At 34.5% G+C, this 144,179-nt stretch overlaps 8 protein-coding genes and 2 pseudogenes across 8 annotated transcripts; 8 read left to right on the top strand and 2 right to left on the bottom strand.

Annotated features, from left to right (window-relative positions):
* Positions 1-28,959: 28,959 nt before the first annotated feature.
* Positions 28,960-33,589, bottom strand: LOC129904034 (agamous-like MADS-box protein AGL104). The gene is made up of 10 exons (XM_055979563.1): positions 33,405-33,589; positions 32,624-32,677; positions 32,418-32,433; positions 32,269-32,330; positions 32,066-32,155; positions 31,836-31,935; positions 31,473-31,529; positions 31,187-31,344; positions 29,391-29,584; positions 28,960-29,240 (listed from the first exon to the last, which is right to left on the bottom strand). The coding sequence occupies exons 1-10, from the start codon at positions 33,587-33,589 to the stop codon at positions 29,146-29,148; spliced, it is 1,011 nt and encodes a 336-aa protein (XP_055835538.1). The 3' UTR covers positions 28,960-29,145.
* A 9,680-nt stretch (positions 33,590-43,269) lies between these two features.
* Positions 43,270-46,493, top strand: LOC129903186 (cytochrome P450 81Q32-like). Its single transcript, XM_055978689.1, has 3 exons — positions 43,270-43,970; positions 44,368-44,710; positions 45,741-46,493. Exons 1-3 carry the CDS (start codon positions 43,399-43,401, stop codon positions 46,359-46,361), a joined length of 1,536 nt encoding a protein of 511 aa, XP_055834664.1. The 5' UTR covers positions 43,270-43,398; the 3' UTR covers positions 46,362-46,493.
* Positions 46,494-57,262: 10,769 nt separating this feature from the next.
* Positions 57,263-59,605, top strand: LOC129903097 (cytochrome P450 81Q32-like). The gene is made up of 2 exons (XM_055978586.1): positions 57,263-58,281; positions 58,914-59,605. Exons 1-2 carry the CDS (start codon positions 57,364-57,366, stop codon positions 59,535-59,537), a joined length of 1,542 nt encoding a protein of 513 aa, XP_055834561.1. The 5' UTR covers positions 57,263-57,363; the 3' UTR covers positions 59,538-59,605.
* A 2,207-nt stretch (positions 59,606-61,812) lies between these two features.
* On the top strand, positions 61,813-63,401 carry LOC129904173 (cytochrome P450 81Q32-like; annotated as a pseudogene).
* Positions 63,402-67,279: 3,878 nt separating this feature from the next.
* On the top strand, positions 67,280-71,327 carry LOC129902463 (secreted RxLR effector protein 161-like). The gene is made up of 3 exons (XM_055977704.1): positions 67,280-67,666; positions 71,128-71,183; positions 71,258-71,327. The coding sequence occupies exons 1-3, from the start codon at positions 67,280-67,282 to the stop codon at positions 71,325-71,327; spliced, it is 513 nt and encodes a 170-aa protein (XP_055833679.1).
* A 14,130-nt stretch (positions 71,328-85,457) lies between these two features.
* Positions 85,458-90,033, top strand: LOC129904216 (metal transporter Nramp2-like). The gene is made up of 4 exons (XM_055979758.1): positions 85,458-86,317; positions 87,212-87,348; positions 87,451-88,103; positions 89,354-90,033. Exons 1-4 carry the CDS (start codon positions 85,710-85,712, stop codon positions 89,576-89,578), a joined length of 1,623 nt encoding a protein of 540 aa, XP_055835733.1. The 5' UTR covers positions 85,458-85,709; the 3' UTR covers positions 89,579-90,033.
* A 424-nt stretch (positions 90,034-90,457) lies between these two features.
* LOC129904218 (metal transporter Nramp2-like) lies at positions 90,458-94,017 on the top strand (annotated as a pseudogene).
* A 6,392-nt stretch (positions 94,018-100,409) lies between these two features.
* LOC129903833 (pumilio homolog 15-like) lies at positions 100,410-107,295 on the top strand. The gene is given in 6 exon segments (XM_055979347.1): positions 100,410-101,512; positions 101,615-101,777; positions 105,414-105,577; positions 105,673-105,931; positions 106,874-107,001; positions 107,003-107,295. Coding segments are annotated over 6 exon segments (1,734 nt in total). The 5' UTR covers positions 100,410-100,649; the 3' UTR covers positions 107,160-107,295.
* A 2,813-nt stretch (positions 107,296-110,108) lies between these two features.
* LOC129903024 (snakin-1) lies at positions 110,109-110,976 on the bottom strand. The gene is made up of 2 exons (XM_055978497.1): positions 110,840-110,976; positions 110,109-110,531 (listed from the first exon to the last, which is right to left on the bottom strand). Exons 1-2 carry the CDS (start codon positions 110,964-110,966, stop codon positions 110,347-110,349), a joined length of 312 nt encoding a protein of 103 aa, XP_055834472.1. The 5' UTR covers positions 110,967-110,976; the 3' UTR covers positions 110,109-110,346.
* A 28,990-nt stretch (positions 110,977-139,966) lies between these two features.
* Positions 139,967-142,785, top strand: LOC129903171 (uncharacterized). Its single transcript, XM_055978673.1, has 3 exons — positions 139,967-140,656; positions 141,483-141,830; positions 141,913-142,785. Exons 1-3 carry the CDS (start codon positions 140,228-140,230, stop codon positions 142,546-142,548), a joined length of 1,413 nt encoding a protein of 470 aa, XP_055834648.1. The 5' UTR covers positions 139,967-140,227; the 3' UTR covers positions 142,549-142,785.
* The last annotated feature ends 1,394 nt before the right edge of the window (positions 142,786-144,179 follow it).

Here is a 144,179-nt window from a genome sequence, read left to right on the forward strand (position 1 = left end):
CGTGTCGAATTTTCTTGGATTCTTCCATAGTAGCGTCCGTAACGACTTGGGAAAGACTTCACTAGCCCCGGTAGCACTATAGAGGGGTTTAAGAGCATTTTATTGGCGACACATTAGGAATTAGGCGATTTTGCCAGTTTTTTCGTGTGTGTTAACCCACGGATTTTTTAGGTGCCGGGGATTTGGGTCAAATTTTCTTGGATTATTCCATAGTAGCGTCCGTAATGACCTGGTGAATGTCTCTAGTAGCCCCGGCGGTGCTATAGAGGGGTTTAGGAGCATTTTATTGGCGACGCAATAGGAATTAGGCAATTTTGCCAGTTTTTCGTGTGTGTTAACCTACGGAATTTTTAGGTGCCGGGGGTTCGGGTCAAATTTTCTTGGATTCTTCCATAGTTGCATACGTAACAACCTGAGGAACGACTCCAGTAGCCTGTCAGCTCTTTAGAGGAGTTTAGGAGCATTTTATTGGCGACGGAATAGGAATTCGGCAATTTTGCCAATTTTTCGTGTGTGTTAGTCCATGGATTTTTTCGGTGTTGGGGGTGTGGGTCGAATTTTCCTTGATTCTTCCATAGTAGCGTCCGTAACGACCTGGGGAACGACTACAGTAGCCCTGGCGGCTCTTTAGAGGGATTCTGGAGAATTTTATTGGCGACGCAATAGAAATTAGGAGATTTTGCCAGTTTTTCGTGTGTGTTAACGCCCACGGATTTTTTAGGTGTCGGGGGTCCGGGTCAAATTTTCTTGGATTCTTCTATTGTAGCGTCCGTAACGACCTGGGGAACGACTCCAGTAGCCCCGGCGGCGCTATAGAGGGGTTTAGGAGCATTTTATTTGCAACGTAATAGGAATTAGGCGATTTTGCCAGTTTTTCATGTGTGTTAACCCACGAATTTTTTAGGTGCCGGGGGTTCGTGTCAAATTTTTTGGATTCTTCATCGTAGTGTCCGTAATGACCTGGGGAAAAACTCCAGTAGCCTCGGCGGCGCTTTAGAGGGGTATAGGAGCATTTTATTGGAGACGCAATAGGAATTAGGCGATTTTGCCAGTTTTTCGTGTGTATTAGCCCACGGATTTTTTAGGTGCTGGAGGTGTGGGTTGAATTTTCTTGATTTCTTCCAAAGTAGCGTTTGTGACGACCTGGGGAACGACTCCAGTAGCCCCGGCGGTGCTATAGAGGGATTTAGGAGCATTCTATTGGCGACGCAATAGGAATTAGGTGATTTTGCCAGTTTTTCGTGTGTGTTAACCCACGGAATTTTTAGGTGCCGGGGGTTCGGGTCAAATTTTCTTTGATCCTTCCATAGTAGAGTCCGTAACGACCTATGGAATGACTCCAGTAGATCCGGCGGCGCTATAGAGGGGTTTAGGAGTATTATATTGGCGACGCAATAGGAATTAGGCAATTTTGCCACTTTTTCGTGTGTGTTAGCCCACGGATATTTTAGGTGCCGGGGGTCTGGGTCGAATTTTCTTGGATTCTTTCATAGTAGCGTCTGTAACGACCTGGGGAACGACTCTAGTAGGCCTAGCGGCTCTTTAAAGGGGTTCAGGAGCATTTTATTGGTGACGCGATAGGAATTAGGCGATTTTGCCACTTTTTCATGTGTGTTAGTCCACGGATTTTTTTAGGTGTTGGGGTGCGGGTCAAATTATCTTGGATTCTTCTATAGTAGCGTCCGTAATGACCTGGGGAACGACTCCAGCATCCTCGGCGGCACTTTAGAGGAGTTTAGGAGCATTTTATTGGAGACGCAATAGGAATTAGGCAATTTTGCCAGTTTTTCGTGTGTATTAGCCAACGGATTTTTTAGGTGCCGGGGTCCGGGTCAAATTTTTTTGGATTCTTCCATAGTAATGTCCGTAACGAACTGGGGAACGACTCCATTAGCCCCGACGGCGCTTTAGAGGGGTTTATCAGCATTTTATTGGCGACGCAATAGAAATTAGGCGATTTTGCCTATTTTTCGTGTGTGTTAGCCCACGGATTTTTTTGGTGGCGGGGGTCCGGGTCAAAATTTCTTGGATTCTTCCATTGTAGCATCCGTAACAACCTACAGAACGACTACAGTAGCCCCGGTTGCGCTTTAGAGGGGTTTAGAAGAATTTTATTAGCGACGCAATAGGAATTAGGCGATTTTGTCAGTTTTTCATGTGTGTTAGCCCACATATTTTTTAGGTGCCGAGGGTCTGGGTCGAATTTTTTTTGATTCTTCCATAGTAGCTTCCGTAACGACCTGGGAACGACTCCACTCGCCCCGGCGGCGCTATAGAGGGGTCATAGGAATATTTTATTTGCGATGCAGTAGAAATTAGGCGATTTTACCAGTTTTTTTATGTGTGTGTTAACCCACAGATTTTTTAGGTGCCGGGGGTTTGGGTCAAAATTTCTTGGATTGTTACATAGTAGCGTCCATAACGACCTAGGGAACGACTCCAGTAGCCCCGACGGCGCTTTAGAGGGGTTATGAAGCATTTTATTTGCGACGCAATAGGAATTAGGCGATTTTGCAAGTTTTTCGTGTGAGTTAGCCCACGGATATTTTAGGTGCCAGGGGTGCGGGTCGAATTTTCTTGATTTCTTCCATAGAAGCGTCCATAACGACCTGGGGAACGACTCCAGTAACCCTGGCAGTGCTATAGAGGAATTTAGGAGCATTTTATTGGCGACGCAATAGGAATTAGGCGATTTTGTCAGTTTTTCGTGTGTGTTAACCCACGAATTTTTTAGGTGCCGGGGGTTTGGGTCAAATTTTCTTGGATTCTTCCGTAGTAACATTCGTAACGACCCGGGGAACGACTCCAGTAGCCCCGGCGGCACTTTAGAGTGGTTCAAGAGCATTTTATTGGCGACGCAATAGGAATTAGGCAATTTTGCCAGTTTTTCGTGTGTATAAGCGTAAGGATTTTTTAGGTGCCGGGGGTTCAGGTCAAATTTTCTTGGATTCTTCCATAGTAGAGTCCGTAACGACCTAGGGAATGACTCCAATAGCCCCGACGATGCTATAGAGGGGTTTAAGAGCATTTTATTGGCGACACAATAGGAATTAGGAGATTTTGCCAGTTTTTGGTGTGTGTTAGCCCACGGATATTTTAGGTGCCGGGGGGCCGGCTAAAATGTTCTTGGATTCTTCAATAGTAGCATCCGTAACGACCTAGAGAATGACTCCAGTAGCCCCAGAGGTGCTTTAGAGGGGTGTAGGAGCATTTTATTGGCGACGCAATAGGAATTGGGCGATTTTGCCATTTTTTCGTGTGTGTTAGCCCACAGAATTTTTAGGTGCCGGGGTCCGGGTCAAATTTTCTTGGATTCTTCTATAGTAGCGACCGTAACGACCTATGAACGACTCCAGTAGCCCCGACGATGCTATAGAGGGGTTTAAGATCATTTTATTGGCGACGCAATAGAAAATAGGCGATTTTGCCAATTTTTCATGTGTGTTAACCTACGAATTTTTTAGGTGCCGGGGGTTCGGGTCAAATTTTCTAGGATTCTTCCATAGTATCATTCGTAACGACCTGGAATTTTGCAAGTTTTTCGTGTGTGTTAGCCCACAGATATTTTAGGTGTTGGGGTTTCGGGTCGAATTTTCATGGATTCATCCATAGTAGCATACGTAACGACCTAGGGAACGACTCCAGTAGCCCCGACAGTGCTTTAGAGGGGTTTAGGAGCATTTTATTACTGACGGAATAGGAATTAGGGGATTTTGCCAGTTTTTCGTGCGTGTTAACCCACGAATTTTTTAGGTGCCGGGGGTTCGGGTCAAATTTTCTTAGATTCTTCTATAGTAGCATCAGTAACGACCTGGGGAACGAGTCCAGTAGCCCCGACGGCGCTTTAGAGTAGTTCAGGAACATTTTATCGGCGATGCAATAGGAATTAGGCGATTTTGCAAATTTTTCGTGTGTGTTAGTCCACGGATTTCTTAGGTGCCGGGGGTCCGGGTCAAATTTTCTTGGATTCTTCCATAGTAGAGTCCGTAACGACCTGGGGAACGACTCCAATAGCCCCGACGATGCTATAGAGGGGTTTAGGAGCATTTTATTGGCGACGCAATAGAAATTAGGAGATTTTGCCAGTTTTTCGTGTGTGTTAGCCCACGGATTTTTTAGGTGCCGGGGGTTTGGGTCAAATTTTCTTGGATTCTTCCACTGTAGCATCCGTAACGACCTAGGGAACGACTCCAGTAGCCCCGGCGGCTCTTTAGAGGGGTTTAAGAGTATTTTATTGGCGGCGCAATAGAAATTAAGTAATTTTTCCATTTTTTTGTGTGTGTTAGCCCACGGATATTTTAGGTGCCGGGGGTCCGGGTCAAATTTTCTTGGATTCTTTCATAGTAGCGTCTGTAACGACCTGGGGAATGACTCCTGTAGCCCCGGAGGTGCTATAGAGGGGTTTAGGAGCATTTTATTGGTGACGCAGTTGGAATTAGGGGATTTTGCCAGTTTTTCATGTGTGTTAGCCCACAGATTTTTTATGTGCCGGGGGTCCGGGTCAAATGTTCTTGGATTTTTCAATAGTATCATCCGTAACGACCTGGGGAACGACTCCAGTAGCCCCCGCGGCGCTTTAGAGGGGTTTAGGAGCATTTTATTGGCGGCGCAATAGGAATTAAGCAATTTTGGCACTTTTTCGTGTGTGTTAGCCCACGGATATTTTAGGTACCGGGGGTCCGGGTCAAATTTTCTTGGATTCTTCCATAGTAGCGTCCGTAACGAGCTGGGGAATGACTCCAGTTGCCCCGAAGGTGCTAAAGAGGGGTTTCGGAGCATTTTATTAGCGACGCAATAGAATTAGGGGATTTTGCCAGTTTTTCGTGTGTGTTAGCCCACAGATTTTTTAGGTGCCGGGGGTCTGGGTCAAATTTTCTTGGATTTATTTATAGTAGCGTCCGTAACGACCTGGGGAATGACTACAGTAGCCCCGGCGGCGCTTTAGAGGGGCTTAGGAGCATTTTATTGGCGACGCAATAGGAATTATGCGATTTTGCCAGTTTTTCGTGTGTGTTAGCCCACAGATTTTTTAGGTGCCGGGGGTCCGGGTCTAATTTTGTTGGATTATTCAATAGTAGCGTCCGTAAAGACCTTGGGAATGACTCTAGTAACCTCGACGATGCTATAGAGGGTTTAAGAGCATTTTATTAGCGATGAAATAGAAATTAGGCGATTTTGCCAGTTTTTCGTGTGTGTTAACCCACGAATTTTTTAGGTGTCGGGGGTTTGGGTCAAATTTTCTTGGATTCTTCAATAGTAGAGTTCGTAACAACCTGGGGAACGACTCCAGTAGCCCCAGCGGCGCTTTAGAGAGGTTTAGGAGCATTTTATTAGCGACGCAATAGGAATTAGGCAATTTTGCCAGATTTTTGTGTGTGTTATCCCACAGATATTTTAGGTGTCGGGGTTCCGGGTCGAATTTTCATGGATTCTTACATAATAGCGTACGTAACGACCTAGGGAACGACTCCAGTAGCCTCGGCGGTGCTTTAGAGGGGTTTAGGGGCATTTTATTAGTGATGCAATAGGAATTAGGGAATTTTGCCAGTTTTTCATGTGTAACACCTACGAATTTTTTAGGTGCCGGGGGTTCGAGTCAAATTTTCTTGGATTCTTCCATAGTTGTGTCCATAACTATTTGGAGAATGACTCTAGTAGCCCCGGCGGCGCTTTAGAGTGGTTCAAGAGCATTTTATCGGCGACGCAATAGGAATTAGGCAATTTTACAAGTTTTTTGTGTGTGTTAGCCTACGGATTTTTTAGGTGCCGAGGTTCCGGGTCAAATTTTCTTGGAATCTTCCATAGTAGATTCCGTAACGACCTGGGGAACGACTCCAATAGCCCCAGCGATGCTATAGAGGGGTTTAGAAGCATTTTATTGGCGATGCAATAGGAATTAGGCAATTTTACCAGTTTTTCGTGTGTGTTAGCCCACGGATTTTTTAGGTGTCGGGGGTCCGGGTCAAAATTTCTTGGATTCTTCCACAGTAGCATCCGTAACAACCTGTGGAATGACTCCAGTAGCTCTGGCGGCGCTTTAGAGGGGTTTAGGAGCATTTTATTTGAGACGCAATAAGAATTATGCAATTTTGCCAATTTTTCGTGTGTGTTAGCACACAGATTTTTTACGTGCCTGGGGGCCGGGTAAAATTTTCTTGGATTCTTCCACAGTAGCATCCGTAACGACCTGGGGAATGATTCCAGTAGCCCCGGCTGCGCTTTAGAGGGGTTTAGGAGCATTTTATTGGACACGCAATACAAATTAGGCGATTTTGCCCGTATTTCTTATGTGTTATCGCACAGATTTTTTAGGTGAAGGAGGTCCGGGTCAAATTTTCTTGAATTCTTCCATAGTAGCATCCGTAACGACCTAGGGAACGACTCTAGTAGCCCCGGCGGTGCTTTAGAGGGGTTTAGGAGCATTTTATTGGCGGCGCAATAGAAATTAAGCAATTTTTCCACTTTTTCGTGTGTGTTAGCCCACGGATATTTTAGGTGCCGGGGTCCGATTCAAATTTTCTTACATTCTTCCATAGTAGCGTCCGTAACGACCTGGGGAATGACTTCAGTAGCTCCGGAGGTGCTATAGAGAGGTTTAGGAGCATTTTATTGGTGATGCAATAGGAATTAGGGGATTTTGCCAGTTTTTCGTGTGTGTTAGCCAACAGATTTTTTAGGTGCCGGGGTTACGGGTCAAATTTTCTTGGAGTTTTCAATAGTAGCGTCCGTAACGATCTGGGGAACGAGTACAGTAGCCCAGTGGCACTTTAGAGGGTTTAGGAGCATTTTATTGGCGGCGCAATATGAATTAAGCAATTTTGCCACTTTTTCGTGTGTGTTAACCCACGAATTTTTTAGGTGCCGGGGGTTCGGGTCAAATTTTCTGGATTCTTCCATAGTAGCATCCGTAAAGACTTGGGGAACGACTCCAATAGCCTCGGCGGCGCTTTAGAGGGGTATAGGAGCATTTTATTGGAGACGCAATAGAAATTAGGCGATTTTGCCAGTTTTTTGTGTGTGTTAGCCCACGGATTTTTTAGGTGCTGGGGGTCCGGGTTAAATTTTCTTGGATTCTTCCATAGTAGCATCCGTAACGACCTGGGGAATGACTCCAGTAGCTCCTGCGGCGCTTTAGAGGGGTTTAGGAACATTTTTTTTGAGACGCAATAGAATTTAGGTGATTTTGCTAGTTTTTCGTGTGTTTTAGCACACGGATTTTTTACGTGCCGGGGGGATGGGTCAAATTTTCTTGGATTCTGCCACAGTAGCATCCGTAAAGACCTGGGGAATGATTCCAGTAGCCCAGGCTGTGCTTTAGAGGGGTTTAGGAGCATTTCATTGGAGACGCAATATGAATTAGGCGATTTTGCCAGTATTTCTTGTGTGTTAACCCACAGATTTTTTAGGTGAAGGGGGTCCGGATCAAAATTTCTCTAATTCTTCTATGGTAGCATCCATAATGACCTGGGGAATAACTCCAGTAGCCCCGGCGGCGCTTTAGAGGGGTTTAGGAGCATTTTATTGGTGGCGCAATAGAAATTAAGCAATTTTGCCACTTTTTCGTGTGTGTTAGCCCACGGATATTTTAGGTGCCGGGGGTCCGGGTCAAATTTTCTTGGAATCTTCCATAGTAGCATCCGTAAAGACCTGGGAATGACTCCAGTAGCCCCGGAGGTGCTATAGAGGGGTTTAGGAGCATTTTATTGGTGACGCAATAAGAATTAGGGGATTTTGTCAATATTTCGTGTGTGTTAGCCAACAGATTTTTTAGGTGCCGGAGGTCCGGGTCAAATTTTCTTGGATTTTTCAATAGTAGCGTCCGTAACGACCTGGTGAACGACTACAGTAGCCCCAATGGCGCTTTAGAGGGGTTTAGAAGCATTTTATTGGTGGCGCAATAGGAATTAAGCAATTTTGCCACTTTTTCGTGTGTGTTAGCCCACGGATATTTTAGGTGCCGAGGGTCTGAGTCAAATTTTCTTAGATTTTTCCATAGTAGCGTCCGTAACGACCTGGTAAATAACTCCAGTAGCCCCGGAGGTGTTATAGAGGGGTTTATGAGCATTTTATTGGCGACGCAATAGGAATTAGGGGATTTTGCCTGTTTTTCGTGTGTGTTAGCTCACAGATTTTTTAGGTGCCGGGGGTTCGGGTAAATTTTCTTGGATTTTTCCATAGTAGCGTCCGTAACGACCTGGGGAACGACTACAGTAGCCCCGGCGGCGCTTTAGAGGGGCTTAGGAGTAATTTATTGGCGACGAAGTAATAATTAGGCGATTTTGCCAGTTTTTCGTATGTGTTAGCCCATGGATTTTTTAGGTCGGGGGTCCGGGTCAAATTTTGTTGAATTCTTCCATAGTAGCGTCCGTAACGACCTGGGGAACGCCTACAGTAACCCCGGCGGCGCTATAGAGGGATTTAGGAGCATTTTATTGGCGATGCAAAAAGAATTAGGCGATTTTGCCAGTTTTGCGTGTGTGCTAACCCACGGATTTTTTAGGTGCTGGGGGTTCGGGTCAAATTTTCTTGGATTCTTCAATAGAAGCATCCGTAACGACCTAGGGAATGACTCCAGTAGCCCCGGTGGCGCTTTAGAGGGGTTCAGGAGCATTTTATTGGCTACGCAATAGGAATTAGGCGATTTTGCAAGTTTTTCGTGTGTGTTAGCCTACGGATTTTTTACTTCTCGGGGGGACGTGTCTAAATTTCTTAGATTCTTCCATTGTAGCATACGTAACGACCTGGGTAACGACTCCAGTAGCCCCGACGGCTCTATAGAGGGGTTTAGAAGCATTTTATTGGTGGCGCAATAGAAATTAGGCTATTTTGCCACTTTTTCGTGTGTGTTAGCCCACAGATATTTTAGGTACCGGGGGTGCGAGTCAAATTTTATTGATTTCTTCCATAGTAGCGTCTGTAACGACCTTTAGAACGACTCCAGTAGCCCTGACGGTGCTATAGAGGGGTTTAGGAGCATTTTATTGGCGACGCAATAGGAATTAGCAGATTTTGCCAGTTTTTCGTGTGTGTTAGCCCACGGATTTTTTAGGTGCCGGGGGTTCAGGTCAAATTTTCTTGGATTCTTTGATAGTAGCGTCCGTAACGACTTGGAGTACGACTCTAGTAGCCCCAGCGGCGCTTTAGAGGGGTATAGGAGCATGTTATTGGAGACGCAATAGAAATTAGGCGATTTTGCCAGTTTTTCGTATGTGTTATCCCACAGATTTTTTAGGTGCCGGGAGTCTGGGTCGAATTTTCTTGGATTCTTCAATAGTAGCATCCGTAACGACTTGGGGAACGACTCCAGTAACCCCGGCAGCGCTATAGAGAAATTTAAAAACATTTTATTGGCGACGTAATAGGAATTAGGCGATTTTGCCAATTTTTCGTGTGTGTTAGCCCACGGATTTTTTTGGTGCCGGGGGTCCGGGTCAAATTTTCTTGGATTCTTCCATTGTAGCATCCGTAACAACCTGGAGAACGACTACAGTAGCCCCGGTGGCGCTTTATCGGGGTTTAGGAGAATATTATTAGCGACGCAATAGGAATTATGCGATTTTGCCAGTTTTTCATGTGTATTAGCCCACGGATTTTTTAGGTGCCGAGGGTCCGGGTCGAATTTTCATGGATTCTTCAATAGTTGCTTCCGTAACGACCTGGGGAACGACTCTTGTAGCCCCACCGACGCTATTGAGGGGTTTAGGAGCATTTTATTGGCGACGTAATAGGAATTAGGCAATTTTGCCAGTTTTTCGTGTGTATTAACCCACGGATTTTTTAGGTACCAGGGGTACAGGTCAAATTTTCTTGGATATTTCAATAGTAGCGTCCGTAACGACCTGGGGAAAGACTACAGTAGCCCCGGCGGCGCTTTAGAGGGGCTTAGGAGCATTTTATTGGCGACGTAGTAGGAATTAGGTGATTTTGCTAGTTTTTTGGTGTGTGTTAGCCCACGGATTTTTTAGATGCCGGGGGTGCGGGTCGAATTTTCTTGATTTCTTCCATAGTAGCGTCCGTAATGACCTGGGGAACGACTGCAGTAACCCCGGTGGCGCTTTAGAGGGTTTAGGAACATTTTAGTTGAGACGCAATAGGAATTAGGTGATTTTGCCAGTTTTTCGTGTGTGTTAGCACCCGGATTTTTTACGTGTCGCGGGGCCGGGTTAAATTTTCTTGGATTCTGCCATAGTAGCATACGTAACGACCTAAGGAATGACTCCAGTAGCCCCGGCGGCGCTTTAGAGGGGTTTAGGAGCATTTTATTGGAGACGCAATACGAATTAGGCGATTTTGCTAGTATTTCTTGTGTGTTAGCCACAGATTTTTTAGGTGAAGGGGGTTCGGGGTCAAATTTTCTTGAATTCTTCCATAGTAGCATCCGTAACGACCTAGAGAACGACTCCAGTAGCCTTGGCAGCGCTTTAGAGGGGTTTAGGAGCATTTTATTGGCGGCGCATTAGGAATTAAGCAATTTTGCCTCTTTTTCGTGTGTGTTAGCCCACGGATATTTTTGGTCTGGGGGATCTGGGTCAAATTTTCTTGGATTCTTCCATAGAAGCGTCCGTAACGACCTGGGAATGACTCCAGTAGCCCCGGAGGTGCTATAGAGGGGTTTAGGAACATTTTATTAGGCGATTTTGCCAGTTTTTCGTTTATGTTAACCCATGGAGTTTTTAGGTGCCGGGGGTTCGGGTCAAATTTTCTTGGATACATCCATAGTAGCATCCGTAACGACCTAGGGAATGACTCCAGTAGCCCCAGTGGCATTTTAGAGGGGTTCAGGAGCATTTTATTGGCGACGCAATAGGAATTAGGCAATTTTGCAAGTTTTTCGTGTGTGTTAGCCCACGGATTTTTCACTTTCCGAGGGGCCGTGTCTAAATTTCTTGGATTCTTCATTGTAGCAGCCGTAACGACCTGGGGAACAACTCCAGTAGCCTCGACGGCTCTATAGAGGTGTTCAGGAGCATTTTCTTGGTGGTGCAATAGGAATTAGGCAATTTTGCCACTTTTTCGTGTGTTAGCCCACAAATATTTTAGGTACCGGGGGTCCGTGTCGAATTTTCTTGGATTCTTCTATAGTAGCGTCTGTAACGACCTGGGGAACGACTCCAGTAGGCTCGGCAGCGTTTTAGAGGGGTTTAAGAGCATTTTATTGGCGATGCAATAGGAATTATGCGATTTTGCCACTTTTTCGTGTGTGTTAGCCCACGGATTTTTTAACTGCCGGGGGTCCAGGTCACATTTTGTTGGATTCTTCCATAGTAGCACCTGTAACGACCTGGGGAACGACTCCAGTAGCCCCGACGATGCTTTAGAGGGGTATAGGAGCATTTTATTGGAGACACAATAGGAATTAGGCGATTTTGCCAGTTTTTTGTGTGTGTTAGCCCACGGATTTCTTAGATGCCGGGGGTTCGAATCGAATTTTCTTGGATTCTTCCATACTAGCATTCGTAATGACCTGGATAAAGACTCCAGTAGCTCCAGCAGTGCTATAGAGGGGTTTAGGAGCATTTTATTGGCGACACAATGGGAATTAGGCGATTTTGCCAGTTTTTCGTGTGTGTTAGCCCACGGACTTTTTTGGGTGTCGGGAGTTCGGGTCAAATTTTCTTGGATTCTTCCATAGTAGCATCCGTAACGACCTGGGGAACGACTCCAGTAGCCCCGGCTATGCTTTAGAGGGGTTTAAGATCATTTTATTTGCGACATAATAGGAATGAGGCGATTTTGCCAGTTTTCCGTGTGTGTTAGCCCACAGATTTTTTAGGTGCCGGAGGTCCGGATCGAAGTGCCTTGGATTGTTCAATAGTAGCATCCGTAACGACCTGGGGAACGACTCTAGTAGCCCCGGCGGTGCTAAAGAGGGGTTTAGGAGCATTTTATTGGCGACGCAATAGGAATTAGCAGATTTTGCCAGTTTTTCATTGTGTTAGCCCATGAATTTTTTAGGTGCCGGGGGTCCAGGTCACATTTTGTTGGATTCTTCCATAGTAGCTCCCGTAACAACCTGGGGAACGACTCCAGTAGCCCAGGCGATGCTTTAGAGGGGTATAAGAGCATTTTATTAGAGACGCAATAGGAATTAGGCGATTTTGCCAGTTTTTCGTGTGTGTTAGCCCACGGATTTTTTAGATGTCGGGGTTCGAATCGAATTTTCTTAGATTCTTCCATACTAGCGTTCGTAACGACTTGGATAAAGACTCCAGTAGCCCCGGCGGTGCTATAGAGGGATTTAGGAGCATTTTATTGGCGACGCAATGGGAATTAGGCGATTTTGCCAGTTTTTCGTCTGTGTTAGCCCTCTAGATTTTTAGATGCTGGGGGTCTGGGTCGAATTTTCTTGATTTCTTTCAGAGTAGCGTCCGTATTGACCTGGGGAATGACTCCAATAGCCTCGGTGGCGCTTTAGAGGGGTTTAGGATCATTTTATTTGCGACACAATAGGAATGAGGCAATTTTGCCAGTTTTTCGTGTGTGTTAGCCCAGAGATTTTTTAGGTGCCGGAGGTCCGGATCGAAGTTTCTTGGATTCTTCAATAGTAGCATCCGTAACGACCTGAGGAACGACTCTAGTAGCCCCGGCGGCGCTAAAGAGGGGTTTAGGAGTATTTTATTGGCGGCGCAATGGAAATTAGGCAATTTTGCCCCTTTTTCGTGTGTGTTAGCCCAGGGATATTTTACGTGCCGGGGTGCCGTGTCTAAATTTCTTGGATTCTTCCATTTGTAGCGTCCGTAACGACCTGGGGAACTACTCCAATGGCCTTGGCGGCTCTTTAGAGGGGTTTAAGAGCATTTTATTGGCGACGCAATAGGATTTAGGCAATTTTCCAGTTTTTCGTGTGTGTTAGTCCACGAATTTTTTAGGTGTTGGGGGTGCGGGTCGAATTTTCTTGGATTCTTCCATAGTAGCGTCCGTAACGACCTGGGGAACGACTCCAGTAGCCTTGGCGGCTCTTTAGAGGGTTTCGGGAGTATTTTATTGGCGACGCAATAGGAATTAGGCGATTTTGCCAGTTTTTTGTGTGTGTTAGCCCACGAATATTTTAGGTGTCCGGGTCCTGGTCGAATTTTCTTAGATTCTTCCATAGTAGCATCCGTGACGACCTGGGGAACGACTCTAGCAGCCCCGGCGGCATTTTAGACGGGTTTAAGAGCATTTTATTAGAGACGCAATAGGAATTAGGCGATTTTGCCTGTTTTTCGTGTGTGTTTCCCCACGGATATTTTAGGTGCTGGGGGTCCGTGTCGAATTTTTCTTGGATTCTTCCATAGTAGCGTTTGTAACGACTTGGGGAACGACTCCAGTTACCCCAGCGGTGCTTTAGAGGTGTTTAGGAGCATTTTATTAGAGACGCAATAGGAATTAGGCAATTTTACCTGTTTTTCGTGTGTCTTAGCCCATGGATTTTTTACAGTGCCGGGGGTCCGTGTTTAAATTTCTTAGATTCTTCCATTTTAGCATGCGTAACGACCTGGGGAACGACTCTAGTTGCCCCGGTGGCGCTTTAGAGGGGTTTAGGAGCATTTTATTGGCGACGCAATAGGAATTAGGCAATTTTGCCACTTTTTCGTGTGTGTTAGCCTACGGATATTATAGGTGCCGTAGGTCTGGGTCAAATTTTTCTTGGATTCTTCCATAGTAGCATCCGTAACGACCTAGGAAACAACTCCAGTAACCCCGACGGCGCTATAGAGGGGTTTACGAGCATTTTATTTGAGACACAATAGTAATTAGGCAATTTTGCCAGTTTTTTGTATGTGTTAGCCCACGGATATTTTAAGTTCCGGGGGTCCGGGTCAAAGTTTCTTGGATTCTTCCATAATAGCGTCCGTAAAGACCTGGGGAACGACTACAGTAGCCTTGGCGGCGCTATAGAGGGGTTTAAGAGCATTTTATTTGATACGCAATAGTAATTAGGCAATTTTGCCAGTTTTTCGTGTGTGTTAGCCCACAGATTTTTTAGATGCCGGGGTCCGGGTAAACTTTTCTTGGATTCTTCCATAATAGCGTTCGTAACGACCTGGGGAATGACTTAAGTAGCTTCGGCGGCGCTATAAAGGGGTTTAGGAGCATTTTATTTGCAACGCAATAGGAGTTTGGCGATTTTGCCAGTTTTTCGTGTGTGTTGGCCCACGGATTTTTTAGGTGCAGGGGGTATGGGTCAAATTTTCTTGGATTCTTCAATAGTAGCGTCCGTAACGACCTGGGGAATGACTCCAGTAGCCCCGGCTGCGCTTTAGAGGGGTTTAGGATCATTTTATTTGCGACGCAATAGGAATTAGGCAATTTTCCAGTTTTTCGTGTGTGTTAGTCCACGGATTTTTTAGGTGCCAGGGGTGCGGGTCGAATTTTCTTAGATTCTTCCATAATAGCGTCCATAACGACCTGGGGAACGACTCCAGTAGCCCCGGCGGCGCTATAGAGGGGTTTAGGAGCATTTTATTAGCGGCGCAATAGGAATTAGGCAATTTTGCCACTTGTTTCATGTGTGTTAGCCCACGGATATTTTAGGTGCCGGGGTTCCGGGTCAAAGTTTCTTGGATTCTTCCATAGTAGTGTCCGTAACGATCTGGGGAACAACTCCAGTAGCCCCGGCGGCACTTTAGAGGGGTTTTGGAGCATTTTATTGGCGACACAATAGGAATTAGGCGATTTTACAAGTTTTTTGTGTGTGTTAGCCAAAGGATTTTTTAAGTACCAGGGGTGCAGGTTGAATTTTCTTGATTTCATCCATAGTAGCATCCGTAATGACCTAGGGAATGACTCCAGTAGCCCCGGCAGTTCTTTAGAGGGGTTTAGGAGCATTTTATTTGAGACGCAATAGGAATTAGGCGATTTTGCAAGTTTTTCGTGTTTGTTAGCCCAGGGATTTTTTACGTGCCGGAGGTTTGGGTCAAATTTTCTTGGATTCTTTCATAGTAGCATCCATAACGATCAGAAGAACGAATCTAGTAGCTCCGGAGGCGCTTCAGAGGGTTTAGGAGCATTTTATTGGCAATAAAATAGGAATTAGGCGATTTTGCTAGTTTTTCGTGTGTGTTAGCCCACAGATTATTTAGGTGACGGGGGTTCGGGTCGAATTTTCTTGGATTCTTCCATAGTAGCGTCCGTAACGAACTTGGAAACGACTCCAGTATCCCCAGCGGAAATTTAGAAGGGTTTAGGAGCATTTTATTGGCGATGCAATAGGAATTACGCAATTTTGCCAGTTTTTCATGTGTGTTAGCCCACAGATATTTTAGGTGCCGGGGGTCTAGATAGAATTTTCTTGTATTCTTCCATACTAGCATCTGTAACGACCTGGGAAACGACTCCAGTAGACCCGGCGGCGCTTTAGAGGGGTTTAGGAGCATTTTATTGGAGGCGCAATAGGAATTAGGCGATTTTGCCAGTTTTTCATGTGTGTTAGCCCACGGATATTTTAGGTGCCGGGGGTCTGGGTCAAAATTTTTTGGATTATTCTATAGTAGCGTCCGTAATGAACTGGGAAACGACTCCAGTAGCCCCGGAGGTGCTATAGTGGGGTTTATTTCTTTCATAATAGCATCCGCAAGGATCTGGAGAACGACTCCAGTAGCCTCAGAGGTGCTGTAGAGGGGTTTAGGAACATTTTATTGGCGATGCAATAGGAATTAGGCGATTTTGCTAGTTTTTCATGTATGTTAGCCCACAGATTTTTTAGGTGTTGGGGGTCCGTGTTGAATTTTCTTGGATTCTTCTATAGTAGCATCCGTAACGACCTGGGGAACGACTCCAGTAGCCCCGGCGATGCTTTAGAGGGGTTCTGGAGCATATTATTGGCGACGCTATAGGAATTAGGCGATTTTGCCACTTTTTCGTGTGTGTTAGCCCACGGATATTTTAGGTGCCGGGGGTCCGGGTCGAATTTTCTTGGATTCTTCCATAGTAGCGTCCGTAACGACCTGGGGAACGACTCTAGTATCCCCAGCTGCGCTTTAGAGGGGTTTAGGAGCATTTTATTGGCGACGCAATAGGAAATAGGCAATTTTGCCAGTTTTTCATGTGTGTTAGCCCATGGATTTTTTTGGGTGCCGGGGTTCGGGTTAAATTTTCTTGGATTCTTCCATAGTAACATACGTAACGACCTAGGGAATGACTCTAGTAGCCCCAACGGTGCTTTAGAAGGGTTTAGGAGCATTTTATTTGCGACGCAATAAAAATTAGGCGATTTTGCCAGTTTTTCGTTTCTGTTAGCCCACAGATTTTTTAGGTGCCGGAGGTCCGGGTTGAATTTTCTTGGCTTCTTCCATAGTAGCATTTGTAACGACCTAGAGAACGACTCTAGTAGCCCCTGCGATGCTTTAAAGGGCTTTAGGAGCATTTTAATTGCGACGTAATAGAAATTAGGCGATTTTGCCAGTTTTTCATGTGTGTTAACCCACGAATTTTTTAGGTGCCGAGGCTCCGGATCGAATTTTCTTGGATTCTTCCATAGTAGCGTCGTAACGACCTGGGAAACAATTCTAGTAGCCCCGGAGTCGCTTTAGAGGGGTCTAGGGGCATTTTATTGGCAATGAAATATGAATTAGGCCATTTTACTAGTTTTTCGTATGTGTTAGCCCACGGATTTTTTGGATGCCGGGGGGCGGGTCGAATTTTCTTGGCGGCTTTCGTAGTAGCATCCGTAACAACCTAGGGAACGACTCTAGTAGCTCCGGGGGCGCTTTATAGGGGTTTAGAAGCATTTTATTAGCGACGCAATAGGAATTAGGCGATTTTACCAGTTTTTCGTGTATGTTAACCCATTGATTTTTTAGGTGCCGGGGGTCCGATTCGAATTTTTTTGGAATTTTCCATAGTAGCATCCGTAACGACCTAGAGATTGACTTTAGTAGCACCGACGGCGCTTTAGAGGTGTTTAGGAGCATTTTATTGGCGACACAATAGGAATTAAGAAATTTTGCCTATTTTTGTGTGTGTTAGCCCAATGATTTTTTAGGTGCCGGGGGTCCAGGCCGAAATTTCTTGGATTCTTCTATAGTAGCATCCATAACGACCTGAAGAACGAATCTAGTAGCTCCGGAGGCGCTTTAGAGGGTTTAGGAGCATTTTATTGACAATAAAATAGGAATTAGGCGATTTTGCTAGTTTTTCGTGTGTGTTAACCCACAGATTATTTAGGTGACGGGGTCCGGGTCGAATTTTCTTGGATTCTTCCATAGTAGCGTCCGTAACAAACTAGGAAACGACTCCAGTATCCCCAGCGGCACTTTAGAAGGATTTAGGAGCATTTTATTGGCGATTCAATAGGAACTAGGCAATTTTTCCACATTTTCATGTGTGTTAGCCCACAGATATTTTAGGTGCCGGGGGTATAGATTGAATTTTCTTAAATTCTTCCATAGTAGAATCTGTAACAATCTAGGGAACGACTCCAGTAGCTCCAGCGGCTCTTTAGAGGGGTTTAAGAGCATTTTATTAGCGACGCAATAGGAATTAGGCGATTTTGCCAATTTTCGTGTGTGTTAGCCCACGGATTTTTTAGGTGCCGGGGGTTCGGGTCGAATGTTCTTGGATTCTTCCATAGTAGCGTCCGTAACGACTTGGGAAATGACTCCAGTAGCTCCGACGGCGCTTTAGAGGGGTATAGGAGCATTTTATTTGAGACACAATAGGAATTAGGCAATTTTGCCACTTTTTCGTGTGTGTTAGACAACGGATATTTTAGTTGCCGGGGGTCTGGGTCGAATTTTCTTGGATTCTTCCATAGTAGCGTCCGTAACGACCTGGAGAACGATTCCAGTAGCCCCGGCGGTGCTGTAGAGGGGTTAAAGTGCATTTTATTGGCGGCGCAATAGAAATTAAGCTATTTTGCCACTTTTTCGTGTGTTTTAGCCCACGAATATTTTAGGTGTCGGGGTTCGGGCAGCGCTTTAGAGGGGTTTAAGAGCATTTTATTAGCGACGCAATAGGCATTAGACAATTTTGCCAGTTTTTCGTGTGTGTTAGCACACGGATTTTTTAGGTGCCGAGGGTCCGGGTTGAATTTTCATTGATTCTTCCGTAGTAGCATCCGTAACGACCTAGGGAACGACTCCAGTAGCTCCGGCGGTGCTTTAGATTGGTTTAGGAGTATTTTATTGGTAATGCAATAGAAATTAGGAGATTTTGCCTGTTTTTTGTGTGTCTTAACCCACAGATTTTTTAAGTGCCGGGGTCCGGTTCGAATTTTCTGGAATTCTTCCATAGTAGCATCCGTAACGACCTAGGGAACGACTTCAGTCACCCTGGCGGCGCTTTAGAGGTGTTTAGGAGAATTTTAATGGCGATGAAATAGGAATTAGGCAATTTTGCCAGTTTTTCCTGTGTGTTGGCCCACGGATTTTTTAGGTGCTGGGGGTCTGGGTCAAATTTTCTTGGATTCTCCAATAGTAGCATCCGTAATGACCTGGGGAACGAATCCAGTAGCCCCGGCGGCGATTTAGAGGGGTTTAGGATCATTTTATTGGCGACGCAATAGGAATTAGGCGATTTTTCCAATTTTTCGTGTGTGTTAGCCCACGAATATTTTAGGTGCCGGGGTCCGGGTCGAATTTTCTTGGATTCTTCCATAGTAGCATCCGTGACGACCTGGGGAACGACTCCAGCAGCCTCGGAGGCACTTTAGAGGGGTTTAGGAACATTTTATTGGAGACGCAATAGGAATTAGGCAATTTTGCCAGTTTTTCGTGTGTATTAGCCCACGGACTTTTTTGGTTGCCGGGGGTTCGAGTCAAAATTTCTTGGATTCTTCCATAGTAGCATCCGTAACGACCTGGGGAACGACTCCAGTAGCCCCGGTTGTGCTTTAGAGGGGTTTAAGATCATTTTATTTGCGACACAATAGGAATGAAGCGATTTTGCCTATTTTTTCGTGTGTGTTAGCCCCGGGAATTTTTAGGTGCTGGGGGTCAGGGTCAAATTTTCTAAGATTCTTCCATAGTAGCATCCGTAACGTCCTAGAGAACGACTCCAGTAGCCCCGTCGATGCTATAGAGGAGTTTAAGAGCATTTTATTGGCAACGCAATTGGAATTAGGCGATTTTGCCAGTTTTTCGTGTCTGTTAGCCCACGGATGTTTTAGGTGCCGGGGGTTCGGGTCAAATTTTCTTGGATTCTTCCATAGTAGCATCCGTAATGACCTGGGAAACGACTCCAGTAGCCCCGGCGGCGCTTTAGAGGGGTATAGGAGCATTTTATTTGAGACACAATAGGAATTAGGCAATTTTGCCACTTTTTCGTGTGTGTTAGCCCACGGATATTTTAGGTGCCGGGGGTCTGGGTCGAATTTTCTTGGATTCTTCAATAGTAGCATCCGTAACGACCTGGGGAACGACTCCAATAGCCCCGGCGGTGCTGTAGAGGGGTTTAGGATCATTTTATTAGAGACGCAATAGGAATTAGATAATTTCTCCAGTTTTTCGTATGAGTTAGCCCATAGATTTTTTACGTGCCAGGGGTCCGTGTCGAATTTTCTTGGATTCTTCCATAGTAGCGTCCGTAACGACCTGGAGAACGACTCTAGTAGCCCCGACGACGCTTTAGAGGGGTTAAAGTGCATTTTATTGGCGGCGCAATAGGAATTAAGCAATTTTGCCACTTTTTTGTGTGTGTTAGCCCACGGATATTTTAGGTGCCGGGGTCCGGGAGCGCTTTAGAGGGCTTTAAGAGCATTTTATTAGCGACGCAATAGGCATTAGGCAATTTTGCCAGTTTTTCGTGTGTGTTAGCCCACAGATTTTTTAGGTGCCGAGGGTCTGGGTCGAATTTTCATTGATTCTTCCATAGTAGCATCCGTAACGACCTAGGGAACGACTCCAGTAGCTCCGGCGGTGCTTTAGAATGGTTTAGGAGCATTTTATTGGTAACGCAATAGGAATTAGGAGATTTTGCCTGTTTTTTGTGTGTATTAACCCACGGATTTTTTAGGTGCCGGGGTCCGGTTTGAATTTTCTGGAATTCTTCCATAGTAGCATCCCTAACGACCTAGGGAACGAATTCAGTCGCCCCGACGGCGCTTTAGAGGTGTTTAGGAGCATTTTATTGGCGATGAAATAGGAATTAGGCAATTTTGCCAATTTTTCCTGTATGTTGGCCCACGGATTGTTTAGGTGCCGGGGTCCGGGGGCGCTTTAGAGGGCTTTAAGAGCATTTTATTAGCGACGCAATAGGCATTAGGCAATTTTGCCAGTTTTTCGTGTGTGTTAGCCCACAGATTTTTTAGGTGTCGAGGGTCTGGGTCGAATTTTCATTGATTCTTCCATAGTAGCATCCGTAACGACCTAGGGAACGACTCCAGTAGCTCCGGCGGTGCTTTAGAATGGTTTAGGAGCATTTTATTGGTAACGCAATAGGAATTAGGAGATTTTGCCTGTTTTTTGTGTGTCTTAACCCACAGATTTTTTAGGTGCCGGGGTCCGGTTTGAATTTTCTGGAATTCTTCCATAGTAGCATCCCTAACGACCTAGGGAACGAATTCAGTCGCCCCGGCGGCGCTTTAGAGGTGTTTAGGAGCATTTTATTGGCGATGAAATAGGAATTAGGCAATTTTGCCAATTTTTCCTGTGTGTTGGCCCACGGATTTTTTAGGTGCTGGGGGTCTGGGTCAAATTTTCTTGGATTCTCCAATAGTAGCATCCGTAATGACCTGGGAAACGAATCCAGTAGCCCCGGCGGCGATTTAGAGGGGTTTAGGATCATTTTATTGGCGACGCAATAGGAATTAGGCGATTTTTCCAATTTTTCGTGTGTGTTAGCCCACGAATATTTTAGGTGCCGGGGTCCGAGTCGAATTTTCTTGGATTCTTCCATAGTAGCATTCGTGACGACCTGGGGAATGACTCCAGCTGCCTCAGAGGCACTTTAGAGGGGTTTAGGAACATTTTATTGGAGACGCAATAGGAATTAGGCAATTTTGCCAGTTTTTCGTGTGTATTAGCCCACGGACTTTTTTGGTTGCCGGGGGTTCGAGTCAAAATTTCTTGGATTCTTCCATAGTAGCATCCGTAACGACCTGGGGAACGACTCCAGTATCCCCGGTTGTGCTTTAGAGGGGTTTAAGATTATTTTATTTGCGACACAATAGGAATGAAGCGATTTTGCCTATTTGTTCGTGTGTGTTAGCCCCGGAATTTTTTAGGTGCTGGGGGTCAGGGTCAAATTTTCTAAGATTCTTCCATAGTAGCATCCGTAACGTCCTGGAGAACGACTCCAGTAGCCCCGTCGATGCTATAGAGGAGTTTAAGAGCATTTTATTGGCAACGCAATTGGAATTAGGCGATTTTGCCAGTTTTTCGTGTCTATTAGCCCACGGATTTTTTAGGTGCCGGGGGTTCGGGTCAAATTTTCTTGGATTCTTCCATTGTAGCATCCGTAACGACCTGGGAAACGACTCCAGTAGCCCCGGCGGCGCTTTAGAGGGGTATAGGAGCATTTTATTTGAGACACAATAGGAATTAGGCAATTTTGCCACTTTTTCGTGTGTGTTAGCCCACGGATATTTTAGGTGCCGGGGGTCTGGGTCGAATTTTCTTGGATTCTTCAATAGTAGCATCCGTAACGACCTGGGGAACGACTCCAATAGCCCCGGCGGTGCTGTAGAGGGGTTTAGGATCATTTTATTAGAGACGCAATAGGAATTAGGTAATTTTTCCAGTTTTTCGTATGAGTTAGCCCATAGATTTTTTACGTGCCAGGGGTCCGTGTCGAATTTTCTTGGATTCTTCCATAGTAGAGTCCGTAACGACCTGGAGAACGACTCTAGTAGCCCCGGCGACGCTTTAGAGGGGTTAAAGTGCATTTTATTGGCGGCGCAATAGGAATTAAGCAATTTTGCCACTTTTTTGTGTGTGTTAGCCCACGGATATTTTAGGTGCCGGGGTCCGGGGGCGCTTTAGAGGGCTTTAAGAGCATTTTATTAGCGACGCAATAGGCATTAGGCAATTTTGCCAGTTTTTCGTGTGTGTTAGCCCACAGATTTTTTAGGTGCCGAGGGTCTGGGTCGAATTTTCATTGATTCTTTCATAGTAGCATCCGTGACGACCTGGGGAACGACTCCAGCAGCCTCGGCGATACTTTAGAGGGATTTAGGAACATTTTATTGGAGACGCAATAGGAATTAGGTAATTTTGCCAGTTTTTCGTGTGTCTTAGCCCACAGACTTTTTTGGGTGTCGGGGGTTCAGGTCAAATTTTCTGGAATTCTTCCATAGTAGCATCCCTAACGACCTAGGGAACGAATTCAGTCGCCCCGGCGGCGCTTTAGAGGTGTTTAGGAGCATTTTATTGGCGATGAAATAGGAATTAGGCAATTTTGCCAATTTTTCCTGTGTGTTGGCCCACGGATTTTTTAGGTGCTGGGGGTCTGGGTCAAATTTTCTTGGATTCTTCAATAGTAGCATCCGTAATGACCTGGGGAACGAATCCAGTAGCCCCGGCGGCGATCTAGAGGGGTTTAGGATCATTTTATTGGCGACGCAATAGGAATTAGGCGATTTTGCCAATTTTTTGTGTGTGTTAGCCCATGAATATTTTAGGTGTCGGGGTCTGGGTCGAATTTTCTTGGATTCTTCTATAGTAGCATCTGTGACGACCTAGAGAACGACTCCAGCAGCCTCGGCGGCACTTTAGAGGGGTTTAGGAACATTTTATTGGAGATGCAATAGGAATTAGGCAATTTTGCCAGTTTTTCGTGTGTGTTAGCCCACGGACTTTTTTGGGTGTCGGGGGTTCAGATCAAATTTTCTTGGATTCTTCCATAGTAGCATCCATAACGACCTGGAGAACGACTCCAGTAGCCCCGGCTGTGCTTTAGAGGGGTTTAATAGCATTTTATTAACGACGCAATAGGAATTAGGCAATTTTGCCAGTTTTTCGTGTGTGTTAGCCCACAGATTTTTTAGGTGCCGAGGGTCTGGGTCGAATTTTCATTGATTCTTTCATAGTAGCATCCGTGACGACCTGGGGACGACTCCAGCAGCCTCGGCGGTACTTTAGAGGGGTTTAGGAACATTTTATTGGAGACGCAATAGGAATTAGGTAATTTTGCCAGTTTTTCGTGTGTGTTAGCCCACAGACTTTTTTGGGTGTCGGGGGTTCAGGTCAAATTTTCTTGGATTCTTCCATAGTAGCATCCGTAACGACCTGGGGAACGACTCCAGTAGCCCCGGCTGTGCTTTAGAGGGGTTTAAGAGCATTTTATTAACAAACGCAATAGGAATTAGGCGATTTTGCCTATTTTTTCGTGTGTGTTAGCCCACAAATATTTTAGGTGCAGGGGTCCGGGTCGAATTTTCTTGGATTCTTCCATAGTAACATCCGTGACGACCTGGGGAACGACTCCAGCAGCCTCGGCGGCACTTTAGAGGGGTTTAGGAACATTTTATTGGAGACGCAATAGGAATTAGGCAATTTTGCCAGTTTTACGTGTGTATTAGCCCACAGACTTTTTTGGTTGCCGGGGGTTCGAGTCAAAATTTCTTGGATTCTTTCATAGTAGCGTCTGTAACGACCTGGGGAACGACTCCAGTAGCCCCGGCGGTGCTTTAGAGGGGTTTAGGATCATTTTATTAGAGACGCAATAGGAATTAGATAATTTTTCCAGTTTTTCGTGTGTGTTAGCCCATAGATTTTTTACGTGCCAAGGGTCCGTGTCGAATTTTCTTGGATTCTTCCATAGTAGCATCCGTAACGACCTGGGGGAAGACTCCATTAGCCCCGGCGGTGCTATAGAAGGGTTTAGAAGCATTTTATTGGCGACGCAATGGGAATTAGGCGATTTTGCTAGTTTTTCGTGTGTGTTAGCCCACTGAATTTTTAGGTGCCAAGGGTCTGGTCGAATTTTCTTGATTTCTTCCATAGTAGCGTCCGTAACGACCTGGGGAACGACTCCAGTAGCCCCGGCGGTGCAATAGAGAGGTTTAGGAGCATTTTATTGGCGACGCAATAGGAATTAGGCAATTTTGCCTGTTTTTCGTGTGTGTTAGCCCACGGATTTTTTAGGTGCCGGGGGTTCGAATCAAATTTTCTTGGATTCTTCCATAGTAGCATCCGTAAGGACCTGGGGAACGACTCCAGTAGCTCCGACGGCGCTATAGAGAGGTTTAGGAGCATTTTATTAGCGACGCAATAGGAATTAGGCAATTTTGCCAGTTTTTCGTGTGTGTTAGCCCACAGATTTTTTAGGTGCCGAGGGTCCGAGTCGAATTTTCTTGTATTCTTCCATAGTAACGTCTGTAATGTCTGTAACGACCTGGGGAACGACTTCAGTAGCCTCGGCGGTGCTATAGAGGGGTTTAGGAGCATTTTATTGGCGACGCAATAGGAATTATGCGATTTTGCCAGTATTTCTTGTGTATTAGCCCACAGATTTTTTAGGTGAAGGGGGTCCGGGTCAAATTTTTTATGACACTGCTTTATGTCATATCAAAGAACTCAAGTTTTATTTTGGTATTACGACAATTATTCTGATCAATAATATGTTTTTGCATGAAATAATTCTACAGAACATTTGAATTCGCCTGTAATATCAATCATAACCACCTCTGAATATCAGTTCAAACAAAATAAAATGCTCAATCCACAAAATCAAAAAAAAAAAAGTAAATTGATTAACTGTGCAACAAATTTAAGTAATAATTTTAAAAGTTGAACAATTAAATTAAATTTTAAAAATTGAACCCATCTAATTTAAATTATAGATCCACATCTATTCGTAACTTTTATTTATATTGACAAACATTTTTTCAATTTATAAAAATAATAGCCATTTGTTTTAATACACTACTTTGGTTCTTGTAGTCAAAAAGTTTATTGACAAAATATGAAGATTATAGTGGTTTAATTTAAAATTATAAATTATTAGACAAAGTTATATTATTGAAAAATAAAATAAAAAACTTTAAAAGTTGAAAGGGAAATGTTGTGCCTCATTTTACTTTTTTTGCAAAAGAGGAATTCAACATGTGACTTTTTTAAAAATAAAAAAGAGAAATGTCGTCACTATATTTGACAGGAGAAAAATTAGAGGATTCTGCGCGGAAGGGTTGAACTATTACTTGTTATTATCATTATCGGCGGATATAAGATTTCTATAACATGATGCACCACTAAAAATGCAGAAAATAAGAAATATCAAGTGGGAATCGATATCTACTCCTTTAAGTAAATCACATAGCATTTAACAAAGTGCACCACTTAATTAGCTTTTTTCATGGAAGTATGTGTGTCAACAACTAATATTAGATCAATTTTATAAAATATGCACATAAAAAATCTAATTTAGCGGAGATATCATGAATTCACGGATAATATAAACTGCCCAATAAATCTGTTCCTAATTATCATTAATTATAGTTTGTTTTGCAGTCAACTAATATAGATAGGGGTTTATCTGTGTAGTTGGAAGGGGTGCCACGCCTCCCGTGATCTCGGTTGAAAAGCTCAAAATTATCATTAGCAAATTTATTGTAAAAAGAATTGTGAATAAGTAGATTAGAACACTAGATCTCTTGTAAGTAAAATTTTGATTGAACCAACAGAACAAGTCTAAATTTTGTATGCAATTTTGCTTATGAATCTTAAGTATTATCTTACTCTACGCTAGAGATTTTATCATAGGTTACTATTCAAAGAAGCGTGACACCCAGAGAATCAAAATCCTGAATTCGCCTATGAATATAGATGGGTAGAGGAGGCTGGCCTGGGGCAATGTCCAAGTCTCTTCTTATATGTTGTTTTTCTGTTTTGGAAAGCTCATTCGGTAGCCAATGTTTTTTAAGAAAAACTTTTTTTTTTTGGCAACCATGTAAATATTACCATTACGAGAACAAAAACATACACCTAAAGAGCCCTTGAGTACATCGATGCATCTCGAGTCTCCAACAAAATACAAACTAGTTACACTTTTAGCCTTTGCAAAAAGGCACTACATCTACAAGCTTTTCTTGATGAACTAAGTATGTCTATTCTATCTAAAATCTCCCTCTTGATTTTTGTGTGTATCTCATCTGTCTTTACATGTACCCTTTTGAAAAAATTTCAGTTCCGAGCTCTCCATGTATAGTAGATCATTGCTCCCCAAGTCACAGCTACCACTTGTTTCGGAAACTGCATCCATTTCTTCCGTTTGATTTTCAGCATGATGTCTTTCACCTCCCCTAGCTATAAAGGCAAGCATGTCCACTATTCAACACCCCTCTTAACCTCAATGAACCATGAGCATTCACTGAACATATGTTTGGAAGTCTCTAGCTTCTGTGCATAACTCAAACAACAATTAACTTCCTCCACCGAGATGTTCATCTTCACCATTATTTCCTTAGTTAGCAATTTGTCTTGGACAACTAGCCATAGGATAACTCTATGTTTAGGTTGAGTCACTGTACTCCAAATACATTCAGCAATGAATGATCTACTGTGGTACCCTTTGAGATCTATATAGCTTCTGGTAATTGAGTATTCACCTCTTCTAGTCAGTTTGTATCTGTCTTGCACATACCAGTGTTGCATCTTTGCTTTCACGGAATAGATCTTTCTCCAGTACCAACCACTATCTACAGGGGCCTTATGGGTCCAGCTATCCTGTCCTCCTTTCATATACACACCATGCACCCACTTGACCCATAGTGAATCCTTATTAACAATTAATTGCCAAAGCAACTTACCAACAGATGCAAGATTCCATAAGCTGCATTCCTTGATATTCAGCCCTCCAAATTTCTTAGGTAGACATATTGTACTCCATGATACTAATGACACTTTCTTCTTAACCTCAGACCCACTCCATAAGTACTCTCTACATTTTTTATCTACCATTTTTGCTATACATTGTGGGAGAAAAAATACTGATCCCCAAAAGCTGTGAATTGAGAAGAATACCGAGTTTATGACTTGAATCTTCCCAGCATAGGATAGTTTTTTGGTATACGTCAATCTGATTTTATCTATGATTTTGTCCACTAGCTCTTGGCACTCTAACTGAATCCATCTTTTTGATGATAATGGCAGTCCTAGATATCTGATAGGGAATTTTCCAAGTGTGAACCCAGTTTTTAACAGTAATTGGTTTCTCACCTTATCTGTCACTCCGGCTGCAAAAATGCTCGATTTCTCCATGTTGATAACTAATCCAGATACATTACTAAAGTGTGAAAGAGCCTCCATTACTCTATTCACAACCTCACCATTTGCTTTACAAAATATCATCAAGTCATCTGCAAATGTTAAGTGTGTGAGTTTTAGTCCCTTACACATAGGATAAAATCGAAAATCAGGCAACATGCTCATAGTCCTCAATGTTATGGACAAATATTCCATCACAAGTACAAACATAAGTGGTGATGCAGGATCGCCCTGTCTTAAGCCTCTTTTTCCTTCAAAAAAAATCAGAACTTTGTCCATTAACTTTCACTGAGAACTTGGGAGTTGCAACACATGTGAGATCTGTTGGACAAACTGAGCTGGAAAGCCATACCCCTCCATTATTTCCTGCAGAAACTTCCAGTTCACCATATCATATGCCTTTTTCAAGTCTATTTTCATCAAACACCTGGGAGATGCTGATTTTCTGTTATAGTGCCTTAACAGGTCATGACAAATCAACACATTATACACCATAGATCGCCCTTGTACAAACGCTGCTTAGTTCTCAGCCACCAGATGTGCCACTGTTACCTACAATCTAGTGCATAATAATTTCGAAATACATTTGTAAATTACGTTGCAACATGAAATGAGTCTATATTGACTGGTAAATTCCGAATTGGCCACTTAAGGTATAAGTGCAATGATAGTGGTATTCAGTTGCTTCAATAACCTCCCATTCTGAAAAAATTCCAATATAGCTTTTGTGATATCTTCCCCAATTGGCCAAGCTGCTTTAAAGAAACCACTACCAAACCCATCAGGCCCAGGACTTTTGTTGCTATCTATTTTGAACATTGCTTCTTTTACCTCCTTCTCAGAGAAGGGTCTCAATAACTCCAACTTGTGTTCTGTAGTCAAGCAAGAACCATTTTGAATAACCCTTATTGAAGCTCTGCTCCTACTATCGGTGCTAGTGCCCAAAAGCTTAGTGTAGTACTTAACAATTATGTTAGCTATACTTGTAGGGTCAGTTTGCCATTTACCTTGATCATCCTTTAGTTGAGTGGTGGCCTGCTGTAGTTTCCTATGCTTAATGACTGAATGGAAATACTTTGTGTTGTCATCTGTGGCCTTACTTTTCTGTTGCAAGTACATCTCAGCTATATAAGATGATCTCCTATACTTTTGGTATACTGTATTTTCTTCCATTTGGATTTGCACATTTGAAGGGTCAGCTTGTAGTCTCCCCTGTACTTCTTTTAATGCTATTCTATCCTCACTTGCTTCTAAGTTAATATTCCTGAAATGTTGAGAGTTAAAGTTCTTAAGTTAATACTTCATTAGTTTCAGCTTCTTTACTATTTTGAACATCTTGCACCCTTCTATATACTCTCTCCACACTTCCTTAACCACTCTAGTAAAATTTGGATGTTGAGCCCACACATTGCACTAATGAAACTGCTTCTTCTCCCTTGTTCCCTCTGCCACCCATGTTATTTTAGCTGGACAATGATCACTGATACCTTCAGGTAGGAAAATGGCTCTGCAAGAAGGCATACTATCCAGCCACCTATTGTTTATGCTACCTAATTTATTGAGCCCCATTTTAGCTAGAAAACAGTTTCTCTATCCTTGAAATCCTGCCAATATTTTACTCTCTCAGATCTCGCTTGTGAAATTATTACACTAGATATGTTATTATTACCAGATCTCGCTTGTGAAATTATTACACTAGATATGTTATTATTACCGTAGAATCCCAACGACATCTTAAGCAAGCTTCACAGAACTGTTCGAAACCAGCTCTGGGATATTACAACAGAACTAGCTTGTTCAAAGTAATTCATTATTGGGGAGTTGGGGCAACAAGCTGAGCACTATATTTATTGACGAGTTTAACTTAATTGCGATTTTTGGAACAAATTACCGTAACATATGCTAGTAATAAACTTTCTAATCTAGTATGTTGAAATATTAGCGATATCAAAACGGAACAGAGAGAGCAAAATGAAAAAAAAGACCAAATTCTAAGTATAACAAAACAATAATATGATCCTCATATGTGATCTTGGTTCACAGGAGTGAGTTGAGACAAGAAGAGTTCAAGAAGTGCTCGTTCTCTGGGTTGTGACACTGGAAATGGATCGTCCCCTGTCATAATTGAAACGATATCATATTTCTAACACTACTAAAAAAAAAAAAGAATTAGCGATGGATAAATTATGTAGCTAATAGAAAAATCCGTGGCCAATCCTATTTAGCAACGGATTATCAAGAATGTAGACAGTAAAAGATATTGACCTGTTGGATATAACGGTGGCCATGGTGCATTATTGACATCAATTATGCCATTGAACGATGTTGGACGCGGCGGATCATTTTGATCAAATCGATTATTTGGACTGAGATGATCTGTTACTGCAGGGATATTGACAGTGTGAAGTTGATTTAAAGATGGTGGTAACATGTTGTCCATGCGTTGATCAGCTTCATCTCTGCACATAACCAAATCCTTAATCATTATTATTTAAAAAAAAGAAAAAAAAAGGAATTTGCAACTCACTGAGGACTAATTGAGATTTATGACTTCCTACGTTTCTCCATTCTCACTTCCTCAGAGCTCGCACCAACAACTTTGATTAAAGATATATGAAATGATTGATCCTATCCATCCACCACACCCTTTTGGTGGTAAAAAAAAAAAGACAGTCCGGTGCACTAAAACTTTCGCTATGCGCAGGGTTCGGAGAAAGGCCCGACCACAAGGATCTATTGTACACAGTCTTACCTTGCATTTCTGCCAGAGGTTGTTTCCAAGGCTTAAACCCGTGACCTCCTGGTCACATGGTAGTAACTTTACTCGTTATTTATTTTGCTTCTTTAAAGGCAAATGATGTTTTTATTATTCTTTTTACGTATAAGATATATAGTAAAACCTCTATAAATGCATATTTTTGGAACCGGAAAAAAATATTAATTTATCGAGATTATTAATTTAATAAATTAAATCCAGGAAACAAAAGAGTGTTGTTTTTGCATATTTATTATTTAAATCTAGGATTGCTAAACGAATTTAGTAAAATTTAATGTTTCTAATTGTATTCATGTATATAGAATATGAAGAGATTTTATGTTAACTATAAAAAGAAAAAGTTAGATGTTTAAAAATCATAATTCAAGTATATATAATGTCTTCTCATCATTTGAAAGGCCTACAAAAACCATCTTTAACCAATAAAATAAGAAAAACAATGTGTGAGCATAAGAAAGAGAATCCAACTATTAGCCAAAAAGATTTGCAAGCATGGGTGAAACAAAAGTTTGATTTGACTATTAGCCAAGTGCATTGTCCAAGATGTATCGTCAAAGGAGGCATTTCAAGCAATGACTACATTGTCAAACTATTTGGTACAACACGAACAAAATATTCCGAAAATTGTGTTCGATCTTCAAAAAGTTAAGGATGAGATTAATTTTGATTTTGATGGGAAGAAAAAACAATCAACTATAGAATCATATTTTAAAAAGAAATAGTTAATGGTCTAGTATTATTGAGTGATTAAATATATATAAATTCTTGATGTATTCTAGTAATTATTATTTTATATTTTTCTGGGCTTTTAATACTTTATTTTAAATTATTATCTAATGCATTTAGCGAAAATATTACTTTAATATAACTAGCCCAAGTCGGGACGGGAGAAAAATATTCATTTAGCGATATTATTACTTTATCGAGATTTTACCGTAAATAAGAGGTACCTGAGAAAGATGAGTACTATGATTGTTTTAAAACATTTTTTAAGGACAAATTTAAGAGAATTAAGAAATGAATTTTCTTTAAAGTTTTTGTTGATTACAATAGCCTTAGAGTAACGGAAAAATTGTCTCCGTGTGACTTATAGATAAAGTCATAGAAGCAACCACTAATACTTGCATTTCGTTAAATTGTCTACGTCTCGCCTCTTGAGGCGCGGCCCTTCTCCGGACCCGCATGAACTCGGATTTGAGTACATACTTTATAAGTTGTTGTGGAACAAAATAGTGCAGTAACATTTACCTCGAGATAGAAAGAAGAATCACTTAGAGAAAAGTACCTGAAGGGAAGAAGGCCATTGGAATCAAGAAAATTGAGAATTTGGACATGAGGATCTCTCTGTGAGTGTGGAACCCAATCCATGAATGTACTATTTGCAATTGAATCACTTGTTCCCACATTATTCACCATGTTCACATTCTGTCCTGCAAAATCCATCTAAAATTTACCCCCCACCCCCACAAGAAAAAAAAAACACATATATAAGTTATCGCTTTGGTCCCAAACGTGTCAAAAATTATTTGTAATTGAACCAAGATCAAAAAGTGTCAATGAATTTAACTAACCTGTGGCTGTGTAGTGGTTTGCGCTTGGGGAGAGTTATAATTTTCTTCCAATACTTGCTGTGTCGGTCCATCCAAATTAGAAGTGAGTTCAAATTAAATAGCTTATAATAATCAATCAAATTAATTTGTGTGGCTGACTAGATATGATTATTTTTTTAAAAAAAAAAAGACTCGTGTAACTTGTAGTATAAAACAAGTGTCAGATATTTGTGTGGTTGTATGTTATCCATTAAGGATAAAATGAGAGTTATGAAATTAAATTAATTTTCAATATAAAAAATAATTTTTATTGTCGAGATATACTAAAAAGGCAAGTGTTTCACGTAAATAGAAAGAGCGGGAGTAATTAACTTGATAACTTACTTTGCGAGCTTGGACTTGTTTTAGTGTCTCTTGGAGTATTTCTTCCTTATATTGTGCCTCACATACTGTGGTGATTTCACAAAAATCGCCTTCATACATTCTGTAGAATGACACAAATTAACAATACATTAGTTTACCATTGCAATTAATTTCTTTTACACATTGCTCAAAATTTTTTGCACTGTCAGTATATATAACTTAATTCGAAAATTTTATGATAAGTTATTTACCTTAGTCGCCTTTCCATGTCTTCTAGTTGAGTCTTGTATCGAATAATTTCTTGTTGAAATTCCTCAATGTGGGAATCAACACTCGCTGGGCTACTTCATATATAATTAAAGGAGGAAAATTATCATTTTAAAATTAGAAGCTAAAATTGCTTTAGTTTCATATTATACAAGTTAGAGATGTATATGTTGAAGGTCAATAAAACCTTGGTGGTTGATAAGTTCGATCTGCTTCACATTTTAGCTTGGCAATAGCCCTTTGGAGATGCTGCAAAATTCATCCAAAAAGAAAGATTTAATTAATTCATTTAAAGGAAAAAAGGAAACAAACAAAGCTAAAGCCAACAATTTGTACCTCTTGGTTGTGTAGCCTTTACAACAGAAAGCACGTACAAACAAGGATCAAAACAAACAAAGATAAAAAAGCAAAACACATCAATATCATGAACTCAAGAAAATAAAATAACACAAAATAATAGTCTATGTAAGCAACTAGTATATATAGAGAGAGAGACTTGAGAATCGAATCAGTGATTTTGAATACAATATTGGTAATATTACCGTCCTCGATCATGCTCCGGAAGGTTCACATAACGTGCCATAATATCTTCAATGCTGTTACAAAAAAATCAAAACCCCAATTATAGAAACAAATAATTTGATCAAATGGAGAAATTGATCCTTCTTCTTTTTAAAAAAAAAATTACATCAGGATTTGGGGGAAGGTCCTTTTTCTTCATATTTTCGTTGTTTGCAATAAATTTTAAATAAATAAAAAACAATTAACTATAAATAAAATCTGAAGAAACAAAAATATTATAGATAAAATAATGTGGTATGATTTTGTTCATCCCTTGATTTTTTTCTTTGAATTTTCTCCTTGATTCGAGATCTGGTTAGTGGTGTATTTCTCGAAGTCAAATGACTTTGGATTTGATCTTCATCGTGATCGAAGGCCGTTAGTGGCATAGTTCTCGAACTAACTAGGATGATTTGAGTTTGATTTCCACGAAAAAAATTGTGGATCTTCTTGAAGTATTTGATTATCAACAAGAATTTGATATATTTTGATATCTTTATAAATATTTCATGAATTTATGAAATTCTCGAGATAAATTTGGAAAAGGTGAAAGGTGAAGGTGAAATGGAGAAGGAAAGAAACGCTCGAGTAATCAATTAACTGGCTACTAAATTGATCCTTTTCTATTTTTAAATTAGAAAAATAAAGGAGGGAATTACGGACGGAAAATTCAAATAAACAATAAATTGAGCTATTAAAATTTTTGAGAAATTAATTCATAAGAATTAAGTAGAAGGAAATAATTTTAAAAAAAATAAGCACCTTTTATTTCCGGAGAAAGTACTAACTCGACCAGAAGGAGAGAACATGATGAGTGCAACATCAACATCACAAAGTACAGAAAGTTCATAAGCTTTCTTGATAAGACCATTCCTTCTTTTGGAGAAAGTGACTTGTCTATTTGTTGTATTCTCTATTTTCTTGATTTGAAGCTTTACTCTCCCCATCACCTTGAATTATTCTTTTTGGTTATAAGGATGCTAAATATAGAATAATTTGTAGTCCTATGAATTGACAAGTATCTCATATAATCACTTATTTTATGGAGAAATAACTAACTACTAGTCTAATAAATAGAAAAATGGAAGAGAGATGGTGGGGGTTGGGAAAATTAAAGTAAAGAGAGGAGATAAAAGAGAAAGGTACAGAGTAAGGAAAATGAACAACTGGATTTGGAGTCATTAGGCCATATGACGCCATAAAACTTTGGCCGCAGAAAAATATAAGAGATGGATGGCGGTCTACTTTATTCTCCATCGGTGCCTGCTATAACAAAGAGATTCACCTATTTAGTCTTCAAATTTTACTTGGACTTTAGACAGATTTTGTATTTGAACGATGAAGAATAATTAATCTAGTGGAGAGCTGAAAAAAAAAATAGTAGTTGCACCTTCAAGTTATAAACTAGCCCCTTGGAATAATTCAGCAGCAGTTAGAGTCTGATACTGCTTTTGTGTATAGATTACCGAGGAACTTGGTCGTACATTTGGTCGCAGCTCAAGTACTTTAGTGGTCTAAAGCCAAAATAAATTGAAGATTTAAAATTTTTTAAATAATAATTAATAATATTCTTCTTCTTGTGTGATTTTTAAGACACAAAATTGATAATATATTTCTTGAAAATATATTTTGAGGTTCAATGTTGTATTTTTGATTTTATATGTGACAAAAATTACTTTTTTTTTTTTATAAATAGTTGCATTTCAATTTATTTATATGATTTTAACTAGATAGAGAATTTAGAACGAAGAAGATAAATAAAACTTAGCAATTTGGCATCTGTAAAAGAGGAATAACACATCTTTAATCAGTAAGTCAAAATATATTTTTGAATAATAATTTTGTTTCATGTCTATTGCACTGAAGGGATATTTGACAGTAGGTAGATACACGAACAGCTAAATAATAATCCCAATAGCTTAGTGGAACATGTGGGTTTATTATTTTTGTTTGTAGTTTTAAATTAGAGATGTGTGCAACACAAAAAAATTATATAAAGTTTGGTGCCATGAATATCAAATAGTCGATGGATGGTAGTATATAATTCTCCGATTAATCTTATAGATAGGACATATGGGGCTTAGTTGCCAGAGGAGATTGTTGAATGTGAAAACTAATAAAGTTTTAAATAAGGTCGATAGAAAATAAGGTGTAATAATATTGTTATATGATGAAATTTATTGATAAACGTATTAATTCAAAATGAATTTGTCACACGATATTAAAAATCGACTTGAGCCAACATTTTCCCACCAACCACCTCCTTCCTGTTGGGGTTCTTGGTGTAATTTTCCACATCAATACAAAGTGTTCTCCACAAGTCCGACTAAAACGATATATTGAAGTCGTAATTATTAGTAAAAGATTATATTTACCAAATTAAACAAAAGTCAAGTCCTTAAACCCTATAAGTCAACCTTAGTATTTACAATTAAGTTAACTTTTTTGAGTCATAAGCAGATTGAAAATTTAAAATTCAGAAGTTTTTATAAATTTCATTTTTTTAATTAATTATATGTATCCATATTTAGGAGGGGGTAATTAAGAGTGTTTACTGGAACTCACTCGATTAGAAATTACACTATATACATAAGATATATTTAGTTTTTATTTTTAGTGTATATATAGAGATTTTGAATCCCCTCATGAACACAAAATTAAAAAATAACTTAGTAATTTAGAGAATTTAAAATTCACCTTGAAGTTTCAAATTTAAAATTCAAGCACTATATATATCCAATGAAAATCAAACCCTCATCCAAGATGCAATAAAAAAAACTTTAATAGTTTCCATTTTCTCCACTAGATCAAGAGATCTATTTTGTTAGGGAAATTCTAATAAATATAATAAATTTTTCAATATACATAACAAAAAGTAAAAATTATTGAATTTCCTAAAATCCACAACTAATTACCTAGAGCCGCCCCTGCCTCGAGTCAATATATATACATATGTTACTAGTTGTAGTAGTAATTTCCAAGATTGGGTAGGATGACATAAGTTGTGCATGTGATAGCAAAGGAAAATTACAAAAGAAAAAGAGATCACGTAGAGGAAAATTAAGGTCACTATGACGGAAGAAAGAAATGCATTATTTTGTTAGTAAATACTCATTTTTTTAATTGTCAAATTTTAACTTGATATATTTATTAAAAAATAATAATAATTAATATAATAAATTTATTATTTTATTTTTATTTATCAAAATTGAGAATTAAAAAAAATAAATAGTATATTTGTTGGTGGTTAAAAATGAAGTATATATTTGGATCTAAATTCCCTGATTCTGTTGAGGGGAGAGGGAAGGGGGTGATAACACCGAGGTAGATACCCCTTAAATGTTAGGCAAGACGTGTCCTATGTTTCCTTCATTCCTCGACACCCATAAAACTTGCCTTCCCCACACTTGCCCTGCACCTGTGTTTTTCTCCTTATTTTCTGTTTTTCTTACTCCCTCAGTTTTTTTAATTGTCAAATTTTCATGTGGCACATCTATTAAGAAAATATTTTTTTTATTTCATATTAAGTGAACTTTTTAGAAATTTTTTATTATTTAAAATAATTAAATTGTTTAAGTTTAAAATAGATATTTAAAACTTTTTTTATATTTGTCTTTTTATTTATTGAAGTTTTATATTTTTTAGGAAATAAATCACACTTACTTGCAAAGTTATATTTATGATTTTATAAAGGACAATAGTGGAAAGTATGATTCAGATTATGTCCTTGAATATTTTTCTTAATATATGTACATTACCTCACAAATTCACTTAATATAAAATGAAGGGAGTAATGATTAGTATAATGAGTTTACCATTTTAATCTTATTAATTGATAGAGCTTTAAACATATTTTCCTATATTTTTAAAGACATAAACTTAATGTTAATAATTGAGGATATAATGGAAAGAAAAAAAATATCATTTCTTGATTTGTCAAAAAGAAAAATCAAATTAGAAAATATTTGATAAATAAATAAAAATGGAGGGAGTATTTCTTAAAACAACGTAAAAATGAGTAATTTATAAAAATATCATTAATTTATGAGTTAATTATTTTGATTCACGCTAGTTTATAATATTACAAATCTTATTAGATTTTAGATTTTGGATACATATATGATCTGCCATATCTAGATATGTTCAGATACATTGTATTTGGAATTCATAGGGTCAAAATTAGATGTATTTTGTTCTACATACAATATATCTAAGTGGATTCTCATGTATGTGGCTCTCTCGCTCATCTCTCTCCTATCTTGCTTGTCACTCTCCCTATATCGATCTAGTATCCCGGATATATGTATCTAGTGTGGTTCGTATATATCTGAGGATCTCGCTCACCTCTCTCCTTATTTAATTGTATCTGGTAGGAAAAAAAAACATGTCTATAGGTGTATCCAACTTAAGTCCGATATAAAATTATTAATTAGTGAGACAATATGTTATTATTTCAAATTATAAAAAAAATTAGTAAATATGATAACAATATTTATCTAATTAGATAGTTTTTCTTAAAAATATGAATATTAAATTCGATCGACTATTTGTGTAAAAATCCTAATTCAAGTGTTTGGTCTTTTGTTCTGCTTTGGTGAGAATAGGTGGGCTTCTCCTTTACTATTGGGCTTCCACCCATGCAATAGCCCAAAAACATAAGCATGCCTTAGGAAACTTTTCATTTTGTGACAAGATCTCTGCTGCACCATAGATAACCAACCCATATTAGTATTACAAAAAAAATAAAAATTTATTAGCTTTTGGATTGTAATTCTTAAAAAAACTTTGTATACTTTTAATGAAAAGCTTAAATCGTTCACTTGGAAAAGAGAAGTGGTAAAACTATTTTGTAACAAAAAATTACTATTTGATTAAGTATTATAGTACGCTGTACCAAAGAAGTTACTATTTAACTTTGCCTAATGAATAGTATCATCATATAGAATGTCTCTTTTGTTTGACTTCAAGTGATACTCAGAAAAAGTTTAGCAATTTTTTGGTTACAAAGGTTGATTTAATGGACTTTCATGATATTTAAGTTAACTAATTTCTTATAAAAATAATTTAATGATTTAGTGGACTTTTGTGATTTTTAAAAACTCTACTTGTAAGATAAAGGTAAATTTTGCATATATGTCATTTGCGTTAGACCCTACTTATGAAATCAAACTAGATATGTTGTTATTTTTAGATAAAATGAAAGTTGCATGATTATATTCCGTTTATTTTTATTTGTTTGTCTGATTTTGACTTGATACGAATGTTTAAGAATGTACAAAAGTTTTTCGAATCTTGTGGTCTTAAATTATAGATATGTTGAATGTATCAAAATATCTTTTAAGTTTATGATCTTAAACATGTTACCTGGTATGTTGAAATTAAAGACTTTATATATATTTAAAAAAAATTAACTAAAAAGAAATGTTAGAGAAATAAATTGAAACCGAGAAAGTATACTTGGAAACAAGCCGTTCACCATTCTTTGCCCACTTTAGTATCACTAGACTAGACACCAGAGGACACTTCCAAGATTTTTGACCTTGACTTTAGATTTTGTTTACCAAAAAAATATTTTAAAAAAAGACTTAGATTTGGTGAAATAGTGACGAGTCCTTTCATTTTTTTTCCTCATCCCTAATTCATCTTAAAGAAAAGTATAAAGAATTAAAGATCATGCACATCAGTACATCTTTGAAATTGTTGATCAAACCTTGGAACCTAATAATAATAATAACAACATATTCAGTATAAAATTTAAAATTAAATGACAAGTTTTATTTGTTTTTTTTTTTAAATTTAAGCAAATCTAGAATTTAAAGTTTATGGTGAGTAGGGATGGAGCCAGCTTATGGTCAAGGAGTTCATACGAATCCTTTTTGGTGAAAAATTATATTTTCTCCGTTCCATTTTATATGATGTAGTTTGACTTGACGCGAATTTTTTTTAAAAAAAGAAAGACTTTTGAAACATGTGGTCTAAAATAAGTGATAGATGTTTGTGTAACGTTATATCATTTCATTAAGGATAAAATTGTCATTTTAAAGTTAAATTATTATTAAATATAAAAATGTATTATTATTTTTGGGACTGATTAAAATAAAAAGTGAGTTATATAAATTGTGACAGAAAGAATACTATTTATACATAGTTGATTTTTATTTTTTTAATATATAATTGATGTCAAACTTTTTTCGGTTAGTACAAAATTTTAAATTTCTTTATGAAAATTTTGGCTCCGCCTAGATGGTCTTAGGGGATTTGAACAATTGTCAAGGAAGGCACAACAATGCTTAATAGGATTCCACCTTTACCATTAAACCAATAACCCATTTTATACTAAGTTCCCACCTAGAAACTCATTATATGTGTAAGATTCTCAATATAAATACAATACTCAAGTTCACTTGAAAAATAAGTTAGAGTTAAAAAATTTCGTGAGGAAGGTTCATAGAACATGATAGACCCACCTTTTCATAAGTTCATTTGATAAGGTATTGCTTTTCAACAATTCATCCTTCTAGAAAAGAAGTGATAGAAGCAAAAGAAAAAGGCAAGTGTGGAAGGAATTTTTGGGTCACTTTAACGCATTGAGAAAATAAAATAAAGCGTAGTGATTAATCTATTGACTTTGAAATTGATCAATCTACTGTTTTTGGCTCATTTCTGATGTTAATTTCCATGTTTTTACACACAAAAAATGGTGGGTTCCTACCTAGGATTGGACCCTTAAGTTTGGGATGACCGCTGTATTAGAGTAGTTCAAATTTTAAATTTACTGAATTCAATTTTTGAAAGCTGAATAGGTTTCAATACATATATTCGTACTCCGCATTAAAAATATTGAGTTCAGCTGATCCGACTAATCGTACTTTATATCCGTTACTACCTAGAGTTTAATTCTTTTCGTCGCAGACTTATTTGACGTTAGCGTGCAAACATATATATTGCGGCCTTATTTATTTATATTTTTTCTGGACAGCAAACAATTTTTAAAGTAAAATAGAAATCCCTCGTTTCTGATTTTTATCATCTATTTTAATATAATACTCCTCAATTTATTTGATTCACATCTTTAACAACTGTTACTTCCTTTTCAGATTTAATTATACCAGTTCAATTCTAGAATGTTTAATTAAATTAATTATTATTATGTGTGAGAAAATCCAGTCAAATCGTAGAGGACTATGCGCAATACAATTTTTCCAAAAAGAATAGGATGACAATGGGAAGGTGCGGTTGTGAGGTGGCGAGGGTTATAATATTTGCGTGGCAGTGCGGATTAGAACTTTTACGGAGTGGGACGGGTAGAGATTTATTTTTGGAAAAAATATGTGGAGCAGGGCCGAAAGACTGCGTCCAAAGTTATTGTCACGAAAGAAGGTAATTTTTTTAAAAATTTTTCTTAAGCATTTTAACACTTACAATTTTTGAATTTAATTTCCCACATGATGACTTTCTTTAATTTCTACATTTGGTATGGATAAAAGAAAAGGCAGAAATGGAGAAAGAAGATAAAAAATAAAAAATAAAACTGGGAAATAAGTAGAGCTGTTAAAATAGGCTGATTCTAAAGAGCTAGCGAGTTAAATCAATTAGGATAGGTTGACTTTTTTAATTAAACGGCCTATAAAATAGCAGTCCAATCCAGCCCTAATCGGGCTACGAATTGAGACGGGTTGACTTTTCAATCAAAAGATGAACAATATTGGCTTTCCAGAAATAATATTGAACATTGATGAATACAAAACTAATACGTCAAAAATTCGCATGTCGGTGATTTGCACATACTTTAGTGGATCATACTTACAAAACAATATAATAGGCAAGATCCAACAATCAACATTCATAGAATTCATCAGAACAACATACATTACATGATCATTTTTTTTATAAACTAGACAAGAAAGGAGAAATGAAAAATTAGGTATAAACACAAAAGTAAAGAGGTCGAAGATTCATAGTTATAATAACTTCAATTGCTTAGTTGTTGAAAATTTAGTAAAACAAACGCTACTTAAAATATATATAATAAATATTTTAAAAATTAATGACTCACGCGCTGGCCTGAGGCTCGCGAATTGAGCCTATGAGGCTGGCGGGTCAAATGAAGCTGGACTAAAAAATTTCATTCCTAAATGGATTAAATTTTTTTAGCCCAATCCCATTTAATTTTAGGGTTAGATTAAATCGGCCTCACGGGTGAAAACCCATTTTGACACCTCTAGCAATAAGCAATCTTTTGATTCTCTCGTGCTGGAACGATTCCATTTTGTTCACTCATCTCTGCGCATGTATTTGTTTGCAGCAAAAGAATGTTGAAGCTCTTCGGAGCGGGTATATGCAGGTCGGGTTAATGCGGGGTGGAGCACAACGGAGAAAAAATAAAGAGTTATGCTAATGCTATGCTATGCGAGGCGGGGAAGGGCAAAATCTATGTGGATTTATGCAGGTTTAACCCCCCCCCCCCCCCCCACAGCTCCATTGCCATCTCTAAAAAAAATGGAAACTTCCATTATTCAAGGGCAGCGACTGTGACGGTTTGCTCGTTCAAATGGTCAGGTTGAGTTAAATTTAGATAAATTAAAATAGATTGAGTTAATAAATAATTTGTTTAAAAGTTATTTCAGTTGAATTAAATTGAATTAAAATTAATGGTCTAAAGAGCGAATCATAATTTAACCCATTTAATTTTTACTAACTTTTTAAAATTTTTGTTTGTTTGATCTTTTTATAATGTTTTAGTACTTTATAAAATTATTATTTTTCTTTATTATGACTATATATAACATGTAAAAAAAAATTGCTAAGATTTTTTATGAGACATTTAATTTTTAATTGTCTAAAATAAATAAATTGAACTTATAAATGAGTGGATTAGTACTAGCGAGACATGCAATCCATGTTATGTCTAAAATTTCCTGAGAGCACAATCCATGTTATGTCTAAAATTTCTTGATTCTCTCACTTTTTTGTGATTCGAATCCACAATCTTAAAATCAAAGATAAAAGAATGAACACCACCACCTACCTGTCTAATAAAAAAATAAAGACCACAACATTTAATGCAATAATAATTATAAAAATTATTTTACAATAAAGAAGGACCACCAAAATATCTCATCAACGTAAGGACGATTAGCTGACAACTTTTATTGCATACTAAAGTTTTCTTTGGGTCGTCTATATAGAAGTCGGAAATTAAAGAGCCTAAAAATAGATGTGGTGGCTAGTAATCATAAAAATTGATAATCGTCTAACGTTCGTGATTTAAGGACACACAAATTATAACGATCAGATGATAAATCTTAGAAAATGTGTTTGTGGGAATTTCACTTTTCACGATGATATATATTTACATGTTGTATTGTTAAATACTTGATTATGTGACTATTGAAGAGGATCACAAATTCTTCGGGAACAATTGCAGTTTCTACTTATTTTGATCAGCCACGGGTGTGTTCCCGATCTTGCAACTCCAAGACCAGGCGAGTCAACCTCATGGGTCCGGATGAGCTCATGTGTTGGGACCGGTGTCATCATTGTTGTGTCATATCTAATATGTCTTCAATCTCCACGTGTCGATTGTCCATTGATTCATCTCGCTGTCAAATCCGAGTTTTAACCCATACAATCGTCGGGTGCTTATATTTATTACAGTTAAGTGATATAATAAGATGTGAATGCATAGTAATTAACTATAGATAAATAATATAAATCTACGTTCAAACACATGTCAAACATTTATTGGCTTAATGTAAATACCGAGCGTAAGAAATTTTTTACCCCCATTTAATGATTTAAAATATGGTGGATAATATGCCTGATATTTTTCCATATGCTAATATGCAAAAGCTACGTAATGAGTATGTTTTTTCCCGCAGTTTTCGCATCTAGAAAAATATACAAATATGACAGATTGCAAGAGTAAAGAAATGATGAAGATCTAAGGACTAGATGAATATGTCTGATATGTTTACTTAAAAATCAGGACAATTACTTGGCATCCCTACTTTAATGGATAGAGATTCATTGGAATTGGTTTTGTGCTATAAAGTCTATATATTTTATTGCTATTGCCTGTTATTTTGATAAAATATTGCTAAGAATTTGTAATATTTTCTTCAACCTTGTATAGTATACTCTATTCGTAATTGACATCATTTTACTTGACACGATATTTAGAACAAAAAAAACTTTTAAAACTTGTGATATGAAGCCATCCTTAGATATTTATGTGATTATAAATTATTTCATAAAAGACAAAAAAGATTTTAAATTTAAATTATTTTTAATTATATTAAGATCACATTCTTTTATAAACAAACTAAAAGATGTTTGAATTGACTTTTTAAAAGTGGTTTATGAGTTAAAAGCTATAAGCCAGGAACCCCAACTTTAGCTTTCTGTTTTTTCTTTACCTTTTCAGCTTTAAAAAAGTGGTTAAAATTAATTTTTGTGTTGTCAAAACTAAAAAAATAATTAAAAATTAAAAACCAATAAAAATAAGTTAATCCAAGAAAGGGCATCAAGCTGACAAATAATAAATAGTTATTTCTCTTTTAAGATGTTAGGCAATGCGAATTCAAATGTTTAAAATTGAAAGAAAAGTCAAGGACATTGGTAAAAAATAACTGACCCCATAATCCATGCTCACAAGCCTTCCATTTAAACCCCAAGAAACAATATAAATTCAAATCAACAATATGCTCCCAATTGCCAACCACACAAATAAAGCAAATTCACTTTCCCATTCACAATGAATCACACGTTTACTCCATTTTTATATGCTCCTCTGCTATTAGCTCTCTACATTATCACCAAGCATTTCTTACGCAAATTGCGAAATCATCCACCAGCTCCCTTTCTAACTTTCCCAATTATTGGCCATCTTTATCTCTTCAAAAAACCACTTCAACGTTCCTTGGCCAAAATCTCCGATCGACATGGTCCTGTTCTTCTCCTCCAATTCGGTTCTCGAAAAGTCCTTTTGGTTTCATCGCCGGCGGCAGCTGAAGAGTGTTTAACGAAGAACGATATTGTTTTCGCGAATCGCCCTCATTTAATGGCCGGGAAACATCTGGGTTATAATTTTACTTCGTTGGCTTGGAGTTCTTATGGAGATCATTGGAGAAATCTGCGGAGGATTACTTCGGTTGAGATGTTTTCCACTCATCGTCTTCAAATGCTTCACGGAATTCGCGTGGATGAAGTGAAATCTATGGTTAGGAGGATTAATTCCTCCACTATGGCTGAGAAATCTGTGGATATGAAGTCTATGTTTTTTGAGCTGATGTTGAATGTCATGATGAGGACAATTGCCGGAAAAAGGTAGATGAATCAAAATTTGATTTAAGGTGGAAGTTCAATTTTTTTTTTCACTCCATCACTAGTAACGAGTGATGATGAGACTCTAAAGATAGACCGTAACCCACTCTAACACCTCTTTCATGTTTAGATCTGATTAAAACATGGATCGGAAGTTCAAATAGGATGGCCCTGGCTATTATATCATGTAAATATATGGTATCTGATCTAACTCAATTCTAAAAATTATTTCAAGAGAGAAAATTGCTCAAGTCGATATAAATAAACCATCCATCCATGGGATTGTAACCCACATATTTGTATATTTTGATGTCATATTAAATTGTGTGACTATTTTTTCTTAGTTTGAATTTTGAACTGTAAGAGAAAATATATTTTTACTTAATTATATTTTCGACAGATATTATGGAGAAAATGTGGAGGACATCGAAGAAGCTACTAGATTCAGAGAAATGGTGCAGGAGACTTTCAGGATCGGCGGCGCGACGAATGTAGGGGACTTTCTGCCGGCGTTGAAGCTGTTGGTGAGGAAATTGGAGAAAAGCTTAGTTATGTTGCAACAGAATAGAGACGAGTTTATGCAGGAACTGATCAAAGATTGCAGAAAGAGAATGGAGAAGGAAGGAACTGTTACTGATTCAGAGATTCAAGGGAAGAAGAAATCATTGATTGAAGTATTGTTAACACTGCAAGAAAAGGAACCGGAATATTACAAAGATGAAATCATCAGAAGCCTTATGCTTGTAAGTTACTTCAATTCTGCATTAATCCTTAATTTTGCATTAACCCGGAATAAACCCGCAAGCTCGTCCTACTGGACTCACCTAATACGGTTAAGAATAACAACTGCGGATTTTCTTGGAGTGTTCCAAAAGAAAATAAATTGATTAATATGCTATAATTCATGGTTTGATCAATAAGTTAGTACAAAGTTGAATGCCAATTTGGAGACTCCCATGGATGAAGACCTACCACTGGTCAAACTATATGCGTTTAAAAAAGGAAAAGAAAAATAGATAGATAGAGAAAGAGTAATGTTCATAATAAGTAAAATTAGTTACCTAAAAAAATATAAGATAAAAGAACTTTCTACAATAGGTTAAATACTTTAATAGTACGAAGTACAAAATTCTTTATTCGAGTGCCTATAACTCAATAAGTAAAATCCAATTAAAAATGGAAAGTAAATCATTGTATTAAAAGTACTGTGGCGAAAATACTGTAATTTCAATTTGGAAAGATAGGATTTGGTGTACCAAATGTAACGTATTTTCAATTTGATTTGTAGCCTATTAGATGAGTATTAGTCAAATATTCCCTTAAAAGATAATAGATTAAGCGCAAATGACGCCACTAATATATGGTCCTTGTTTATATTACTCACATATATCGCCACGTTACTATAAGGTAGTCCTTGAGCTAGTGTACAGTATTACTGCTCAGTGCTCACCACTCAAAATATTTGAACTTTACTTTTTTGACTTAGAAATAAACATGGATTGGCTGTATTTGGTTGTTGCATCAATTTGAATTAAATACTTTTAGGGTCCAAAACAATTGTGTCCCATTTATTGTATGAAAATATCTCATCAAAATTCCTATGATTTTTCTCATTTAAAATTTGAAGTATGTTCATCTAGATCTAAAATATAATTAAATACTTAAAAAATAAGCTCAATAAACTCCAAACTCTCTTAGTGAAAAATATTTATCTTTCATGTTGTTACTTTATACTGGCGGTGCATAAAACTTAAAATCTTTTGATATTTGTAGGTACTATTATCAGCAGGGACTGATACTTCAGTTGGGACAATGGAATGGGCTTTATCTCTGATGTTAAACCATCCTGAAACACTGAAGAAGGCACAAGCTGAAATCGACGAACGTATAGGACATGAACGTCTAATCGACGAGTCAGACATAAACAACCTACCTTACCTACGTTGCATTATAAACGAGACGTTCAGAATGTACCCTGCAGGACCTCTGTTAGTCCCCCACGAGTCGTCTGAGGAGACCACCGTGGGAGGCTACCGTGTACCTGGAGGTACAATGTTGATTGTGAATTTATGGGCTATACACAATGATCCTAAGCTTTGGGATGAACCAAAAAAGTTTAAACCAGAAAGATTTGAAGGACTAGAAGGTGTAAGAGATGGGTACAAAATGATGCCTTTTGGTTCTGGAAGAAGGAGTTGTCCTGGAGAAGGATTGGCTGTTAAAATGGTTGCATTGTCATTGGGATGTATTATTCAGTGCTTCGATTGGCGACGGATTGGCGATGAATTGGTTGATATGACTGAAGGAACTGGACTCACCTTGCCTAAAGCTCAACCTTTGGTGGCTAAGTGTAGCCCACGACCCATAATGGCTAATCTTCTTTCTCAGATTTGAACACAATTCGTCTCGAATGACATGACCAAACTAGGATATTATTCATATTGGTCATCTATGTCAATGTATCAATTTTGAATCATTTTATATCTCAATGTACTCCTTGGCCCTTGCTTCTTAGTAAATTAAAATTGGCACTTCAAAAAAAGAAAAAGAAAAAGGAAAAGTATCTCTTGGTCTCTTTCAATTTAAATGATTTGACTAGGAGGGGAAGTTTGATTCTTAAAACAAAGGTGGAGAGTATAACTTATTTTCACTCATTCCTGCAGTAATGACCCTTCTCTTGCCTCTCTTTGTTTAGCTTCAACAACCTTATCAATCTGACAAGGAAAAAAAAAAAGCCGGGGAAAACACTTTTTAATAAATAATTATCGATTTTAGCGATAATTTTTATTTATTACCATCTATAGCAATACATAATAATATTATGAGATATCTGTCATATATTACCTCAATCTATTACCAAATTCTCAATTATACACTTATACTTTAAGAGAGTCCTCCTATTAACCCCCTGATTTTTTTAAAAACAGAATATATACCACTCTAAAACCGACAACCATATTCTCAACATGTAGTGATGTACACTCGCTGCCAGCTGTCATTTTAAATTATTTTTTATATTTATTTTTCTCTCTGTATCCAATTTTTCATTAATTACAAAGAGATCTTTATTCTTACTTTATTTCTTTTTTTTTTCTCTTTTGTTTTTCATTCCATTCTTCATTTTTATTTTTTCATCACTTTATACCATTCTTCAAGCACTTTAACGAGCTTAATTACCCGTCTCTTTTCCTCTTATTTTTTTTTGTGTTCCTTCTTTGTCTTCATCACACTAAATTTGCAATACTTTATTTACGAGTTGCCGATGGTTAAATTCTTGGGTCTTCACCAAACAATAATACAAATTGAAGATAAGATCTGAAGGTTGATGAATGTTACTGATCCAAAATTTATATAGAATAACTAAAAGAAAAGAGAAAAAAAAATTCATTGAAATTTCTTTTCCAGCGAGGAGGTAGATTAATGGTATTGATTTTGATCTAATATGAGATTGATAAAATAAAAAAAAATGGATGAAGATCCATATCATATACCCATAACTCATTTTTAGCTTACTTTATGAAATTCTTGATCAAAAAAATTGTTTTACAGTCATGATGGTTTTAATTAACTGAATTTCTTTGATAATTTTTTTAAAAAGACTTTAGTAATTAAATGAATTTTATGATGGAAGGTGTCCAATAAATTTATTTTTTAAAATTTATTTTCCATTCTTTCTTCTTCTGTTTTTTTTGTCTTTTTTTTGTGCAATTTTTTTTGAAGCAGTGAAACTAATGACAATTTGATTTTTTCGATAACATGAGTAATTATTTTAATAATTATTTGATGATTTTAATAGTGATTTGTAGTATTAGTGGTGGATAATGGTAAGGCAAATCAAGAAGAAATTATTATAAGATGATGAGTTGATGAGGTTGTTGTGGTGGTTCAAGGTGGAGGAGATGGTAGTGGGTGAGTGTTGAGTTGAGGAGAAAGAGAGGACAAAAAGAAAAAAGAAAAAAAACGTAAGGAGAAGAAAATAAAAGAGAAAAGTAAAAAAAATTATGTTTAACAAAAAGTCAAATGTATTTTAAAAATATTTTATAAAAAATTAAAAGTAAGATGAAAAATAAGGACAAAAGGGAAAAATAAAGTTTTAAGATTTGTTTTTGGTCTTCATTCTCTTAAAGAGAGTAAATACACTCACCTTGCCACATAAATATTTAGGGAGGTGATAATTTCAATAAGATGAAGTTTGAGTGTGTAGTTGGAAATCCGATTATAGCTTGGGGGGCTTTTGGCTATTTTCTCAAAGTGTGATAAATATATTATCCATGAATAAAACTAGTATTATATGAGTTTTTTATAAATTATTTTCGTTAATATGTATTAAAATTGTATTAAAACTGTATTATAAATGTATTATAAGTGTCTAGTGAAAAAATTATTATTATTAAATGACAAATATTTTAGTATATTTATGTATTCAATAGAAGGGCTAACTTTAGACGTTTTGGGCTAAATTCCCTCCTCCCTGTAGCTTTTGAAGAAAATTTTAGAAGTTTATTTTTTCAATTTTCCATATTGACAACGAAACCTGATCTTGTTTGGATTGAGGCATAATTGTATTCTTCTGCCTAGTATTCAGACTGAGTCCAAGATGACTGGTCGGAATGATCTTTTGTGTTTCTCATAGAATGCTTTACTAAAAATGATTTATCATTTTTGCCAATTGCCCTGATTTTCTCAGTTGTAGCCAGGGAAGAACAAAACTGTCATGGAAATCTTGCTAGATTTACAGAAAACAGACCCCGAATTCTATGCAGATGAAACTATTTGAAACCTAATGTTGTCAAGAAAATATCAGACACATCCACATAATTTCTAGACTGTTTTGGACTGTTTTTCCTTTAAGCCTAGGGTTATCGGAAACAACCTCTATATCTCCGAGGTAGGGTAAGGTCTGCGTACACCCTATTCTTACTAGACTCCATTTTGTGGGACTACACTGGATATGTTGTTGTATATGAAGATCCCCTGAGATTATTCTCGACAACTTTACATGCTTTTGCTTGCATGTGAAAAGATCTTTTTATAACCATTGTTAAAGAACATTCATTTTCTTTGCTGGTACTATGAGTAAGATTTTTGATAGAACGACATGTTTAGAGGAACTCTAGTTACTTACTGAGATTGCTACATAGTATAGGCAGTCTATTAATTCTACTTATGCTTTCCCCTGGATATAGATCTTGAAATGAATTTATTTTGGATCTTTCAAGCTCATTGACTCTTTAGAGTGCCTTTGCTTCTGTTGATATCTAGTGTTCCTTTGGTTGTGACAAGTCTATATGCAGGCATGTCATACTCTAAGCTGGATCAGACACTTCGTCTGTAACACTAAAATAGTCTTTTTCACACCTGCTTAACAATCCAGAAATTTTAAACAAGACACAGGCTGAAATTGATAAACATGTTGGACAGGACCACCTAACTAATGAATCCGGTTTGGCTCAACTTCCTTACAACGGATGCATCATCAATGAGACATTGTGGATGCATCCAGCAGCCCCTTTACTTGCACCTCACTTTTCATCAGAAGAGTGTGAGGTTGCAGTGGGAAAATCCCGACCACGGGATCATTAATATGTGCAAAGGAACTGCATTCACAATTTCACAAAAGGTTTAGCCTCTATTGGCAAAATGTTCTCCACGATCAAATATGATCAAACTTCTTTCTGAACTATGATTCTGGCCATAATTGTACCCCATTATTTCCAAACCAAAAAGCATTTTCAAATTCCGACTTCTTTATTCTTTCGTTCAAGTGAGTTTGGTGAGGAAATATAATGACAAGTACGAGAAACAGTGGCAGATAGTGGCAAAATTTATGTGCACAAATAATTTATACCTGCAAAATATGTACCCGCACAAAGCAGAGATAACAAAGAAATGTACCTTCCATTGCCTTGTCATGTGGGGACATGAACTCATAACAAAGAAACGTAGGTTCAGTTCCTAGATCACCAACTATAGCCTCCGCTCTGTTCTGTGTAAAGTATTGTACACCAAGGACAACACAAAAAAAGAAACGAAAATGAACTCCTAATAATTAAGCATGAAAATAGTAGCTTATGGAACTCCATACAACAGAATGACATGAAAGTAACCATAATACTGCAAGTGTCCGTATGTTGACAAGATGCATGATCAAACTTTACCTAGTCTTAAAACTTGTATACAAGAGGTATGCATGCATATACTCAAAAGACTCGTCTGCTAGTATCAAATTATGGATAATAAAGCATCTTTAACAGAGAGCCCGTTATCAGAAGAGAATCCGTGAATTTAAAAATTTGAATCGCTGATTAGTTCAGGAGGAGCATAGGCAATGTTGACCAAACGACCACAGCAATTTATAATGCATCTTGGAAGGCAAATACCAGAACTGTTTCACAAAATAATAGAAGAACAGGGTAGTCCAAGTGTATAAAGTGACCAAGAAGACATTTAGATCCAAACTCTCGACTTCACAGTTTGAATTGTAACTTCTTGACCACAAAGTTGTGTGCTTAGAGATGAATATAAGATAATCATATGTTTAATTTTCATCCTCGAATAACTATTGTGCCTCTTCTTTCTCAAATTTGATTTGCATTCATCTGCCTAGTACTCAAGACTGGTCAGGCAAAAGTAAAACCAAAAAAGAGTTGAAGAAGATTAGTCACGGTAATCTTTCATGTGAAAATTCAAGGTGTTCCTTCCTAATTCTCATCCCTTTAAATTAATAGAGAGTAACATGTTACTTGTACATTTGTTTATAATCACCGGTTGTACTCGGAGCTAGCATGTTTCCACTGACAAAGTATAAATGAAATGACTCTTTGGACTTTGCTTCACAGCAGGATTTGCATATCTGGTTAGACATATCTCTCCTGTTAAACTTCTTCTAAAGCGAATAAGAGTTAAGTAATTAGCAGAAAGTCCTTAATGTAATGGCCCCTTCCATGTTATCTCACGCTAAGCTTATTTAGAATGTTTCTATAAGTAAAAATACTTTCCTTTATATGAATTTGGTCAAGAAAAAAGGGAGAAATAAGATAAACAATACTACCATAAAAGCCAGCAGACCCTGAATTCGGCTGTCTCATATTGAATGGATTACGTTCCTATCAGCCAGTGACAATACACAAACAAACAATAAAGGTTTAAAGAGAGAAACTATAAGATGTATCATATCATATACCATATATATAAAACGTCTAAATCAAAATGTAAAAGCAAGAAAATGCCATTGCTCCCGGAAGATCCAAATGGCCTTGCGTCTTTCCCTGCGTCAACAACTAATCAATGACACAATCAATTCAAAGGCGGCCGTATTTTGGGGAGGTTCAATTTGTTAGCATTTAATTTAATTCCTTCTTGTTAAGTTCAGTAAGGACAGCTTATAAAAAGTTTAAGTTTGAAAACTAACAAAAATGATCATGTATTAAACAAATACCTGGCCTAAAAAAGACTTGTTGCTAAATTTAGCTAATCAAAGTTAGATGTTTTAAAAGATTTTAGTCTAAGCTGCAAGGATCTTAAATCAAGCTAGCATAGTTAAATCTTGATAAATTATCAGACATAATACTGATCATCTTTATCCTTTCTGAATGGAGAGTCTTTATATCTACTTCCTAGTCCTGTTCTTTGTTCTTTATATCATCAATCACCAATTTTATTCACAAGCTATAAAACCTTCCCTCAACCTGTTGGGTAAATCTTTCCACAAGGACTTTTGATGTTTGTGTGGTGCCCAGACCAGCTTGCGTGCTTTCCACATAGCCTTATTCAAAACTTCAAATCATTATGGACGAGTTATCTTTCTACATTATGGCTCTAGGTCTTTCTTCCTTGTTTCATCACCTTGAGCAGCATAATACTCCCTCAAATTCAATTTAGCCGTCTTAGTTTGACTGGACACATAGTTTAAAGAATAACTTTTGAATCTTGTAGGCTTTAACAACAACATACTCAATGTAATCCCACAAAATATGGTTTAGGGATACATAAGAGTCTGTGGACTTAAACTAAAGATATGTTTAATGTACCAATACGACCTTTAATCTTGTGGAAGGTTGGAACTAAAGAGTTGCAAAATTTGGAAAGAGACAATCTTTTATTAAACAGACCAAAAGGAAAGTAAGACAAACTAATTGAAGCTGAGGGAGTAATACTTATGTAAAGAATGATATCATCTTTGCCAATATTTATTATTGGGTCATATCTTACATAATCAACAACTTTGTCAACAAGAAAACAGAGAAAGAATCATGATAGTGATTTTTAATAAAGCTACGAGAAACAAATCCTGAGTAATTACACAGATAATTTCATGACAAGTATTATTATGATGCTAAGAATTAAAGCAATTCATAATAAATAAGCAATTTTACCAATTTGATATGTTATTTGGCAGACGCCTTTGAAGTAACACCTCAGGCGGAGTGGACAATGCCTCATTTGCTAAACAATTCTGGAATTACATCACTTTCATTTCGTCAAATTAATAAGGGCATTGCAGTAAGCTCCCTTCATGCGCGGGATTTAAAAAAGGGCCGGATATAATGATGGGTTTGATTTGAATCGATTTATTGGTCAAACTTAAAATCTAATCAATTGAATCGATTTTTAAATTATAAAATTAAATCAAATATAATATATCTTCATCAGTTTCTATTTGATTCGATTCAATTATTTGGTTAAAAATCATACACAAAAATGGAAAAAATGATTCTTCAAAAAAAGGAATAATTAGAACGGCTGGCATTACTGAATTTACTATTAAGAAAACTTCAAAATTCACCACTTTAGCCTAGACAAAAAAGAGATAGTGACATTTCTAGTCCCACCAAAAACTGTCATAAATACTCATATACATGAAACCAATAAGATAAATGCTCTCGTCTCAGGTGTTTTTTTTCATTCATAAATAAATTATAACTAATTTTTTTATGAAAAAATATATAAGGTATTTAAAATTGTTCATAAAAATAATATATTATGTATGTATAATTATAAAATATATGTATATAATTTTATCGGTTCGATTTGGTTATTTCTTTGATTTTTTTGAATAAAATCAAATCAAATATTATCGATTTTTAAAATGTAAAACCAAATTAAACCAAACCCAAATAAAATCTATTTAGTTATCGATTTGGTTTTATTTTTTGGTTTGACCAGGTTTTATTCAACGGAGAAGGGCATAAAATGCCCCTTAACTATTTGAATTGGTACAAAACTACCATCCGTCCACCTTTCGACTCCTTAATACACATGGCGTCAATCTTTTGACTAAAAAATACCCTTATTTCTAACGGTCCACATTCATTAGGTGGATGAGAGGGCAATATTCTACCAAATCCCATTGTTTAAGGGTATTTTAGGCCCTAATCCGTTAAAATAATTTGCAATTACTTAATATATGAGCTCTACTAAGATTGACCTGATTTTGAATTTCATGGTAAAATCACCTTTCCCTCTTCTTCATTTCCTCTCTCTTAAACTTCTTCTTAGATCTTTCCATCATTTTAAATTTTAATTTTTTTAAACTTATGGCAAAATAAGGGAGAAAAAAAAAGAGGAAAAATAATGAGGACATTCATATAGAAATAATTAGTTCAATAAAAGATAATTTAATAGCATCTTTTCTTTTGTGTGTACCCAAAATTCAAAATAAACGAATAAAAAACAATAATTTTTCCTATCCCCACCCCTACCCTACCATGATAATAATATAAATTAAAAGAATATAAACATATAGGTTCATTTCAAGTTTGAGACTCTCAATCCTAATTAAGAATAGAGATTTTTTTTTTTTAAAAAAATGGAATGGACAAGACAATTGGATAATTAATAGAAAATTATATGTTAATAAAAAATAATAATCTTTTTTAATTAGATGGACATTTAGATGCGAATATTAGATGGATCCCAGTTATGAGTTGGGTTATAATAAATTGGGTATTAATTTAATAGGCCAATAGAAAAATATCATGAAATTAATAATTTTTTTAAATATTATTTTCAAGCGTATCAAGTCAAAATATGAATTATATGTGATTTGTGTTATTTATTTGAGAAGGATTTAAATTTGGACTAATCAGATTAGACAACATAGTAAATAAATATTTAATAATTTACTTTAGGAAAACTATTACACTGAGAGCAAATATGAGCCAAAGGGTTAACATCAAGGGTATTTTTGACCCAAAAGGGTGACATCAAGGGTATTTGTGAGCAGAAAGATAGATGGATGGTAGTTTTGTACCAATTCTAATAATTAAAAAAATAGAGGAGGGCTTGAACGTGGAGCGTGGGGTGGGGTGAGGGTGGGAGGTGAAGAAGAAGAAAGAAAGAAAATTAGGGGAGGGGCTAGAAAGTGGGGTGGGTAGGGTGGAAAAAAGTCAAAAAGTAAGAGAGAGAAAAAAGAATAAAGAAAAAATTAAAATTTTAAAAAATATTTTAATTTAAATTAACACATTTCAAGTAATAATTGGTGCGTGACATTACTTCTTTTTTCAAAAAAATGGGGCTTATCAAAAAATGAGGCAATAATATTATTTTAAAATTATTTAGGGGGGGCATAAGACGCTCGCAAAATTAAGATGTCTTTTTGTAAAAACGAAATAACTTCAATAATGGCTTTATGTCTTTTCTCTAAATAATACTTGCACTCCATGCTAGCAAGTTAGTAATCATCAACTATCCACAAAAGGAGTCTTTTCTATAGTTGGAGAGGTTGTTGAATTAATTAAACATAAGAGATATAAACTTAAAGAGTAACATATGAAGTACAACAACAACAATCTAATGGAATCTCATAAGTGGGGTCTGGGAAAGGTAGGATGTACGCAGACCTTATCACTATTTCATGGAGATAGAAAGGTTATTTCCGAAAGACCCTCGACTCGAAAGTCACAGTTCTAAGAACGAGTGAAAAAAATAATATATATAGCATAAATAAAAAAAATGAATAAAAATAAAAATAAATAAATAAAAAGTAAAAATAAAAATAAAAATAAAATAAGATGCAATGCAAAATTTACAAGACAAGAACAATAACTATAGCAAAGTACTGCAATAATCAAAGGCAATAGCAACACAACTATAAAGGCAAGCCTAGACCTACGACCACCCTAAACCGACACACGTTAAGACACCATTTTATCCCTACTAGCCTTCTATCCTAATCTGTTCCTTATGCTCTCCTATTAATTTAATTTAGTAGACTTTTTTGCCTTCCTTTTATTTGACATGATCACATGATCGACATATAATTTGAGAATTATTATAACCTTAGTCCTTGATTCGCAGGAGGATTTATTCAATCACATAGTTTGGACTCCTAGATTATGGCGCCGTTGGGACTTTCTATTTGATTGTATCGAAAGGCCGAATGAATTGAAATTTCCCTATTGGTCTAGGTTATTTCGGGGCTCTAATTGAGGCCTAAGGTAAAGCAGTAACTTTATTAAACATACTAACAATGACTTTTGAGGAATTATTGATTCAAAACTCTTAACCAATGTATCGCTCGGCCAACTAACTTATCAATATGATCAAAACATATCATATGTATACACTATACAGATATGTATATTATATATATACTAATGTATATTTGGTATAAATCATACAATATATATATATATATATATTTTTTTTTTTTTTTTTTTTTTACATATTTTATAAATCAAATGATCGAATAGTTTGAGATCCATAATTATCTCATTAGCCAAAAAGGGCAGATGTGGGTGGGTGGGGAAAAGAAAAGAAAAAGAAGTTGACTTTCTGTTTAATTGCTATGCATGCGTATTAACAAATTTGACATTTATTACTAGTGACTAGAGATGTTAGGGGTCCCCACCATGTTATCTCAAGCTAAAATCTATTTAGGACTTTTTTTTCCCAATCACGTAAGGTGCATGCTTCCTTCAAATAAATTAAGTAGAAAACAAATGGAAGAAAAGAGAAATAAAATAATAAATACAGGAAAAGGACAAGTGAGTTTGTTTTTCAACTATACTAGATTTCTGCAGTACCATATTAAATACATTAGGTTCCTATATATCAACCAGTAACAATACACAAACAAACAATCAACCTTGAAATAAAATAATAAATACAGGAAAAGAAGAAAACGTAAGCTGTAGCATATATATGCCATTACAACGTTGAAATCAAGATGCATATGCAAGTGGACTGCCATCACCTAACTGTCAATGAAGCCGATGAAAACTATGAAAAATCGAGATGTAAATTACAATTGGAAAAAAAATTAGGTGATTTTTTCCCTTTTGGAAATCAATAATTTCATTACGAATGTTTCCATTATCGTTCAATCGACCACCCTTCACGGCTCTAGGTACATGATTTAGGTGAGCTTCAGAAGAAGAAAAAAAAATTCCTATGCTTATTCTTCTACTTCCCGCTTCATGGCTTATTATGTTGTAAATTGCCGAAAAATTCTATTTGTTTTTTGGTTGATTTCAAACTAAAAAATGAATAAAAAGGTATCATCAGTAAAACTTCAAGCCAAATCCCATATTGGGACTGTCAAGATAAAAATGTCTGAAATTTGGGACTGATAGACTAAACATCAGACAAAAATGTATGTAGTTTGGGACCGTTAAGCCAAACATCAGAACAAAATTGCAATATCGTTTTTAAACAATCTTTAAACATGGACAATGCCAACTAAATAATTGTCTGAAGTGTTTTAAGATTTTTAGGCCAAACATCATATGTTATATGTGGCTGAAATGCATGCAAATATACCACAATATTTCGGGCATATGTGGCTGAAGTTCAGTTATTCCAACAAACATTCAACTTCAATTGTATATATCTAAAATTGTTCTCAAAATGGATAAACTTGCAAAAAAAATAAAATAAATTAAACTTTGCCTACAACTTAAATGATGATCCCAAAATCGGATATTTGTACAGTTCAGCACACAAGCTGTACATAGTGTAAACTAATCTTAAGAAAGAAAATATTAGATGCAAGTAGAGGCCATTGCTCCAACAAAATCCTATGTTGTCTAGCCTTGACAAATGAACCTAAATTAGAGTACATCCAGAAAAAGTGCGTCTTGCATTCGTCATCAATCATTCATTGCCTAAATAAATTCAAAAGTCCTCTTTATTGAATGTTTACTTTGCTAGTATTTAATTCCTCCTCCTTTGTTTACAAGGATAACTTTTCTATAAAAAATAAATTTCTACAACTAACCTACATTATTAGGGATTAAACAAATACCTATAGCCTGCAAGATACTTCTTGTTCAATTTAGACTACAAAACCAAGATTTAATAATACTTATTTATTCTGGTCTAAGCTGTATAGATCATAATACAAGCTAATAAATCTAGATAATTATCAGACATAATACTACAATTCTGATCATCCATGGACAGTCTTTATTTGTATTTCCCAGTTGTGTTCTTTGTTCTTTATATCATCAGTCATCATTTTCTTCACAAGCTACAAAATCTTCCCCCTAGCCCATTTCCAGCACTCCCTTTCATTGGCCATCTCTACTTATTGGGTAAACCTTTCCATAGAGCTTTATTCAAAGTCTCGAATCGTTATGGTTCAGTAGTGTTTCTTCAATTTGGCTCTCGTCCTGTCCTCCTTGTTTCATCACCTTCAGCAGCGGAAGAATGCTTTACTAAAAATGACATCATCTTTGCCAATCGTCCTGATTTTCTCAGTGGGAAGTATTTCGGGTATAATTTTACTAGCCTTGCCTGGTCCCCTTATGGAGAGCACTGGAGAAATCTTCGAAGAATTTCCTCTCTTGAAGTTTTATCTTCCTATAGAATTCAGACACTATCAAGCATCCGTTCTGATGAAATAAACTACCTGATTCGTAGACTCTTTCGAGTCTCCATAGAGAGTTCGGAAAAAATTGTGGAGATGAAATCATCTCTTTTTAACTTCACGTTCAATGTGATATCAAGAATGATTGCAGGGAAAAGATACTATGGAGAGAAAGTAGAGAACTCGAAAGAAGCTAAGCTATTCCAGGATATATCAAAGGATACAATAACTACAATCCCAAAGGCTAATATTTTGGATTTCTTGCCATTTATGAGATGGTTTGGTTTGCATAGTGTTGAGGAGAAGATGATGGAACTACAGAAGAAGAGAGATAACTTTATGCAGAAGGAAATAGACGAGCATCGTAGATTAAAGACCAATGGTTCTTTTTCTTCAACAGAGGTTGTGGCAGGGAAGAAGAAAACAATCATGGAAGTCTTGATAGATTTACAGAAAACAGACCCCAAATACTACACAGATGAAACAATTAGAAACCTAATGTTGGTAAGACTATCAGACATGATCTATATGTTTTTGTTTTTATTTTTGTACATGAAGATCCACTCAGAAGATTATTTTCATTGTTTTCTTTGCTTGCGTTATCTTGAGTTAATACTGCGTTAAGATTCAAATGGAACTTAACACAAATTCGTATACTGCTGGTGTTTCTTAATAAAAAGACATGCTTAGATGAATCTAAATGCTTTTTTACCAAGATTGATATTTACTCTGTTTCAATTTGTTTGTATCACTTTTCTTTTTAGTTTGTTTCAAAAAAAATGTCTTTTTCCTAATATGACAATTCTTTAGTTTCAACTTACTACATGACATATTTAAGACCACAAGTCCACAACATTCAAAAGTTTTTTTTACTTTCTTCAACTCTACGTCAAGTCAAACTAAGACAAACAAATTAAAATGGAGAGAGTACATAGTATAGGCAGGTGATATTGACTATTTTAATTCTACTTATATGTGCCTTACCCTACCTTGGATATAGATCTTGAAATGAAAGCTAATTTAGTACTTTCGAAATCATTGACCGGGACCCTGTTGAGTGTCTTTGTTTATGTCTATATCTACTGTTCCTTTAAATGTTGTTAACTAGTTTATACACTGTTTTCTTATGCATGCAGGTCCTACTCCAAGCTGGATCAGATACTTCATCTGTAACACTAGAATGGGCATTTTCACACTTGCTTGACAATCCAGAAATTTTAAAGACGGCACAGACTGAAATTGACAATCAGGTTGGACAAGACCGCCTAATTGATGAATCCGATTTGTCTCAACTTCCTTACATTCGATGCATCATCAATGAGACATTGCGGATGCATCCAGCAGCCCCTTTACTTGTGCCTCACTTTTCATCAGAAGAGTGCAAGGTTGCAGGCTATCGAGTTCCACGTGGAACAGTTCTATTAGTGAATGCCTGGGGAATACATCATGACCCTAAGGTATGGGAGGAGCCAGAAAAATTCAACCCTGATAGATTTATAGGCTTTGAAGGTGTCAAAGAGGGCTGCAAGTTTATCCCGTTTGGATCAGGAAGGAGGGGTTGCCCTGGTGAGAACCTAGCAATTCATGTCATTGGATTGGCACTAGGCTCACTTCTTCAATGCTTTGAGTGGGATAAACCCAATAGGGAGATCATTGATATGAGCGAAGGGACTGGATTCACACTTTCACCAAAGGTTCAGCCGCTACTGGCAAAATGTTCTCCACGACCACACATGGTTAAACTTCTTTCTGAAATCTGATCCTAACCAAGATTCTAATAATGTACGCCATTATACTTCCACATGAATAACTAAGCATTTTTCAGATCCAATTTTCTTATTCTATTATTTAGCGATGAAACCTTATAATAACAAGTACGAAAAACAAAGAGGAATCGTTCAGGGAAGAAGAAGAAATCATTTTTTGAAGTAAGAATATAGCAAAGCACAAGGAACATCATATAGCATAAGTTCTATAATGCTAACTATAGTACTGCAGAGGATTCAGCTGTTAACAGAGCATATTGATTCTTAGAGCTTGCATTATCACCCAAACTTTCATCAAACAGATAGTATGCATGTACAACACTAACAACTAGTATCAGATTATCAAAAATAGCAAGCGTCTCCAATATCAAAGGCCCATTATCAGACGGCAATCCATGACTGAAACTTTGAATAGTAGATTTTAGTTTAGAGAGTTCGATATCTCGTATTGTCACTCAACTAAGAGTTATTATCTCATAAAGTTATTTGTTTATTGAAAAACATTGGAAGTGTGACTTAATGAATTTCAAGTAAAATTCATTAAATTTCATCAATATAACTCATAAGACTCCACTTAGTGGGATTTCACTGGGTATGTTGTTGTTTGTTGTTGTTGAACATAACTCATTGTTAGTAAACTGTATTGAAAATATTAAAACAGTAACAACAACTAAAAGTAATAAAACACAGAATCTGGAAAATTAATACAAGAACAAAATCGAGCCCACTGACTGCACAGTGTGTCCTTAAGAAAATTATTCCCCTCAAAGTACCCGAGGTTTTGGAATCTTTCCTCCCAGGATAGAACGATTTACTCACCAAAGTAGAGGTACTGCAATTTTTTGGTGTCTGCGAACCACTTGAAGGCTGTATATCACACGAATTTAGGAAGTGCAGAAAGAAGAAGAAGAAGATGTTGTTTCAGAATTTTCGTATCGAACATTCTGAGGATTAAGAGACATATATAGACTGTTTGCACCTTTTAAGAAAAGGCACCTGTTGGGAAAAGATTTGTCTGTTGAAAAAAGTTTTGCAACTTTTCGGACAAGGTTGCAACCTTTCAAAAATCTGTTGGAAAAACGGAGGGAAATAATTTTGAATTAATCCGGGAAAGAAACGGGTCGCGGGTCGCGATTATCAATCATATCAATTGACCGAATCCGTAGCCGTAGCCGAAGCCGAAGCCGAGCGACGACGATGACGGCGCGAGGGGAGACCCTCTTCTTGACCCTTTAGCAACATGAAGGAGTCCTTCTACTTTTAAGTAGGAGACTTTTCATTTCCATCGCCTATGTGGTACCAAAGCTTATTTAATAAAACAAGAGAGAACATATCATTTTCCTCTCCACTTCTTTTTCCATCAATTTCCCATTCAAACTATCAATTAAACCCAACACTCATAAGACACACAAATTCATTGAGGTCAAGAAGGTATAATCACTTGAACACACTCATATATGGACAAAATCTGAAAATGAAAATGTGTAATGCAAGTGAAATTGAACTTACTTTGATCAGAAAGTGAAGGCCTTGTTCAAATTACTATTGTTGATTTGGCGATTGAGCAAAACGAGGAGATATTCTATGCTGACGGCAGTTTTGTGCTCTGAGTTTGCAACATTTTGGATCTATTGTTTATCGGTTACAAGAATTGACTCGTTTTAGTCAAAATTTGGGCATTTACAAGAAATGCTTGCGAATAGACCTGAATACTTCGGTCATATGTGGCTGAAGTTCAGTCATACCAACAGACATTCAACTTCAATTGTGTATATCTAAAATTGTTCTCAAAATGGATAAACTTGCAAAAAAGAAATTGAACATCACCTATGACTTAAATAGTGGTCCCAAAATTGGGTATTTAAACACTACAGCACAAGCTGTGTAAACTAACCTTGAGAAAGAACATATTAGATGCAAGTAGAGGCCATTGCTCCAAAAAATTCCTATGTTGTCAAGACTGGACCATATGAACCTAAATTAGAGTACATCCAGAAATATTGCGTTTTGCCATTCGTCATCAATCATTCATTGCATAAATAAATTCAAAGGTTCTCTTTAGTGGATGTTTACTTTGTTAGTATTTAATTCCTTCATGTTTGTTTACAAGGATAACTTTTCTATAAACAATAAATTTCTACAACTAACCTACATTATTAGGGATTAAACAAATACCAAGCCTGCAGAGATTTCTTGTTGATCAATTTAGACTGCAAAACCAAGATTTGATAATAAGACTTATTTATTCTTGTCTAAGTTGCAAAGTTCTTAATACAAGCTAATAAAACTAGATAATTATCGGACATAATACTGTAATTCTGATCATCCATGGAAAGTCTTTATTTGTATTTCCCATTTCTGTTCTTTGTTCTTAATATCATGAGCCATCATTTTCTTCACAAGCTACAAAATCTTCCCCCTAGCCCATTTCCAGTACTCCCTTTCATTGGCCATCTCTACTTATTGGGAAAACCTTTACATAGAGCTTTATTCAAAGTCTCGAATCGTTATGGTTCAGTAGTGTTTCTTCAATTTGGCTCACGTCCTGTCCTCCTTGTTTCATCACCTTCAGCAGCGGAAGAATGCTTTACTAAAAATGACATCATATTTGCCAATCGTCCTGATTTTCTCAGTGGTAAGTATTTCGGGTACAATTTCACTAGCCTCGCTTGGTCTTCTTATGGAGAGCACTGGAGAAATCTTCGAAGAATTTCCACTCTTGAAGTTTTATCTTCCTATAGAATTCAGACACTATCAAGCATCCGTTCTGATGAAATAAACTACCTGATTCGTAGACTTTTTAGAGTCTCCATAGAGAGTTCGGAAAAAATTGTGGAGATGAAATCATCTCTTTTTAACTTCACATTCAACGTGATATCAAGAAAGATTGCAGGAAAAAGATACTATGGAGAGAACTCGAAAGAAGCTATGCTATTCTAGGACATATCAAGGGATACAATAAACACTATTCCAAAGGCTAATATTTTGGATTTCTTGCCATTTATGAGGTGGTTTGGATTGCATAGTGTTGAGGAAAAGATGATGGAACTACAGAAGAAGAGAGATAACTTTATGCGAAAGGAAATAGATGAGCATCGTCGATTAAAGACCAGTGGTTTTTTACATTCAGCAGTGGTTGTTGCAGGGAAGAAGAAAACTATCATGGAAGTCTTGTTAGATTTACAAAAAACAGACCCCAAATACTACACAGATGAAACAATTAGAAACCTAATGTTGGTAAGACCATCAGACATCTATAGTTTTATTTTTTATTCTTGTACATGAAGATTATTTTCATTGTTTTCTTTGCTGGTGTTATCTTGAGTTAATACTATGTTAAGCTTCAGGGAGCTCGACACAAATTGGCACACTGCTGGTGTTTCTTGATAAATAGATATGCCTAGATGAATATAAATGCTTCTCAACCAATCTTGGCCCCTTTAGGCTTTACTTGTGCCTCACGTTTCATCAGAAGAGTGCAAGGTTGCAGGCTATCGAGTTCCGCATGGAAAAGTTCTGATAATAAATGTATGGGGGATACATCATGACCCTAAGGTATGGGAGGAGCCAGAAAAGTTCAATCCTGATAGATTTATCAGCTTTGAAGGTGTCAAAGAAGGCTGCAAGTTTATTCCGTTTGGATCAGGAAGGAGGGGTTGCCCTGGTGAGAACCTAGCAATTCATGTCATTGGATTGGCACTAGGCTCACTTCTTCAATGCTTTGAATGGGATAAGCCCAACAGGGAGATCATCGATATGAGTGAAGGCATTGGATTCCCAATTTCACCAAAGGTTCAGCCGCTATTGCCAAAATGTTCTCTGCGACCACACATGGTTAAACTTCTTTCTGAAATCTGAGATTCTATTAAAGTACGCCATTATAATTCCACATGAATAAATAAGTATTTTTAAGATCCAATTTTCTTATTCTATCATTTAGCGACGAAACCTTAGTATCACAATTACGTAATCGGGGGGGGGGGGGGAGAGCAAATCATTTTTTGAAGCAAGAATATAGCAAAGCATAAGGAACATGTTGTGATATGAAGATGTTATTAAGAGTTAGTTAGAGTGTGAGGGTAGCATGGTCAGTTGTGGTGGCTAGTTATAACAACTTGGAACAACCTTCAGTTAGTTAGTTAGAAAGAATTAGTTAATAACTAAGAAGGAAGAGCTATATATACAACATATCTTCTCTTGTACAAGTTAACTCATTCAATCAATGAAGGATGAAGAATAGTTTTCTCTTCTTCTTCATTTTACTGTTTCTGTTTTCTGCATTTACTTTCATGGTATCAGAGCTATCACAGTGATTACTGTGAAAAGCAATTTGATTAAAGATTCATCGATTCAGTTATACTCCAAAAAAAAATTGATTAGCAGATCAAAGAGGTTGAATCTGCCTTCAACAACAGAGAAGTTGCTTCTGCGATTGATCTGTGAAGATCCAACAATGGCAATTGAAGATGTAGCAGGGGAGATGCCTAACAATGGACAAGTTACTGGTTCGTCATCTCTAAATTGCAATTCTATATCGGGCCAAGGTATCGACTATAATCACCATCTTTTTCTTAGTCCTACTGATGTAAGTGGAGTTAGTCTTATCTCTTTTCAATTGCTTGGAATTGAGAACTGTACCTTGTGGAATCTATCGATTAAACTAACCTTATTAGGAAGAAATAAGTTTGGATTAGTTGATGGTTCATGCAGGAAAGAGTTGTATGGTGAAGAACTATGAGGACAATAGGAAAGAGTGAATGCAATTATTCTAACTTCGTTGATGAATTAAGTTTCTAAGAGTTTATTGAGTGGTATTGCATTTGCATCTAGTGCACTAGATGTTTGGAATGACTTGAAAGAGAGATTTGATAAGATATATGGATCTCGAACCTATAGTCTACACAAAGATATTGCATATCTGCAGCAGGGTACAACTTCAGTTTCTGCTTATTACACCAGGCTCAAAACCTTGTGGGATAAGTTTAAAGTTTTGGTTTCATCTCCTTGTTGTAACTGTGAAAATTCCAAAAACTTTGTAGCTCAATAAACAGAAGATCTATCAGTTCTTAATGGGCTTAAATGAGTCATATAAACAACCTAGGAGTTAAATTCTAATGATTGATCATTTGCCAACTATCAATCATGCATATGCCTTGATAGTAGGAGATGAAAGTCAGAGGGCTATTGTCACTAGCTCTAACAGTCTAGGAATGACTATTGTGAGTAATAGTATTAGGTTGAACTCAGGAAGTATGGATCCTCTTGCTATGTACTCAAAGATTGGTAGCAGTTCAGGAGTATCTTAAAGGTTCAAAAGGAACTCTATATTGGTGTGTGACTTTTGTAAATGCAAAGGACATAGTAAGAAATTCTGTTAGAAGATAGTAGGATATCCTCCAGATTTTAAATCTAAAAAGAAAATTTCTAATGGAAACTCAACCTACAATGCAAATGACACCAGCTATCATAGTCCAACTCAGTCTGGGCAAGCTAACTTTTCTTATGGCATGAACACTAATGTTCCTGTACCTGAAGGTAAAGGTAAACATGCTCATCATACTTATAGTGCTGGGAATGCAGTTGAGATAGCTGAGGTATTCAGAAACAAGCAGGTGAGTCAAGCTGAAAGGGAAGTGAAACAACTACTTCAGGGATGTACATTCTCAAAGGAGCAATATGATCATATTCTTAAGATGCTTAATCAAAAGATAGAATCCTCTGCAAATATAGAAGGTAAAGCTTTATTTGTATCTGAAAACAGTGAGGTTTGGATTATAGATACTGGAGCAACAAATCATATGGTATCTACACTGGATATGTTGGCCAAAAATTCTGTAACAAAACCTGACATTCCCAAAGATGTATTCTTACCAAATGGTGGTACTACTCAAGTCATTCATATTGATTCTTGTAACTTGTCAGCTGGAAGTGTCATTACAAATATATTTCATTCACATATTTCAAGTATAACTTGATGTCTCTAAGCAAGATCACAAAGGAACTAGGATGCTTAGTTTCCTTCTTCCTTGATTTTTATATTTTCCAGGAGCTTTACAGTGGAAAGGTGAAGGAAGTTGATAAAGAAGAAGGTGGCCTATATCTGCTATTGAAAATGTTGATTTACAAGGCTGATTGTGATGAAGAGAAGTCTGCAGTAGCTGTTAATCAAGTACAGTCAGTTAAAGAACAAGATATGAAATTGTGGCATCAAAGATTAGGCCATGTGTCTTCTATAATACTCACTAGGATATTTTCTATGAACAAACAAAGCATGTGTAAGGTTTCTCAGTGCTTAGTCTGTCCTTATACTAAACAGACAAGACTTGTATTTCCTTCTAGTAGTATCAAAAGTTGTGAATGCTTTGATTTGATACATGTTAATTTGTGGGGTCCTTATAATACTCCTACTTTTGATGGCAACAAATACTTCCTTATAGTTGTAGATGATTTTTCAAGAATGACTTGGTTGTTTTGCTGAAAAATAAGTCTGATGTGTGTGTCTCTCTTAAAGTATATCTTTAATATGTCAAAACTCAATTTGAAAGGTCTATTAAGGTAATTAGGTCTGATAATGGTACATAATTTGCCAATTCAGTGTGTGACACTATGTTCAATGAGTTGGGAATCATTCATCAAAGAACTTGTCCATACACTCCATAGTAGAATGAAGTGGCAGAGAGAAAACATAGACATTTGCTTGAGGTGACAAGAGCACTAAGATTTCAGGCTAAAATTCCTTTGAAGTTTTGGGGTCATTATGTACTTGCAGCAGCCTACCTCATTAATAGGTTACCTAGTAGTGTACTTCATTATCAAACTCATTATGAAAGACTTTATGGTTCCAAGCCTGTTCTGGCTTACTTAAGAACCATTGGATGTTTTTGCTTTGCCACAAATCTTACTGAGCATAATAAAATGATGCCCAAATCCACATCAACAGTCCATATGGGCTACTCAGAGGTGCAGAAGGGTTATGTTTTGTTTGATTTATCTACTAGATAATTTTTTATAAGTAGAGATGTTATATTCAAAGAGAACATGTTCCCTTTCTCTTAGTTCCACAATTCTAAGCCACAACCAGTGTTTACAGACACAGTGCCAGGCTCAGAGGTACTATTTTCAGAATTTACTTAATCAGTTTCTGAGTCTAGCATTCCTGCTCAAGTACCAACTGTATCACTGGATCCTACATTAGTTGAACCTACAGGTATTGAACTGGAGCATAACTGGATTGAAGATGATTATGAGCCTACTCCTTCAGTTGTTGAAGCATTAGTTCCCACTACTCAAGAAAGGTCAAGTCCACCTCCTATCATGAGGTCTAGCAGGACAAATCATACTCCTACTTGGTTGAAAGACTTTGTGTCTCTTAACATTAATAAGGAAGTTCAATATCCAATGGAAAATACATGAGCTATGCACACTTATCTTCTGCTTATCAGTGTTATATTGCAGCAACTTCCATCATAAAGAACCTACCACCTATGCAAAGGCTATGAAGGACAAAAGATGGGTAGATGCTATGCAAGCTGAAATTCAAGCCCTTGAAAACAACAAGACATGGGAGGTTACTGAGCTGCCATAAGGTAAGAAACCTATTGGTTGTAGATGGATCTATAAGGTTTAAGTATAAGTCAACAGGAGAAATAGAGAGATTCAAGACCAGGTTGGTTGCTAAAGGCTATAGTCAACAAGAAGGCATAGATTATAAGGAAACATTTTCCCCTGTGGTTAAGATGGTTACGGTGAGATCTATAGTGGCACTTGCAGCATCTAGGAAATGGCATATTCATCAGATGGATGTGTTTAAGAAATATGACGAGCAAATAAACAGAACCAAAAAAGTCTCAGATGATCCTTTGGTAGATCAAACAATGTATCAAAGGTTGATAGGAAAGCTATTATATCTACAAATAACAAGACCTGATATAGCCTTTAGTACTCAAACATTGATTCAGTTCTTACAGCAGCCTAAGAAGTCTCATATGGATGCTGCATTAAGAATAGTCAGATACCTAAAAAGACAACCTGGACAAGGGTTGTTACTATCAAGTGGTGTAGATAATTTGCTGACTGTATTTTGTGATGTCGACTGGGCTTCATGTCCACTTACCAAAAGATCTGTAACAGGTTACATGATAAATCTTGGTAATTCCATGATGTCTTGGAAAGCAAAAAAATAGACCACTGTGTCAAGGAGTTCAGCAGAGGTTGAATATAGAAGTGTTGCCTCGACTGTATCTGAATTAGTATGGCTTCTAGGGATGTTAAAATAAGTTGATGGTGAAATACAAGTGCCAGTTCAAGTGTATTGTGATAGCAAGGCTGCTAACCAGATTGCAGCAAATCTAGTGTTCCATGAGAGGACCAAACACATAGAAATAGATTGTCATTTTATAAGAGAAAGAAGACAACAAGAGCTAATCAAAGTGAACTATCTTTCTACTATAGAACAACCGATTGACATACTAACAAAAGGGTTGTCTAGACCACAACATGAACATCTTTTATCCAAGCTAGGAGTTTTAAACATTTTTGCACTTCCTAGCTTGAAGGGGAGTGTTGTGATATGATAATGTTATTAAGAGTTAGTTAGAGTGTGAGGGTAGAATGGTCAGTTATGGAAGTTAGTTATAACAACTTGTAACAATCTTTAGTTAATTAGTTAGAAAGAATTAGTTACTAACTAAGAAGGAAGAGTTATATATACAACATATCTTCCCTTGTACAAGTTAACTCATTCAATCAATGAAGGATGAAAGTTTTCTAAGAATAGTTTTTCTCTTCTTCTTCATTTTACTGTTTCTGTTTTCTGCATTTACCTTCAGAACACCATATAGCATAAGTTCCATGATGGTTACTATAGTACTGCAAAGGATTCAGTTGTCAACAGAGCATATTGATTCTTAGAACTCGTATTATCACCTGAACTTTCATCAAACAGATAATATGCATTTATAACATTTCTTAACATCCAATTTTGACCATCCACAATGCAAAGTAGCTATCGAGTTTCTTTAAATTTTGAACATTTTGAAAATAATTGACTTTTATAAAAAACAAAAATATTTTCATGTTATTCTTAACTATTTTTATCTTTTTATAAATTTTATTATAATATACATATTTCTATATAACTATATCTTTGATTACTATTTATGTGGTTATTCAAAAATTATCTCAAAACATTTTATTTTTTACTAAATACAATGTTAGTTAGGTTAGTTTAATTATAATTTGTATTTTTAAAATTTTTAGTTTTTTTTAAAAAAAACATTCTCCCACATCTAAAATTGATGAAGAATTTGAGATTTTTGGAGCTTATATAAAGGCTCATATTCTTATTAACAAGAGGGAAGAAGTGAGAGGTTTTTAGCCACTCCAAAGTTAGAAATTTTCTTAACTTGGCTAGGATTTTGGACTCTTGTCCCCAGCCTAAAAGTTGTGAAAATTTATAGCTTTCAATCTATATTTTTCTTCAAGGAAAATAGGAGATTGAAATCAAAATTTAGGCTAAGAATAATGTTCTTATAACAGCGAACCCACGAAGGTTCGAGTCTAAATTTTTAATTTTTCTTTTAGTGGATTGGAGTTCCATCAAGCTCTTAGGTGGTGGTGAAGTTATCTTCCACTTGTCATCTTCCGTCTCGCTGCCCGAGAAGAGATAAAAAAATAAGTTTTATTTTATTTAATTATTTCATGTTTTATATTTAGTTGATTCGTAGTCTTTTTTTTAGTTAGCATGTATTAAGAATAATGAGATTAATGATAGAAATTTCTTATATTTAGCATATGTTAGGATTAATTAGCTATCATGTGTTAGGATTATTTCATGAAAGCTCTTAGTTTTATTCATTATTTTTTCAAGTAGTTTTCTTTGACAATATAGATTTTCATGTTTTCAATTTCTTCTTTTATTATGATTTAGATAACAAAAATATACTTTAAGTTGTTATTTAATTAAAACTTTCATGGCCTAATTGATTTAATTCTTTCTTTAAAATTTGAGCTAGAATAACATATATATTAAATCCGTGTTCTTTAATTACTTGAATATATTTTTTCTTTCCTTTCCTTTGTCTACATATATGCATGTTGTTGGTCACTTTTAGGATGTCCATCAATTTAATAACTTAAAATATCATGATATATTCCTTGATTTAGCTTAAAATGAGTAAATGCTTATGTAATTTTATTTTGGTTAATGTGATATCAATTCGAGTCTATCTTTGGACTCTATCCTTGCATATCATTGAGTTTTGAGTCTCTCATTATCTTGCTCGAATTGCTGAAAAGTTGATACATAAAAGGAAGCTAATATACATGATTTGAATATTGATATTCGGTTGTATACATGGAATAAAGGTGGAAAACAGTGTCGTATACACTGATATATAGTATCTATACAGTCTGATATGCAAGAAAATAATATTTTATACACTGATATACAGTGTATATACAATATGATATACAGTAATATATAGCAAATACAGAAAACAAACGGGTGGTATACAGTGTGTATATAGTTCGATATACAGAAATAATAATGCACTGTATATACAGTCCGATATATAGTGTATATACAGCCGTGATATATAGTGGAATTGTGCTTAATGTCCAAAACGCAGATGACCCAACAGCTTAGTCCAGGAGTACAGAAACTAAGTGTCGAGCCATATTTTCATGTGTTATTTATTGTTTATTTATATTGATTCGGGTTGTAATAATTTTTTACTTATGTTATTTATGTTTGCTTAGATATTAATTTTAATTTGTTTTAACTTAATTAGATTCCCCCAAAGATAAACCAATTCATGTTAATTTACTTTTTAAATAATTTTCTACCTTTACTTAGTCATTTGATAAACTTTTACTTTTTTTTATATACAAGTATATTATTTTCAATGTTTAAGTTTGATCATTTTTTTTCTAAAAAATAATTCTAAAGTCTTCGTTTCCTTTTAAATTAATATTTTTAAAAGTTAGTCAAATAATTTTTCAAATCGTCGGATAACCTCGCATTAGCGGCTACTTTGAATGCTTACCACCTTCTCAAAGTGGAAATAAGAACCTCGTACTTTTTTCTCTGAATTTTTAAGACTTAAATCTGTTAGGGTCTTTTAAATTAAGTTTTCTTAATTTCTTTAAAAAATTAAGTGGCGACTCTTCTTTTTCTAAACTTGATTTTTTCTCTATAAAATTAATTTTAAACCGTCTTTTTCCGACATAACAACATTAACAACTAGTATCAGATTACCAATAAATAGCAAAGGCCCATTATCATACGGCAATCCATGACTGAAACGTTGAACAGTCTTATTTTAGTTGAGAATTTGGTTTCTCATAGGGTCACTCCACAAATAATTATTATTATGTGACAAAGTTAAATTTATATTTTGAAAAACATTGGAAATGTGACTTTTTGAATTTCAATTAAAATTCATTAAATTTCATCAACATAACTCATAAGACTCACAAATTCATTGAGGTCAAGAAGGTGTAAACACTCGAACACACACATATATGGACAGAATCCGAAAATGGAGATGTAAAATGCAAGTGAAATTGAACTTACTTTGATCAGAAAGTGAAGGCCTTCATATTCCTGTTGTTGGATATGGTGATTGAGCAAAACGGCAGGTTTGTGCTTCTGAGTTTGCAAGATTTTGGATCTATTACCACTGATGTGAATGGCTCTGCTCCTTGAACCGCAGGAAGCAGAGGTTTGGTTCGAGTTGGGTACAGAGAGCGTTTTCGAATGGACTTACGCGAATTCGGATATAGTCAAATTTCAATGCTGTGGAAACAAAAACATTTTGGATCTATTGTTTATGGGTTGCAAGAATTGACTCATTTTAGTAAAAAATTTTGAGCATTTGCATAAATTAGTCTCATTAGGCTTTTCATTCAAGCCATTCAATTTTCCATATTCTCTATTACTTTCCCATTGTTATGGAATTGTGATTTATTAAGATCAAGTTTTGGATTATTTTTTTTGCGTGTTATCATATTTTGGATTTTTTTCGCGGGTTAAATAATTAACTCGTTTATTCTAAATCAATATGATTTTGTAAGATTTAATTTCATTCAACTAATAGAATTTAGTCAACTAAAATTATCTTTTAATCAAATCAAAGATCATCTGGATAAGTGTTCTTGGAACAGTCAGTCTAGTCATGAAACCTACGCATATGATTTTGTTTCTCAACAAAAAATCTTGAATTTAAGATTTAAGTCAAAACTATTCTCTTAAACGAAAATAAATTTGCACAAATTACCTTTTTTAATGCCACACTTTAACTAAGCGAAAGACAAAATTTAAAATGTTGCCTAACAAAACGTAATTTCATAAAAGATCAGATTGGACAGGATCAAAAATTCATGATGGACAAGGAGAATAACAAAGCCGGGCCGGCCATATTATAACAAGCGGTGTAAAAAACTTTGAATGATCTAATGGTGCTGCGTTAAGATGCCACCATTTCATTTTGATGGTTAAAATAGAACCATCTGCTCATCAATCTTGGATAAATATGTGTATGTGGGGACAAAAGAGTGTTCCCCTTGCTAAAAATGGTATGACCAAGTTAGACAAATGGCACCAACGACACCATTTTATTTCTCAGTCTGAGCAAGGTTGCAATGGTCTTATTACCTGACACCAATCAACCTCGAGTTTAACCTCAAATTTCAGACACGTGGCAATACTTAAATAATATCCTCAGCTTTTTACCCTACCCTTGCATGGAAGGGAAAATGAGATATCATGTTCTCTTGTAAACATGACATCATTCTCGAGCTATGATAATACCAATAATTCATAATCTTTTTATTTATTATAATATATTTAGCGAATGTCTCTTTTGTAAGTGGGGCCCACTTAAAGTGGATAGCTTGCCCACTTGTTTTTTTTCTCTCATGGTTGGCTATAAAATGTCATGCTTTGGAATTGAAAATATACACACAGATACATACGTTTCTCTCATCTTCTTTTCCTCTTTCTTTCTCTTATTTTCTTCTTTTAAAATTGCTAAGTTAGTTTATTTTATAATACGTTATCAGCACAAGCCTCCATCGCTTTGAACTATATTTTTAAGAAGGCAACAAAAGGGGTAAGAATTTTATTTTCTTAAAATGTCTTATATTTCTAAACTTGAATTTTTTGCTCTTGACATATCTGGAAAAGGCTACTCATCATGGCACTAGATGCCGAAATACATCTACAATCGATGGGTCTGGCAGACACCATCAAAGATGACAATTCGACATCTAGTCAAGACCGTGCCAAAGTCATGATATTTCTCTATCACCATCTTGACAAGAGATTAAAATTACAGTACCTTACATTAAATGATCCTCTTAAAGTGTCAAAATGACACAGCGGGACCCTACATAAGGTGTCTAAAGTGAACATCGTCCAGTTAAAATGTTTAAGTGAAATTTGATGCCAACTTTAAGGGGCTATCGATGGATTTGGCCAAATAGCTATGTTCTATGTCCTTTTGCGTGGCACTAATGTATTGTTGGAAAAAAGAACTAATCAAAATTTAGAAGGAGTGCAATCATTCTAAATGAGAAAATGATCTTAAGGTTTATTGGTTGATTTAATTTGTTAATTCCTAATTAACCTAACACATAATTAGCAACAATATATGTTAGAACTTGATTTGATTGAAGATAACTTTCTTATAAAAAAATCAATGATAATAACTAACAAATGGTGTGGTGACAACTTAATACATTAATTAATATAAAGCTTAATTAAGATAAAGTATGCATTACCTTATAGATGTCCTTATCCTTCTTTCCTTTTCCTATTACTATCATACTTTTCCCTTAGAGCGAAATACACATCTACCCCTAAGGAATGTGGATAGACATATATGTTCTATTCATCTTTAATTAGATATTTAGAGTTTGCATTTTGGAAACAATTTTTTTTGATAGAATGTATTTTTTTTTATCGAGTCTTACATGATGTAAATCTGAACCGATTAGAAGAGATAAAAAATCAAAAGAAAAGATGTACGTATACTTTGGTTGCTGTCATGACATGATGGGTCTGTTTGAACAATTTATTCGAAAAGCCTTTGGAGAATTTCTTTTAGGAAGCATTTTGAAAAAAATATTTTTTACAAAGATAAGACTGGTTCCTAATTGATATTGTTTTAAACTTACTGTGAATATTCTAAACGAGTTCTATTAAAAGGTGCCTCAAAATAACATTCCTCTTTAGATAGAACGAAAGAATCCGAACCTCTTCTTTTATTTTTGTTTTTGTTTTTTTCGTGAAAAAGCACAAAACAAACTTCGCCACTATTAAAATATTGGTACTTCACGATTATATTTTCTTTTTTACTAGTGATTAATTTGATATATTTCACTTGAATTGATGACCTATCAAAGATAATTTCTTTAGCAAAGTAAAAATATGGCTGCACAAAGACGACTTATAATTTGAAGGCAATGAGCACCACTAAAGATATATGTACGTCAGTCGAAGCAATGTGACGTGCCTCGTCTGAAAACTTTATTAAATACTCAAAACTAATGAGTAATGCTAAATGGCCCAAAAAATTTGGCCAAGAAGATAGAAAGACAAATACTAACCTTTTGCCTCCAAAATAAAGTTACTATTTTCAAAATTCTAAAAGTAAGTGCAATGAAAAAATTTATGCTAAATGAGTCAACTATCATTAGTTGTATGAGGGGATTATTTCACTTCATCTTCTTCTTCTCTTTTTTTTTTACGAAACTTTGAAATTAATTTTATTATATATAAATCATATTTCTTTAAGATATTTTTGGATATTGTTGTCATATAATTTTGAATTTATCACATAATTTATTTTATTATTATTCTATAAAAGTCATCTAACTCTAAAAATTATCATGTAATTTGATTTATTTATTTTAAATCAAAAAGTCATTCAATTTTAAAATATATCACACGAAAGTCTTTTTTAAAAAAAATTATCACTTGAAAGTCTTTCAATTTTGACCAATTTAACTAGAAAGTAAATTTCACTTGAATTTTAATATTTTGTATTAAAAAATATGACATGACACTAAAAAATATGCTAATTACATTCAGGATGATTTTAGAAATATCTCTCATTAAAAAAAGGCTCACATGTACCTCTACAATTACATAATAGTTCAAATATAGATCTTTTGACTAACGAATGTGAAAAAAATAATTTTTAATTTATTTATTTTAATTTTTTATTAAATAAAATTCATGCATGGATATATTTGATCCTTTCGCAAATTTCAAGGGTATATTTGATACTTCTCACATGTAATTTTTTTTTACTTTTTAAATTTAAGTAACACTTAATTTGGGTCTTAAATATCTCTCTTATGTATCTATTTGTTTATCATTATTTGAGTTTGTTGTTCTTATTTCATTTATTGCTTTCATTATTTAGTGTGAAAATATGAGAAATAAAAAAAATTAATGAAATATTATTATTATCATCATCATCATCAGCATCATCATCATCATCATCATCATCATCATCATCGTTGTTGTTATTATTATTATCATCATCATCCTGCATCTCATGAGTGTGTGGTGTGTAGAGGTTGTGTGTGTATATTAAATGTAAACGTATATTGTTAATCAAAAAATGGGAATATTATTTATATAATAGTATTAGGGTGGTGTGTCTCAATGGAAATTGCTTACATAATTAATAATTGTTACATATTTGTGGTATAGTTTGTCGATTAGGGGGGAAGAAAAGAATGATATTGATAAGATATTTTTCTTATACAAAAATAGATATTGAGAAAATACTTAATTTTGATTTATTATATTATGAGCTTTGACTCGTTGAGAAGTTAACGACATATAATTTATATTACTTTATAATATAGGTGTGAATGTTGAGGAATTTAGGGTCCGCCGATAAGTTGATTGGTTTGTCTTTCTCCTTCAACTTCCTTTATTATTTTATCCATATTATTTTTTATTTTTTATATATATGTTATGTATTTATAAAAATAGTACTAAAAATCAATTTAAAATATTAAATATGGTGACCTGTTTGCCTCCTTCAACTTCCTCTATTATTTTATCCATATTAATTTATTTGTTTATATATATATATATGTTATGTATTTATAAAAATAGTTCTAAAAATCAACTTAAAATATTAAAAATATGGTAATCTGTTTGCTCTTCTTCTTCAACTTCCTCTATTATTTTATCTATTTTAATTTATTTATCTTATTTTTCCTTTTATATGATATGTATTTATAAAAAAAAGTATTAAAATGTCCAAAAGAAAACCAGTTTATACTGTGAATAACCATTTGGGCCATTTTGGCCAAATTCTTTTGTTCTAAAGGATTTTTCCAAAACTAATACCCCGAGGGTCGTTTGATGTGATGGATAAAAGAGGTTAATTTCAGAATAATTTTTAAGTGTCTTTTAATTCCTCGTTTGGTTGCAAATGATGAATAATTTATTTCAGGATTAATAATTAGTATTGGGATAAGTTATCCGTTCCTGGGGATGGAATAGTAATCTCACAATAACTTATCTTGAGATAAGGTATATTAAATAACTAAAAATTAAATAACTAAAATATCCTCTTAAATTCTCTTTTATATACCACTTTTTACATTAATGTATATTAACATAATTTTTAACAATATTTATAATAACATTCACAAACTTAATTAATCATTGTTTTTATGATAATATATTTTTTTATTAAAAAAATTATATTTTATAAATAAAATTTCTATTTATGAATATATTATAAGTTGAATTTATTTGTCTAACTCTCTTCTATATACCACTTTTTACATTAATGTATATTAACATATTTTTTAACAACATTTACAATAACATTCACAAACTTAATTAATCGTTGTTTTATGATAATATATTTTTCTATTAAAAATTATATTTTATAAATAAAATTTCCATTTATGAATATATTATAAGTTGAATTTATTTGTCTAATTCTTATATTTATTTATATTTTAATTTCTCCTAAAATATTCAGTTCACTACTAAATTACATATTTTAATTAAATAGTTTATTACTCACTTTAAAATTATATTTTATATATCAATTAAAATATAAATAACTTTAAAATGTAGATAATTTTAATAATAAAATTTATTTTACTTTAATAAACTTAAAATGAAAGTTTTATTTTAAAACTAAATTAGATGAAAATTTTATTTTTAAGCTAAATACGATGAAAGCTTTATTTTTAAGTAAAATAACATGCAAATTTTATTTAAAGTTAAATAAGATGGAAGTTTTATTTTTAAGCTAAATAAGATGGAAGTTTTATTTTTAAGCCAAATAAGATGAAAGTTTAATTTTAAAAACACACGGCACAATCATGAAAATGTATACACAAAAATATTTTAGTTAAATAAGATGAAAATTTTATTTTTAAGAATGAATAATTAAAAGCTTGCTAAGTAAATGAAAAAAATTAAATAAGGTGGATGATATTTTTATAAACGAACAACTTATTCTTAGATTTATGCAATGAGAATAATTTTGAATATGACAAACCAAACAAGCAATAAAAACTATCCTCAACACAACTAATTTCATCATAACTAATTTCATCATAACTTGTAAACGATCCCTAAATCCTAACATATAAAAATGAATTAAATGGCACAATTGAATGAAGCGCGCTCTTTAATATCAATGATTTGGGCACTGTTTTGCATGTTGCCCGTTCGAAACCTGCCACATATATATATTTTGCATTTTGTTTTTTGAAATTATCATCTAAAAACGAAAATGACACGTAACAGCTAGCCAAGACTCACACTTGGGTCGCACGCTGAAGAGCCTAAGGGGCAGGCTGACCACATGAATCAAACAAATATGGTTATTTTTTTAAAAAGTTAACGCCCCTAATCAACCACGTGGATTTGTTTTTGAGATTGAGTTTCACAGACGAATTTAGAATTTTTTTAAACATAAATGCACTATTTAAAAAAAGAAAAAAAATGTATTTAATAAAAATTAATCCCTAGTTCTTTAGATAATACTTTACTAATTTTAGAAAAAAATATATTAAATATCTATGAAAAGACCACTAATTTATGTGCGAAATTTTACCTATAAATTTGTTTTTGTGCGTTCATATCATCTTATCAAGATTTCTCTTATAAAAGTACATTAAATATATTATAGTTATTATTGTTGTTTTGATACTTCTTCAGAAAGTGAGATGACTAGTTAGTTTATGCTCTAGAAAACAAAAACAGGAATATTTGAACAGAATAAGTATAATGCCTTCTTGCTTTTTTATAGAAAAAAAAATACTTTAGAAAACTAACGAACGACATTTTGATAAGATTAACGATAAAATATAAAATTCTGTTATGATATGTCCCTCATACTTTTGGTGCATTCATGCGTTTCCTCCTTTTCCCTAAACAACACATCTCTTTGCCTAAAGAATTACGTAACTCGACTGTCTCCATCTTATATTTTCATATATTATATTCGTTTTTATAAATATAATAAAAACACGATATTTATATTAAATTATTCACACACAATATTTATATCAAATTATTAAAAAATTAACACATCTTTTACAAATTCACGTATATTTTTCCTTTTAAACAATTATTAATAATTTCTTTATGAGCTAACTTCGTAGAAAGGACTGTTCTTCTAAATTAATAATTGTTCTTTTATTATTTATTTCTACAAAGTTATTAGTAGAAAATAAATAATGTGTCTATTCTTTGTACTAAAGATGAAAGGTGCAATAAATTTTCAGTACGTATTTTTTTTTCTCCAACTTTCAGTGCGTATTATTAAAGTGCTGGTTTTGTATAGTAAAATCCACTTTGAAAAAAAGGATTTCAAGAAATTAATGATTGCGTTCAAGATACTTCTAATGCTTTAATAAAGAAAATTTGTAATTAATGTGTATTGTGATGGTGGATGAATGAGATTCCTTCGTTCTTAATTAGAATTCTCGACTTTATGTTTTTGAGAATGAAAAATCCTATTAGAGGCATGGCGATTTTCATAAATAAATCTTGTAATGTATAATTTTAAATTTAATCAAACTCTAATATGAATATTGTTAAAAATAATAATTATAACCACAATTCCTTTGCTCCACGCATCTAACCACAATCCCTTTATCGAGTAATGATATGACACAGCTTATTGAATTATTTCTCAAAAAGATTACTTTTGGGAAAGAAAAATAAAAGCGACAAATTTCTTTATCTTTTTTATCTTTTGTCCCCCCCCCCCCCCCCCCTTTTACCTAATTATGCACTAATTGCTTATCAAGTACCTATCAAATAAGAGTAGCGTATTATAAGAAAATTATAAATTAAAAAAAAAAGAACTATGAGTACTTACTACTTTTGGTGTTTCATTTCGTGTGGCACACTTTTGGACAAAGTCACGTAAAGAAATCAAATCCCTCATCCTTTAATTGATGTGAGAGACTCAAATACTTTTATAACGATCATTGATTTTTTAATATAAGAATGATTGAATTTATATATAAAAATTTATTAGATTTCTCAATATATATCTACGTAATTTGAACAAAAACTATTAAATTTAGTTATATTCACAATCTTCTAGATCCATCCTATTACAACATCTCACTCCCAAATTAGTTGAGCTTGATTGCATGAATCTTAATTACCTATTAATTTTAAGATATAATGAATAATAAAAGTTATGGTATATCATGTTTGGAAAGCAAGAAATTGAAAGCAATTCAAGGGTGTATATATACTACATACAGACACAATGAGAAACATTACACGAGAAATTATAGAAATGTATAAGAGTATGTTAAGATAGTTAAGGAGTAGGTAGTTAGAGATAGGGACAATTTAGTCATTTACAGTGATCTAGTTAGAACTAACTAACTGAATTAGTTAGTTAGTTACTACTTAGTTAGCTATGTATATATATAGCCAATAATATCTTGTAACTGGATTTAGGGCATTTCAGCCCCAAAATGAAAAGGCCACTCTGAGCTCTCTTCTTCTCTCTTCTTCTCATCTTCTCCTCTTCTTCTTCATCCTCATTCTTCACTGTGTATGTGTATCTGTGCACTTATTCTCAGAATAGTTCATGGTATCAGAGCGTTGGAACACTGTGAAAAGTGTTCTTAGCTGAATCATAGACTCTAGACAAGAGTCAAAGATTTGTCCGATCAAAAACTCTATTTTGTGGATCTAAGTTCCAGTGAAGCTGAAGTCTGCAAACAACAAGTGTTTTTTTCGCAATAAAACTCAAAAGGAAAAGTTGGAGAAACAATGCCTGTTGAAGCCACAATTCCAGATCTAGGTCAAAATCTCAATCAAAATCAGTTCGATATGCAGAGAGTTGGTGTACCTGTGTCTACAAGCTCTACAAACAACATTGGGCAAGGTATTGACTACAATCACCCTCTATTCCTTAGCCCTACGGATGCGAGTGGAATTAGTCTCGTTTCATTTCAGCTGCAAGGTGTGGAAAACTACACCTTGTGGAATAGATCGATTAAACTTGCCTTGTTAGGGAGAAATAAGCTAGGATTAGTGGATGGAACATGCAGAAAAGAGATGTATGTTGAAGAACTGTGGGGACAGTGGGAACGGGTGAATGCTATTGTGTTGTCGTGGTTGATGAACTCAGTGTCAAAGAGTTTGCTTAGTGGAATTGCGTTTGCCTCAAGTGCCTCAAGTGTATGGACTGATCTGCAAGAGAGATTTGATAGGGTTGATGGATCAAGAACTTACAGCCTACACAAAGAAATTACCTCATTACAGCAAGGTACTTCCTCTGTATCAGTGTATTATATAAAGTTGAAAGCATTGTGGGATGAGTTCGAAGTATTAGTGCCCTTACCTTGCTGCAACTGTGAGAAGTCCAAAGGATTTGTAGCTCACATGAATAGACAAAAACTATATCAATTCCTCATGGGATTGAATGACACATATCATCAGGCTAGGAGTCAGATACTCATGATAGATCCTCTGCCAACTATAAATCAAGCATATGCTATGATAGTAGGAGATGAGAGCCAAAAATCTGTTGTTACAGGCATCAATAACTTGGGACTACATTCTTCCATCATAGACTCAGCTGCAATGTATTCCAGAGGTGGCAGTAGCTCAGGTGTCAGTAACAGGTTCAAGAAGAATACACTGCTAATATGTGATTTTTGCAAGTGTAGAGGTCATACTAAAGAATCATGCTACAAGGTGGTTGGATATCCTCTAGACTTTAAGTCCAAGAGGAAGATCCAAAGTGCAAACATTGCTTATGCAGATACCAGTGACTTGGCCAGTCAAACACATCAATCAGCTTCAGCTAAGGCTAATTTCTCATATGGCTTGAATACAAATATAATCGATAACTCAGTGTGGGACAGGAATATCACAACTCAGCATCTTACAGATAGAGGGTCAGTTGAATCTTCTAACTCCAATGTAAAAATAACTCAAGCTGAGAAGGATGTCAAACAATTACTTCAAGGCTGCACATTCACAAAAGATCAATATGAACACATTCTCAAGATGATGAGTCAACAATCAGGATCAAGAACTAACACTTCTGACTATAATAAGGCAAACACTGCAGGTACAACCCTATTTGTTACTGAAAACAGTGATGTGTGGATTATAGATACAGGTGCAACAAACCATATGGTTTCTAAACTTGATATGCTGCAAAAGGAGTCTGTGCTAAAGCTTGACAGTCCTAAGGATGTATACTTGCCAGATGGGGGTAGCACACAAGTAACTCATATTGGTTCCTGTAGTTTGTCAGCTAGAAGTGTAATCACTAATGTATTCCATATACCAGAGTTCAAGTACAACTTGATGTCTGTCAGCAAAATAACAAAGGAAATAGGCTGCTCAGTCTCTTTCTTTCCTGATTTTTGTGTTTTCCAGGAACTTTACACTGGAAAGGTGAAGGAAGTTGGTAGAGAATAAAGAGGCCTGTATCTCCTGTGGAGACAACTCAACCAATGTCACTCAACTAATAATAGAGACTCTGCTCATGCTGTTGACACTACTCACTCACCTAGAAAGAAGTCAGACATGGAACTATGGCATCAAAGACTAGGACATGTGTCCTCATCTGTTCTTACTAAGATGTTCAATGTGAATAAAGAAAGTATGTGTAAGGTGATCAAATGTTTAGTCTGTCCTTTTGCAAAACAAACCAGACCTGGTTTTCCTTCCAGTACTATCAAAAGCAGTAGTTGTTTTGAATTGATACATGCTGATATTTGGGGACCCTATAATACACCTATATTTGATGGTGGGGCTCATGACTATATGCAGCAACCTGAATATGAGGATGTGCCACAAGCTGAACCTGATGGCACTTGCTCTGAAAGACCTGAAGCTGCTGTGTCTAGAAGATCTATAAGAGCTAAACAACCTCCTATATGGCTGAAGGATTTTGTTTCCTTAACTGCACAGCAGAATGTTCAATATCCCCTATCCAACTGTGTGAGTTATTCTCATCTCTCACCCTCTTATCAGTGTTTTATTACTGCTACTTCCACTGTGAGAGAACCCACAAGCTATGCAGAAGCAATCAAGGACCCAAGGTGGGTTGAAGCTATGCAGGCAGAGATCCAGGCTTTAGAAAGTAATCATACCTGGGAGATTCAATCTTTACCTGCAGGGAAGAAGCCCATTAGCTGCAGATGGATCTTTAAAGTTAAATACAAATCAACTGGTGAAGTAGAAAGGTTCAAAGCAAGACTAGTTGCTAAGGGCTATAGTCAACAAGAAGGCATAGATTACAAAGAAACATTTTCTCCAGTGGTCAAAATGGTGACTGTCAGAACTGTGCTATCCATTGCAGCTTCCAGGAATTGGCACATTCATCAAATGGATGTCTTCAATGCCTTCCTACATGGGGACCTGGAGGATGAAATCTATATGCAACTCCCTCAGGGATTTGTCAGTCAAGGGGAGAAAGTATGCAGACTAACAAAGTCCCTCTATGGCCTCAAACAAGCTCCAAGGCAGTGGAACCACAAACTCACTGAAGCTCTCATTTCTCTCAAGTTCAAACAAAGTCAATATGATTACTCCCTATTCATCAACAAATCAGCAAAAGGTATTGTGGTTATACTTGTATATGTAGATGATATGTTGATAACTGGCAGCAACTTAAAACTGATAGAGGAAACAAAGAATGCACTACAAAAGGCCTTCAAGATGAAAGACCTAGGGGAACTCAGATACTTTTTGGGAATTGAGTTCACCAGATCAACAGAAGGAGTACTCATGCACCAGAAGAAGTATACTCTTGAGCTTATAGCAGAGGTGGGAATGACAGCAGCCAAGCCAGCAGGAACACCCATAGATGTCAATCTCAAACTAACATCAAAGCAGTATGATGACCATGTGAACAAAAGGCAAAAAGATGACCCTCTAGTAGATCAAGCAGCATATCAAAAGCTTATAGGTAAGCTGTTATATCTTAATATGACCAGGCTAGACATATCCTTCAGTACTCAGACACTTAGCCAATTCCTAAATCAGCTAAAGAAGTCTCACATGGAAGCTGCACTAAGAGTAGTCAGATATTTAAAAAGGCAACCTGGACAAGGTATACTACTATCCAGTCACTCAGATAATCAAATCACTGCCTTTTGTGATGCAGACTGGGCAGCTTGTCCACTCACCAGGAAATCAGTCACAGGCTACTTAATCAAGATGGGAAAGTCATTGATTTCATGGAAAGCCAAGAAACAGACCACAGTTTCAAGGAGCTCAGCCGAAGCTGAATATAGAAGCATGGCTTCAACTGTTTCAGAAATTGTTTGGCTGTTAGGAATGCTGAAGGAGGTGGAAGCTGAAGTTGAGACACCAGTGCAGATGTACAGTGATAGCAAGGCAGCAATTCAAATTGCTGCAAATCCAGTGTATCACGAAAGAACAAAACATATAGAAATTGATTGCCACTTCATTAGAGAAAAGTTGCAATAAGGCATGATTAAAGTCGACTACCTACCAACTCAAGAACAACCTGCTGATATATTGACAAAAGGGTTGTCCAGAGCTCAACATGAGCATCTAATGTCCAAGCTAGGAGTTTTGAACATATTTGCACCTCCTAGCTTGAAGGGGAGTGTTAAGATAGTTAAGGAGTAGGTAGTTAGAGATAGGGATAGTTTAGTCATTTACAGTGATCTAGTTAGAACTAACTAACTGAATTAGTTAGTTAGTTACTACTTAGTTAGCTATGTATATATATAGCCAATAATATCTTGTAACTGGATTTAGGGCATTTCAGCCCCAAAATGAAAAGGCCACTCTGAGCTCTCTTCTTCTCTCTTCTTCTCATCTTCTTCTCTTCTTCTTCATCCTCATTCTTCACTATGTATGTGTATCTGTGCACTTATTCTCAGAATAGTTCAGAGTACAAAAAGAACAACTAGATGTAGGAGTTTTTGGGAAAATTTATGTAGTTGATGATTTTCTGAGATCTTCCTCATTGCATCCTTTTGCAAGGGCAATGGTAAGTAGCTGTTAATATTATTCACATTGGTTGCCAAAAAAATAAAAGTTCAATCTCAGACTCCCTTTACATTTTCTACAAGTGTTAGAAACAAAATTTCAATCGGATTGGATGAAATTTTTCCTTTTGGCTAAGGAATTGGAGAAGAATGAAACAATCATGAATCACCCTTCATGGGGGCAAAAAATAAATCAACGAGCTTGGTCAACATACAATTTCATCGTCTTAATTTTTTTTTAAATGTAAATTTTGACCCATTAATTTGTGTTTTTGTAAAAAAGAAAAATCAAATATTTTAAATTTTGATGAAAAATATTATTGCTCAATTTAAAAAGATTGGACGTACCATTTGAAATGATTATATTAAAGAATAACTATTTATTATTATTATTGACAAGTAGATCTTTATAACACTACATATATTTTAAAATTTATAATCGCAAACACTTATTTATAAAATGAATATGACAACGTGTGATTTATGAGTACCGCTATGTATGATATTCAAATATCTTATTTATGGATTATGATTTGCTTATTTGGTAAGATTATATCAAAATTGAGGAAATTTTGATGGTTCTCACGACTTAGAGTTCTTATAATTATAAAAAAATATATGAAAAATTTTAAATTTGTATATGCAAATAAAACAATTTTTTTTAATTACATGTGCAAACAAAAATTCATGTGAACTTAGTATCATATGCCCTAACAACTTGTTTGGATGGTGATTTTCCATGGTATGATAGGATATGGTTAGAAAGAGAATCACATTTGTTTTTATTGTTACTTTAATTACATGGTATGTTATGGTTTGATTTCATGGTTTTGTAACCATGAAAATTCTCACTTTTGAAAACCACTAATTTGGTGGTATCCCATTGTTTACTTATTTCTTTTTCAATTATACTCGTATTTAATTTTAAATAATTCTAATTAATTTACCCTTTATTCTTTTTTAAACGTTACCCTAATATATCTGTTGTTTTCACCATCGCATTACTCATATTACTCATTCTCCTCCACAACAATTTTTGAAGCTTCTAGGAATTTCAAATTAAAATTCTCGTTTCAATTGTGCTCGTTATCTCTCCAATTGAAGCTTCTAGAGATTTCAAATTGAAATCCTCTCTTCAATTATTAATATTTATAATAATTAAGGATATTTTCATAAATTTATCAGTTACAATACAATATCATACTATCAAACCAAATAATAAAATTATCATTAAATAATAACAAACTATAAAATATATTTAAACATAATATTATATTATACAATATAATATCATATCATAATAAACAATATCGTACATTATGAATTAATGAAAAATCACCATCGAAACAAAAGTGTAAATGTCATTGGATAATACAGTAGCACACGAAACATCCGAAAAGAAGCTGATACAAACAAATTCCACAATATATATATATATAACGACCTTTGCCATCAAGCGCCACGAGCCCGGCACAATACCTTAAATCTTTCTCTATCGGGCTTCCTTCTGATTAATCCATCGCCGACAACCACCACCAGCGCCACCACAACCGCCGCCGTCACCTTTTCACTAGCATACGCCTCCTTTTATAACAATTAACGAACAAAGGATTACCCGAAGTGAGGAATTCCGGTGACTGTTACAATGAGACAATGAGCTCCCCTCCACAGCAAGAAAATACCTCCCCGGATTCCAAAGAAGAAGAATCGTTCCACCTCCTTACCGCCCCGCTGCCACAGTCAACGTCGCCGTTAATTAACGGCGATGGTGATGACAGCGAAGAAGAATTTGCGTACGGATCTGGGGAGAAGATCCACGTCGTTGATTTCGATTCAGTACCGATCGACGGTGTTGATTATAGCACGGTGCCTCCATTCTCGTGGAAGAAGCTATGGCAGTTCACGGGTCCTGGATTCTTAATGAGCATAGCTTTTTTGGATCCGGGGAATTTGGAGGGGGATCTGCAAGCTGGGGCAATTGCGGGTTACTCGCTTCTATGGCTGTTGTTATGGGCCACTGTTATGGGGTTGATGATTCAGCTATTGTCGGCGAGAATTGGCGTTGCAACTGGCCGGCACTTGGCGGAGCTTTGCCGGGAGGAGTATCCTAGATGGGCTGGGCTTCTACTGTGGTTCATGGCTGAGCTGGCTCTGATTGGAGCTGATATTCAGGAGGTGATAGGGAGTGCCATTGCAATTAAGATACTCAGTCGTGGGGTTTTACCACTTTGGGCTGGTGTCCTTATTACTGCTTCTGATTGGTAAATTTTCATCTACTTGGAGTTGTTTAGCTCAAAAGATCACTACTTTAGTTGAAATCAACCTTTATTCAGTAGCAGTTTTATTTTGTTTGCCAATTGGATTCGAAAAGTACAGTCTATTCAATGCTCATGAACTGGGATCATTGTTTGTCTTTGCATGTAGTATGTTTCTTCTTCATGCATGTGTGTGTGTAATGGTATTGGAATGAAATGGACCTGAATAGAGGGAATGGAATATGGATACAAAGGATTCATGTAGCCAACCCCATCTTTTCGGGATTGAGGTGTAGCTGATTGGTTGATGTTGTACTTTTTAATGAGATTAATCTGCTTTGGTGCTCTGGTTTGTCAATTGGATGCAAAAAGTACAGTCTGGTCAATGCTCATGAACTGGGATCTGTGTTGCGTGTACTCTTCACTTTCGATGTTACACCCGTGTCGGATTCTCTAAAAGTAATCCACATGCTCCCGTTGATATTTTTGAAGAGTCCGGGCAACATAGACCGGGATCATAATTTGCTTTTGCATGTAGTATGTTTCTTCTTCATGCAGGGGTTTGTTAAGTGTCTTTCTGTTCTATTTAGAGACTTATGTAATGCAGGGGCAAGTACAGGATTTAAAGAACCCTTAGTTTTCCATAATAGTATTGGAATGAAATGGACTTGAATAGAGGGAATGAATTATGGATACAAAGGATTCATGTAGCGAACCCCATCTTTTCAGGATCGAGGTGTAGTTGATTGGTTGATATTGTACCTTTTAATGGAATTAATCTTCTTTGGTGTTCTTGTTTGCATAACATACCATCATAAGCCTGAACTTACGTTTGCATACTCCCCGTGTTAATTGATCAATCTGTTGACTAGTTTATCTATTGTTCTATTTTGTAAACAGCTTTCTTCTTTTGGTTCTTGAGAACTATGGGATAAGAAAGTTGGAAGCTGTGTTTGCTGTTCTTATTTCGACTATGGCACTGTCCTTTGCTTGGATGTTTGGAGATGCCAAACCAAATGGGAAGGAGCTTCTAGCAGGTGCATTTCTTATTCTAGCAATTGTTTAGTTTAATTACATGGTATCATATTGTGTAGGTGCTGATATGTTTTCTTTTCAAATGCATTTCATTATCTTCACAGGTCTCTTGATTCCAAAACTTAGTTCAAGGACAGTTCGGCAAGCTGTTGGAGTTGTTGGTTGTGTAATAATGCCTCACAATGTGTTCTTGCATTCAGCTTTGGTGCAATCCAGAGAGATCGATTTGAAGAAAAAAGGGCAGGTTCAGGAGGCACTGAATTACTACTCAATAGAATCCTCCTTTGCCCTTCTTATCTCCTTTATGATCAATTTGTTTGTTACAACTGTCTTTGCCAAGGGATTTTATGGCAGTGAGCAGGCTGGTAGTTTAGGCCTTGTAAATGCAGGGCAGTTTCTTCAGGACAAGTATGGTGGGGGACTATTCCCAATTCTTTATATTTGGGGCATTGGGTTACTGGCAGCTGGGCAGAGTAGTACGATAACTGGTACTTATGCTGGACAGTTTATCATGGGAGGTTTTCTAGATCTACGTTTGAAGAAATGGCTTAGGGCGCTGATTACTCGAAGTTGTGCCATTTTGCCAACAATCGTTGTCGCTCTGATTTTTAATAGATCTGAATCATCACTCGACGTTTTGAATGAGTGGCTTAATGTGCTTCAGTCTATACAGATCCCTTTTGCGCTTATTCCCCTTCTAACATTGGTGTCCAAGGAGGAGCTAATGGGTACTTTCAAAATTGGGCCTACTCTCGAGGTAAGTTGCCTTTCCCCATTGTCTTTTGTTTTGAGTTTCATGTATATTTACTTTCTAATGATTAGATATGAAACTGTCTCAAGCATGGTCAATTCATTTATTTGTTTTTCTTTTTTTTCCAGATCAGCTATGATTTTAAACTTCAAATCATCTTAGTTATTTTGGTGGCTAGCAATTTTGTGTGAGTTTGATGTCAGAAAGTGCAGAATTTTTAAAATATTGACGGAGAATGGAAAAAAACAAAACTATAAAGTTAGAAAACCAACCTAGTTTCGGATTAATACCATGAATGTCTCATTTAGATATGTGTAAGCTGATTGTTTGGTCCATAAGAGCATAAATAGTTACACAATCAAGTCACTTTCTTGTGTTTCAGTATAGGTATGTTTCTAGGAATTTGAATCGTCTTACTTCTTTTGAGCTAGTAATCTTTTGCTGTGATACATGGATCCTTCAATTATTTTGATGTACCCTGTTTTGAAGGGGTGTGACGCGGTATGAGTATTTCCTTGCAAATTTTTCTGAATAATAAAAAAACTAGCAATACCTGCATCACTGCCTGTACCCTTTTAACCAGATTTCGGATATGCATCCACATCCTAGTCCATATATCACAGGTCCTATGCGTGTTTGATGTCTAAATGCAAAACTTTGAAGTTAACGATATATATATTTTATACTAGTTCAATTTATTTCGATAATGGTGGTATCAGAATCAGAGTCACCTCGACTAATCTAATGAGCACCTGCTGCCTCCCACCCGCACAATACCAGTTAACTTTGTACACCATAGCTTAGGCAGATGCAAATAAATAACTAGCTTCGCAAATAAATAATTAGCTTCTTTGTCTCTACTGGAAATTGAATGTTATTCTTCATGGTCCATTCCATCTTCATTGACCACCTACACCTTTCGATGCTTAATGATATATATCTAAATGAAATTGATAATGGAGGATCTTAGTAAAAATTTACAACGCACTCCATTTCATAAAGAACCTTTTTTTAAAACTTGTTTTGTCGTCATACCCAGCTTGGCACGTTTATGACTAAGACAAACTACATAAAATGTACAGTCCTTTCAGAGTAATCTGGTTCATTTGTTAAAATTATCGTGGACTAAGTTAACCTTATTGCTTGTGTGAAGCCGTCATAAATTAGTTAGCTTTTCAGCTTTTGTATCCTAAATTTTGAACTGTCTTGTGTTGGGTGAATTTTTTTATGTGAATCCTATTTTGAACTTCCCGTAGAGAGTTGCATGGACTGTTGCTGTACTTGTGATGGTGATAAACGGCTATCTTTTGCTGGACTTCTTTGTCTCTGAAGTCAACGGGCTGCTGTTTGCTTTTCTGGTCTGTGCTGGGACTGCAGGTTATATTGCCTTCATTTTATACCTTATTTCACATGGGGGTGGCAATGTTGCCAATTGGTTCAACCTACTCCGCACAAAAGGATATAGCTATGCTGGTCAATGAGACATCTAAGAGAATACATTCCATCAAATCCAAACATCGTAAATAGTAAATCACTACATTGCAGAGAGGCCATGATTGGGAAGTTTGATTACGGAAGCATTCTTTCATCTGAAGAGATTCCAATTTCATTGTGTCCTAACTGTCATAATAGATGTCCAGAAATTGTCCGCATTTGCTTTTAGCTATAGGTTCCCCAAAAGAAATAATGGAGCAAACTATCCAGGATATTGACATCAGTTATATATAGAGGATGAGGAAAGTATATAGTCCGCCGGATAAAAGATACTTGTTCATTGCAGGCGTATACGATCCACAATGTTGTATTTATCAAATAGATGCAGAAGAACTTCAAAGCCATTAAATTTTTGCAAGAGAATTTTCTATTGTGCAGTAATCTAATTTTTGGTTCAGCTGATTAGATGTGACTTACATTAATACAAGTGTAAGTGTTTGAATCTTTTCTTGTGATAGACTTTTGATGTTTTACTCAATTCATAGCTTCTCTCTTTTAAGCTGGGCTTCTTGTTAATGGGAGGGAAATATGTGGTCTCACACACAACTATATACATAAAATAAAGTTTTTCGAATCGGTATTGCTAATGAAGCATTTTGTGCTGTATTTTGATGATCTCAAGCCCTGATCATAGCATGGAAGGCATCTTTGTCTAAACAATGTTGAGTATTATAACACAATATTGTACACAATAAATAAAGAAATAATGATTTCTTAATATTTGAAAATAGTTTGAATGTATGTGGTTGAAATTTGATAAGCGTAATTCTCTTTATCGACAGATCAAATTATTCCTCTGGCTTTATTACGTTGAAGGAAAGAAAAAGCAAATTTGAAAAGAATAAATGCATATGATGGTCCCCCAACCTTAATCACCGACGCTGATATTGGATCCTGTCAATGTGAACATTTTTAATTTATTTGACAAGATCTAAGGTCTCTTGGTCATATTAGAGCAAAAATAAAAATAAAAAATTGAGAAAATACACATAGAACTATGGTGAATTCTCCATCATCGGACCATAATGGCGTCGTTGTAATCAACAAACATGTACCCGAAGATCGAGAATCGAATCGTCTATTATGTGACGATGATGGTGATGCTGATGATGATAAGGTTAAAAATAAAATATTGGCCATTGAAATAGACAGAGCTGAGGCCTTTGATGTGGTCCCACATTTTTCATGGAGGAAACTATGGGAGTTTACAGGGCCAGGATTTTTAATGAGTGTTGCATTTCTCGATCCAGGGAATTTGGAAGGAGATTTGCAGGCTGGAGCTATCGCGGGCTACTCGTTGCTATGGTTGCTTATGTGGTCTACTTTTATGGGTTTGCTCATTCAGCTCTTGTCTCTGAGATTGGGTGTTGCTTACGGGACGGCACTTGGCTGAGATCTGCCGGGTGGAGTATCCAAATTGGGCCAGGATTTTGCTTTGGTTAATGGCGGAGGTGGCCTTGATTGGAGCTGATATTCAGGAAGTTATTGGAAGTGCTATTGCTATTAAGATACTTAGTCGAGGGGTTATTCCTCTTTGGGGTGGTGTCCTCATTACTGCTTCTGATTGGTAAGCTTTCCTTCTACTTTGGTTTCCGTGCCACTTTGCCAGTACCGTGACACATGTTGTCCGATACCCTGCTACTGATGATTGTTTCTTGTACTTCCACTATAGTATTTTTATTGTTGAAGTGCAGTTCTGTTGCTATCGGTTGTTTTTTACTTTCTTGTACTTCCGTTACCTCTTTTCTAGATTGCTTTCGAGGGATAAGGTTTGCATACACTCTATCCTTCTCAGACCCAACTTTGTGGGACTACACTTGGTATGTTGTTGTTGTACCCTGCTACCGATAATTCTATCCACCGAGGCTTTGACAGAATAGAAGAAAACATCTAATGTTTTTTTTGTTTGTGCTAGGACTTAGCCCCTGCTCTCACATAGTTTTCACCCATATTATTGATCGATAGACCACAACCTTGAATGTTGTTTTCCCCTTTAGTCGTTGTTATTCAATCCTTTGAAATTGAAAATATGTTAGTTTTTGATGTCTTGCCTTGCAAAATATGAACAGGACTCTATACTAAAATGTTCTTGGAGCCTATGGGTTTGTTGCTCTGCTGACAATCAGGGCGGAGCCAAAGGGGGTTCAATTGAACCTTCGTTGTTGAAACATTACATTATGTAGATAGGAAAACTGATTTTTTTGTTTATATATAAGTTGTTGAATCTCCTTGACATTGGTACTACTTTTTTATGGAATCCCCTTACTTGAATTCCTGGCTCTGCCACTGCTGACAATGATTGTTTTGTTTGAATAACAGCTTCATCTTTTTATTTCTGGAAAATTATGGAGTTAGGAAACTAGAAGCGTTTTTCGCTGTTCTAATTTCGACTATGGCATTATCATTTGCCTGGATGTTTGCTGAAACTAGGCCTAGTAGCAAAGAACTCATAATAGGTCAGAATCAGGCTTTCACATGTAAATGTCTTTATTTATGTAGTCTATATCAATTCTGTGCCTACATTAAATTCTTTAGCTTGAACATTTATCAGGTCTTTTGCTACCTAGACTCAGCTCAAAGACAATTCAGAAGGCTGTTGGAGTTGTTGGTTGTGTCATAACTCCTCACAACGTATTTCTATACTCCGCTTTGGTGCAGTCGAGAAAAATTGATCCCAAAAAGAAAGAGAAAGTGCAAGAGGCACTGAACTACTACTCAATCGAGTCTTACATTGCTGTTTTTGTTTCATTCTCTATCAATTTGATGGTAACAGCTGTGTTCGCTAAGGGTTTTTATGGAACTTCGCGAGCTGATAGTATAGGCCTAGTAAATGCAGGGCAATATCTTCAAGAGAGGTATGGTGGAGGGTTTTTCCCAATTCTCTACATATGGGGCATTGGCCTTTTGGCAGCTGGTCAAAGTAGCACCATGACAGGTACTTATGCTGGACAGTTTATAATGGGAGGCTTTTTGAATCTAAAAATGAAGAAATGGATAAGGTCAGTGATTACAAGAAGTTGTGCCATTGTGCCAACCATAATCGTGGCCATCTATTTCAACAGATCAGAAGATTCACTCGATGTTCTGAATGAATGGCTAAATGTGCTTCAAGGCATGCAGATCCCATTTGCTATCATTCCTCTTCTAACATTAGTATCAAATGAGAAGATCATGGGAGTCTTCAAGATTGGGAAGCTCATGGAGGTTAGGCATCAGAAGCTCTACCATACTGATTTTTGATAATAGCGATTGCCTTTGCAACGCCCTTTTAGCACGATGATAATCCTTTCTAGACACTAAATCGTAATACTTTTGTCTTGAATATAATTAATTGGCATAGTTAATAGTTGCTTATTAGGCAATGACTAAAACAAGTTTCACAACCTTTTGCACATTTCCTATACATCTGTAAAAATAAGAAATCCCTGACCTATCTTCTTTGCTGATTTCGCTGTTCTGTAGCTGTCTTTATCCTAACCTTAACGAACAAACCAGATAACGAGAAGAATCGTTATCTCTTCAATGTCTTGGGGGAAGAATGTTATGCTTTTCTGCTTATGCTTCCTCCATTACAATTTCCTCCCAGCTCCCATTTTGGCTGTTTTGCATGATTAAAGTGCCACAATGTCTGTACTCCCCTTAAATAGATGAAGTTGACACACAAATTAGAAAAATGGAGTACAATCTCAGTTCTTGTTTCCTTCACTGAATTGGGACATCTACAATCTGATCAAACTACGATATAGGAAATTAAAGATTAGCCATGATAGCTAGAGAACTTTTGCTCAAAGTTTAGCTTCTTTAGTCCACTTGTTTTTCTTTGCGAGCTCTCTTTCATATAGCCTATAGCCTAGAATCTGCTTGCAGATATTGAATTTAAGACAGGCATTTTTGACCGTTTTCCGTTGAATTTAAGACAGAGGACTTTATGCTCAGTATCTCACACTCCAATTTTTGATTGCAGAGAACTGTGTGGACAGTAGCTGCCCTGGTAATAATGATCAATGGATATGTCATGTTGAGCTTCTTCCTTTCTGAAGTTAATGGCTTGCTGTTTGGTTTAGTGGCTTGCCTGGTAGCTTCTGCATATGTGGCTTTTCTTGTTTATCTCATTTCCCAGCGTCATAACCAAGCAGAGTTGAATGGTTTCATTCACCTTACAAATTGAGTTAACAACTTGAACACATGACCTCCTGGCTATATGGCCCTTGTGGTCCTTCCCTTCAGCGGACCCCATGCATAGAGGGAACTTTTGCGCAGGAGAATACATTTGTAAAGGAAGAGTTCTTGATTGTGATAACAGCACTAAAGAGCTATGACAAAAGCTGAGGCATTGATCAAGTCCTTATATATAAAAATGATTTGAAGTCTCATTATTACAATATCAAGATACCAAAGAATCAGGCATGATGATTTATGGTGTTTAGACCTTCCAAATATTTTGCCGCATTCATATTGGATTCTCCAAAAATGCATATCTTTTGGAGAATCTGACACACAACCGATAGTATTTTTAAAGAGTCTTAGCAGCATAAATAGAGATGGATAATGTATCACAGGCAGATAATCTCTCCCACGTTGCCTTTAGCACTAACCAGATTGATTAGGAATGGATTCTTTTCCTCTTTTATTCTTGTGTATACAACGAAGGGTTTATAAACTTGGAAGTATTCTTGCTAGGTTTTTTTAGTTTAGGATTTTAGGTCAGACAGAGGTTCTAGAAAAAAGGCGGCTTATCATGTTTTCGATAAATGATTATATAGTAAACAAATTTCTTAATACAAATATAGAATTTTGATCAAAACTATTGAGTTCTGTTAAAATTGTTACTAGAGCTCTAGCTCCACCCTTGCCTGTAAAACCAAAACTATATCTTGGTTCCTCTCTCGATGTAAATAGGTTAATTCCATTTGACTTATATTTGATATTTGAATATATGTGTATCAATATCACCTCTGTTCCAAAAGACTTGTCATGTTTCGCTTTTAGTGAGTTAATTTAGCTAATTTTTTAAAACTAAATCAAATTAAATTAAAAAATACATCTTAACACCTTGGTCAAAGTAAATGTAGTTTGATTGTCAAAAAATAGTGACAAGTAATTTGGTCAAAATTCATATAGTTTGACTGTCAAAAAAAAAAGAAGTGATAAGTAATTTGAGACGAGGGAGTAATGAATATGTATTATCAACATTTGCAGCAGCCGATGTTTCTATAAGGAAAAATATTCTGTTTACTATTCCATCTCCATCAAAATTCGTCATTAATTGGACTTCGTTTGGAAAATTATAGTAAATTTTGACCAGAAAAATCCTAAGTTAGGAAATATTCTAAATGAAACCTTATGGTGAAATTTCAAAACATTTTCGCGATCCAAATTTGGCAAAAAAAAAGTTGTTTTTTAGAAGCTAAAAAGAGTACTAGTAGTTTTTTTCTAAATTTTTTTTTGAGAAAAACACACTTAGAAAGTATTTTTAAAAAGTTTAGCCAAGTACTAATTGTTGTTAAAAGTATTTTTAAATATATTGGTCAAACATGAAATGTTACTTACCAAAAGTACTTTTTTTAAGGAAAAAAACTCAAATATGTCATCGAACTTTGAGAAAAAATTTATTTATGCTATCCGTTAAAAATTTGGTTCATTTATGTCATTTTCATTTGAGAAAAGGTTCATCCATGCCGTTGTTTGTATACGTGGTCAATAATGATTCGGCCATGTCATTAATTAAATTATTTTTTAAAATGAAAAAGGTTCAAATATGTCATCGAACTTTGAGAAAATGCTCATTTATGCTATTCGTTAAAAGTTTGGTTCATCTATGTCATTTCAGTTAACAAGTAATGACATGGATGGACCTTTTTTCAAATGAAAATGACATAAATGAGCCAAACTTTTAATGAATGGCATAGATGAGACTTTTCTCAAAGTTCGAAAAAAAAAACAATAATGTAAAAAAAACTTTTCAAAATAAACTAAATTTGACCAAACCTGTTTGGCCAAGGTTTAGGAAGTTAAAAGTATTTTTTTTCTCTCTAAAAAGTGCTTATTTTAGAGAGTTGAGATTTTTGATCAAGTTTTCGGAAAAAAAGATATTTTTTAATATTAATAAAAACTATTTTTCAGAAATTGAAAAAAAAAATGAAGAAAAAAACACAAATTGGAGCTTTAACATAAGCAAAACATTGATACTCTCCAAAAGTAAATTTTTGAAAAATAATTCGCATAAAAAAACACATATCAAAAGAATGAAAATTTAATCAAAAAGACTATAAACAACCTAACATTTGATTATTCAATTCAACAACTTCATAAAGTCACATCTACCAAATTGTAGCCATATATAAAATAACATATATATAAGATATCTAAAAAAAACATATAAGTGATCTAAAAAATAATTTTCTTTCATTTCAAATTTGTAAGTTGCCCATAAAAAACTATTTCATAGAAATTATGTGTATTGCTATAAAAGATGAGAAACGTATTAATTATTCAATGTAAAAATTAGAGTGAAATATTATTAATAGTGGTATAAGGAAATTATTCATTTGAGTCAAACTAATTCACTATCATCCTTTAATTCTCTTGTTCACATGTGAATTATAATGGAATTGATAATTCTAGTATATTATTTACCCCTTCTTGGAAGCTTAACACTTTCCATATATACGAGTTTCAATTGTTCAAATAAAATTAGCAGAATACCAAAAAATCAGTTTAAATCTGAGAGTCAACTTTATTTTACCTTCTTAAGTCTTAATATTTAAGGAGGTAACAGAAGCCCGCTTTGAAATTGATACATTTTTATTTGATTTCCTTAAATTATTAGTAATTTTTATTAAAGCTGTTTAAAATCGAACCATAATGAATAAGCCAGAAATTGATTTATTGACTTATTGGTATTGGATTATCGGATTAATAGTTGGTGAAGGATTAAAATTTTTTAGTTAATGATTTATTGGTACCGGGACGAATTACTCAATTTTCTTAAAACCGTTAGCCCGTTAAGAGATCATAGTTACATTCTTACCGTAAGTATATTTGTTAAATAAATACTTATGTGTATGCACCCCTCAAAATTTAGACTTATATATATTTTTCATTATGATATACAATTACAGAATTACTAGCTTAAGTAGAGCTAACAAAATTATTTTGTTTGATTGGAGATCAATATATTGGTGAGTGAAAATGGGAAGAAGGGAGCATGAAGTGATTTGTCAATATACCGTTCAATAACCGTCAATTAGTTACTCATCTTATACCCAACCAACCGATAGCTTATTGATTGGCTAGCAGATTAGTATATTTAAAAGAAGATATCCGATAAGTCAAACCGTTATGTGTAATTATCCATCCGATCCGTCCAATAAGCAGTTCTAGTTTTTACTCTCTTCATTTCTTTTTAGTTGTCATGTTGCGCTTTTCGAAAGTCAATTTAATTCGACTCGACTCTTTTTCCTGTCCCCGACTTCTCACTTTATTTCGTTCTTCTTATGTACCGTTGCTTGAATGCGACTGCCAGCACTGACTCAGAACACACGTGGGCGGTCGAGTAATGGGTTGATTTGATCAGAAATGTGTTATATATCAAAGTCAAAGTGAGTTTTAATTTTCAAAGCTAAATTAGATTTATTTAATTTAATATTTTAAAATAAAAATTTAGATATTAAAAAAAATATATTGGAGGCAGAGGAGAGGGGGCGGTGTGTGTGTGTGGGGGGGGGGTCCCTCTCGGATATTCTATTCTAATAACAATTCATAAGAATCTATTGGTATTAATATTAACCATGGTAAATAAATGAGTTTAACTTTTGTATAACTTTTTTACACCATAAGATAACATTAACTAGTTATAAAAGGTAACCAACTTTTTTATAATTTTTTTTTTCTAAAATTAAAACACTCAATTCTTTTTATTCTCTCCCCTAGTTTCTCTCCTTTGAAATCTTCCGTATTCATAACTCCTCAAATATGATAATCCATTTTCTCTCCATGACTTTTCCAAACCCATGTGTGGCACATTCCCTTCTCTATCTATAAATTGTTCATTACATATATATTTATCAGAAACTTCTTTTGAAAGAATAATTTATATTTAAATTTTTTCGGTTATTGAAAGTAATGTTTATCGATACAAGAATTTCCTCATAAAAATTTTCGAAAGAGAGTGTTGATTGGTAATATTATTGCTGTAAACAATTCAATTCATATGGAATTACAACAATTCATAATGAAAATCAATATTATTTTTTTCCAAAAGTTGAATATTTGAGACAATAAAGAATTATTTTTTAAAAAATTTATAATGTTTGAGGTTGAAGAATTACCTTTGTAGTCAATTTACCGTGATGTTGGGAGAAAATAATAAAAATGCTTTAGAATTCAATTGTGAAAAAATTGGTATTGAAAAATTACTCTACTAAGATGAAATTATGAAAAAACTTTTTTAAAAAATATATTAAAACTGTGAAAAACGTAGACAGCATCGGAAAAGGAAAAAAAATTGTTACTTAAAAGTAGGATTAAATTTTTCTTTAATATATTTTGGTCATAATTTATAATTACATGAAAAATCAAATTAACCTTTGAAAGTTCATGATGGTGTAAGAAGTCTAGTATACTGACAGTGCACATAATTTAAATTCAATAAATATTAATCCCAAATCACTAATTAGTAATTACTCGCAGAAACAATCTAAAAGTGGGATTAGATGAAATCGGTTTTGTATTCTATTTGAATGTTAATTCAAACGCAGTTGAGTTGTGTTAAAACTCTCTTCTTTCACTTTAATTTGTTTACTATTTCAGAAATAAAATTTCAATTTTAATAATAAAAATAATACTATTTTTTATATTTTACCCTTAATATTTATAGTGAACCGAGAAAATACTAATGCTATTATAGAATATCTAACTAGTTGATACGTTCTTTAAACTCTATCAAATGATAAATAAGAAAATATTTTTTTTAAAAAATAACTTAAACATTATAAAAATAATTCAAAATTTAGTTATACCACTTCAAACCAAGTTCTTATTAAGTTACTATATTAGGTCGTGTGAATTGTGAAAACTTTAGGTGCGTTTGATATTAGGACGTGTAATTAGATAATAGTTAAATGACACACTTAAAATTTTAAAAAATTTAATTAAAGATAATAAGTTGTTGCATCATGCATGCTTGGAAAAAAATAGAAGTACTATCAAGAATATAATTTCACTTGCTTGGCGTCCACATAATTTGCACACAATTACGAGTATAATTGCAAATGAATTGATACATAAAAATTCTCATATCTAACAAATTAAACTTTTAAGTGAAACGTCATATAACATAATATAAATAAACAATTCCAATTAACTTATGCAACACAAGGTCCATAATTTAGTTATCTAAAATTGCAATTTTGTGTAATATTGAGATAAAAGTAATTTGTATCTGGGCAAAACTACATATGACGATTGAACAAATACAAATAGTAATAACTTGTCAAAGTACAAAAGTAAAAATTTAAAATTAGTGATGGACAAAATTTTGTTATTAAACAACAAAAAAATGAGTGATGGATAAAATCCCATAATCAATAGCAAAAATTTTATACTAATTTCATTTAGTAATAAATTATTAAAAAAATAATTAATTGAAAATTATTTAACGACTAATTAACTTAAAATTATCAACAAATTCGTAGCTAATTCCTAAAAAAGTTCACAAATAGCCAAGTGCTCAAAGATATTTTCGTCATTCTATATGAGATTTTTGGTCTTTCGCATAAAACGAAAATATAGTTGGAAAAGGGGACCCACAAGAATTTTTCTGCTGCTGACTATAACATGTTTTTTTTTCTCTAAATAATTAAATAATTTAAGCATTTGTATTGTATTTATAAAATTTTAAATTTTTGAAATTTCTATTTTTTTTCTCCATAACCTCTTTCGATTATTAAAATCTCGTTTTCCTTCATGAAATATTTGTTTTGCTACACTTCAAATTCATCTTGATCCATTTTATTACTTGTATTAAAATTTTATTTCAATTAATCAATTTTTTAATAACACGTTTATTATATTTTTCATGTTAATTTTTTATATTCAACGGTATAATTATTTTTATGTCAGTTTTATAAATAGTGATGACTGAACACCTTTATATTATATTGTGATATAAATTAAATACAATTCATAAGTGGGACCAGATAAATTACTCACAAAAACTATCTAAACATGGAACCCGATAAAATTATTTTGTATTCCAATTGAATGTTAATTCAAACATGGTTGAGTTGCATTAAAACTCTTATTTTCGTCATTTACATTTACTTGCCTACTACAGATTTTAGAAATAAATTTTCATTTTTAACGTATAAAATTAATTTAAGCTATATTGCATTGTATAAAATTTTATTTTTTTTCTCTATAAGCTCTTCTTTTGATTTTCAAAATCTCATTTTACTTCATGAAATGTTTTTTTTTGCTACACTTCAAATTTATATCTAATCTCCGTATATATCTTATTCGTTGTTTGTTATATCTTCGCTCTATATATATCTTGTTCGTTATATTTTTGCTTCATATATATCTTGTTCGTTATATTTTCGCTCCATATATATCATGTTCGTTATACTTTCGATTCAAATATATTCGTTAGTAAATTTTGAATAAAACTCCTGATTCACTACTAATCTCCATGTTTCATTAATAAATATAATCACTTTTATTTTAACAAAAATAATCTAAAATCAAAATAAAATAAAAAAGGTTTAGACGCGGCGTGTGTTTAAACCAAAGGTAGAATCCAAAATTTCCAAATATTGCATGAGATTCTTGATACAGTGTTTCTCTTCTTCTCTAACTCTTCATTCTCTTCCCATATTTATCTCTTATTTAACCATATTTAAACACTGATTAAATGGTCCTTAATTTTTCTATATTACCCAAAATTCCCCTCTTTCATTATCATTATTATGTTTAAAAACTCTATTTATAGAACCCCAAGAAATAGGGTAAACTAAAACCCCTTTTTCTTCTAACAAACAAATCTCTGTAACGCCGATCATGGAGGAACAATGGGAGACACCGGAAAATAACTCCGGCCACCAAATTCGCCGGAATGGCTTTACAGAATTTCATCCTCGTAACACCACAAACAGCCAGGTTCCTCTTGAATCGTTGTTTGGTGGTTTAAGGCTAGATGATCGGCTTCCTATGCCGTCGTTTGGTGTTCCTCCGGCGGCTAACCTTTTGGACGATGAATTTTTAATGGGGTTTAGAGCTCAAGAAAGGCTCAACAATGCTGCTGAGTTGCAGGGTTTAATCCGGGCCCAGAATGGAATCGATGGGTCCCACCAGAATCTGAATGTGGGCCCGACCCTTCTGAATCTACCTGTTGCTAGACTTGGAGCACAGCCATGGTGCTATCCAGAACCACCATCATATAGTGAAGATGACTACTACTGGAGACTTAAGTATGAAGTGGCTGACTACAATGGTTACCCTGTTGGTAGTCCTTTCTTGCCGAACACGGCACCATTGATGCATAGGGAACCCATTGACCAGTTTCCGCTTCTGTCTTATAGTTATACAAACAATTATATGCCAAGAAATTTTGACTTTGGGTTACCCAACTCGAAGTATAACCAATCTGCTAATGAATTGAGAGGAAAAATGGTTGGTTTGGCTAAAGATCAACAAGGAAGCAAATTGCTCCAAGCTAAGCTTGAGAAAGGGAATAACCAAGAAATTGCAAGTATTCTTAGCGAATTGATCGATTCTGTTTGTGATCTGATGAAGAGTCAGGCCGGGAGTTATGTTATTCAAAAGCTTTTTGGTGTATGTAACGAGGAGCAGAGGACTACTATTATTCAAGCAATAACAAGAAGTACCCATCAGTTTATTGGTATCTGTTTCAGCCAACATGGGTATGTGTGATTAAATTAATTTTCTTTTTCTTTAAATTAAAAATAGTACGATCTATCGAAAATAACCTTCCTTCCTTTCTTTCTTTCTTTCTGTGCTACCAGGGCTCGAGCAATGCAGAAATTGTTGGACATCGTTAGTACTCCACAGCAAAGATCCTTGATTTTATCTGCTATAACCCCTGTTGCTGTTGCATTGGCTAATGATCAAAGTGGTCAGCACGTGATACAATATTGTGTGAAAACATTCTCTATTGAGTATACCAGGGTAAACAATTTATAAGCCTTTTGAATATGTGATTTGGAATTGTTTTTTTTCTTTTTGTGTGCCCCACCTTTTATTAAATTATTAGTAGTATTGAAATTGAGGCTTTATTCTATGTTGTTGTCAATAAAAAAAAGTTTGGTCTTTTGTTCTCATCTCTTGGTACACAAGAGAATGTACAATAACTTCTTATGTCATGTACAGTATGGTGTAGTGTAAAGCAACTGATTGTTTTAACTAGTTGTATGCAGAGGCAGGGTAGAACCAAGTGGTTCATCTGAACCCCCTTGGCGCGAAAAATTAAACGGTTTATATATGTTATATTCTTTTTTATGTTTATACCTAAGTTGTGCACTTTCGATGCCGCACGTGTGTCGGATTCTCCAAAAATACACTAGATTTGGAGAATCCGACACACACCTGCGGACACTTTTGGATAGTCCGAGCAACATAGGTTTATTCTATATATAATAGATGTTGAAACTCTTTTGACTGCGTGTGTTTACTTCTAGCCGCCTTCGTGAAAATACTGCCTCTGCCATTGGTTTCTGCACTAACTTTAGTACTTCTTCATGTTAAAATCCTAAAGTACATTGGTCTTTCTATCATGTTTATGTGTAAATGGATAAAGATGAAGGTTATAGTTATGTGCTTAGAAGTAGCTATTGCAACCATAAGAACTTGTATTCTGAGTTTGGATATTTTTCAATCAATATTTTAGTTCCTTCTCTTATTGATATCACATAGAAGAGGGTTTCAATATCGATATACGGGTCATTCATTTTACATAATTGGAAATTTAGCCTGTGTACATGGCGGCAGATTAAGATTTTGAAGTCAGTGGGTTGTTTTCTTTGATATATGTACCTATTTTAACCTTTTTAATGTATATATGTGTGCAATATTAAGTTCGAGCACTCAGCGAGTTTTGCTGAGCCTGCTGGTATGTTTTGGACAACTGCTGTTTGTATATAATGTCAATGACTAAATGAAGAATTTCCTTGAACTAATAGGTTGAGAGTTGCAAAGATTTAGTGCCATTAGCTTTAGTTGTAGAAGACACTTATGCTGTTCTGACTCTCCAAAAATGCCTTCACAGCCATGTCAGGTCCTCCAAAAATGCAACCACACTCACGGTTGATCCTCCGAAAATTCACTATCGTTGGAGGATCTAAACATTTTTGAAGAGTCCGAAGTACATAGGAAGACACAACTAGTTTCATTGCTCAAAAATAATGAAAGCTCTTTAATGCAATGTGATGAATGGTTTTGATATTTGTTCTTGATTACCTCTCCTGGTACGCTTGCCTAGAACCTTTCAGGAAGACATTTCTCTAAGGTAACCCTAGAGGATGATGACATGCATATGCTTATAGAACTTTTTTATATTTCACATTATTCTTTCTTATAGAAACATGGGATGCAGAGCCCTTAATCCTTGTTGTTTGAAATTTATTTACTTGATCTAAGAATAGAGACTTTTAAGGGTGGGTAAAACTGAATTATTAAGGAGGTTCCGAATTTGATCTAAGTTGGAGGATAACATAAGAGTATGTACGTAAGAGCCGTCACAAGTGGTGCAAGTAGTGTAGGATAACATAAGAGTTGCTCATAAATGTGAATTCACAAGGTGGGTTTGCCTTGAATGGCGATTTGCTTACCTTTATGGATGAATTAACCATTAGAATACAAGATAATTGATGAAACTGTAGGAGTTGATCAAAATTAAGAGTATGAACACGCAACTTGGGAAGTAAGGAATAGATGAGCTTATAGGGCTTAAATGAAAAAGTATAGATACCTGTGATCAGTCTTCCAGGAGAATGACATGATAGATGAAGATCTAACACATAATGTTAAAGTAGGATGGTTGAAAAGAAGAGTGCCACAAGAATAATATGTGATAAAAGAGCACCTGACAAAGTGGAAGGCAAATTTTATCAAACACTTGTGAGATTAATAATGCTATATGAGTGAATATTTAGCCCTTGAAGGATTAACATATTCACAAGATGAATGTCATTATTAATCTTGTGGCACATATATAAGGTACTTGTCTATGGTTAGTGCACCATCTTAGTGTTGATTCTCCATTTTAAAATTTATTTACTGATCGAGAAAATATGGATCCACATAATACATTATTATACAAGATTAGAAATAATCATACCCGAGAAGGTGCAAACAACACATATAGAGGATAAAATGAAGGTTGCTTGATATGGTTTAGTCATGTTTTATGTAGACTTCCATATGTTCCTTAGATGTGATATTATGATAGTTGAAGCTAATCAAAAGGGACTTGATGGATCAAAAATCACATAGAAGGCAGTCAAAATAATCTACAACTCTAATCAATACAGATTTAGCTATGATCTGAATACAATGGAAGTAAAGAATACATAACAGTTTAGTTGAGATAAGCAAGGGCAGATCTAGGGGGGCGGGAGGTGGGAGGCTGTTCCCCCTCAACAAAAAATTACACGGTATATATATAAGGTAAATTTCTGTATTTATGGACATATATTAATTTTGAACCCCTTAAACAAGAAACAAAGTGTAGCACAGTGGTATAGTGCCTTTCAAATGGACCCCTGCGTGTAGGGTTCGAATCTCAATGTGAATGTTATGTTTCCCAAAACTCTTATGAAACAACAAGTCTAAAGAAAGAGGATGCAACCCCGAAAAGTCATAAAATAAATAATATCTAAAAAATTGAGAAGAAACTCATGGTAGCCTAAAAGAACTGGCTCTAGCATACGTTATTTCTTTTCATTTTTTCGGGAACAACCGCTAGTCTTTCCCAATCTTTCTCTATGAATTATTTATTTTTTTAGAAAAAGGTGCTGAAATAGTGGATTTAATCCAAAAAAATCAAAAAGTGCCAAAAAATCGAACCCCTTAGTAAAAATTCTGGATCCGCCACTGGAGATAAGTATGAATATTTAGTTCTAAAGAACCTTAATTTGCCTTAAATTATTTAGTAATGGAACAGAGTTGACCTGAATCGAGCTTAATGGATACAGAGTGTTCATGTAGCTTGCTCCTTCTAATTTGAGATTAGAGCTTGGCTGATTGATTGATTAATTGTGTACTGATGGACTAGCTAAATTTTTGCTGTTTATAGCTAGTTAGATACCAATAAGATGCCATATGAGAGTTGTGATTTATAAGATATAATATTGGTTCAAAGGTGTAGAGGCATAATAGAATGAAAATTCTTATTGTTTCCAGTAAATGAAATTACACTAGTTTCTGTTGGTTACTCTTCTTTTACCAGGAGTGTCGGTGTATTTCCATAAGTAACCGTTTCTCTAGGAAGCATTTCCACTGTACTTACTGAAGAATGTCATGTCTGCAAGTTCGTGTTATTTACATTTTCCTCAAGATTAGCGTTTCTTCTTTTGTTGCTTTCCTATACTATTACTAGAATGTTATTTATATATTTCCGCTTTTATCATATTATTGCCGAATATAAATAAACCCTTGCTTACAATCAATCTCATGTCCCTTTTCTCTGTATAAGGTGTTAGGTGTTTCCCTCTGTATCCTGCTTCTTCCATTAGCTAAATTAGTGCTTCTGTTTAACTTTTGTTTTTGCCTAAAACAACTATCTCACAAATGAACTGCATATTGCAGCATCTTCTCAATGAAATTGCAAATAACTGCTTTGTAATTGCGACCCAAAAAAGCGGGTGCTGTGTGCTGCAGTCATGTGTAGAATCTGCTCGTGGAGAACTCAGAGATCGCCTAATTACTGAGATACTGACAAATGCAGTGCAGCTATCAGAAGATCAATATGGGTATAACTCAAATTTTCTTTTTCTTGTGCTTATGTAATGTGTGAAGGTCAAGTTGCTATATAGGTCTAATTGCTTTTACTTTCCATTTCATCTAGCAACTATGTGGTGCAACATCTTGTGGGACTGAAGTTACCAAGAGTTACAGAAACTTTACTGGATAGGCTTCAAGGAAACTTTGTGACTCTCTCATGCAATAAGTACGCTAGTAATGTTGTTGAGAAAATTATCCTCGATTCACGAGAAGAGCACTCCACGAGAATTATCAACGAGCTGCTCAGAAGTTCAGGTGCTTCAATGCTACTGGTGGACCCTTATGGTAACTTTGTCATCCAGTCAGCACTGAATACTGCAAAGGTAAGTTTAGTTCACTAAATTCCTTGGTCTATGTGCCTGCTTATTGTATAAGAAACCAAATGAGCCACCTGGAGCTGCAAATTCAGCTCCAGGTTTAGATGTTGTTATGTATGAGGGTAATCAAATATCTCTCCGGTCTATTATAATTTCAAGAAATTCACAAGTTGTGCCAATCTATGGTGTTTAAGTCCCTCGGGTAGTTTATTTCTCACTAAAGTAGCGACCTCTAGAAATAGACTTGTAATAGCCGGTAGTGGATGTGATAATTGTACCTATGTGCTTCAGTGATCAGCTTTGGCTCCCTCCATTGGGTCTCATGAAAGTATATGCTCTTAGGCTTTTCTGTCTTCTACTCTTTTTCTTTCCGAAAAAAGAAATTTTATAACTAAAACATGAAAATCAAATCATATTATATTAATGTAGGATCTGTATTTTATGCATTTATATAGCTTGCATATTCTGTAAAGATGAAGATGCAATTTATCTTCTTGCCGACCTTCCTCACTGCCCTACTTTTACGACGTGCAGAAACTAGAATAGCAATAGATTGGTGCAAACTTCTGTTGAAGAAGTATTGTAAACCTTGCTTAGTGTTTGTCTAGGATCTGGTTTTCTGTTTAAGTCAGGCTGGAAACAGGTTGTGATGAGTACACATGGCAGAGACAGGAAAAAACTGTGAAATTGATACACTTACCATTGCAAAACATGAACCTTATTTTGACTCGTTAGAATATGTCCCCATATTTGACTCTCGTAGACCTGGTATCTTTTAGCACTTTGTATTGTTTCCGCTTTTGAAATATTTGGATATCAACTCGTTTATCATAACCTCCTATCTTATTAAACCTGTGTCAGTCGATCAGTGTTGATATGGATTCTATAGTTTAAAATCTATATAGTCAGTTATTAAAACATGTGCATTTTGTTAATTTGATTGAGCAGGGGCATGTCTTTGATGCTCTTTATAACCTTATCTGCATGAATGTTCCATCGATGCAAAGCAACATCTACGGGAAGAAGATCCTTGATCGGTTGGCAAATAAGAAGGAACCTGTGCATCATTTTATAAGATTTTACAAGCGACAGGTATAAGTTGACAGTAGTTGACAACTATTACTGTGTCCTTATTCTTTGGATTCGTCTGATGGAATTTCGATGTGTAGTAGCACATCTAGTAACCATTGTTCTATCTTATGTTGTTTGTTTGCTATGTATTAAAGATCTGTGACCTTGTAGGAGCATAAAGCTGTGTATGCCAGCGAGCCTCCCTGTGATTTATAATGCTCGTAGAATTTCGTACAGTATATTTTTGATGCCATCGTTGTTGGTTGTTATATCATATTATATAGGGCATGTAAACAATATTTCTTGAATAAGTATCTTATAACATTCGTTTGTTTTATATTAAGGGTATTCACTGCTTAATATTTCTCCCAAGTATTTCCAAATTCTAACAAATTTGAGAGTTTGAGATTTGAAATCATAATTCCCAAATTGCATGTCGAAATGTTTGGGAGAAATAACTTTTTTTGTCATGTTACCTGGCGGAAAAGTTTACTAAACACACACACACCTCTCTGATACCTTTAGATGTGAGTTTAGTAAATGGCCAAAAATATTCCCTGGTTCACAAATATCCTTTAACCATACCTTAGCTTAGGTTCTAAGGCAAGAGGATACCACAATGATTTAGAGAAGAATGTACGTAGATCATAGATTATAAGGGGACTAGGTGTTTAGAGGAGAATAGCTAGATTTTGTTTTTATGTTTTTTCTCTGAGACAGCAAGCTATGATGCAATGTTGTCGTTTTGTAAAGCTTCTGCTTGGTGATTAATAAATGTGGAATTTTCATAAATAGCTTAGTCCCAAAATTTAGTAGGTCGAAATAGCTACAGTTTAGGTAATTACATTTCGTAATCGTAGTTATATCGGGTATTTGTATAAATCGCTGCGAATATACAAATTCATTTGTATAATTTGCTAGCAATATACAAACATGGTAAGTATGTATAAATTCTGTATTTATATATTTTATGATTTTTTCAGAAGTTATAAATGTATCAATTTTATAATTATATACATGCTAAGGTAAGCATATATAAATTCTGAATTTATACAATTGGGAACTTAATTATACAAATTTTGGATAACTATAACTATGTATATTAATTACTGAAAAAGGTTAGTGTTGAGTAGGAATTAACTTAAATTATAATTATATATATTAATTAACTAGTATATATTTGCTAGTCCGTGTCATTTTTCCTTAATAAAATCCCTTAATTACCAAAAAAATAAAAAAATACCTTAGCTTATTTTTTCTTACTCGAAAGTATCCCTCAAATCAACAATCCAAACTTAATGGCTTTTTTCAGTTTAAAAAAGGTGGTGTAGCTTCTTATTATTAGCAACATATATATTTTAATTTAGAAATTGACTTTACCTACTATAAAACCCAACGGGTTTAATCTGACCGAAATTCATAGTACCTCTATCCAAATTTACGATGATCCTACAAATTGTAGCACTTAGATGAAGTTATACGATGGGTAAATATACATGTTAATATGGTTTATATTAAACGGGTTAGCGGATTTTTGTTTAAAAGTGGATGATTTTGATTCAATCATAATTAAGTCATTAAGTAGGGTAGTTTTGAGTCAAAAATATAGATTTATGATATTTTTAGGTCAATAGGTAGATGGTGGGTATTTGTAAATCTAATTCTTACTAATATAAATATAAGTAATAATATTTTTATAATTTTAGGGAAAAGGCTCAAATATTCCATTGAATTTTGAGAAAATGCTCATTTATGTCATCCGTTAAAAATTTGGCTCATTTATGTCATTTTCTTTTGAAAAAAGATTCATCCATGCCATTATTTATTAACACATAAGTATGAAAAAAGAAAAAGAAAATTTATATTTGGACATGCATTCATCTTATGATTTTAAACTATACATTCTCCAAAAAGTTTAATTTAGGAATTTGTATCGTGGTTTCACATTTTTTCAAATACAAAAATTAACCCACAAGTTCATATTTCGTAAAAAGAAAACAATATTTTATATCTACATAATTTGTTGTGAGAACATAACAAGATTGATAAAATATTCACGGAATATGACCATGATGTTATAGTTACTAGCGATATTGATCAACAAATGACTCAAATAACAATTATATCCCTAAAAAGGGAAAGTGTTTACCCTTAAATGTCTCATTACTTTCATACCCCATTTTTATTTTGAAATGACATAAATTTATTTTTAAATTTGTATTGCTGACGTCAGCGCCCATCCGGGTATAAATATACCGATGGAGTATCACATAGAATTAAATTCAGTTCTATATGATACCGATATAATATCAATACACCGATGGAGTAGCACAAATAATATATTTACTAATTAGTTTAATAAATAAGATTATGATTTTAATAATTTTCTCTTAATTATTTTATTTTTATTTCTTAAAAAAAGAGCTCAATCTTATATGATACCGATATGGTGTCAATATACCGATGGAGTATCGCGCATGATTATTTCATAATAGTGATGTTAATGTAATGAGCGAAATTAAAAGGGAAAAAGCAGAGTACGAGGGTAAATAGTTTGGGCATGAGTCTATTAAGGATAAATAGTTTTGATTTGGTCTAATTTGGGTAAATAGTTTCACAATTGGATCTATTTTGTGTAATTTTCTCATAAATATATTACACTACAACTTATGCCCAATTTTACCTTTTTATTGAACTAAAATTCGATCAATAAATATTATATTTTTTTAGTGAAATAATTTATGATGGCGTATTATGCCTTTGCTATGAACTTTTGTTTATTTGCTAAGATTATATAAAATTTGGACAATTTTGATAGTTTTCCTAACTTATAGAATTTTTATGTTGATGAGCAAAACAATACAACCTAAAAAATTCAAATTATCCGTCTAAACAAAACTTCAACTTTTTCATAACTTATAGAATTTTTATGTTGATAAGAAAAAAATACAACCTAAAAAATTCAAATTATACATCTAAACAAAACTTTAACTTCATCACATATAATTTTATATCATAATTTTATATTACATGATCAAACAGATAGATGCATCTTTCCCCTGAAAAGAAAAAAGACAAGAAAAAAAAAAGTAAAAGAACAAATGGGTTAATCTATTCTACCAAACTATAAATTATTATTCATATAAATTCAAAGTCACATTACATTTAATATTCAAAAATTCAGTAGTTGAAATAAACAAAACGAGCTCCCTCAAAGGAAGAACCCATTTATTTATTGATATTTTTTGGTCTAATCTTCACACTATATTTTTGACTTTAATTAACATAACTAGAATACTTAATATGTAAATACCAGATTTGATCACTTAGATATTTAGGACAACATAAATTCAAGGGCATTTAGGTTTGCCCTTAGAGTTCTTCTTGTCTCTGTAGCAAGGACACTCATGTTTGTTCCCATATGTTCCAGAAGGCACACACTTGCATTCTTCACAGCAAATTCCACAATACTTCAAACACCTATCAGCTAGTCCTGCCTTTGAACACCTTTGCTTGCACTTTGAATCACAATAACCTTACAAAAACAACACACACACAAAAAAAATATCATAATTGATGGACCCTCATTTTTTTTCATATAGGAGGAAAAATTAAAGTTAATAGATGTTTGACAAATCTAGAATACTATATTATCTCAAAAAATATTAAATGGATTATTTATAATATACTTCATAATGCCATTGATATATTTGAGCCGCTGTAAAAAATAACAGATAGCCGTAAAATTAGTGTACTGACAAATTGATCCAAACACTACGATTATATATAAAAAGGAAAAAAAATGGTTGAAACTTCTAGGATGATGAAGAAATTGGTACTTACTTGAACCAGCCATAGTGGTTTGAATGAAAGAAGGGGTAATAACAAGAGTGAAAAAAAACAGTGTTGCTAGAAATAGCTTCATCTTTCTTAGCTGAAAATTCAAAGAGGAAGTGATGAAGTGAAGCATTACTAAATGGTTTTAATGGGGGAATATATAGCCAGGAGAAAAATTGGTGGTCCACTAAAATTAATGTTTTTTTTTAACTAATCAAGTAAGTAAAACAGTCGGTGGATCTGACAAAACATGATAAAAAAAACTGATCATTTATACTATTTCAATAAATACATGATACTTTATATGAATGATTATTGGTTAATCATAATAATTATTTCTTCCGTTTCAAAATGAATGACGTAACTTTTTTTTCATTTATTTTTTAAAAAATGATCTTTTTTATTTTTAGCAATACTTTAATTTCAATTTTCCATATGACATATTTAAGGTTATAAAATTAAAGGACATTTTGATAAATTTAACATAACTTTAATTTAGTACCATAAAATTAATTTTTTTTTCTTCTTAAATTTTGTACCAAATCAATAAAATAGGGTAAAAGAAATTTAGTGTATGAGGCAGGGGCATTCACGGTTTGGTGAAAAATCAAACAAAATCGAAATTCAAATCAAATGATTAAGAAAAAATAATATTTTTGATTGTTTTAAATTTTAAAAATTGATAATATTTAATTTAATTTTGATTCTACTAAAAAAATCAGAAAAATAACTGAATCAAACAGATAAATTTTATAATTATTTATATGTATGGTACTATTTTTCAATAAATAATTTATACTAATTGTGTATATTCAGATATTATCACCGTATGTAGGGTATGGTGTTTATCCTATTTACTATGGACAATCAACATAAATTAGCATACTACTCGTTTTTAACTATCTTGCAACGTGAAAATTGCTTTGCGTAAATATCGGATGCAAATAAATACTGCATCCATTTTATATTAGTTATCATGTATACTAAAAATAGTTGTCTCAAAATAGTTGTCGATTTTAACAATCAAGAGAAAATTAATTATTTTTTCAACTTTATCCTTAGTATTAATTATTCTAGACTTAAGAGGATTATAAATAGATAAAGATTAAAGAATTAATAAGGAGTATATTAGTTAAATAACACTCTTAATTAATATTTTTTTAAGAATTGTGTAAAATATTATCATGACAACTAAAATGGCACGTAGTGAATATTTATCTAAGTGGGTTGTTGAAGTATTTTGATTGCACATTAAAAGTCAGTTGAACTAATTAAATAACAATAAGTTGTCAAAAAACTCGTGTAGAGGCCTAATTATTATTATTTTTTTCGTTTTTTAATTTACAAAAATTTCTTTAAAATATGATAATTTGGATACATTAATTCAGTAATCTAGATATATTAATTAGGATTTTATTTATTAGCAGATAATATTTAAAGCATGATATATTGAATAAAAAATAATTTTTGAATCAAAATTAATGTATCCGAATTATTGAATTATTGTATTCCGATGGAAAGAAGGAAGTTTTAAAATTTTTTAAAATGCATGAAAATAATAAAAAATATAATAAATTGTCACGACCCAAAATGGGCCATGAGTGGCACCCACACTTAACCTCCTGGGTGGGAGAACCAACGATACAAACCCCAACTAATAACAATAACGAGAAAACTCAAATAAATACGTTCCCCAAAATCTGAAAGTCATCACATGAAGGACATCTAAATTCTAAAACTAAGTCTGGAACATCAAGCACCAAAATGAACAAATAATAAAATGTGTCTGAAAACTAAAGACACTATGCCATAACCGAGAGAATCCATCATGAGCTAGAAGGATAGCTCACCCTGAAATCCGATGATCTTGAGACTGACTAGAGCTGAGGTCGAGTCGAAGTCTGTGGAACACTCGCTGCACTCCACAAAATAAAACAAGAAAGATACAAGTAGGGGTCAGTACAGGACAACACGTACTGAGTAGGTATCATCGGCCGACTCAAAATAGGAATCAATATGCAATAAATAATAGTGGGAAATCAATCATAGCACTTAACAGGTGGCAACCAACAAGATCAAGTGACAACACAATGAACAATTTCATAACCAATCAACAATATTAAGATCACATATGAGGACTCAAGCCTCCATATCACACTCTTTTGGAAATGAGTTATTGGAGATTGGGTAGTATTAAGTCATTTTAATTTGTTTTTCTTTAATATTACCGTGTCGGAACGTGACACCCGATCCAAATATATCATGTCAGAATATGACATCCGATCCAAATATACCGTGTCGGAACGTGACACCCGATCCAAATATATCGTGTCGGAACGTGACACTCGATCCAAATATAATTAATTTATCATTCTTCATGATTACATTCCACTTCATTAACAATATTTCATCAAGTCTTCTTTATTCAAGGCACCATTTTTTTGATAGGGCAAGTTCAAGATTATGGATTTCATGGCCTCAGGATTTCAGACCAATCACAACAACATATCAATCATCCAAACCACAACAATTAAATGCATAGTAAATTTCACACATTACCCAATGAATATCAATCACTATTAAGAGTCTATCTATGATATAGAATAAAACCATAACCTACCTCAACCGAAGAACCGAATCCAAGCAAGCTAATTCACGAATGTCTTTCCTTTCTTCAAAGCCTCACGTTTCCAATCTATCAATTATACAATATTTATAAGTAAACGAGTTCGTAGACACCCGTATTACTATACTTCTAGTCTAAATTCCAAAAATTCTAGAGCACGAATCTAGAATCACGTTCCTAATGTTAATGCCATTAATTTATCAAGTCTCATATTTCTTAATTTCAAGCCTAGGGTTAAGTCTCAATTCCTCCAAATACTGTAAATCTAATAGTGTTTATATAATACAATACACCTAATATTTAATTACCTATATTCATATATTAAAACTTGAATTATAATGTGATAATTAACTAAAAATAACTAAAAGGCAAGATAATTATTAGCAACAGTGGCCACGCACTATGCAACCAAGTTGCAGAACCTCCTTTCTTGATGCTCAATCCATTTTCACGTAATAGTAATCATAGTGATTACCCAATAATTAATAATATATATATGTATAGCCTATCTTAGCAACTAGCATGTAGAAAGGGAAGATGTTTAGCCATTACCTGAAAGTTGTATTTCCGTTGGCGAGGCTGCAATTTGTCACGTTCTAGGGCAATACTAATTTCACCAACTTATCTAATATATAGGCTAAGTAGTATAGGTTATTAACTAAATTAACACTTTAGCCCATCAACTAAATTAATTATCTAAAATCACCCTTTAATTACTTAATCGTAGTTATCGAATAGTCCAAAATTCCATCTAAAAATTTATGAATTGAGTCTTTTATGAACTAAAAATTCCTAATACTCAAAACGACCTAATGGGTCGTTACATAAATAAAAGAATGTAATTAAATAATAATACGCAGTTACGCTGAAATTTATGATCTTGTCCTCTTCTGGTTTTAGTACAATGTTTTTCATTTCAGCAAGCTGGATATTGAGTGGACGTTTCGTTACAGATTTCAGATATTTATATTTTATTCGAAATTTATAGAGCTAATCTTTCTATTTCTCATATGGTCAAAATAAGGTGTGCATATATATATTTAGATGTCATTTTAAAATTGTACTAAATATGTTGTTATTATTTCAAAATCATGAAGTTAGAGCCAAAAAAAAATTGTTTGATTATATTTTTTGTACAAAATATTTAAAATAATGTTCGTATTTAAATTTATTCAAAAATGAATTAAAAACAATTCTAAATTGTTTTTCAAATTTAATTTTGATTTTCATAATCAAATATTAATTTTAGAATTAAGTAATTAATTTTTATGATCAAATAAATTATAAAACTTTAATGGATTTTAAATGCGTACTAGACATTTTTTTTTCTCTTTTTGTACAAAAAAAAAAAGAAAAACATGTCATACCAGTATGGAACTATTTTGGTGAGGTGACATGACATAAAAATAATTGCTAAAGTACACTAATGAGAAAATTGAGCAACATTTTACCCAACTCCAGTCAAATCTCCACTTTTGTGTAAACTAAATGTTGTACCCAAACACCTAACCTATCTTCACGAACGATGTTAAATTTGGAAGTTTGAAATATTACTTTTAGATATTTTTTCAATTTAACTTTCAACTATTCTTTTGTCGATTTTATCAAAGATATTTATCCAAACCAATGTCTTACGATAATAATTGAGTGGCTCACAATATTGTATATTCATTTGAAATCTCTTAAATTGATCTTATATAACCAGTGAAGACATGGTGTATCCTCTAATTGAAAAAAGTATACACTGATAATTAGGTACTAGTATTTTGGGTTGGGTGGGGGGGGGGGATAAATATGTATTGTAACTTTGCTTTGTTAGATCGAAACTATAGGGGCATAATAATCTTTCACATTTATTCCTGATGATTAGGGGCATAATAATCTTTCACATTTATTCCTCATGATTATGTTATCAGAGGTGGATTGAGGATTTTAAATTTTTGGGTGTCACGCTACTTTGAATAGTAACCTATGACAAAATTTTCAATGTAGAGTAAGATAATACTTAGGATTTATTAATAAATTTGTATACAAATTTTAAACTTGTTCTGTTGGTTCAGTTAAGATTATACTTACAAGAGGTCTAGAATTCTAATTTACTTATTCACAATTCTAATGGCGTGACACCCCGTTCCAACTACATAAATCCATCGTTGCTTATGTAAACACGTCGATATCTATGAAAAGTTTAATTCTAAGTTCGGTATTTGATCATGAAAATTTGATCTTTCCATATTGTTTATTATTATTAATTAATGTTTATTACTTTCAAAAACTAATTATTACTAGGAGCTAAATGAAAAAAATATACTTAATTTATATTTTTAATTTTCTAAAATCATCTACTCTTAAAAAGGACGACAAGTAAATTCGTTCACTATTAAAGATCTTTTGCAAAAATTTGGGACCGATGCATGTTACTACCACTTACCATTATGAGTTGTCGTTTGTTGATAATTAAGTGTAACAGTGCTTTTCTTTTTCCATGCCCAGTTGCCCACCATGATGTTTTGTTCAAGAAATTAAAATCATGGGACAGAAGTGTGGTTGCATGGGCACCTTGTCCTAGGATGTTATAATGCTTTTATATCTTTTCTACACAAACAAAATAACCAGTACCTAACTGGGTAATCTTTATTTCTTTCCTTTTCTTTTTCTGTTATAAAATGTATTCTTCCTTTTATTTATGTGATATTATACAGTGTTTTAAAAACAAGAAACACTTTCAATATTTATAATTCAAAATAATTTTTAGATATTTATTTAATTATAAATCATAAAAAATTTAAAAGTTAAAATACTTTAAATTGTAATAAGATAAATTTTTTTTTTATAAAACAGATTAAAAAATAAAAAATGTCACATAAAATAGAACCGGCGGAGTGCATTAAATTATACAGCACAGCTGGTGTTGTTAAGGAAAGTGAAAGTGGTCCTTTCCCTAGATCTTTTTGCAGATCCGTTCGTGCAACTCACGTGACATGTCGTAAATTGTCCTATTATCCAATTAAGCTTTATGTGCACATGTTTGGCTTAATTTTCTATAAGCTGCGTTAAATAAATTAAATCAAATAAATTAAATTATTTTTTGGATTTATTTTATATACAATATGATTTTAAATTAATCAGTCAAACACTTAGAAAAATTAAAAATATCTTATAAACAACTGATAAGTCAATTCAAACGGGATCTTAGTATGTCATGAAAATTACAAATTTAACTTGAAGTTGTATTTTAAATTTGAAAAACAACTTTTAACTTGTTATCCAACTTACTTTTCACGTTTTGTATTAAGTATAGTATAAACATAATTCTAAATATAATTTGCCAAAATTATAATTAAATACTACTCTATATAGTTGAACTCAAGGGGAGGTTACGTGCAAACAAGTATCATTCGTGAATTCAGAAATTTTGTTAAGTATGCGTGTGTACACTTTTCACTAGAACAACACTTGCTTTATCTTTTTATTACTTACTTGCGAAGGCTTGGATCTGAGTAATTAACTACTCATTACTGAGTTATGTCATGTTAGAGTAAATTTTAATTATTTAAAACCTTTTTTTTGACATATATATATTAAAAAAATTATTAAATATGAATAAATATATGTGTGTCGGTGCCAAGATGTTGATGCTTCCTGACGCATATCCTATTTTGGACAGATTTGTTGCACTATATTTACCTCACTTTGTTTCCTATTTAGTTAGTTTCATATTGGTTTGTAACTTTGTAGAATAATTGACTATATACTATTGTCAAATGGTTAGATCAGAATTAAAGTAAATTGAATTAATAAATATATTGTAACTATTAAGTTTATTATTAGTCATTAAGTTAGCTGGCAAGGTAGTTAGTTAGCTCAAACTAACAAATTAGTTAGTTACAACTAAATTAATCAGTTGCAAGGTCAGTTATATATTGGGATTATTATTCTAACAGAATTAGTTAAATTTGTAGATATGTTTTCTAACTCTTGTACACATATAAATGTTGATCAACATTCATAAATGAATCAATTTTCATTCTCCAAAACTACAGATTCTATGCTTTCTCTTTCCATGTTCTTAGTTGTTTGTTAATAGAGGTTGTTCAAGCTTTATCAATGGAGGATTGTAATTCTCCATAGTTTTTCTATATCTCAATATGGTATCAGAGCCGTGAAGGTTCGTTTCTACTTTCTACAATCGTTTCTTCTCTTCTTGTTGCAACCTCAATTTTTCAATCTTACTCGATTTCAATTTCTCTTACAATTTCAGTTTTTAGTTTCTCTTCATCTCTTCTTTTCTCTTCTACTTCGTCAGTTATTAAAATCAATTCCATACTGCAAATCTTGAGAACATGGATCAAAATTGAGATCAGAAAACTATAGCTCAAACTCTTACTAGAAATCAAGTTCCAACTAAGAATCTTGTAGATGTGACTAGCATATTCTACATGCATCCTTCTGAAAATGCTGGATCTACAGTTATTCCAGTAGTGTTCGATAGAATTGGATATCGATCATGGAGACGAGGTGTTCTCCGACCTTTATCAGTAAAGAACAAAACAAGCTTCATCAATGATAAAATTGAGAAGCCACATCCAGATTCTACTATTTTTGCATAGTGGAAAAGATGTGATGCTATGGTGACGTCTTGGATTTTGAACTCCTTGTCGAAGGACCTTAGGGATAGTCTTCAGTATGTTAACAATGCTAAGGAACTTTGGGATGAATTAAAATATAGATATGACCAGACGAATGGGGCAAAACTGTACCAACTTCAACGCGAGATCAATGAACTCAATCAAGGCAACCTTGATGTTACCGGATACTACACCAAAATTAAGAAGCTATGGGAAGATCTTAACACTCTAGACACAAATTAACAATGTACCTGCTTGTGTACTTGTGGTGGGAAGACAAAATGCATAAATCTGAACAAGACATGAGACTCATTCAATTCTTAATGGCATTTAATGAGGTATACACAATAGTAAAAGGTAGCATCTTAATGATGAATCCACTAGCCACTATAGCCCTAGTTATCTCTATTCTCGCTCAGGAGGAAAGGCAAAGAGAAGTCAGACCTCACAATAAACTCAATCTGGAATCAACATATCTTCATGTAAATGCTGCCAGCACCAACACAAGCTTTAGAAATAACTACATTCCATATAAGAATAATGGAGGCAGTAGACCTCACATAAGCACAATTTGTTGTGTGACTACTATAAAAAAGCTGGATACCAAGGACAAGTGTTACAAGTTTCATAGTTTCCCTTCAAATTTTAAGTTTACTAAGGGAAAGAATATAGGAATATCAACAATTGCTCATGGATTTTCTGAGGACATGACTAGAGGGAACTATGAGAAAAATCATGCGATGAACAAAGAAATAGGTCCTGAAAGTGGTGAGAGATATGGTTATGAAAAACCAAGTTAATTCCTAACCAAATAACAATTTGATCAATTAGTAACTCTGTTGAAATGCATTCAGACTCAAGGAGGAAATAGCACTAACAACACTCTAAAAGAGGTTGTTAATAACATCATAGGTGGAGCTGTGAACTTTGTAAGTATTTTAGCGTGTTATTCTTTAATTACTGATATTGATAACTTGTGATGTAAATGTCTTAAACTATCTACTGACTCTTGGATCATAGATTCAGGGGCTACACATCACATGATCATAGATGGAGCTGTGAAATTTGCAGGTATTTTACCGTGTTATTCTTCAATTACTGATATTGATAACTTTTCATGTAAATGTCTTAAATTATCTACTAACTCTTGGATCATAGACTCAGGGGCTACACATCACATGACCTTTAATAAATCACTGCTTATCAATAGAAGACCTTTACCTTACCCTTTTCTTGTTACCCTTCCAAATGGTTATAGAGCAAAAGTGACTGAAATTGGTGATTCTAGTTTGAATCCTTCACTAACTTTGTATAAAGTATTGTTTGTGCCTAGCTTCAAATTCAACTTGATATCAGTATATTGTTTAGCTTCACATCTCAGGAGAGTTGTTAGTTTCAACACTTCTTCTTGTTTGATTCAGGGCCCTTCACTTAAGAGCCCTATGGAGATTGGTAGAGCACAGAATAAACTCTATTTTTTGTGCTCAAGATGTTATACCGCATGTTCTGCTCCTACTTCTACTATTCCAACAAATGGATCATCTAATTCCATGTCTATTTTTTATAGTTCACCTGTTACTTCAGTTCTTTCTAGTAATGGATCATGTAATCTTTTGCCTGATTTTTCTAGTCTTTCTAATCTGCACACAGCTGTAGATGCTACACATGTAAGATCCACATGCTCAGATAATAAAAATGTACTTTCTATTTTTGGAATTAGAATACATGATTCTGTTCCTAGTTTTTTTCTTCATAACTCTCTCATATCATGCATGTCTCATGGAAATAGTATTGATCACTTGTAGTACAATAAACTAAGACATGTACCTTTTGTGAAAATGAAAGGAATTTCCTCTATTCCCATAACTTTCTCAACTAAACAACCTTTCATGTGCATTGTTTGCCCCATGGCTAGACAAACTAGACTTCCATTTTGATAATGCTCAAACTACACTTCTTATAATTTAGAGTGTAGGCAATCGCTAGCAATATAAACCTAACGTGTGAGGTCAGGGTCGAATTCCAGAAGGAACGGTTAAGAGAAGACTTCAATATTGAAGTAAGAATGTGTTCTAGACTTTTGTAGCATAAAAATAAGTAAGTTGTAACATAATTTAAATTTGTAGATTTCACTATCAAAATTATGAGAGATATCAAGAATCGATATTAGAATAATTTCGAAAATTGGGTTTATAACAAGTTAACAAAGGCTTTTAAGGTAGGGTCAAAGTAAGATTGAGGTTCTAATAAGGGCAAATGTACACCTTAACATCATTAATTCACAATGGATAGGCAAGGATTAATCAATTACACGATATAACATCTATCGATCGCTATTCATTTCTACATACTAGCACTTTCGAGCCTAAATATAAAATCAAGCAAAACTAATTCGATCCTTAGCAAAACCTTCTCTCTCGGGAGAGATTACAATTGATAGCATAAATCAATGGCTATTTACTAATTTGGTCACTTCCCATTATTATTTCTAGCTAATAAAGAAAATATAACATAAAAAGATGTTTGCAATCACATTTCATAATTGATTCCATACCAAATTAACAAAATCCATATCAAATTGACAATTGATAAACTGTAAGAAAAACGCAAATGTAGAACAACAATCTAACTCATTAACACCCCCCTAGAAGTGAGAATTTAGCCACACATTGCAGAAATTAAAGGAATTATACCAAAATAATTATCATTCATTTGATTCAGCAAAGATTGAAATCCAAAGCTCAAAGCTAAAATCTCTAAAAACAAAATTTCAAATCCCAAGTTAGCTTCCAGATTCTTAACTCGCAGTTTACGATGTAAAAACCATGCCTCATTTGCCTTTGGAAATTTTATTTATACACTTGCAAAATATTAGGCAAAATTATCACTAAGAAACACTTCGGCGACGTTAGTCCGATTAAGCGAAGTGGTCGGTGAATCACCAAATTTGTCGTCACCTCGCCTATTGGAATTTTTCTTCTTCAGTCTATGATCTTCAGTTAGGCGAGCTCGATCTCTCTCTTGTTCATATCTCACATGGGTCTTTAGTCGCTTTTTTTCCCTGAGGCTCTGTTATATTAGGCGAGCTTAGAGTTTCTCACCTTCTCCATCCGTAAATCACCGAAGTTAATCGCCTCTCGTCCTTTTGTGATTCTCTCAAACCTTTCTTTTCACTAACATTAGGCGATCACGATGTAACTCACCCAACTCACTTTGGTGTATCGCCGATTGTTCATAGTTCTCGCCAAAGTGTTCAACTTTATGGCCTTGATTCATCATGAGATGAATGTTCTAGTTGTGTATTGGCGATACGCAAAAGGCTCTTTGGGAGATTCAGCCTCTATTTTGCCCAATTTTTTCCTTTATTTTTACTTTTTTTCTTTGATGTTTAATTCGTGCTTGATCTCCCTCACATTCCACCTACAAATGATCACTTGGAACTCAGTTTTAGGCACAACAAAGGCAAAGAGGACACTAATTTCTTGTATTTTGAGCTATAAATGAGTCCAAATTCCCGACTCATCACATTTCCAACAAAAACCAATATTTGCATCTTTGAAGAAAATAGGGATGTATGGGGCCTTATCATGTTCCAACTCATGATAATTATAAGTATTTGTTAACCATAGTTTATGACTTCAACAGATCAACATGGACAAAACTCCTCAGTTGCAAAGGTAACACCCTTCAGGCCATAAAATCCTTCATATCTCTTGTGAAGAACCAATTCAGAACCCATGTCAAGTCAATTAGAACTGATAATGTCTCAAAATTCACCAATAATGAAACAAACATTTATCTTCAAGACAAAGGAATTATCCACCAAAAATCTTATCCATACACACCACAACAAAATGGTGTGGTGGAAAAAAAAATACAAATTCCTTCTTAAAGTTGCCAGAGCAGTTTTGTATCAGTCCCAACTGCCCATTAGATATTGAGGAAAATGTATTTGGTAGCCACTTATTTGATCAATAGACTCCCTAATTCAGTGCTTCAGGATAAAACACCTTTTGAAGCATTGTATAACAAACAACCTACCTACTCCAACCTCAAATCTTTTGGATGTTTATGTTTTCCTACCTTGAAAACTCATAAGGAAAAATTTGACCCAAGATCCATGCCTCATATTTTTGCTGATATCCTTTCAACACAAAAGGCTACAAAGTCCTAGACTTGAGCACTAAGAGAATACATGCTTCCAGAGAGGTGTCTTTTTATGAGAATGTCTTTTCTTTTGCTCTTTGTGATTCTTAATCTAATTCCAAATTTGCTACTGTGTTAAGAAAACTTACTACTAATACTAGCATGTTAAATGGCATACATAGTACTTTTAACAATGCTTATGTGTTGGATGATGACACCACCACAAATGTCACTATTAACAATTTAAATATACCTACACATCTACCTACACCACCCATACATATGCCTTTTTCACATAATTTTGACCCTTCATTATCTACCAACAGTTGTATTCTACCAAAAGCCATAAATCATCAAAACCAGGTACCAACTCTTAGAAGATTCAGCAGATCACATAAGATCCCTGCCTACTTGAAAGAATACAATTGCTCTTTACCTTCTTTACATTATCAAACCTCAACTTCATCCTCCTCTCACCTTTTTTTTCCCGAGCATTATTTTTCACTCACAAATTTCAACCAAGATAGTCAGTAGTTAGTTCAAAATGTTTCTCATGACAATGAACCTTGTTCATATGAAGAGGTAGTGCTTGATCCTGGTTGGCAAGCAACAATGACATCAGAATTTGAAGCTTTGTATGCTAATCACACTTGGGATCTTATTGAGTTAACTGTACGAAAAAAGGTTATAAGGTGTAGGTGGTTCTATAAATTTAAACACAAAACTGATGGCATAATGGAAAGATATAAGGTCAGACTTGTTGTGAAAGGGTACACTCAACAAGCTGGTATTGATTACAATGAGACCTTTTCTCCAGTGGTCAAGATGACCACTGTCAGAACCTTAATCAGTATAGTTGTAAAGAAATGATGGGATATATACCAACTAAATGTAAACAATGCATTTCTTTATGGAGATCTACATGAATAAGTGTACATGAACACTCCTCCAAGTCTTATTGTAAAGGACCCTAGGTTAGCTTGTAAAGTCAAGAAATATCTACATGAACTGAAATAGGCAAGTCGACATTGGTATGACAAATTGGCTCAAGTGTTGTGTTCAAGCGGCTATTTTCATTTAGATAGTGATTACTCTTTATTCTATAGAAAAATTGATGCATCACTGATTTTTGTTGCTCTTTATATTGATGATGTGATCTTAACAGGTACTGATGTTGCTGAGATTACTTCTTTAAAAAAAAATTTCCATGATGAGTTCTAGATAAAAGAATTAGGAAGGCTCTAGTACTTTCTAGGATTGGAAATCCTTTTCAAAGATATTAGAGTCCTAATCTCTCAGAGGACGTTTCTACAGACTTATTAAAAGAATTTGATTATTCAGATTGCAAGCCAGTTTAATCACCTCTTGATTCCACAATCAAACTTAAAACTAATGAAGGTACCTTGTTGAAAAATCCCACACATTATAGAAAGCTAGTGTAATGACCCATTAGGTCATTTCGATAATGAATCCCCTTTATTTCATAAAAGAACCCTTCCATAAATTCAAATTGAAAATTTTGGACCTTTCGATAACTACAGTTAATTAGTTGATGGATATTTTTAAATAATTAATTTAATTAGTGGGCTAAATCGTTAATTTAATTAAGATTCTGTACCACTTAATCCATGTATTAGCACAAGTTAGTGGGTAATATCTCTACCACGCACACATCATCTGCGGCTGAAACTGTGATATATGAGGAGTGAATTGGCGTCGACAAAATAAAAAAATTGCTAAAAGAATTTCATCAGGTAAAAGCCTTAATAACGCTTATGTTTTGATGTTCGAAAATATATGTTGGGCAATATTATTATTATCATATTATTGAGTGGTGAAGAAAAAAGGACAAGAGAATACATATTAGTATTATAATACTATGTGAAAAGGGATTTGGTCAATTGCAGGTGTGATTATTTTTGGTGTTTTAGATCAACTATGAGTGATAATTAATGGAAGCCAGTGAATAGGTAAGGATTAACAATTACTGAATAATGATTAAAAAGATAGGAAGGATGGTTACTGATTGTGTTCTTGAGTTTAAGTTGCTAGTCTGGTAACTTGACCATAGATTTGATTTATTTCTTCTTTTATTGGCTACCGTATATAAAAATTCTAGTGTTAATATTATTGAATATATATAATTACATGTTAGGTGTATTGTATTATATGAACACCATAAAATTTATGTAAATTAGAGAAATAGAGACTTAACCTTATCCTTGATATTTAGAATTTAATTATAGATTTGGGTGAGTTTTTGAGTCTAGGCTAGACATATAGTAATATGGTGTTGTTAGTTTTGAAATCTTACTGTGATTATTTATTTAACTACATTACGTTGATTTGGATGCCCAACGAAAAGGGAAGACTCGAGTTCCGGAGTGATTGCTTGATTATTTGAGGTAAGTAAACTTCTAAACCTCTGTTTAAGCTTATAGATGCTAGTATTTCCTTGTTATGTGTGTTGCAGAGTAATGGGCATTGGATCGAGTTATTGACTGTGTATTTAACCTTCAAAATGGAGATGAGGGTATAAAATGACAACCTAATGATGTGTATTGGTGTGATCGATATGATGAAATTATTGACTTATCTTGGACAAGTAAAATGACTATATTGATATAAAATATAAAAATTATTGTGGGTATCATGCTATTATCGTAAATTATATGAACATGAATTAATTGCATTGGATTTGATATACTATATTGAGACAGGAAATGATATGAAATAAAAAATGGTCGGGCCACACGCTCTATGGCAGATATTATGAAATAAAAGGGTCGGTTTACACACTCCATGGTAGGATATATATATATTGAGGGGATGGGCCACACGCTTCGTGGCAGGTTACATGGATAGAAATATCCCCTATGGTTTTGGATTGTGATTTAGTGGATGTATACCGATAGGACAGACATGCATCATTCCATTGCATTTCATCACACCTTTTTGATATTTGTGAATTCGTGTACCCCTTATTGCTCTATATATGCTGAACTTGACTTAATATAATTCACTTGATGAGACTATTGATGACTATTCGTGGACTGTATTATTATTATTATACAAAGTATAGAGTTGGGTTGGTTTTATGCAAGTTGTAGTTAAGGAGGTTCAGTTTGGATGATAGGAGTACTTGTAATCTATTGAACTTTGCTTAGCTTTAGTTGTCCACTTGTTGAGTATGGTGTTGTTTCGTACTTACCCCTTGCTCCTACACTTGTGTAAGTTGTGAGCCCGGACCTACTTGATCTCCTAGTGTTTCCTACCACATTCGAGGCTATCATTTCGAGTGTTGGGTAATTGTTACATCCATCTAGCTGACACCTCTTACTCTTTTATTATGTTTTAGTCCTATTTTAGAGACAAGGACATTGTGACTGTATTTTCTTTCGTACTTTCTTCTTTTGTATTAGTAGCTTGTACACATGACAATCAATCTTGGGAGATTTTGAGTTTATTTTATATATTTTTGATTAAGTTAAAGTTCAATTTATTTTATTTCTTTCGCATTTACTTCTGTTGGATATAAGACTGACTTGTATCGGTGGGTTGAGATGAGTGCCATCACACCCGGATTCGGATCGTGATAGCTAATAGGAAAATTATTGTCTTGTTGCGCTAAGATTTGGACCATTCTACATATACGTATAGGATCGTACTCAACGACTTCAAATTGCATGCATGAGTTAAGATCAATTTTTAACTAATTGAAGAGTATTAGATGTAATTTAGAGTCATAAGAGATCCCTTAAACCAAGCCAAATCCAAATAATTTCTATCGACTAAGTTTCCGAATGAGTTCTGTATAAGGGTCAAATTCAAACGACCATAACTTCCATAATATTAAGAGTTAGGTGTCCCATGACCTATCAAATTAAAGTTCTTTGAATCCTCTTTCCAACGCCACTGAGTCACCTCATTTCGAGTTTGGAGTAAAAAGTTATGACCATTTTACCAAAGTCTATTGCTGCAGTAGTTTGGGTTTTGGCACGGCGCGCCAACAGAGCACCCAAAACTAGTTGTAGAAGTTTGGGTGATGGTGCGGCGCGCCACTATCGCGTTTGCAGGGTCCTGGACTCATTTTTCAAATGCTGTTTGAGGAAAGGACATTTTGGACTTTTTCCACCCATCCTATATCTAATCCACTACATTAAGGATCACCATTCTGACCCATATCAGTTTCTAAGGAGTTTTTCTCTCCAAAAACACCCAAGAACATTGAGAGCAAGGATTAGAGAAGAGAAAGAGGGCTAGAGTTCAAGTTCTAAGTTAATTTAAGAGGAGAGAAATGTAAGGTTCCAAGAGCATTCGTCAAGTTCTTCAAAGTCTTTCAAGAATCGAATTCTTCCAGGTATGTAAGGCTAACTAAAACATGAATTTGTGTTCTTCCATGTGCCCCATAGACGTGTTTGATAGAATTTGAAAGACTTGAACCTTCCATGAATGTTTTCTTGAAATTTTCCTAAACCCTAGAATATTTTTACATACTATTAATTGGTTGATGATCTTCATGACTTGAATTATTGAACAATTACTTTTCATATTCTATTTCATGAACTATAACTACATATATTGACTATAAATGATTATGCATATGTATTGATTAGAACGAAAAGCATAAGTTAGGATAGCTATGAATGTGAATGACATAAAATAAGAACATAGCTTATTGTTGTCATAAAGGTATATCTAACTACTCTTGAAATATGTGATTGGTATTGATTGGATAGTATGATTGGTTGAGAGGTTTGATTGTGATAAAATTGATAAATTAGTAAGGGTCCACATGAGACTTGTCGATATAATTAGATTGAACTGATTGGATAAAGTTTTATGAGCATTGAGTCTTGGGAGGAGTATCGAGCACCGAATTAGGTAAGAGTAAGTAATAACTCGAACCTAATAACTACGTCACCAAATGTAGGAGAGGATTGAACCGTTAAAGTAGGATGTTTCCCAAATTACTGTCCTACCATGATAGGACTTGATTGATTATGGATCCATGATTGTTGATTCGTTCCTACCCTAAAAAGGTATGAATGGACGTGGCAACAACGTCAGTTTGTTGTACTATTACTGGCTCATAAGTGATGGTTGTCGGATAAGAGAAACTCTCATACAGGTATTGATAATACTCTGAGTTGGATTGGAATGAATTGGATTGGATTGTATATGATTGGTCTTGTCTAAATCATATTCTTGTTTAAACTTAGGATATCTTGATTAAATTATTTCTTCTTCTGAGTTGGAATTCTGAGTTGCTTTGATTCTACCCTGATGCATGTTTCACTCTACCATTTTACATACTCGTACATTCCACGTACAGACGTCATTTGGCCTGCATTGTTTCATGATGCAGAGACAAGTACTAGAGATCCTCAACAGACTCATCGTTGAAGATCACTTCTACTCTCAGATTTGGTGAGCCCTCCTTGCATCCGGAGGCACTCTAGATTTGTCATCTTTCTTTTGAATATTCCTTTTTGGGTAGCCATGGACTTGTCATTGGCACCATCTAGAGAGTAGAGATAGAGGCTTCATAGAGTAGACAATGATGGATTTGTTTTGATGTCTTTAACTCATAATTGGTTTCCTTTCAAACTATGTTTCTAATTAGAATGATTGAAATTGTTGATTGCGTTAGTCCACTAAGAATTGTTTTTCTCTTAAACTAAGTCTTCCGCTGAATGAGTAAATATGTGAAAAGGACAAGTGGCTCACTTGGGAGCCAGCGATGGCTTCTGAGTGTCGGTCACGCCTAGGGTACCCTCCCAGGGCATGACACACCTTGCCTCTCTCCTCTCTCACTCGCCTCTCTCCTTCTATCGCTTGCCTCTCTCCTATGTGTCAGTATTTTAAAATGTATTTGGAATGTATCTAGGATACACCTCTCTTCTCTCCTCTCTCGCTCGTCTCTCTCCTTCTCTCGCTTGTCTCTCTTCCTATGTATTTGAAATTCATAGTATATCTGGTGGTAAAAATATACGTATTTAGGTGTATGTGACTTGAAATATAAATATGAAATTATTAATTAGTGGGATAATATGTAATTATTTTAAACTATAAGGAGAATTAGCAAAATATGGTGAAATGTATGTACAATTAGATAGTTTTCCCTTTTTATCATGTGTTTTATTAAGTATAAAAATGTCGTGGATATCCCAGTAAGGCCCAAGCTATGGGTTGAACGATGGAAAGCTTGATATCATTTCCCAGTTATTTCCTTATTGGATTGCTTTCTCCCATGTTGATAATCCTTGTTGGGCTGGGCTCTATTCAACTGATTCTGTATGACTCGGATCATCACTAGTGAAAGAAAAAATTACCTAAATACACGGTAAAAAAATTTTACCATTTGAAAAAATTATAATTTTTTTTACTTTTTCTTATTCTTGGATGCACCACTTTACGCGATGTATTCATTGTATACATCACTTTACACGATATATTAGTCGGATAGCAGTTTATGTGATGTATCGGTGATATAAGATGCATCCTTTACGCGATGTATCGGGATGCCGGTGATGTATCAGAAATCAAAACGTGATGTATTCGAAATCGAAACACTATGTATCGAGGAGTTTTTTGAGATATATTTAGATTCCATCAAATTTAAGAGATTTTTGTAATTTAAAAAAGAATAAAGATAAAATGTTACATGTACAAAATTCTTTAGAAGTGGTTAAGCGTGCAAAATTCTTTAAAAAGTGAATACATATTAAATAGTAGTATTCAAATCAGGTACCCCTAAACGGCTACCCGTGAATTTTTTACTTTAATTGTATCGAACAATTAAAAGTTGCTTGCCGATATGGTCCCATGAAACATATTCCAATTCAATAAAGCTCACTGAAGCTAATTAATTCATTTATTAACACTATAAATACAAACGTAGTGAAAGTGGTACCAGTACTGTACTCAATAATCTTTAACCTTTTTTCCTTTTATATATATTATATAATAGCATTTATAACCGTAACTATAATTAAATGTGGTCACCATTTTAATATAACACCACATGCTATGGCCAACGAATATAAATCCCATGAGAGGTAATTAATATAAAGTGAAAATGAAGTTTTAATAAAGTAATATTCTGTCGTGACACTTAATTATAACTATATGGGAAGATCAAATCAACTTCTATATTTTCTCTAATCTCTGCCACTAACTTAATCCGATAAATTATATGTCAATTCAAGTCTAACATGATTTCCAACATAAAAACAAAAAACGGACCAACCAATTAAGACTTTCTAAACCTCATTAGGAAAATTCTGTTGAACCCAAAAGCAACTTGTGGGGCTTATCTTTGATTTTGTGATTATGAAATTAATAACAAGTCATACCTCAATTGTCCCACCTTCCACTAATTTCAATCTCCCTCTCAGCTGATTAATAGCAACATCATTTTTTTTTCTACAAAATTGATCGCGCAAACAATAATATATTTAGTATAATCTCATAAGTGGAAAGAAGAGATGCAATATATTGAGGACGATTCTTTTTTTTTTAGGGTTGGATCGAAAACGACTCTACTCTCCTTAAAGTGAAGAATCGAAAGTCATCATTTTCAGACAAAGCCCAAGAGATGCAACATTTTGAGGACGATTCTTTTTCTTTTATATAAGGAGGGTTGGATCGAAAGTCGTCATTGTTAGACAAGGCCCATGTGTTGTGCATCTCTGGTATTTTGCTCATGAAGAGAGGAATGCAGGAAAGTGAAGTCCTCTCACCCGTGCTCACTTGCGTTTTAGAAGTCAGATTGGATTTTCAAATTGTACTCTTGTACGAGCATACTATACTTCAAAATTCTAATTAGCTTCTTAGTGCTGGTATGATCATAGAAAATAAATTCTAGTATTTTTGCACTAAGTTCATTACACATTGACACCTACCTCACGGAAGACTTCTCTTTAATAAAATTAAATAATAATAAAATGAATTTTTTTAAGTGGTATTCAGCTAAAAGGAGAATTTAATGGATTTTTAAGGCCGTGATCTACCTACCATAGTTGCTGTTTAATTTTTTTTAATAAATTGTGGATTTGTCATTTTATGCATGCTTGAATTTCCGTAGTTTTGATATTTTTCTTGGTTAGATTATTAATTCTAATCATTACTTATCCGGTTACTATAGTAATAGCACAAAGTTCCACTTCTAATGAAATTAAAATACCATGCTTATGTAATTGCACAATATAATATTAGAAGGAGACATTCAAGAATGGATCAAAACATAGTTATTTTCATTTGTTTTTATCGATAGATTTCGATCGCATGAACTTATATATTCACATGATCAGATTCGTATCCGAATAAAGAAGGAGGAATATGATAAATTGACACCTCGTAAATTAATCAACTTACAATGAATTAGCCGATTACACCAGTACATACTCATCAAGACACGTGCCACATTAGAATCTCGATATGATAAATGAAAAAAGAGAAAAGAATTGAGCAAAAATTGAAGTGACATGATTAACATCATGATAAATTCATATAGGCGATACAAATTTGTTTGGTATTACTTTGTTTCTTTAATCAAAAATTTGAATATCTTTTTTCAATAAAATAAAATAAAATAAATCGTTCCCTGTTTACTACCTCTATTCAGTAGAACAAAGAGGCATGCACAAATGTTGCCATAAGACACAACGTGCACACATGTTGCCCATAATTCATGCATTTGCATGGTGAAACACCTACTATGTGGACAAATTATCTCATTATAAATATTATTCCCTTTTTAAATTTAATTTATTGCTCAATCATTTTTTGCCCCTTCTTTCGTTTATTAATTTTCAAAAGACTTACTATTTGTCAACATTTAACTAAACATTATATAATATAACAGAAGTGGAGCTACAGTGTCGACTATAAATTCTGTTGAATGGCCAATATCTCACATTTAAATTTTGATTTATATTTTAAAAGTTCATTGAATAAATATATATTATTAATTTAAAATTTAATAATAACTTAAAAAGATTAAAATCCAAAATCCGCGAATTTTAATAAGAAATAGTGTTAAACACATAGCAAGAAGTTTGTGTACAGTCAATGCAGTACTGTGTATAATGTGTGATATGTGGTTGGCATTGGAAAAGAAAAAATAAGTAGGAAAGCCAACAACTTAGAGACAAACACCAAATGACATCAATCTAATCTTTGTTGACAAAAATAAGGTAGGATGAAATAGAGTGTTTATATATTAATATGTGGAGTTAAAATAAACAAATTTTAGTTCCATATCTATATATACATATTCCCTCCGTTTCAATTTATTTGTCTAGTTTTGATTTGATACTTAGTTTAAGAAAGTAAAAAAGATTTTTGAATCTTGTAATCTTACATCAAAAGGTATATAGAATGTACCAAACTATCTTTTAATTTTACAGTTTTAAACATGTCATGTGAAAAATTGGATTAAAAAACTATTTGAAAGGGAAAAAGATATTTTTCTAAAAAATAAATTAAAAAATATGATAAATGAAACGAAAGAAGTATATAATATGAAGAAAATATGTAGGTCAAAGCACCATGCATTCTCTTCCGTCAATTGCGGTGAAAAAAGTCCTTACCTGATACCTTCTTTGTTGACATTCCCATATGCTTTTGCTCCCTAAAGAAATTTCCACCCAATCCAAAATAAATAAATAAATTATATTTTGAATTGTATGTGTGTGTGAGTTGTGCCCCATTATATATTTGACAAATACTAATAAAATTATTTCAAATAAGTGTTTGTTTATGAGAGATTATTTCAATTTTAAATTTGAAAATTGAGGTTTGAAAAATAAGTTTATAAGCTTTTTAAAGTTTTCACGCACAGAACTTTAGCGCTATTTTTATGTTCAAACATAATTATAACTTCTAAGTATCCTTTGTCAACTTAATTTCAAATGATATTTTGATTATTTTCTTAATAAAATCATGCTCAAATGCCTACCAAGCTTATTGGTATTCAACATGGCTAGGTTTTTTTTATCGATCGAGAAAGAACAATATCTAATACACTTCTTAAACAAAATGTACAAATCATTAAAGCAGTAAAACACATTAAATGATCAACTGAGCCTTCGGATAAAGCAAGCATGTTAGCGGAGATTATCGTTACCAAAATAATTATGGTGTTATATATGTTTGATGGGGTGAGATTATTATCTTTACCAAAAAAAAGATTACATTTTAAACCATATCATCCTTACTATGAATCAAACCACAATATTGACATTATAGTATTTTTAATGTTATTGTATTTTTTTCCAATATTATTGCTTCGATTTCAACTCTATTTTAAGTTTAGAGTTTTTATGTATTTTTTGATCTTATCTTCTTCATTGTAATATTTAGACTCAATATTTATGTGTCTGTTTCATAAAACGACACTCAAAAGTTCATTTTGGAAAAAAATGGTCAAAAGCAAAGTACTGATAGATGTGTTTGTCAAGTAATTTTGTCAAACACTATTTGTTATTTTCTAATGTACTTTTCTAAAACTGTATTTTAATAAAATCGAATTACAAAATAATCAAATTTTAAAAATTTAATCAAATAATCCGTCTCTTCATTTGGTCGTTATGAGTAGATCAATCAAAATGATACAAAATGCATATTGTTGCACAACCATGTGCTTCAATAGTACCTCAAACAACTTATAATAGCACCTATTAATGCCTATATTTTTGCTGTTATCATTAATACTTATTACTCCATTGTATTAACATGTCTCAACTATTCAATGAATTAATGAAAACGATGTGGAAGGTTTTAATTCATTTTTATTTATTCTTTGGTCTCAAGTTAATACTCCCCTCATTCCACTTTATGTGAGATAATTCGGATACGAGATCAAATTATCTAATTTTCAATATGAAATTGGATATAGAATCAACTTTTTTTTTAAAAATAAAATATTCCAATATTTAGAAATTATATATAAAGTATTATAAGCTAAGTTATAATTATTAACAATTTAAAATATTTTAATATATAAAAAATTGCGATTAGGAAAAACTCATTTTAACTCCAAATAATAATTGCATTACATAAAGTGGGAAAGAAGGAGGATAACAAATCCCAATGATGTTTAAGAATAGTGAATCTATTTGACTGATTGTATTAGTGTGTGTAATTTTATTTTATTTTTGGTAATATATATATATATATATATATATATATCTTTTTCTTTCACCACGAGAATCTCTTTGTGTAATACTAAAGTAGGGGTAAGGGTGGAAAAAAGTAATTAAATCTATTTTTATAATCTAAAATAGTAATAAATATTTTAGATAAATTATTTTTAATAAGCATCACAACTAAAAATGACAGGAAGAAGGATTTATTTAAGATTCTTGAAATTAAAGAATAAGTCACCAAAACTCCTTAAGCATTATTTATAAGCTAATTGGTCACTTTCTTTAATAGTACCTTTTATTTATTTTCATTTTATGCTTTTTGATCTCATCACTATTGTACTATTACTACGAGCTGTGGTAATTCTGGTGAGATGATTGATATCCATCCATCCTAAATCAGAGTTGAATTCTTAAAAATGAAATAAAAATTTTATTGAGAGCCATAAATTTAAATTTAATCAATTTTTAATAAAAATATCGAATGTCGGATGGGAAAAAAAGATGCAACATTGTACTGTTGCCTTTGGCACAAAACAGCAAGATGTGCCCCTTTGTCCGGACCTCTTTGGCATCCTTCACTCAATCGATCCCTTTATTCTTTTTAAGTGATCACAAAGCTCACTCTCTCCTCTTTAATTTTGTCTTTCTTTTTGTCCTTTGCAATTTTTTTTTGACCAAGATTACACACTTCTCAGTAATATTAAAGATTCTAAAATCAAATAGGCATCACATGATGAAATACATATACTACTAAAGGACTATATAATATAGTAATAAAATGAGTATCAACTTGTGAACTGCGATGGTTTTTTCTCCTTTGGAGTTAATGTACACGTCAGTTGATTCCACTAAAGATTGAGAATCTCAATCTCTAAGTTATCTGACTTTTGACTTCTGCAAATTATATGTTATTACCTTAATTTTTAGGCGAAATCAGAAATTTTCATTAGAAAAAATAAAAATATAAAAAATACACTAAAAAGTCAAAGGGTGTTTTTTTTTTTTTGAGGGGGGAGGGGGGTTTCGTAGCTCCAAATGAACGTGGAGCTATCCTGAATGCTTCTATGGTTCATATGCAAGCTGCTTAAATCGGTACATGTACAATATTAACTACAATGGAGATGAATTTATCAATTAAACTAGATATATTCTCTTTATTTCACTCAAACATATATTCCTGAGTGTTTACATCAAGCTAATAAATACAAAATATATATTTTAGATATACACTTATACATAATTATGGTTAAGTTATGACATGTGTTTCACTTAAATTTGTTAATTATTTAGCCGGGAACGGAGTCTCAATTTTTGATAAGAAGATTCAAAATGGTAAAAAAAAATGTCTCTAGCGAGACTCAAGTCGGCAACAATGTACTACACATTAAGGCACTTTGTCCACTAAACTGCAATATATATTATGTTAAAGGGACTCAAACTTAGTATTTATACATAAATAAGTCTTTATATAAACAGCTTAATTTTCTGACATCTTAAATAAGTATTTTCCAAAATCAAATGGCCCCAATTGAGTGAAATAAACAGATAATTCAAAATTGATGGTTCAATGGGTACACATTTAAACAGGCAAATTGACAAATAGTTGGTGTGCACTCAAAAACAAAGTCATCTTAACTTTAATCACAAACCAAACCTTTCATGTTAATGATTTCTCATGACACCCACATCATGTTTTTTGCCAATGTTAAAAGTCTTTATCTATGCAACACATATTGTGTGAACGGACCGAAAATTCTTTGTTTTGTTCTTATAAATAGTTGTCACATTTTATTTTTTTGAGATGTAGGCTGTAAATTAACGTGACTTAATACCGGAAGCGGAGCTAGAGTCACTACTAAAAACCTGCCAAAACCCGACTTCACGAGGTTCATTTGTTAAAAGTTTTTTTTTAGCGGAAAAAATTGAAAAAAATGCAATTCCATCTTCACTTTCAAAGGTCGATTTTTTCATGACAAAATAAATTTAAAGAATATAAATAAATAAAGACATAGTGTTAAACCAACCAGCAACAATGTTATATTGATAGAAATGTATGTATCAGTATCCATATTAAGTGAACTGTTGGGTTATGACATATTTTTAAGAAAAATATTTAAGGCCATAACTAGTGATTACTTTTCAATAATACCCTTTTGATTATTCTCAATCTATTCTTCTAGAAAATGTGTATTAGTTAAGAGAACCTCATTAAATAAAGGGTAAATATGAAGAAAAAAATACCAACAATTCTTTTTTAGCTTTGAATAATTTATTTATTTTGAATTATGAAAAAAAACTTATAATTCACTTAATATTGACTAGAGAGAGTATCTCTTATTAATTCAAAACTCAATAATTTTTTAAAAATTTAGAATTTCAAAATTCAGAATTCACAAGTTTTTAATTTTAGATTTAGCTACTTAAAGAGTAATAATGAGGTACATGCGTGATTGTAATTGTCCATCCAATTGTTTGAAGCATGCATTGATTTCAGCCTAATGTACTCATTTTGCATTGTCATCATTCATCAACGTCACATGGCTAGCGAAGTCAACCTAATTCAATTATTTCCAATAGTAGGCTCATTAGATAAGCTTCTTAGGACATAAATTCTCATTCATTTTTTCATTTGTTAATTGAAAATATATTAAAGTGAAGAAAAACGATACATTATGATAAGAGGGGGAAAAAATGACCCTATTAAATACTATCATATATTCATATTCTTATAGTATAGCATCCTACAAGTCCGAGTGCCAAAAAGGAGCCAACCCGGCGCGATGGGCGCACAGATTTTTTGAATAGACATATCTAACCACTTTGATTCCTATTGCAAATTTGTTTTAAAAAAATATATACTAGTATAGTTGCTACGTTGGCATATGGGTCCCTTTCTGTTATATTAGAAGCCAAGAATAACAATCGTGGTGTCGAATGATCAAAGCTAAAAGCTTATGAAATTAGAGGTCGAGTTAGAATTTTGAGTTAATACATTTTGAAATTTTCAAATGCTACTTAATGTGTATTTTGGGCAAGTGCTTTTGATATATCCTGAAAAAGCAAGGATATCTTATGTTTTTGAACCGATAATCATTTTTCGACTAACCTAACCTCTTCTGTTTCTTGAAAATCAATAAGGAGTAGTACATGAATATTCACTTATTGTCCATTGACTGCGTCTTTCGACCTGATCTTAGGCCTTGACTCACCCTTCGTGGATGAACCTTGCATAGGAATTGAACCTATAGCTTAGGTCTCACTAATATTTACGTTACTCAACACAACATTCTAGCTTTCGATTCATCCACACTCTATTCGCACAGAGGCTTCTCTACAAGGCGGAACTCTCCCCTACCGATGTATTTTTACATCTCATAGCTTCAGCGTATCATTGAATCCCATTATTCTTTGGCGTAAGTGTGCTTGATCATTGAGTTATTACACTCTTTTTTAAAGTTGACTTCTTCTAGACAAATCTTCTGACCGTCTCAAGGTCTGAGTCAATATTATTGAATTTTACCAAATCAATAAGCAGAACTGTAGCTATGTTACTCTTTTACAAAATTGTAAGCTTTGGTCAACATAATTAATGTTTGTTAGAAAATTAAGGGTGCCATTCATGAAAATAGAGTACTTAGCTTCTAAGCTCTCCTTTTTTCCTACAAACATACCTAATATATGTTTGGATATTTGTCAGCATCATTTTAGCTTTTACATCAATTTCTCTACTTATACGTTAGTAGAATGGAATAAGACTTGAAGCTACTCCTCCCCAATTATCCCTATTTACTGTATAAACAATCAAGTGTTCCAAGTCATAAACTTTTTGTAGTATAAGTAAAAAATATACATAGAAATTGAAATTATACTCAAAATTCAAAAATAATTATTTGATCCAATTTTAAGCCTAAAATAATTTAGGGGGGGGGGGGGAGCAGGGGGATATGGCATAAAAAAACAAAGATAGAAGAAGGTGTTTCACTGTCACGATTATAACTCATCGGCTGCTCCACTTCAATCTTCCTTTACTCCACAAATTCATTTTTCACATGCCTATGTTTTAATTGTATACTTTTTGGGTCGTGTTGGTGGGTAGGAAAATAATTTCTTAAAAAATAAGTAATTTTTTATTAATTTTTTTTATATTTGATATGTAAATAAAGAAATATTTATATTTATATATAATTTAAACAAATATTATAGGAGGTGATTGTGGAGGCTACGAGGGTAGGATGAAGATTAGGTATGTATTTCTTATCTTTTATTAGGTGCGTAAGCAAAAAAATATTATCCTAAAAAATATTTATATTTGTATATAATTCAGATAAATACTCTTGGAGGTTAAGTGTGGGGGTTATGAAGATAGGATGAAGAAGAGGTATGTTTGGGGATTAGGAGGATACAATTAATGTAGAATATTACTTGTGGAATTTATTTTTCTTATTTCTATTAGGTAAGCCATTTTCTTCATTTTAAGGGAACTTGTTTTACTAAAAAAAAAATATTTTTCAAAATTTTTGAGCAACTAAATATGGAAAAATTGAAAAATTATTTTTCTAACATGTCCTTTGTGTTTTTGATTCTTGTGCTTTTAAATTAAATATATATACCCTTTGGGGTGATCGAGTGGTTTGGATTTGGGATTGCATGTTGGAGGTCTCAAGTTCGAAACCCCTTGCTAGCAAAAGCAAGCAGCTTGCCTTCTGGATCGAGCTCGTCGCACGGGACTGTGGATTTCCCTTGTAATCAGAAAAAATAAAATTGAAAGAGATATTCTTTTTTAAATGGACTAAAAAGAAAAACAAGATAAACATATTGAAGGAGAAAATAATAGCTTTGACTTAATTCTATATTTATTTTAAGAAATACACTTAACATGTATAAAATTTAAATTTAAAATTCAATAACATAAAAATAAAAATTACAAATTCATAAATTTTTAAATTTCAAATTCACCTCGGTAATTTAGGAGATCTGAGTAAGAAAGAAATTCTTTATAGCATCATTTTTGTAGTGTTCATTAAACCATTTCAAGAGCAATGAGTTGTATGGATTTACTATTAAAGATTTTCTCAGATTTGTATATTTACTTAAATATAACCAAGAAAACAAAAGGAAAAAAAAGCAATAAGGGGAAAATATATAAAAAAATAAAAAAGGAAAAGTGAGAAAAACAGTATGTTATGCACACCAACCAGCCAATGAAAGCGTAAGGTGAAAAAGGACAAAAGAAGAAGGCGCCTAAAATAACAACCTTGCATTTGGAGCCTAATGCTATCTTTTTATTCCCGGTGTTCCGAACTCATATTAAATTTTTGATAAAATTTGAATAGCGCATTATAGAGTTTATTTGTGAGTGTCACTTTTAATAGTATTTTTTTTATATTTAAAATTTAAATTTAAAATCTCTAATTAAATATAAAGCAATTTCATTACTACATCATAATTTATATTAATGGTGTCCGGAGCCTAATCTTTGTTTCTTCGCCCTTCGTACCTCTATTTTTTGTACCACACCTACCTTGCTTCTTGACATTTCACTCCACCCAATGTACCTTTCTTACACTAAATGACACGTTTACCCTCATATTTCCAACTATTTCTTCTCTATGCTAAGATATAAAAATTAATATCCAAAAAATTTCATTCACTTTGTTAACTAGGATGGAAATGATATCTTATAACCAATTATAAATTGAATAGAATAAAAAGAATATTTTCAGATATTTTAAGTATAAAAATAGCATAAAACTAAAAATAATTTTACATGAGGCTACAAATTCAAATCTATTGTTCGTTGAGTTTGGTATATATATTTACTAGTTAATGAGTTATGCGTTCTTGTAGTTGATAAAGAAGTGAAATGCATGTCACAACTCAAAAGAGACATTGGGCTAATAATTTAATGGCATCAATAAAACAAATCAATGTATGAATATCTACTTGTGTGATATTTTTTTCTTACTCAATAATTACTTAAATCAATCAACAATATTTTAATTCAAAACTAGTTAAATCAACTTTTGGGCTGAAAATTTTAATAGCTTAGTTGATTTTTTACTTGAATTTTTATTTTGTTGGTGAGTGTTCAACTTTTGCTTTGTAATCTCCTTTTCCGTTTTTCTTACTTTACCCCTATGGACAACGTCACCTTATAGTCAGCTCTTTCGATTGAAAATTATATTATTTATATATGATTAAAGTATTTTTTTTATGTATATATAGTAGATATCGAACCTCCTTCGACTAGTACTTGTGTCTGTTTTTTCAGATTTTGAACCCAAAGTGAAATTTTTTGCAACACCACTGGCTCCACCCATAAAAAAAATATTTGATATGCGATCCATTTTTAGACTCTAATAACACGAGATGCTTTATATATCGAGTTGTCTTTTTTATTTTTAAGTCAATTTTCCTTTCTACTTTATTGGGTGGGTTTTATTCCAAGACTCTTTTTCAGGAAAAAAATAATCAATACTAGTAATTATTTTTTTAAAAGACGATCCTAAGGGTATATTAGTCATTATCAGAAGTTATTAGCATAATAAATCTATGGAATGATGGGTAGATTAGGAGTGCCCCTAGAGGTTCCAAAACTTTACATATTATACACTTATATAAACACAAAAAAGCATGGAAATGTTTTGCTTCTTCATAACGGCATGCCCTTTCCCCCACCCAACCCCCCCTTTGTATCCTTCTGCTTCTGCCTGCCTTTATTTTTGCCCTTTTCAGTGAGACCAACTAGCGAACACCTTCTCTGCATTTCTGCACCATTTCACACTTGAGACTCTTGATTTGGGTCTTTTCTGCTCACTTCTCAACTGGGGTTTTACTAAAAATGGAGAAGAAACAAGGGTTTTTCTCGGCATTGAAAGATGAGGTTGTTAGAGGATTATCACCGGCTAAGTCCAGAGGAAGAAGCCCATCACCTTCCGGTTCGGGTCTGCTTCGGAGAAGGAAGGGAAATCACGCGCCGCCGCCGGAAGTTTATATTTCAAGATCGGGGAGTTTAAGGCCGTGTGTGGAGACATTGTCGCCGTTAATGGAGGGTCCGGATCCAAACGGGTCGGAAGTTGGGGATTCCAAGTCTGATAGGTGGTGGATGAAGGGTCAGCTTTGTCGGGCACCTTCCGTTTCAACTTCCGGGTCTGGTTTACAGAGGTCGGATCTGAGGTTACTGCTTGGTGTCTTGGGTGCGCCGCTTGCACCGGTGCATGTTAGCAACAATGACCCTTTGCCTCATCTTAGCATCAAAGACACTCCCATTGTAAGTTGCAACAATTTTTTTTGATTTAAAGATTACTTTTTGTGTTATTATTTGTTGTGTGCTAAGTTGCTCGGACTCGCCGCACCCGTGTTGTATTCTCCAAAAATGCTACTTTTGGAGAATCCGGCACGCAGCCCTTGACATTTTTGAAGAGTCGAGCAACATAAGTCGTGTGTGAGATGTGACAAAGATGGGTTGTCAGTGTAGGTTGTAATTTGGTTTGATTTCAATAAAATTGTTGCTTTCAGTATTTTTCTATATTAAGTATGTTTTATTTGGACTTCATTGAATTAATAACTGTGTGAAATTGAGACTTTTGGTATAGACTTTCCTGTCGTTTTGCCTTGTTTACCAATTTTGGTTGTTTCTCTTGGCTTCTGTTTGAATGCATGATGGGGAAATTGGTTGCGCCATGTTTTTTTTACAGTGTCTATATTTGGGCATAAATTATTTTAGACAGAGTAGGAAGGAGTAGTTAAGGTTGTTATCTAAAATATAAATTTTGCTACATCCACATTGAGGTCCAAAAACAAGAATGGGCTCCATTTTGGGGGAATCTTTAATTTTTCATTTTTGTGTTTTTGTGGGCTGGAATGGGTATCTGGATTGTATCCCCTTACCAGTGTTTTAGTTGGTGGAGTATCAAAGTCTTCATTTAAGGCAATGTAAGGATAATTGGGCATAGTGTCTTGATGGTGGTCCTTGTTTGAGTTTTCTGCCGTTGTCTTTGATTCTCATCTCTTTGCTAACTGATTAATTCCTTTTCACTATGAGTTTATTTTGGATTTAGGCGTAGTTTGATTGATTGACTGTGTGTTACTTGCAGGAGACTTCGTCAGCTCAGTATATATTGCAGCAGTATACTGCAGCCTCTGGAGGACAGAAACTTCAAAACACTATGTATAATGCTTATGCAATGGGAAAGGTGAGGATGATGGCATCAGATATTGAGACTGCTACAAAGGTAATAAAGAACAGGAATTCTTCTAAGACAGCTGAGTCTGGGGGATTTGTGCTCTGGCAAATGAACCCTGACATGTGGTATGTGGAGCTTGCACTTGGTAGCAGTAAGGTTCATGCTGGTTGCAATGGTAAACTTGTGTGGAGGCATACCCCTTGGCTCGGTGCACATGCTGCAAAGGGACCAGTTAGGCCATTGAGGCGAGCACTTCAGGTACATTTTGAATACAGCTTCCTTACTTTCTTTTGTGGTCCTCAGTTTCAATGAATGACACTGGTCCATAACTTACTTGTAGGGACTTGATCCTAGAACTACTGCAAACATGTTTGCTAGTGCAAAATGTACTGGAGAAAAGAAGATCAACGGTGAGGATTGCTTCATTCTTAAACTTTGTGCTGATCCACATACATTGAAAGCCAGGAGTGAAGGACCAGCCGAGATCATTAGGCATGTCTTATTTGGCTATTTTAGCCAAAAAACGGGACTTCTTGTGCACCTGGAAGACTCACACTTGACCCGAATCCAAACAAATGGAGGCGATGCTGTTTACTGGGAGACGACAATCAATTCATTCCTTGATGATTACAGGCCTGTTGAGGGGATCATGATAGCTCACTCCGGACGATCAGTTGTAACCCTTTTCCGATTTGGTGAAACAGCTATGAGTCACACCAAGACCAGGATGGAAGAAGCGTGGACTATTGAGGAAGTGGCATTCAATGTTCCAGGCCTATCTGAAGAGTGTTTCATTCCTCCAGCCGAGCTAAGATTTAGTTCAATTGGTGAAGCTTGTGAGCTTTCTCAGGGAGAGCGGGTAAAGACTACTGTGTCTGCCGCTGCCGCTGCAGCTTACCGAGCTAAGGTTGCTGCTTTGGATAAAGCACGAGATGGCGGCAATGTCAATAACATTGTATTGAAGATGAATTATTAGATCTGTCTCTAATTTCTTAAGATGTTAGGTCTTGTTGGTATAAATAGGCTGACAGAACCAGGTAAAATAGTAAGCTAGGTGTCAGATGATTGAGGAATTTTGAGGTTTTATAGAAGTCTTATCTCAATCTGTAAATATATTCACAGGATATCTTCTTGTTTCAATTAAGATTCCCTCTGTGGGATCAACTCTATCAATCTGCATTTCTGGTAAATGATGTAGGCCTTCCATTTTCAAGTGTAAACTGTTTACTTTTATTATATGAAGGTAGTTGAATAGTTTCACTCAATTAAAACTTGCTGAAATTTCAGAGGAAAGGACATTAGATGTTTGTGTATGTCCCCCCCCCCCCCCCCCCGCCCCCAACCCCAACCCCAAGGTCTGAAACTCAATTCTTTATGGTCTTTTGGATAGTGATGATTAGTGCTGCTATGAAAAGTATGGGCAATTTGTAAATTTTGCAGTGGGGTTGTTTTGTTTAAACAAGGAATGATGAGTGATTATTGTTAAGGGGGCACGCTTTGTGGCTGGACCTTATCTTAGTGGCAAATAATATCTAATACCTATTTTGCCTTTTGCCTCTATTCTGTTTTGAAAATTCTGAGAGTAAAAAAGGATAGAAATAGTGTCTTTCTAGAGATGATGATTGCAATACTTGAATGCAAATGGCGCTCAGTATCAGTATATATGTGCTGAAATTGGACCTCACACGTATCACAATCACCATCATAATGATGTAAATAGATTATTTCTGATACACTCTCAGCTAAGCATCTATTAGGCCTCAAAATTTGCACAAGGATTGATCAGAGTTAGTTGGGATTTAAACTAGTGGATGTGTATAGCTACAACGTATTTGTGATAATGAATGTGAATGTAACTTGTATATATAGTTCGAGACGAAAACAATAGTAATTTTATATGGAATTTACTTGTCATGATCAAGAGGGTAGATTCTTCCCGACATCGGACCACTTCTTTTTCTTTTTTGACGTCAGTGGCCAAGACATTGCAGTCGACAGATGATATTCTTTGTTCTAAAAAAGAAAAAGAGAAAAGCTAAGGGTGAATAATACATGACTTTCCACACAACTACGCAGCAGGCTTTAGTGAGTGTGTATAAAGATGATGCTCATAAGTCATAACTGTGGGCCTGTGGTGAAAGTAACATAAATACATACAACTTCCATGACATACATATTTCCACTGTCCACATCAGTTTAACCACGATAGTTTGATGTACGTACGATCTAAGTATTTTTCTTACCTGGAAAATCTGCACCTAAGTTGTGTCAATTAGATTCCGATCTCAAAACCAAATCAGATGGGGGAACATATAACTTTTTTAAACATTGGTTTTCATCAGTTTCTCAAAAAATAAAATAAAATAATACTTTCTCCGTTTCAATTTATTTGACTATGAATTTAAAAAAAGTAAAGTAACACCTTGTGAATCTTGTTTTATTAAACTAAAGATTTGTAAAATGTAGCAAAATATCTTTTAAGCTTGTGGTCCTAAACATGTCGGATAGAAAGTTAAAATTCAAAAAAGGAAAAATTACTTAACTACACACCCTTTTTTATCATATTTTCTTATTTTTCCTACCGTTTTAAAAAATATCAAAATTTCT

This window comes from Solanum dulcamara, chromosome 9 (assembly GCF_947179165.1).
Source record: "Solanum dulcamara chromosome 9, daSolDulc1.2, whole genome shotgun sequence".
Taxonomy (NCBI): Eukaryota; Viridiplantae; Streptophyta; class Magnoliopsida; order Solanales; family Solanaceae; genus Solanum; species Solanum dulcamara.

Bases quoted from the DNA above. Each gene is read 5' to 3' on its own strand.
- LOC129903171 (XM_055978673.1), top strand. From the start codon at position 140,228: ATGGAGAAGAAACAAGGGTTTTTCTCGGCATTGAAAGATGAGGTTGTT. The intron at 140,657-141,482 runs GTAAGTTGCAAC...TGTTACTTGCAG, and splicing joins GCATCAAAGACACTCCCATT to GAGACTTCGTCAGCTCAGTA. The intron at 141,831-141,912 runs GTACATTTTGAA...ACTTACTTGTAG, and splicing joins CATTGAGGCGAGCACTTCAG to GGACTTGATCCTAGAACTAC.
- LOC129904216 (XM_055979758.1), top strand. From the start codon at position 85,710: ATGAGCTCCCCTCCACAGCAAGAAAATACCTCCCCGGATTCCAAAGAA. The intron at 86,318-87,211 runs GTAAATTTTCAT...TTTTGTAAACAG, and splicing joins CTTATTACTGCTTCTGATTG to CTTTCTTCTTTTGGTTCTTG. The intron at 88,104-89,353 runs GTAAGTTGCCTT...AACTTCCCGTAG, and splicing joins AAATTGGGCCTACTCTCGAG to AGAGTTGCATGGACTGTTGC.
- LOC129903097 (XM_055978586.1), top strand. From the start codon at position 57,364: ATGGACAGTCTTTATTTGTATTTCCCAGTTGTGTTCTTTGTTCTTTAT. The intron at 58,282-58,913 runs GTAAGACTATCA...TTATGCATGCAG, and splicing joins CAATTAGAAACCTAATGTTG to GTCCTACTCCAAGCTGGATC.
- LOC129902463 (XM_055977704.1), top strand. From the start codon at position 67,280: ATGGTTACGGTGAGATCTATAGTGGCACTTGCAGCATCTAGGAAATGG. The intron at 67,667-71,127 runs GTAACAGGTTAC...TACTTTGATCAG, and splicing joins GTCCACTTACCAAAAGATCT to AAAGTGAAGGCCTTCATATT. The intron at 71,184-71,257 runs GTTTGTGCTTCT...CTTGAACCGCAG, and splicing joins GTGATTGAGCAAAACGGCAG to GAAGCAGAGGTTTGGTTCGA.
- LOC129904034 (XM_055979563.1), bottom strand. From the start codon at position 33,589: ATGGGGAGAGTAAAGCTTCAAATCAAGAAAATAGAGAATACAACAAAT. The intron at 32,156-32,268 runs GTTTTATTGACC...TATATGAAGTAG, and splicing joins CGAACTTATCAACCACCAAG to CCCAGCGAGTGTTGATTCCC. The intron at 31,345-31,472 runs GTTAGTTAAATT...GGTAAATTTTAG, and splicing joins AAACCACTACACAGCCACAG to ATGGATTTTGCAGGACAGAA.
- LOC129903186 (XM_055978689.1), top strand. From the start codon at position 43,399: ATGAATCACACGTTTACTCCATTTTTATATGCTCCTCTGCTATTAGCT. The intron at 43,971-44,367 runs GTAGATGAATCA...TATTTTCGACAG, and splicing joins AGGACAATTGCCGGAAAAAG to ATATTATGGAGAAAATGTGG. The intron at 44,711-45,740 runs GTAAGTTACTTC...TGATATTTGTAG, and splicing joins TCATCAGAAGCCTTATGCTT to GTACTATTATCAGCAGGGAC.
- LOC129903024 (XM_055978497.1), bottom strand. From the start codon at position 110,966: ATGCTTCACTTCATCACTTCCTCTTTGAATTTTCAGCTAAGAAAGATG. The intron at 110,532-110,839 runs GTAAGTACCAAT...TGTTTTTGTAAG, and splicing joins AACCACTATGGCTGGTTCAA to GTTATTGTGATTCAAAGTGC.